At 42.0% G+C, this 144,179-nt stretch overlaps 3 protein-coding genes and 2 pseudogenes across 3 annotated transcripts; 2 read left to right on the top strand and 3 right to left on the bottom strand.

Moving 5' to 3' along the window:
* Positions 1 to 2,633: 2,633 nt before the first annotated feature.
* On the top strand, positions 2,634 to 6,951 carry LOC148342121 (uncharacterized). Its single transcript, XM_088280691.1, has 3 exons — positions 2,634 to 3,250; positions 4,078 to 5,713; positions 6,334 to 6,951. The coding sequence occupies exons 1-3, from the start codon at positions 3,131 to 3,133 to the stop codon at positions 6,525 to 6,527; spliced, it is 1,950 nt and encodes a 649-aa protein (XP_088136817.1). The 5' UTR covers positions 2,634 to 3,130; the 3' UTR covers positions 6,528 to 6,951.
* A 3,837-nt stretch (positions 6,952 to 10,788) lies between these two features.
* Positions 10,789 to 20,085, bottom strand: LOC148342120 (C-type mannose receptor 2-like). The gene is made up of 25 exons (XM_088288068.1): positions 19,936 to 20,085; positions 19,754 to 19,863; positions 19,521 to 19,648; positions 19,406 to 19,462; positions 19,172 to 19,327; positions 18,980 to 19,062; positions 18,214 to 18,243; positions 17,967 to 18,063; positions 16,694 to 16,816; positions 16,510 to 16,626; positions 16,410 to 16,442; positions 16,182 to 16,343; positions 15,931 to 16,074; positions 15,629 to 15,763; positions 15,361 to 15,564; positions 15,195 to 15,305; positions 13,020 to 13,077; positions 12,874 to 12,940; positions 12,681 to 12,814; positions 12,568 to 12,611; positions 12,313 to 12,486; positions 12,079 to 12,227; positions 11,662 to 11,988; positions 10,858 to 10,908; positions 10,789 to 10,800 (listed from the first exon to the last, which is right to left on the bottom strand). The coding sequence occupies exons 1-25, from the start codon at positions 20,083 to 20,085 to the stop codon at positions 10,789 to 10,791; spliced, it is 2,856 nt and encodes a 951-aa protein (XP_088144194.1).
* Positions 20,086 to 26,351: 6,266 nt separating this feature from the next.
* On the bottom strand, positions 26,352 to 26,938 carry LOC148342119 (C-type lectin domain family 3 member A-like; annotated as a pseudogene).
* Positions 26,939 to 30,668: 3,730 nt separating this feature from the next.
* Positions 30,669 to 31,255, bottom strand: LOC148342118 (C-type lectin domain family 3 member A-like; annotated as a pseudogene).
* Positions 31,256 to 59,541: 28,286 nt separating this feature from the next.
* On the top strand, positions 59,542 to 123,451 carry LOC148342117 (uncharacterized). The gene is made up of 8 exons (XM_088288067.1): positions 59,542 to 59,555; positions 59,859 to 59,989; positions 60,050 to 60,158; positions 92,147 to 92,892; positions 92,974 to 93,644; positions 121,485 to 121,567; positions 122,922 to 123,362; positions 123,412 to 123,451. The coding sequence occupies exons 1-8, from the start codon at positions 59,542 to 59,544 to the stop codon at positions 123,449 to 123,451; spliced, it is 2,235 nt and encodes a 744-aa protein (XP_088144193.1).
* The last annotated feature ends 20,728 nt before the right edge of the window (positions 123,452 to 144,179 follow it).

Genomic DNA, 144,179 nt, shown 5'->3' with positions numbered 1-144,179 from the left:
CTGTATCGGTCTGTCGTGGTGAAGAGGGAGCTGAGCCAAAAGGTGAAGCTCTCAATATACCGGTCGATCTACGTTCCTACCCTCACCTATGGTCACGAGCTGTGGGCCGCGACCGAAAGAACAAGATCTCGGATACAAGCGGCCGAAATGAGTTTCCTCCGCAGGGTGTCTGGGCTCTCCCTTAGAGATAGGGTGAGAAGCTCGGCCATCCGGGAGGGACTCAGTGTCGAGCCGCTGCTCCTCCACGTAGAGAGGAGCCAGATGAGGTGGCTCGGGCATCTGTTTAGGATGCCTCCTGGACGCCTCCCTGGTGAGGTGTTCCGGGCATGTTCCACCAGCAGGAGGCCCAGAGGACGACCCAGGACACGCTGGAGAGACTACGTCACCCGGCTGGCCTGGGAACGCCTGGGCATCCCTCCGGCAGAGCTGGAAGATGTGGCTGGGGAGCGGGAAGTCTGGGCTTCCCTGCTGAAGCTGCTGCCCCCGCGACCCGACCCCGGATAAGCGGCGAATAATGGATGGATGGATGGATGAAATTGCATGGATGTAAAAATAATGTGAAAGCAAATGCCTTATCAGAATCAGAAATCCCTTTGTCATTGTACTCAACTGTGCAACGAGATGAGAGAGCTCCCCTCTCCAGTGCAATACAACAATAATTCAGTTAAATATATAAATTAGATGAATAGGAGAATAAATAGTGCGATGGAAAGTAATACGAAATAGGATATATAAAAACACATCACGTCGCTAATCAATGGAATTGGATAAAATTAGTATGACAGATCAGTGTCAGATGACCCTGTCAAATGTTTCCTGCAAGTCCACCAGGTGTCAGTATTCAGCAACACAGTGTCAATACATTGTGTCACTGTGTCGAAACGATACAGGATGCCTCATCTACCCATCACTAGGAGCAAGGACAGGGACAAATGCTAGGGGGCGAGAGCGGTGGCGAGAGCGGTGGCGCAGACAAGCGCATGAACGAGATCAGAGAGCGGTCGTGACAGTCCGTAACGGAGCAATGCACCGCCAATGAGTTGTCGGAGTGAGGTGTTCAAATAGTCCAGTAATTAGGGGAGCAGATGGACATCAGGTGTGTGAGGGTAACGGGGAACAGGTGCGTGGCTGGTGGGGAACGAGTGCTGGAGGGAACGCCCCACTCAGCTGACTAAATAAACAGAATGAGCACATGGCAGGAAGGTGAAGAAAATAATAACAAAAACACTGACATGACCGACACGGGTTATGACAGCAGTATTTTCTATCATTGCAGCATTTTATTAATTTTCCCTCTGTACCATATACAGACATTCGGAGTGTTTCCTTACACTTGTAAATGTTGTGGGATGTAATTGTGTATATACACATGGGGATTTGTGTGTTTACGTATATACTGTGTATATTCGCATAGGTTTGCTTTTTCTGAATGTCTGCTGCTAATGTTATACATTAACGGCCACATTGCACCGCCGCCTCGGTGTGATCAATATGTTTGCTGCTGTCACACTGCAAATTTCCCCATTGTGTGACTATGAAAGGACATCTTTATCGTTATCTTTAAAAACCTTGTGTTGGTGCTTGCAAAATAATTTTCCATAAGATTAAGATTGAACAAAATGGTGAAACAAAAATTTAAAAAGTAAATTCTGTAACAATTAAACATTGAATACTAAATTATTCCTAAAACAGTTCAATGAATCTTGAAATTAATCGTGAATTATTGTAGTTTAATGAATACTAAAACAAATAATGAAATATAAAAGTACTTAAATAAATATCGAAATCATTTTCGAACACAATAACAGTTAAGTAATAAAAGAGTGACATATTTTAATTTAAAATTCGCAATCACATCACAACCTGGTGAAAAACCCTGTAAAAAGGCAAATATGTTGACATAAAGTATCACTTTATCATGTCAACTGTTAATAATAGGGAAATACATTTGGAATACTATCCAACCAACAACATGGTGTCAGATGTGAAAACAAAACCAGCAACAAAAGTAAAATTCAATACATCTCTCAAGTTCATATTTGGGAACTAAAATTGTTCGAATAATATTAAGAGGTTATTATACATTTGCCGTGACAAAGCTTTATTTTAATACGTAGTGCATATAACATGTTGCAATCTAGTGAAGTAGATTATGCTTGAGTGTTTGCAGTTTGAGTGGAAATGCAGGAGAAAAGCTGACGCAAGCAACATCGTGCTGAATCCTCATAAGAGATGTTTGCTGAAGTCTGCTGCTACTACGACGACACCTATGCTAAAAAAGAATGTCGAGAATAATAAAGAAATTCTTATGAAGTGGCTACAGAGAAATACGATAGGAACAATTATTAACAAATGTAATAAAGAGAAGTTGATATCACACGGCACAACATTAACTACACGGTATAGGTTTTGTTGCTAATTTTGGTTCACACATTAACTCACAACTCTGGGAACAGCCACCTGCACCCAGGTTAAGTCGACTCCAAATCAACATGAAAGAAGTGCGGACGTGAGCAGGATGAACAACAGCTGCGACCAGAATAAACATACCCTTGATCTGTTGTGTAAACCTGTATTGTGATATAACTCGTGATTTTCAATAAAAGGCCCAGGGAGGTGCAGTAAGCTTCAGAGATTCGACAGGATCACTGGGGTATCATCTCTCCTGGCTGCCAGACTCTTGCCACTTGGTGTCCGTGTCTATTTTGTCTCTGAATTTCCTACTTGTCATGGTAAGCGTCGCTTCACCACATTTGATGTGATTCTCCCGCGACATTTCAAAGTTCGGGCTGGATGGTGACTGGATCGAGCGGAGGGAACAGTGATGGCTGGAGAAAGACTGTGCACAGCAACTAATATTAAAACCCTCATTTTGAGGCCAGCCTCGCTAGAACATCCCGACGCTCGGCTCGATCACCATCCGACTGAACCAGAAGGGACAACACGGAACACCAGGGGTAAGATAAACTTTAAAAATAAATTATGTCTGATTGACGAACCTGACACTTATCTATTCATTTTGTCAGGGTGACATGACATTTTTGTAAACGTGCAGAATCATATTTTCAAAGTACAATACTGTAGTTTTACTTTGCATCTTGTCTCTTTAATTGCCTTGAGACGATGTGTAATGCAGCAGTCGTGCCATTTTACTCCTCTGTTTCAGAAGATGGACTCGAATTTTCTAAAATTTCTCCAAGACCAGCGAAAGTTAGATGATAAAGTCATTGCCACCTTTATCGAGGAGAAGGTATGTACAACAGGCAATAACATGTCATTTAACCAATGTGGGTGTTTAAGGAAAACTGCTTCGGGCATATTATATGTTGTGAGACATGGTTGATCATAAAAAGAAAATTGTAATGATTCAAATTTTTCTATTCTTAATATCAATCTCAATAATCAAGTTTAATCCACCCAAATGGATTTGCATTTCTTTGGGGCAGGTTGGAATTCTAGTAGAAGCATTTAAGTGTAAATGAAGTACACACACATTGACAAAAGTGTTGTCTGTTCATGGAAAGAGGGAAACGACATATATAACAATCATAATACATAAAAATAAAAAGGAAAAATCACCATTCATAATCGGACATTGATTTTCTTTATTGTGGTTCATTGGAATTGTTAAAAATTTTGAAACAGGCCTTGACAAAAATTATGGTACACATTTTGTTGCAGAACCTTTTGAGGAAATCACGACAATCAGATTATTTATGTAATGAAATTTCAATGAGATGTGTGCAGCTCTCATTTTGTCCCTGTCTCCATATGCAAACCACGCCAGTTGTTTTACGTTTGAAGGGTCCTGTCAAATATATATATATATATATATATACAGTTCGAAATGGAGTAGGAAGAAGTATAAACTGTGTTCCTACCCCTTTACACCATTTCTAATTCATATTTATGAATGATGTTTAGCGTAGTTAGTACACTATTGGAGGTTCAGCCAATCATTTTTCTACGTTGCTGTTCAAAATGCGTCTTACTTTCCATGTTTTAAAATGATTGCTGGTCATGTACTTTGTGTATTTTTAAAACTTGTTTCATTACCAATGTTCTATTTTTCCTCAGATTGATTGCTATGCTGTCAATGCGATGACAGACCAGCAGCTCACAGAATATGTTCCCAAAGCTGGAGACCGAATTGCAATACGCCAATACTGCAGAAGAGAAGTAGCTGCGCTTGAAGGAACCAACACAACAATATCCAAAGCAACTGAGTCTTTGATTTCAAAAATTCAACAAAGGCGGGGTTTTGACAATGGCCGCACAGATGAGCGGGTGAAAAAAATGTCTGGCAACACTAATGCTATGAAAGAACACCGCAACTACCAAATGGGCCTATTTGAAGAGACTCAGGACCGAATTGTGCAAGTTAGAGAGAGAAGAGGAGGAGGCACAAGACATTTAAAGGCCCTGAAGAATGCAACAATGTCAGAATTAATGGAAACAGGCAAAGCACTCTTTTTTCCAAATGGAAAATCAAAACTAGGGAGGGAAAGCGATTTTGAATTTCTAATACGGGACTTCACTGAAGAGATCATTTCACCACAAACAACATTAAATGAGCAGTATGAAAAGAGAAAGGTGAAAACATTACGGCTTTATTTGTCATGCAAAAGAGTTGGTGCTGATGCCCCTGCAAAAGTGCTTGATGAGCCACATGACACCGCTTCTGTGCATTTTACTGCATTGGAGGAAACAGCCAAGGTGCCTCCATTGGACAGTGAAATGGTGGGAGCAGTAGGTGGACTGTTAGAAAATGTTATTGCTGATGAAGAAATAGTCTTCAGACATTCATTTGCTGATTATGCCACTTATGATGTCGATGACACCCTCGACGACACCATCCCCATGGAGCTGTTGGTTGAAAATCCATCCCCAGGGCAAGAATCTCATCCACTTAAAGCAAGAAAACTTCAACTGCACAGGGGAAATGTTTTCCATGAATTAAATGCAGCCTTTCAAAACGGCACTGTAACTACTGATGAGCTGCTGGTGGAGATCGAGATGTTCCAACCCAATGGAGCAATGGAAAAGGGAGAAGATAATGGTGGTGTGTTACGTGATGCCTTAAGTGAATACTGGGAAACATTCTTCAGTAAATGCACTCATGGAAGCACAATGAAGATACCAATGACACGACACGACATGAAAGACGAATGGGTTAACATTGCCAAAGTTATGGTCCTTGGATACAACATTGTGCAATATTTTCCCATAGCATTAGCCAAGCCCTTTATTTTGTATTGTCTCGGCGTTGACCTGATGGAGAATGACCTGCTTTCGGCATTTTTAGACACAATTCCCTCTGAAGAAAAACAAGTGGCTGAACAAGCGATGATTGATTTTTTGTCTATCGCTGGATCTGAGGAGTGGATGGATTTCCTCGAAACTCACGAGGTTAAAGTTATTGTCAATAAGGGGAACGTGAAGAAGACTTTAATTGAGGTGGCACATAAGGAACTGGTTCAAGATCCCGCCTATATTGCTGAGTGCTGGTCCAGTATATTGAAGGAACTGAAATTACCACTGGGAGGCCTGGATGAAGTATATGGTAGCCTTACCCCAACACCAAGAAGAGTAATCGCCATGTTACAGCATGAGGGCCTCAACATGAGAGAAATGCAGAGTTTTGAATTTCTGAAAAAATTCATCAGGAGTTGCAACGAACGTCGGCTCAAGAAATTTCTTCGATTTTGTACTGGTAATCTTTCACATCTTTACGATTAATCCTATTTCTGTCATTTGTTTTCACTTGTCAAATTTGATATATATATATATATATGTATACATATGTATATATACATGTGTATATATATGGATATATATATGTATATGTGTGTGTGTGTATATATGCCAAAAGAAATGTGCCCTCAGCTGACTTTGAAACACGGGGGGCAAAATTTTTGATTTGTGGGCCACAATGGGTTCTCTTGACAGAGGGGCCGGACCAGCAACACTTGGATGGAGTGTTTTGGTAACCTCACTTTATCTGAGAAAGAAAATACATATCGTATATGGAGAAAATATATGCTCTAATTTTAAATGAAAATGAATGAAAACATTGCAACAAAATACCTGTCTTAGGGTGTGTCTCCTAGTGGGGACACTTATCAGAATTATGGGGAAAATAAAACATGAACAAGGTTTATTTATTTAATTTTTTCAACTTCGGCGGGCCTGATGTAAACGTTTAATAAATACACAGCTATTGAAGGCAATGATTAGAGAGCCTTCATTTGAGGGGACAGACACGAGCGTTCTAGCATAGAGTTGGTGGTGGTATGTGGTTCTAAACTAATATTTTATTTTTGTTTTCCAAAGGTGCAGATCTTTTAGTGGCTGAGAAGATCCATGTGCGATTCTTTGAGGCTGAGAACCTATTTACACGAAGACCAATGTCCCATACATGTGGCTGTGTTCTGGAGGTGGCCAACAACTATGGGTCGTACCCTGAGTTGTCTGAGGAATTTGAGAATGTACTTGATGCCAACATGTGGGTGATGGACATAATTTAGTGTCTGTTCTGCAAAATCTATTCCCATATACTCTTAGAGGGTTTGGCGGCTGTTTTGTCTGGAATTTGTTCATAATGGTATTTTATAATGTAGTTGCATGGTCTGATTCATGGGGGCCAGATTTACTGTTTTATGCCGGTATTTCATACTCTTGGACTGCAAGTCGAGTTGTTTATATTTACTGACTATTGAGTGAGTCATTGTTTGCATAGTTGATTCTTTGCAAAATTAGGAAGCAATTTTGTTGTGGTAAGACACAATTTTGTTGACTATGGTTGTTATGCAACAGCTTTAAGACGTGTGTTTTTTTTTTTTGGTTTTTATAAAATTGCTCCACTGCTTGTATTGCAAGCAGATAGTTGTGTCGCTGGGGTCGACTACGATGTCTTGTTTTACACAAATTTTATAAAAATTAAATGTGCAACTGCTCCTATCTGAATTTTTTTCTCAGTTAAGACAGTGACATTCACTCAGCTCTCAGACAGACTGTATGTAGGAGACATTATTTGCTGAATTGAGTACCCAAATCTCAAGTCTACAGTTATCAAGTTGTCACCTTGTTGCTGTCTGATTTGACAGTGTGCATTTGTGTGAATTTGACCACTTCGCTTCACATAAATAGTTTCCACAAATACATTTAAGGTTTGAATAGCAGTTTCAACTCAAGATACTTTGGCTACCTGAAAATGTAGAAGTCAATCAATTTTACTTTTAGAATTTATTTGAATCACACACATGTATTTTAGCGAGCTTGAATGTGGCTTTTTAAATACCAATCAAAGATCTTTACATGTTGGCTCAATGCATGTCAATATGCGGAGGAGTTTGCAGCAATTTATTTATTTTACAAAACCATAAATCAGCAACAGTTAATTTGGGTAGAACCATCAAGCAAATTACAAAATATATGTACAGTATATATCAAATGAATTTCAACAATTCTCTGTACATTTCCCATGTATGTACAAGAATGGGTGCACACACAGTCACAATAAGTGTACAAAAAAAAATTCTAAGTAAAATTACACATGTTGTAAAACACTTGATAAAATCCATAATGAGCAGAATGCTTCAAACTTAAAACAATTTGTCATTTAGTTATGGGAGGGCTCCATATAAACAGCAGTTGAGGTGTGGCGAGGGGGCACACACACCATTAGGGGGTAAGACAGGGCACATTGATTAATGGTGTGATACGTTATGGATTGTAAAAGGACTTTGAAGCCTTTTACACCTGGACTGCATCCATTAAAGACCTAAGAGTGTTATTAGCTCCTCTCTCAAGTTGACGTAGTTGTCCGTGGCGATATATCCATCCACTGGGACTTGGAGGTTCTTCTGTGACATTATGTGTGTACACAGAGTGAACACATCAGCATCACAAGCAACATCATTGCGGTGGATGCAGTCACCTTCACACCTCAAAAAATCCTCCTCAGTCACTTGGCACAAAAAGTCCTCTGTGCCATACAGCTCCGGGACCAAGAACATGACATCAGGCCGACCATGAGGGACACGCTCATTCTTGGATGGACGAATCAGATGGCTGTTCCACACCTCCTTGACTGCATCCAACTCATCCTGCAGGTGATACAAAAACAATTTACATAAATGTTTTAAGAAACATGTTAACTGGAAATATAAACTTTTTCGAAGACTAATCTCAGCTCATTGTGCAAACACAGATGCATTCACGTGGAAGTCACCAAAATATGAAAGTGGCATGGTGAAAGTGAAGGAAAATACTGGCATTAAGTAGTTCAAATATTATCTGATCATCCATCCATTCACTGAGGTCAAATTTATCTGTAGCGTACTTCTGTGTCTGTGTCTATATGGAGGTAGAATTAAAACAAAGTATGGTAACCATAACTGAAAAAATGCATGTTACAGTAAAGTTTGGTATGTTTGCAGTTACCACTGACCATTGGGTCCTCAACTTTTTACCAAGGTAGGCAAAACGAATGCACTGCAGTGTGAAAGCCAGGTGGACATAAATCATCTACAATGTCACGGAAAATGTCTGGATTTTTTTTTTTTTTTTTTTTTTGTAAGGTTCTGAAAACTTTAAAAGCAAAGTTGTATTCATGAGAAGAAAATATAAAAATGCATTTATAACTTGACCATGATATGGCAAAAATTATTCAATAAAGTGCTTGTGAAGTGTTACTACTTGCCTGTATTAAACCAAGAAAGCAAAATAACATGAGGTTCTTGTCCAAGAAGTCACCATCAAAATGTCCTTCATCTTTAAGTCTGTGGAAGAGGTCCAGCCAGAATTCCACACACTCTCGACGGAGAAGGCCCCACCAACTCTCTAATCTTTGATTTGATGTGCTTCTTCCAACAACAAAGCTTTTGCCACCAGCATGCACATCAGTGTGGGTCCGACGAAGTAATCGCTGCATATCACGGATGGAACTGTTTTCTGTCCCCATGTCTGTTCTCACGATGCGCGCACATCCACCTAATTCATTAATAGTTTCAAGAAAGTAGCCACTGATGACTTTTGGATTACTGCTTGTGTGGTAAGCATTCAGCCACAGAATTCGCCTTGAAAATCCATCGATGGCTCCATTGATGCAAATGCCAAATGGCTTTAATTTGTCGTATGAGTCGACATGCCATACAAAATTTGGACCCTTGGCAAAGTATGCTCGCCTGTGCAGTCTTCTTCTCCTTCTAAATGTCGTGCCCTCTGGGTCCATTGCGGAAAGGAGCAGCCGTACATCTTCCTTTCGTACATGCAGTCCTCTGTCTTTACATTTGGTGTACATCCACCGGTAGCCATGCAACGCTCCAGAGCCCTGTAGCTCCTCTCTGATGAATTCCACAACTGTCTCTGGGTGGTCATAATGGATTCGGCGGAACAATCCATGCTTCTTAAGAATTCGTTTGAGGGACCTCAAACTCAGAACAATCCTGTGTTTGGAGCCCAGCACACATAGTATGTGTTTGTAGCTCAGGCCCAAATGAAAATAGAGCTCTATGAGCTGAAGTTGGTCCATGATCTCACGCGTGCATTCTGTAGGTGGAGCAAAATAGAATTATGTTTTGATTTCTGATTACATCGTGGAATAGATAGAATATGTGATCAAATTATTAATTAAAATATTAATTACATTTAAATATGTTTACATACGTTAAAAACAATAGTTGTAATATCATATTAACATAAACCTCATGGCGTGGCAGCTATTAAAGCAATACTTTTAGCTAGGAAAAACACGGGAGAAAACGGCAGTAACCACAAACTATTATCATTACACAAAAATAACCGCAGAAAAGGTACTTACAGTGTTTGAAACCCCAAAGACGTAATTGTATCCTCTTGTAATGCGACCGAGTGAGTGTCTCCTTCTCCAGCGAGGACTGGATGATCGCTTGCGCCGGGCGATTGCTTAAAAACGCAGCGAATGTTCAAAACATGACGCACGAAAAATGAAAAGAAACGCGCTGGCTAATTGTAGCCGTTCGCTGCTAAAACTGCTATATGAACTAGGAACTAGAGCAATATTACCATCATATAATATGAGGGAACGAAAGTGAAAGTGAATCACACCATGCCGATTCGACAGAACACTACACTACACTCTAATACTATCAATAAAAAAACAAATTGAATTTACCTCGACGTGTATACGACGGACCGTGAGCTCATTTGCTGAATTGTGGGTACTGCTCTATCAAGCAACACCCACAAACGTTTGACGTCATGGCATGGGCGTGAACGCTAGCTCATTAGCTAAACTGTGGGTACAGATTAGCTAAACTGTGGGTACAGTTTAGTAAACTGTGGGTACAGTTTAGTAAACTGTGGGTACAGATTAGCAAAAAATATTTTTTTCTCATACTGTGGCACCAGAGGGGCTCCGTATTATATAATCAGACTTTAAATCGAAAATTATTCTGTAATACTGTATAACACAACTGTGGGGCTTATTTTAAGATCAATATGCTTTTCATCATCATCTCAATCCTTGCAAGGCACATGTAAAGGAAACATGAAAGGCATTGACGTGTATGTTTTAACTTTAAGGCATACTTTGAGCTGTCTGTGTGTAATTGGAAGGCAATGGGTTGAGCTGGCGCGTTGGCAGTATGTCGGCATCTCGTGTCCAATTCAAGATGTTCCTTCTAAGTCTGATTTTGCTGAATTTACTTACTAGGGCTTATCCCAATATATATCCTATCTTTTCTTGCTTTATTCATTTGTGCCATGCCCCCCAAGAAAAATAAATAAACATAATCAATGCTGATTTCACAGGATGCACTGAAGAAATAATCCAAAAATCAAATGACATGGGTCCGCACAATCCATCCAGCAGACACCGTTGATGACGGGCACGTAGAAAGCGCCGACCCAACGGCGGGTGACGAGCTGAACGAAAACAGGAAGCGCAGGTCAGCACAATGGCGGCTCGGAGAATGGACCTTTGCCAAAGCGGTCAGTGGGCGAGTGTGCTTACGTTTACTTTTCTCTGTCTAATTCCGCCAGCCTTTCAACTTTTCCTTCGACAATTTGAACATTTTCATCATCCGCATCTGCAAGAAAAACAAGGAAGGGCAATCACATTTTGCTCAGAAACTCCACTGAACTGAAACGCTATGGAATTTGTACAACTCTTGTTTTCCACCAGAACAGGAGGGTGGGTGTCAATCCCAGAGAGAATTGCCCCACTCCAAATTTTAGAAGAAAAACGAAAAACAAAATAAACAAATGCTGCAACATCACCATTCACCACAGGGTGGCAGACATGGCTGTCTTCTACTACAACAGTTTTGCACAAATTGAGTTCTTGTACTTAGTGTTGGTCTACTGTTGAGCGGTTTTCTGCTCGTTTTTATCCAAAAGAGCCCTTTGCACTGCAAAAATAAAAATCACAGATTGTGATGATTTTCTTGTTTGTTTCAAACCCTTTGCTGTTTTACACAGATTTTGTCCATAAGTAAGATGGCATTTTTCAAAAGCCTCTTCAAGTCAGACACGGATGAAAATGTGTGGCTCCTTCCAGCATTTATTTGTTGAGAAAGGAGGGAGGGATGATATATTTTCAAAGTTTTTTTGTTTTAATGGATACTGTCAGTGTGGAAAGGATAACAAAAAATGCTCAGACAAAAATTGGCTATTTACCCGCTTAGGTGGCCTGGCGGTCGGCCGCTTAGTTTTCTTCTGCTGCTTAATTGTCTCGGTGGTCGCCTGCTTAGTTGGCCTGCTGGTCGTCGGCCTGCTGGTCGTCGGCCTGGTGGTCGTCGGCCTGGTGGTCGTCGGCCTGGTGGTCGTTGGTGTGATGGTCGGGGGCTTAGTTGACATTGTGGTCACGCCCGACTGTGCGATGTCGCCAGCCGGACTAGCACGTCCCTCCACGGACTTGACTGAGGTAATTGCATGATGCGCTTTGGGCATCTTACACATGAAGCTGTTGAGTTGCGAGCAGATCATCATCTCCCATCTACCGGACTGGAAGTCAAATGCGAAAGATTTCAATGAATTGTGCAGTGTTGACAAAATCTCTCTGGAGAGTGCATGCTTCACTTCTTCCACACTCACCTGGTATAACGTCGCCACGCAAAACTTCTTGAACAGGTGGGTAGGTTGGTCTCTTGCCCATTTGGTGAAGGTCAACTTGCTGCGGTCCGACCACTCAAATTTGCCACGCTCTACCAGGTCGTTCAGTCCGATCCACATGTCGCTGGTGGCTGCAGAGGACGGATAGGAACAAGAGCTCTCTTTCGGTTCTCTCTAGTAGATGTGATGAGGACCGTTCAATGTTGAGATGCGCACTTAAGTTCATGACTTGTTCCAGCCACGCCTGCTCCACCTCTGAGAGGATGGACACGAGTTCGGCACTGTGACTCATGCAGGTGGTTTGAGCTTTGTACCACGTCCTTTTGTCTTCGAAACGTTTGTAGCAGACGTCTGCAAACTCCTCCCAGTCACGCCCCAAGCATCTCGGCTCTGCACATTGAGATCCCGTGTCGTGATTAGTTGATGTAGAAACCTACCAAAATACTTTCGATTCTTGACATTCCTACTCACCTCCACCCACAAAAGTGTAAGACAAAGACATTTTGCTGATATATCTGCAGAGAGAAAAGGGAGAATGAGCTGGGCCTCTTAATTGGACTTGCCAGTGAAATGTGACAGCGCACTGCATCGAGGTGATCCCGTTGCTGGTGGAGCCAACATAGACGTTCTGAGGCGGCGCCTTCAGCAAAGTCACATCTCCTCCAAGTTCGTTCAGAATGACGCCCGAGTGAATAGCGGCCGCGCAGATGTGTGAGTCCTGCACTCGCAGAAAGTCAGTGTCAAAGACGGGAACCTATCCGGCATACAATTGCCTACCTGATCGTAGACCGCAGTTCCATAGACACTGTGTTTGGATTCAGCGCAGCCTGGTGGGCAATGGACCCTGCAAAAGACACGGGTGTTATGAGGAGACGGCAGGAGGAGGCGTTAGCACAGGAAAGATCGCGTCAAGTCTGACTCACGTCATTGGACCGTCAGTGAAGCTGAGGCTGGCGGGTGTGCTAGCACAGGAGGGCACACCTGTCGGTGAAATCAGGGGTGTCAAACTCATTTGAGCTCCGGGGCCACAATCACCACAATTTGACAATCAACTTTTTCCCCGTATCTTTTTTTTTTTTCTTCCCCACGAGCGAGGAGAAGTTGCAGCGGCAGAACGACAGGCGGATCGGTACAGTATTTGCAGTGTTGAGGACTCTGGATCGGTCTGTTGTGGTGAGGAAGGAGCTGAGCTGAAAGGCCAAGCTCCCAGTATACCGATAGTTCCACGTTCCTACCCTCACCTACGGTCACAAGTGTGGCTGTGCATGAAGAAAAGGAAAAGGGTCCCAGCAATGTTCCCTTTTGTCTGAGCATTCAGACAAACTCCCTGAGCATCCCTTGGACCACACCGCACATCATATGACATGCACATGGCGGCCAAACCAGTACCACACCTGTTATATGATGTAGATGTGACAAAAACATTCAAACCGTCTACATATGAAAATAGGAACTAGAGATTTGTGATCAAATCTACGGAGGACTGAAAGTGCCAAAAACACCATGAAATGTTTTATTAAAATTGTCATTAATTGTTGTCATTAATGTTTCATTTATTAAACATGGAATTAAATAAATAAATGCACCATTAATTTATTAAATTACCAATGACTCGATGTAAAAAAAATCTACATAAGTATTATTTATGTATTTAAGTCACGTGTTGCAGATTTTCATAAATTTTATCTGAAAAAACTCACCCATCAAAGTTTGGTGGGCAGGTCCTAACACATGATTGGTTGGGCTGCTCTTCAAGTCAAGGCAAATCAATTCCAGAATAATGGATTGATGCCAACCAAGTGTCTTGTGAAAATACTCATACACTTGGTGACGCTATTCACGCCCACATTGGTTTGAATGCTCAGGCAAAACAACTAAATATAAGCCTCGATGGCTCAATAAAGGTAGCTCATGAAAGGCCTCCATCATCGTCATAGCTGCCATGTTTGCAACCACTCAAGGCCAAAGCAACGGCTTGGACAAGATTTGAGTTAGCCCCGCCCTCTAACTTTGATGGGTGAGTTTGACAAATAAAATTCATGAAACACTGCAACGCGGGTCCATAAAATAATTGAATACATAATTAATTAATTAATTAAATCCATATTTAAATACACACACACATATATATAGTATATTACATATAATCATTGCTAATTTAATTAATGACAAATGTATTTATTTATTTCCACATTTAATTAATAAATTAATTCATGACAGTTTTAATGAAATATTTCATGGTGTATTTGTTTAATTTTGGGACTTCAAGTCCTCCATAAAAATAAGCCTTAGTTAGAAAATAAAAAATAACACCCATCATTTTAAGCATAATTTATTCATTTATTTAGACTGAATAAAATCTGTTTCAATATGGTCCCACATTATCCACTCATAACTAAAATCAGGCCATCTAATAAAACATGAAACAATTCTAAGTCACCTGACCTCTGAAAAACGCAAAACTGCCTTATTTCAGAGGCTCGTCAACGACGCCCATATTTGGACTTTGTGAATAGAGCCGTCTGTGTGTTGTCTGCAACGGCACATCAGTGGTGAGCGTGAGTGTATGTGTGGGCTTCAAACTATCGTAGAACACAATACTGAGTGTGCGTCCTCAGTCGTGCTACTGAAATTCATAGGAAAGTGGGAATAGCGTGTTGTCCTGTATGTAGATTTTTTTAGATGTGGAAATGAAGGAATGCGTGTTAAAATATAACGCCATTTGCGCTGAGAGTGTGAGTGCCGTGCGCATTTGCTCACGTGCGCAGCGCAGAGGGAACATTGGTTCCCAGCACCGCAAACTCCTTTGAAGGGAAGCTGTTGACTGATATTGTGCAATACTCAGCCTCTGAAAAGGAGCCTCAGTATCAGGTGTCAAATCATGAGGACAAAGCAATTTCGGAATGTTGGGGAAGTGGTCGTCAGTGTGACATTTGGTGGACAAAATGAATAACAACAGTTACTTTGATTGAGACAACAAAGTGAACGTGTACTCTGTCCTCACAGGCCAGATTGCACCTCGGACTGTCACGCCTGGGTTAAATCAAGGCCTATGTTTAACAGTGTTTCTTCTCACAGCAGTGGCCCGTCTTGCTCACCGTCTAGCGGGCATCCTAAGACGTCAAAGCGAAGGCCGAAGTTCTCACGATCCTCCAGTGGCAGGATGCGGATGTGCCGAGCAGAAATGGGCGTGTCAAGCAGGTGAGTGACTCCAGTCTTCAACTAGAACCAAAACACCTCCATGTTTGCATTGAATGACAAGGCAAGGGTAGAGTCGGATTGGTTGGCTTGCTGCCCGCCCGCTCACCATCCCATCGGTGTGGTTAGTCCAGGTGGCCCCGTCAGGACTAAACTGCATCTGAAGTTTGCTGAACCACTCAGAGCGGTCATCGTACTTACACCCCTGGGTCACAATCCCTGTCACCATTCTCAATTGGCGGAGGTCCACTTGGATCCAGCTGTTGGTAGCTGAAGAGGAAAACATTTGATGGATCAGGACACCGAGCTGCGAACGTGTGAATTTTCTACGTACGCTTTGCTGACGGAATCCAGCAGTGCTGTCCATTCAGACGAGCTTTGTTGGCTTCAGAGTGCTTGAGAGAGGAGGAGGCTGAAAACGGCCCATCTGTAATTCTTCCAGTCATGATGACCAGACTGTCAAGACACACTGAAGAAATCCGAAAGCAGGTAGCTCAGTGCTCTTATTAGATGTCTGGCCACTCGCCCTTAGCGAGGGTCCTTGTGTCAGATCTGGATTTTGTTGAGACTCGTTCATTGCATTCTCTCCTGGGTATTTCTCCAAGACCACGTCAAGGAACTCGATGCAACTCTTACCTTTCTGTTTGCAGCTGTAGACGATGTGGTGGTATTTGGAGACGGCAGGGCAGGGGTCCGGCTTCAAGGGTCTGAGGGCGCAACTCTGACGGTTGTCACACACTTTCCTGAAGTGAGGGAGGACGTTTTCCATTATGCAACTCCCTGTAAGTAATCACACCCCGGTGGTTATGCCAAGTTCACGTTAAGTTTCCGGTGACCACTGCAACCCGTCTGGCCAATACGATCTGAAACATTTCATCAAACACAACCTGTGAAGGTTGATTCTTGCGTCTTTGCGTCTGATCCTGGCAGATGTGAACAGACGTCGCTACGCTTCCGTCCGTAGAAGGCTGACTGGATGTGGATGATGCTTTCAGCAGGACATTCAATTCTTTTCCACTCATCCTGGCAGAGAAGCTCCTCCACAAAGCCTGCAAGAGAATCATCTCGTCATTTTTGTCTATCCTTATTTCAAGCCACAATTCAAAGAGACTCACCATCATGAGGCAGCAACTGTTTTGACGTCCCTCCTGCAAGAGAAAACAAAGGTGGACGTCAACACGTGACGAGGATCAGTGGGGCATCATCACATCTTACCTTGTGCTTGTCTCTTGCAGATGTAGCCTTTGTTGTTCTCGCACTTGTCTGCTTTCCAGTAGCCGTTGCCAGTGAGTAAGGAAAGACAGGGTCCAGCAGAGTTGGCATCGGGGTAACCTAGAAGGAGACAACAGATCCTAAGCGTGCCTCTGGTTCTCCAAATGTAGGCAGTTTTGAGACCGACCTGCGAGCAAGTGGACGAAGCTGAACGAAGATCCGTCAGCCCACTTGCTGCCGTCTTCAGCGATGGAGCGATTGGCACCCAACCACACAGAAGTAACGCCGACCGACAGAGGCTTCAGGAGAGCTTTGGGTCAAAGAAAAACATGCGTCAAGAGTTGGAGCCATTTCAGAAGACTAATGGTCAGGGTTAGGGCGGCTCGGAATGACTGCTGCCAAGATGTTTTAGCATGTGAGGCACACACAACAGTGGAGCCACACAGAGTGAAAAATTGCACAGGACAGAAAGAATTTACTTCAATTGTTCTCTGGTTGTATCAAATATAATGAAGTCGTCATGAAAATAGAGTGAGTATCTTGCACGCTGTTCATATTGAATTCATTCTGAGAAATATAATACAATAATATAAAAAAGCCTTTTCCTGACATTTGTTGATGGAAAAAGCAACTAGACAACACATTCACTTACTGGTTGGGTCCTTGCTTTCCAAAGTAAAAGCAGAACCCGAAACATAAAAGGAACGGTATGCCCGGAGTTACGAGGTTAAGAGAAAGACCAGCGCTCGTCTTCTTAATTGCTACCATGGCAGCTTTCTGTTTGCAGGTATCGATAGAACTGGCAAATTGGGAGCGGCACACACCTCTTAGCGCCCTGTCTCAATTGGGAGTGCACATTCAAGTTGCCACATAGCCGGACATGAGTCCAATCGTAATCGACTCTGCTTTCTACACCAAATTAGGGGGATTTTTGCTTCTCTGGAGGCTAAGATGTAGAGAAAATTGACTGCAATTTTTGAATCAGCATGCCAATTTCAAGCTTTGATCAACATAAAAATCAAAACTTTTTTTTTTCAAATTGTACCCTAGTGTAATCAAGTAGTTGTCGATTATTTATCTAATTTATATATTTGTCTGTATCATTGTTGTATTGCACTGGAGAGGGGAGCCCTCTAATCTCGTTGCACACTTGAATACAATGACAATAAAGGGATTTCTAATTTCTAATCATTTCCTTTTCACACCTCCGACTTTTACTTGCATAAGCCCCAGCAGTGTGTGACGTGTGAATGCTTGCTTGTGCACAACCGCCACTCATGAATGAAAAGAAGACAGCAGGTGCGTTTGCCTTGGAGAGGAAAAAGAAACCGTGGAGCATAATAAACGAGAATTATGGGCTTGCAATAATTAACGACACGACCACTGTGCGAATGATGCAGAGAATCGTTCCGCAATTTCCAATGGGAATTGATTATTTCTGACGGAGACGGCCGTCTTACCGAGTAAGAAGCGCTGCTCGTGCAAGTCGGTGATGCTGAGCAGGTTCCCTCCAAGGCGTTGGCAGTCGTCTTGGGCCTGCATCCAGGTCTTGGTGGGCTTGCGGTTGATCAGTTAGCAGATGTCATCGGAGGGGCCGTCCAGCCACAAGCCGCATTTCTCAGTCCAGCCTGCAAGCGAGACGGCGCTTGAGATAAAGTAGTACGTACGACAGGTGACCACATGTTGACCGCAGGATGCGACGCCTACCTGGCAGAGGCTGAGGTCCTTGGCGCTTGGCTGCAGGGATGCGAGAGGGAACAAATATGAGAGAGCGCATGACAAGAAGACGTGCAAAGTGACACTCTGAACTTTTGGACCTTTTTGGCAGAAGAATGGCTCCGTGGAAGTGCAGGAGCCGCCATAGAAATGTCCAGAAGATGAAAGTAGCGCACAGTCTCCGGAAGGATTGCGTGGGTCCCATGAGAGGTAGTTCTGTGGACAACATTGGGGACGTCACGTGACTTTAGTGTGTTGCACGCCATTGTGTCAGCTTCCCACTGCATTTCCTCCAGAAGCACTCAAATGATTCTGGCGTCAGGCGGAATGCTCGCACTTCCAAAATGATTTTTCAGGAAGCCCCCAACACAGCCATTGATCAACCATGAGCATTGCATCATCGTCACAGACAGTGAGGCATTTTCAACACTGAAATGGTCAATTAATTGTCAAGGTACTTATTTGTGACAAAATGTGAAATGACTCCAATTGTTACTCATGAGGTGTTGAACCAACGCGAGCGTCAGTCGCTTACTTGCTTTGCCGTCAACAATGTAGGGAAACGATTTCCTCAAATCTCATCAAGTTTGATTTTGTTTCCTGTATAAATGTCATTATCCCAGTAAATATCTTCAGTGGAGGTCCTTTTATTCTGGTAAGAAACAATGTTGTGCTAAAATGATGCTTTTGTTCTCGGTTTGAACTTTTCCAGCTTTGCGAAATGACTTGTTGACACTGCCGTAAACGTTTCGCTTACTGCAGTGGTTTTGTCACTCCACTTGAACTCGTTGCCCGTCTTCTTGAATCCCACATGAGGCATCGATGTTGACTGCCTGTGATCTTGAGGAATGGACAACAAGAGCTTTAGTACAAGAGCCGCCAACCTTGTTGGATGTTGACAAGCACAGTGGTATGATTGCTGCCGTCTTCAGTTAGTCTTGGTGCTCACCAGCCAAGAATTTGCCCTCATGCCATGCGTGGACGCTGGCCAGGTGACCGTTCCGTGCGAGACAGAACTCCTCAGCCTCCTGCCAAGTTCTCTCTGTCTCCTCGTAACCATAGCAATACTCAGCATACAGGAAGTGTCCAGGGTCGCAGTGGGAAGCTGACGGCCCAAAGAAACATTTGTTAGGAAACCATGACGGACGCTGACAGTGGAACAAGAATTATTGCTGCAACTCACTCTCCATTGGTATGAAAACGTAACTGTCGCCTTTACACGGACGTCCATGCGGGCAGCCTGCAGGAACACGACGTGATTGCATTTATCTGCATTAAATGTCAACATGAATACGGACGTGCAGGCTTACCGCTCAGCGGCCGTTCGCACATGTACGCCAGAGAAGACGCGCACAGACCAGACCTCCACTTGCCAGGCTCTGTCCATCCCCCTTGGTTGACGTACGCGCAGGACTCGACGTTGGAGCTGTAGAAGTCATGAAGCGAGACAAACGAGGAATAATGGCCCTCATGTCTGATCAAACATCAGCAAAAGCTTTTTCCTCATCATGTGTGGGCTCTCAGCATTTACCTTTCGGGGTGATTTGTGGCCCACTCGTTGTATGTCGCCGTCACATGCGTGTCAGACCAAGTCCAGGCCTGGCTTCCAATTTTCAAGTGACACCAGACCTCGTCACATTCCTGCGGAAACCGATCTCGGTTGTCAATGGAGGACCGCTACAGAGTCACCGGCCACTTGTGCTTCGATCTCACCAGATTGGAGAGTCCCAGCCAGAAGCGGGTCTTCGCTCCCATTGCCCTCTTCACGAAGTCGTTCTCGTCCTTTGAAGTGATGGAGACCAGGTCGCCGCCCTCCACGATGCAGTCGTGACGGGCCCCCAGCCAACCGTTGGTGGTGGCCATCCTCTTGTAGCAGCTGGAGCCGTGCGCCAGCCAACCATAACCACATGGGTTGGCTGTGGACACATTCGGGGGATTAGTCTTGTCTGACAAATTCGAGCAGTTTGGTGGCGCACGTGCATGTTCTTGTGCTTCATGCAGTTCCACACGTGGTCATGAGGTAGCGCCATCGAGGCATCGCAGCAAGTCAGCCATTTTGTCTGGATGAAAGTAGCGGCTATTTTGAAGGCCACTTTGGCAATTTATGGGGTTCCTTCCAAGACTAAAATGTGTCCTCCACCTTTTGTCCCACCGCCATCAAACAAGCATCTCCCTCACTTGACTTCATTACGTTAGTCAGAAACATGACTGTTAATGCGGAGACAGCAAGGCGCTGCTTCCGGGCCACGAGGCCTGAAACCTCCTTCAGGCCCAACCTCAGCATCAAAGGCCTCCTCCATCCAGCTGTGAACAAATTCGCACATATGCTACATGTGCACTGTGTAGCCAAGGCAGATTGCACATGTGTGTTAGCATGCGCGTGTCATCGGAATGAGTTGCTGTGTTAGCCTAGCCACCCCACTGAAAGAAAATGCGACTCCGCCCCTGACAGTAACTCAACTAACCAATTATTTTGCGAGATATATTTAAGACATTTGAAAATGAAGATGGAAACAAAATGCAATTAGTCCAAATATGCTTTTTTGAGAGACGGAAAAAATTTGAGACTTAGTTTATGTGCCACCCTCAGTCATGTCATTTTTGTCTCGCCTCTTTTCAAGTCGCAATACAAGGAGACTTACCGTCAGGAGACAAAAGAAGTGCTTGCTTCTTTCCTGCAATTTGAAAACAAAGGAGGACGTCAACACGTGACGGGTATCAGTGGGGCATCATCACATCTTACCTTGTGCTCGTCTCTTGCAGATGTAGCCTTTGTTGTTCTCGCACTTGTCGGCTTCCCAGTAGCCGCTGCCAGTGAGTAAGGAAAGACAGGGTCCAGCAGAGTTGGCATCGGGGGAACCTGGAAGGAGACAACAGATCCTAAGCGCGCCTCCGGTTCTCCAAATGTAGCCAGTTTTGAAACCGACCTCCGTGAAAGTGGACAAAGCTGAACGAAGATCCGTCAGCCCACTTGCTGCCGTCTTCAGCGATGGCGCGATCGGCGCCCAACCACACAGAAGTACCGCCGACCGACAGAGGCTTTAGGAGAGCTTTGAGTCAAAGAAAAACATGCGTCAAGAGTTGAAGCCATTTCAGAAGTGTAATGGTCAGGGTTAGGGTGGCTCGGAACGACTGCTGCCAAAATGTTTTAGCATGTGAGGCACCCACAACAGGTCCGTTTGTGGAGCCACACAGAGTGAAAAATTGCACCGGACAACAGAAATAATTTCTTTTATTTGTTCTCAGGTTGTATCAAATATAACATGAATGAATATAAAAAATAGAGTGAATTTTATTTACTGTTTAGATTGAATTCATAATGAGAAATATAATACAGAAACATACAAAAGCCTTTTCCATTTTTTGATAGAAAAAGCAGCTAAACAACATATTCACTGACTGGTTGGGTCCTTGCTTTCCAAAGTAAAAGCATTAACCGTAAGAAAACTTGCAACGAATGGTATGTTTGTGGTTCCGAGGTTTCGAGAAAGGCCAGCACTAGACTTTGTAATTGCTTCCATGTCTGCTTTCTGTTTGCAGTTATTGACAGTTCTGGCCTTTTGGGAGCTGCACACACCTCTCACCGCACTGTCTCAATTGTGTGTGCACAAACAAGTTGCCACCAGGGCCGGCCCTGCCTATACGCCACTTACGCACCAAAGGGTCCCAATCTGGCAACCCACTGCCGACGCATCCGAGAACTAATGCGCACGCACAACGTGCGCTCCATTTATAGCAAACGCTCCATCTTAATTTGCAATGGTTGGTCCGCGGGGCAGCGTGCAATTGTGTATAAACAAGGGCATGAAGCAAAATCTCAAAAAGCCTGATCGGCTGTGGAAAATTGAAGGGAAAAAGGAAAATGTGAAACACAAACTATATTGAGGTAAGTGCATAGGATGTCGGGGCCTTGTATTTAAGTTGAGAATAGCAGACCGCGAATGCCCCCCACTATTCCTGCGTCATCATGCGACAGAACTTTTTTTTAACCGATATTTTAAAAGGAGAAAAAGCTTAAATTGTGTTTGTGCGCTGTGCCTATTCATTTTATTTTCAGGAACGTTAGAGTTGCAAGCAACGTTAGATCTCGCATTAGGCTTTTTTGGCCATGTTGGTGTAATTTACTTCTGTATTTATTGTTTAATTTAAAATTGGTCTGGCACCAATGGGATTGCAATATATATTTAATAATTTGGCGGCAGTAATAATAATAAATATAATAAGAATAATAATAATACAACTCTAATGACACATGGTACATTTGATCTTATTCCATGAAAAAAGAAAGAAAAAAATATGCATGTAATTAGAAACAGGTACTCATTATGGTACGGCAATACTAATTTGACTCGGATACTTTCGTTGGGCTCGTTTATCAAATAATTCATTCAACTCATTAATTCTCAGTCTTCTTGTCTGAGATTAGGTTAAAACTATTTTATTTTTGTATCACTATCAGGCTATTGCTTTGAAGTGTAAATTCAATGACTTGGGACCAAATTAAAACACATTAAGAGGCAGGAAAATGTCAATTTTTTTGTGGTGTAATCCTGCCTTGACTTGTACCGCAGTAGCTGATTATAAAGGAGCCAATGTTTTAGCGGTGCCGTTTTTGCAATGACAAAAAGTATAAATGAAGAGATTGCTGCTGTCACATTGACATGATAGGGCTATTGAGTCATCAATAGCGGAATGTTTGGTGCTGCTGATCAGTTAGAGGGCCCACATAGGAAACTTTGCTTAGGGCCCCCAGAAGACCTGGGCCGGTTGACACGTTGCCAGATATGAGTCGAATCGTAATTCTTACTACAGCAAATCAATGGAATTTTGCATCTCTGGTGACTGACTAAGCTGTGGAGAAAAAAACTTGTCGTCCTATTTCCAATCATTATGACAATTTCATCTTTCATCAGCATAATATTCAAATCCAACAGATTATTTTTTTCTAAATTGTTCCCTAGTGTAATCAAGTAGTTGTCGATTAATCGGTTTCTTTGGAGAAGAAAAAGAAGCCGTGTAGCATTATAAACAAGAAGAATGAATTTGCAATAATTACCGACACAACCACTATAAGTATTATAAAGAGAATTGTTGCGCAATCTTGATCATTTTTGATGGACGGCCATCTCTATGAAATAAGTTGTATCGGATGGGTTTGTATTGTATCTTACCATGTACGAAGCTCTGCTCATGTGAGTCGGTGATGCTGAGCAGGTTCCCTCCGAGGCGTTGGCAGTCGTCTTGGGCCTGCATCCAGGTCTTGGGCTTGCGGTTGATCAGGTAGCAGATGTCGTCGAAGGGGCCGTCCAGCCACAAGCCGCATTTGTCAGTCCAGCCTGCAAGCGAGACGGCGCTTGAGATCAAAGTAGTACGTGCGACAGGCGACATGTTGATCGCAGGATGCGACACCCACCTGGCAGAGGTTGAGGTCCTTGGCGCTTGGCTGCAGGGATGCGAAAGGGAACAAATATGAGAGAGCGCACGACAAGAAGACGTACAAAGTGACGCTCTGAACTTTTGGACCTTTTTGGCAGAAGAATGGCTCAGGGGAAGTGCAGGAGCCGCCATAGAAATGTCCAGAAGATGAAAGTAGCGCACAGTCTCCGGAAGGATTGCGTGGGTCCCATGAGAGGTAGTTCTGTGGACAACATTGGGGACGCCATTGGATCAGCTTCCCGCCGCATTTCCTTCATAAGCACTCAAATGATTCTGGCGTCAGGCGGAATGCTCGCACTTCCAAAATGATTTTTCAGGAAGCCCCGAACACAGCCATTGGTCAACCATGAATATTGCATCATCGTCACAGACAGTGAGGCATTTTCAACACAGAAATGGTCAATTAATTGTCAAGGTACTTATTTTTTGTGACAAAATGTGACGCAAGCGTCAGTTGATTACTTGTCTTGCCTCCAACATTTCAGTAAAATGATATCCTCAAATCTCATCAAGTTTCACTTTGTTTCCCGCAGTGGCGCGCCGTCAAGGCCTTCTCTGCTGGCCTTACATAATCAAGAAAAAATGATCAGAATCTGCACATTGATGTCATATAATAGCCAAGCGTTATAATTTTAGGTGAGAGTTTTTAATCCAGTCAGAATTCCGCTAGCTCGTGTTGCCAGGCATCGATTCTGTCCAAGTAAATGAGCTTTCATATTTGATAGACAGTTGCGATGGCCAATCAGATCACGAGTTGGTTACAATGAGCCTTCTCGCTGGTCTTACGCTGAAGGTGAGAAACGCGTTTTGTGATTGGATACTCACTATGCGTAATCAACACGCCTGGAAGTCGTAACAGGCGACCGTTCGAAAATGTAAAATATATTTTTTGCTTTTTTAAAACCACAATGACCGAAGGAAGGAAAAGTGTGGATTGAATTGCAGATACGCTTGTGAAGTGAAATATGGTTTATTAATGTTGTTTTACCACATAAATGCTGCATAATAACCATTTTATGCCTATATACACGCGTTAGTAGATGTCTGTGTTTATGTGTTATGAGAATTTGCACAGGCTGTGTCGATGTGTTGTGAGAATTTGCACAGGCTGCATCGATGTGTTATGAGAACGGGAATAATTGGAGAGAATTCGTACAGGGCCTAAGCACCAGGAATGTCTGACTCATGCGAAAAGGTACAGCCGATAACGAAAAGGGAGTGAGGATTGGCAAAGGCCAAAGTTGTGCGAAGGGCCATGCGAACCATCAAAGCGCACTCGAACGGGAGGGGATGGGGTGCGATATTGGCTATAAGAATGTGACGGAGGCAAAACGTAAGTAGAGTCGGCTGAGGGTTCTACGCGCGGACGCCCAGCATCGTATTTTTTGCTCGCATTACTGAGGACGCCGGGGCTCTCTGTCCTTCCAGCACACGGTAATGAGATTTATGTATTGCATGTAATCTATGAGCTGAGATACAATTGTTGCTTGCTTGCTTGTACACTTTATACTGTGGGTTAAATAAAATGTGCCGCTTGTTTAACGCAGTGAAGTGTTTGTTGTCCATGTAAGTCGCCCACGATCCGTGATCCTGAAGTTAATAATAAGTCATAGCAATTGATCATGAGTTGTGACTATTATATTATTTGATACTGTAATTGATTATAAGCAGTGTCTACTCAAGGGGTCACGCTTGTCTGATTGGATATAACAGACAACTTAACCCATTGTAGCCTGGCGATTGGGTATCAGTCTCGCTACTAGTCACTCTTATTGATGCTGTAATTGATCATGAGCAGTGTCAGAATTGTTTCAAAACAGCTTGTGAGGCCATTTTCAAGACGGACCTTTCAAGAGAAGCTATATTGTTCAACAGTCTCTTCGTACTGTGTAATTGCGTTTCTGTATATCACTTGTCCAACCGTGGTGTCATCAATGATGGTATTATGAGGGAGATTTATTCAAGTAGAACTTCACTGAAGGCCCGCGAGTGAAATTCTCGGCCCGCCACAGGTTTCGCGTATAAATGACATTATTCCAATAAATATCTTTCGAAGAGGTACTTTTTTATTTGTAAGAATTACTGTTATGCTAAAATGACACTTTGTTCCCGGTTTGAAATTTTACAGCTTTGCCAAACGACTTTTTCGAAATGCCATAAACCTTTCACTTACTGCACTGGTTTTGTCACTCCACTTGTAGACGTTGCCTGTCTTCTTGAATCCCACAAAAGGCATCGATGTTGATTGCCTGTGATCTTGAGGAAAGGACAACAAGGGCTTTAGTACAAGAGCCGCCAACCTTGCTGCTGGATGTCGAAAAGAACTGTGGGACGATTGCTGCCATCGTCAGTTCGTCTCACCAGTCAACCATCGACCGTCTTTTTGGGAGTGGACGCTGGCCAGGTGGCCTCCGTCAGCAACACAGAACTCCTCAGCTTCATGCCAAGTTCTCTCTGTCTCCTCGTAACCATAGCAATACTCGGCATACAGGAAGTGTCCAGGGTCGCAGTGGGAAGCTGACGGCCCAAAGAAACATTTGTTAGGAAACCATGACGGACGCTGACAGTGGAACAAGAATTATTGCTGCAACTCACTCTCCATTGGTATGAAAACGTAACTGTCGCCTTTACACGGACGTCCATGCGGGCAGCCTGCAGGAACACGACGTGATTGCATTTATCTGCATTAAATGTCAACATGAATACGGACGTGCAGGCTTACCGCTCAGCGGCCGTTCGCACATGTACGCCAGAGAAGACGCGCACAGGCCAGACCTCCACTTGCCAGGCTCTGTCCATCCCCCTTGGTTGACGTACGCGCAGGACTCAACGTTGGAGCTGTCGGGAGTAGTCATGAAGTGAGACAAATGAGGAATAATTGCCCTCATTTCTGATCAAACATCAGCAAAAGCTTTTTCCTCATCATGTGTGGGCTCGCATGCATTTACCTTTCGGGGTGATTTGTGGCCCACTCGTTGTATGTCGCCGTCACATGCGTGTCAGACCAAGTCCAGGCCTGGCTTCCAATTTTCAAGTGACACCAGACTTCGTCACATTCCTGCGGAAACCGATGTCGGTTGTCAATGGAGTACCGCTACAGAGTCACCGGCCGCTTGTGCTTCCATCTCACCAGATTGGAGAGTCCCAGCCAGAAGCGGGTCTTCGCTCCCATTGCCCTCTTCACGAAGTCGTCCTCGTCCTTTGAGGTGATGGAGACCAGGTCGCCGCCCTCCAGGATGCAGTCGTGACGGGCCCCCAGCCAACCGTTGGGGGCGGCCATCCTCTTGGAGCAGCTGGAGCCGTGCACCAGCCAACCATAACCACACGGGTTGGCTGTGGACACATTCGGGGGATTAGTCTTGTCTGACAAATTCGAGCAGTTTGGTGGCGCACTCGCATGTTCTTGCGCTTCATACAGTTCCACAAGTGGGCATTATGTGGCGCCATCGAGGCATCTCAGCAAGTAAGTTTTTTGTCAGGACGAAGGGAGCGGCTATTTTTAGGGCCACTTTGGCCATTCCAGGGGTTCCTTCCAAGACAAGAAGATGTGTCCTCCACATTTTGTCCCACCGCCATCAAACAGGAATCTCCCTCACTTGACTTCATTACGTTAGCCAGAAACATGACTGTCTTATTTTCATGTTTGGGGAAACAAGATAAAAACAGGAGCAATTCCACAAGGGAGAGTGCAGTCGCTTCAATTCCGAGCTGACCTGCCTGACTGACAATCTACACGAAGACGAAACACCTTGCGGGCCACGAGGCCTGAAACCTCCTTCAGGCCCAACCTCAGCATCAAAGGCCTCCTCCATCCAACGGTGAACAAATTCGCACATGTGCTACATGTGCACTGTGTAGCCAAGGCAGATTGCACATGTGTGGTAGCATGCGCGTGTCATCGGAATGAGTTGCTGTGTTAGCCTAGCCACCCCACTGAAAGAAAATGCGACTCCGCCCCTGACAGTAACTCAACTAACCAATTATTTTGCGAGATATATTTAAGAAATTTGAAAATGAAGATGGAAACAAAATGCAATTAGTCCAAATGTGCTTTTTTGAGAGACGGAAAAAATTTGAGACTTAGTTTATGTGCCACCCTCAGTCATGTCATTTTTGTCTCGCCTCTTTTCAAGTCGCAATACAAGGAGACTTACCGTCAGGAGACAAAAGAAGTGCTTGCTTCTTTCCTGCAATTTGAAAACAAAGGAGGACGTCAACACGTGACGGGTATCAGTGGGGCATCATCACATCTTACCTTGTGCTCGTCTCTTGCAGATGTAGCCTTTGTTGTTCTCGCACTTGTCGGCTTTCCAGTAGCCGCTGCCAGTGAGTAAGGAAAGACAGGGTCCAGCAGAGTTGGCATAGGGGGAACCTGGAAGGAGACGACAGATCCTAAGCGCGCCTCCGGTTCTCCAAATGTAGCCAGTTTTGAAACCGACCTACGTGAAAGTGGACGAAGCTGAACGAAGATCCGTCAGCCCACTTGCTGCCGTCTTCAGCGATGGAGCGATTGGCGCCCAACCACACAGAAGTACCGCTGACCGACAGAGGCTTGAATAGAGCTTTGGTCAAAGGAAAACATGCGTCAAGAGTTGGAGCCATTTCAGAAGTGTAATGGTCAGGGTTAGGGCAGGGTTGCCAAGATGTTTTAGCATGTGAGGCACACACAGCAGGTCCAGCTGTGGAGCCTCACGGAGTGAAAAATTGCACAGGACAATAGAAATAATTTTCTTGAATTGTTCTCTGGTTCTATCAAATATAATGAAGTCGTCATGAAAATAGAATGAGTATCTTGTGTGATGTTTATCTTGAAATCATACTGTGAAATTTGCTGCAATAATAACATAAAAAAGCCTTTTCCCGACATTTGTTGATGGAAAAAGCATTGAGACAACGCATTCACTTTCTGGTTGGGTCCTTGCTTTCCAAAGCAAAAGCATAACCCAAAACTTACAAGGAACGGATTACAAGTTGAAGAGAAAGGCTACTGGCCAATTGGGAGCTACACTCAACTCTCACCACACTGTCTTAATTGGGGGTGCACATATAAGTTGCCCCGTCGCCGGACATGAGTCCTCTCATAATTGGCTCTTTTTACTACAGCAAATTTGTGGAATTTTGCTTCTCTGGAGACTCAGCAGTGGAGAAAACAAACTTTGTCCTGAAAATAATTTTCCAATCACCATGTCAATTTCAGCTTTCATCATCATAAATATCTAATGCAACAGATTTTTTTCCTTTCCAAATTGTTCCCTAGTGTAATCCATTTGTTAAAAAAGAAATTAAAAAAATAAGAACAAAGTGGGTGCGTTTGCCTTGGAAGAAGCCCTGAAGCTTAATTAACAAAAAATTTAACTTGCAATAATTAACAACACGACCGCTGTTTGAATCATGCAGAAAATCTTTCCGCAATTTACGATGAATTGATCATTTTTGACGGAGATGACTATCTTGCCGTGTACGACGGTCTGCTCGTGTGAGTCGGTGATGCTGAGCAGGTTCCCTCCGAGGCGTTGGCAGTCGTCTTGGGCCTGCATCCAGGTCTTGGTGGACTTGTGGTTGATCAGGTAGCAGATGTCGTCGGAGGGGCTGTCCAGCCACAAGCCGCATTTATCAGTCCAGCCTGCAAGCGAGACGGCGCTTGAGATCAAAGTCACACGTGTGACAGGTGACCACATGTTGACCGCAGTGTGCGACGCCTACCTGGCAGAGGTTGAGGTTCTTGGTGCTTGGCTGCAGGGATGTGAGAGGGAACAAATATCAGAGCGCGCACGACAAGATTAAGTGTAAAGTGAGAACTCAGGACTTTTGGACCTTTTTGGCAGAGGGGACGATATTTCAAAGTGCAGCTTCTGGGATACATTGATTCCATGTATCCCAATATTGTACAATCTTCAGTTTTGCTCTCCACCCATTTGTGGTAGTCCTGCGGATGACATTGTGGACGTGAATGAAGCGTGTTTCAGTCGGTCTGGTCGGCTTCCCACGTTTACTTAACAAGCACTCAAATGATAAAGTCAATTTCCTGCCTTTTTTCACTCTTCTCGTTTGTCAGTTGTCAAAGAACAACATCGTACATAGCAAAATGGCAACTTTTAAAACAATGACCACTCTCCTGAATTTGGCACTTTATTCACGGAAGTTAGCAAATTCCCTCCTGAAGACATGAGACTTTTTTCCGACTATTTCACTTTTACTGCGGCTGGCAACCAGTTCAGGGTGTACCCCGCTCACTGCCTGAAGATAGCTGAGCTAGGCTCCAGCATCCCCCGCTACACTTGTGAGGAATAGTGGTACAGATAATGGATGGATGGATTTCACTTTTTTTCTATTGGACTGATTGTCTTAGTTTTTTTTAATATTCTTCATTTTTTCAAGAAAATTCTAAATTCTACCTTCAAATGGAGTATTTTCAAGTTGTCATGTATTTTCTTTTTCTGCTTATTCAACAACACTTTTCCAGCTCTTGCCAAATGACTTTTTCACACTGGCAAAAACCACTTACGAAAGGTGTTTTGTCACTCCACTCATAGTTGCGGTTCAGGTTGTTCTTCTTGAGGCCAATCCACAAATCCCAAGGCAAGCTGTGACCTTGAGGAAAGGACAACAAGAGCTTTCGGACAAGCGCAGCCAACCTTGTTGGATGTTGACAATCGTTAGTTTGTCTTGGTGCTCACCAAACAACCATTGGCCGTCTTTATAGGAGTGGATGCTGGCCAGGTGACCTCCTTGAGCCACACAGAACTCCTCAGCTTCCTGCCAAGTTCTCTCTGTCTCCTCGTAACCATAGCAATACTCGCCGTACAGCAAGTGGCCAGGGTCGCATTCGGAAGCTGAAGCCACAAAATAAACACTTATTAGGAAACCATGACGGACGGCGATGGTGGAACAAGAATTGTTGCTGCAACTCACTCTCCATTGGTCTGAAAATATAACCGTCGCCTTTACACGGCCGTCCGCGCGGGCAACCTGCAGGAAGACGACGTGATTGCATTATTCTCCTTTCAGCGTCAACATGACGACAGACGTGCAGGCTTACCGCTCAGCGGCCGTTCGAACATGTACGCCAGAGAAGACGCGCACAGGGCAGACCTCCACTTGCCAGGCTCTGGCCATCCCCCTTGGTTGACGTACGCGCAGGACTCAACGTTGGAGCTGTCGGGAGTAGTCATGAAGTGAGACAAATGAGGAATAATTGCCCTCATTTCTGATCAAACATCAGCAAAAGCTTTTTCCTCATCATGTGTGGGCTCGCATGCATTTACCTTTCGGGGTGATTTCGGCTCCAGTTTGTGTAGGTTGTTGCCACATTTGTATTGGACCACTTCCAGGCCTGGCTTCCATTTTTCAAGTGACACCAGACCTCGTCGCATTCCTGCAGAAACCCATGCCGGTTGTCACAGGAGTACCACTACAGAGTCACCAGCCGCTTGTGCTTCGATCTCACCATATTAGAGAGTCCCAACCAGAAGTGCTTCGTCGCGCCCATTGTCTTCTTCACGAAGTCGTTCTCGTCCTTTGAGGTGATGGAGACCAGGTCGCCGCCCTCCAGGATGCAGTCGTGACGGGCCCCCAGCCAACCGTTGGTGACAGCCATCTTCTTGTAACAGCTGGAGCCGTACAGCAGCCACCCATCACCACACGAGTTGGCTGAGGACACATTCGGGGGATTAGTCTCGTCTGACAGATTCCTGCAGCTTGGTGGCGCACTCGCATGTTCTTGCACTGTTGTCTTGTATAACAGATGCAGATGAAGCATTTCAGTTTGCCTTTGAACTCTTTACGCACATAATTTACACTCAGTGTCTAGCCAGTCCTTGGCTACATTCTACAACTTGCCTGGCCAACCCGCGACTCCTGAGCCTCATGGGGCTCTTTGGCTAGTTTCATGCGGCTCTTCAGGAGCTTTCACATGACATGCGTCAAAAATGCTTGGTACACGCTGCCTTTCATTCCCCCTTCAGCTAGATGACACGCTGAGGAGGTAAGCCTGTTCGAGTGACCTCCAACGCTCGACGAGAGAATCTCTGGCGCAACGTTTGTGTTGGAAACAATTTCCATTAAGTTGGCTCTCAAAATGGCATCGAAAAATGAAAATGCACAGTTAAACAAAAATACGAAGAAGAACACAGGATGTATTTGACAGAGTGGGAGAGTTAATATTTTTTTGTTCAACATAATGGCAACCCGGTGTAACAATCTAGACCCTCGCCAGCTGAACACATTTACAATCCTCAAGAAAACTTTGTTCCTTATCTTCAATTGTGACACTGGTGTGTCTAACAGGAAACATTGAATACTGGCAAAAGATAGGAAGGACCACCCACCACCTACATCCTGTGACACTCCGCAACTGCAAAAGAGCCTTTGTCCTTTGTTCAAGAAGAGAACAAACTCGAGCAGAACTTAAAAATCATCTTTATGCAATTTTGATAATCCCGCATATTATATATCGAAAAGGGGTTTCATGATGTGTTTAATGTCTGATCATGTTCTTCAATGTGCATTATCTGGATTCATTAATTGGGAGAAAAGGTATCGCTTTGATTTACAATGTGTCATTCTCTTCTGAATCCTTTGTGGTTGATTGATTGCTTATAATAACAATTTTAAACTTAACAGATGTTCAAAGTTTTAGTTTAAAATATATTACCAAAGATGTGGCCGTGATCAACTCTTTATTCCCTTTTAATTATTTCTGCAAAATACACCTGGGTAGGTGTGTCCATGAGGACAACTCCCTATCTCACATGAGTCGACAGGAGCGGCCTCACTCGAGCAACGCAGAGTATAAAGCTGAAGCTACTTCCCGTCACCCGCTCTCGCTTTTTGAGCTCTCTTTTTTGTGCACTCTCTTTTGGCCTCCTCTTTGTGGCCTCCTTTGTGCCACGTGGTCTCTGTTTCTCCCCTGACCACGTGCATGCACAGTCAGGGACCATTGTTCTGGCACATGCTGTTTTTCAACTATGAGCAGTGTTAAGTGCTCATGGGTCTCGGCACGGCGCAGTGGATGAAGAGACATCCACCGCTGCACCTAAAGACATGCTTACCGAGCCCAATGAAACCGTTGGCCACAGCGAGCGCTCAGAACGCTGTCTCGTGCTCCTCCGCAGGTGGGCCTGAGACGTCAAGCAGCTTAGTAAAACCTCGTAAAACTACATTGTGTAGTGTGTGTGTGTGTTTGCTTGAATAAAAGTTGGGAACATCTAAGATTATATCGCGTAATCAAATTCTCTAAATGTAGCAGCCTTACAACAAATGACTGATTTTCACAGGTTTTTCGTCTGTTTAAGCCTTTTAAAGAAAAAAAAAACAACGTGGTGCCCCTAGTGGTGACAAAGTGTACTGGAGTTAGTACAATTTAACCGCAGTTAATTAATCAAAATAAACCTTACGATGATCGCGACACCGGTCTGTCTTATATTGCACGCAGCATGAGTGCATTTCAAAGCTTCCTATCTTAAGCCTCACTTCAGCTCACTTCATCCAAACATCAAACAAAAATTTCCAGAAGGGACTGAACTTTGTAAGCACAAGTTGGTTGCTTTGAAAAGTCAGGCAGAAAAGCAGATGCAGTTTTTCAAAAAGTTTACGAAACACTCAGACTCTGAGTAACGCTTGGCTCATATCAACGGGCTTGGAACATCGCACGGGCTAAAAAAAACGTACAACGAAGTGGACTTCATTAAAAAATGCCTGATTGACGCCGTTGAAATATTGCCCCGTGAAGACGACAAACTAAAACGGAGTATCAGACATCCAACTGTTCCACCACAGTGTTGAACGCAGAATATCGGATATTAATACGGCCGTTGAATCACAGTTGCACTCTGACATTCAAGAATGTGAGTATTTTAGTGTGGCATGAGATGAGAGTTGTGACATACAAGACAGGCCTCAGTTGGCAATATTTGCACGTATGATCAAAGACGAACTCCTATACCCTTGGAATAGATGTGATAGAATCAATGATGGCAGCATTTGCAAAAGCAAAACGACCCATACCTGAACTAAATAGCCACGGATGAACGGGCTGGTGGGCCTGTGCAAAGTTAATCAAACATTTCCCGGCTTTTGGAATTTCCACTGCATCATCCACAAGGAGCAGCTCGTGTCTAAATCAGTGAATTTAGAAAACGTCACGCGGCCTGTGATGGAAATCGTCAACGCAATCACAGATAATACACACATGCGCTCAGCCACAGGCAATTCAGGAATCTCATCGCTGAGCTGGACCAAGGGCCTCTAGGTGCCCTGCAACTGTACTGCACGATGAGGTGGCTGCAAAAAGCAAGGTACTCTTCGCTTTTTTGAGCTTTTGGATGCAGTGAAATTGAAGGACAAGGACTATCCCGAGCTCTCGGACCTTGAGTGGATTAAGGATCTGGCATTTTGAGTCGACATGCTGTGTCACTTGGACAGACTGAACCTGACACTCAAGGGTAAGTTAAAAATGCTGCCTGACCTGGTGCAAAGTGTGTTTGCGTTTGTCAACAAACTAAAGCTTTTCAAGGCGCATATTCAAAAGGGGAATTTAATGCATTTTAATACTCTGCTCAAAGCCAGTGAGCAAGTCACCAGCGCCACTCTGAAAAAGCAAAGATAGGCTATTGATACGATTTTGTCCTTCCAGAGAGGCAGCCGAGCAAGGCTGGATTGGTGATGAACTGCTCTGATACAGCCATTTAGGTTAAAAAAAATAAGATTTTATTCTCGTCACATGCTTATGTCAAAAGAAGTCTCTCCAAAAAGTTGTGCGTGCGTGCGCTCCACATGCATGTCAGGCACCCCTCCAAAAGCCTCCTGAGGGAGACCAGGTTTAGCCCCCCCCATTCAGCTCCTCGGGGCCATATCGTCGAATTCAGGGCCCCCTATGAGTGCTTCCATACCCTGGGAAGCCTCGTTCCCCGTCAGTTTTCCCAACCCGCCATACACAATGTTGAGGCCTGTTGCCTCTCAAGAAAGTAGCTTGTAGTACTGTAGGGTTTTACACAAGGCTATTTAATCCTAAGAACAACAGTCCTGTCATGGTCATGAGAAGAGAATTATTACTGGGCATATGTTAGACCATATGGAAGTACACTACATAATAAATATTGATCATCGGTAGCGAGCTCCCACCATAGACTCAAACTATTTACTATTATAGCCCACATTACAAAGTTAAATATCTTCATTGCGAGTTAACGTTACCAGCTACAGTATGGGAGAAAATTTTGAATTTGCCTTTCAAAGTGTCAAAAATCATTATTAAATAAATTAAGTTAAAAAAATAAAAATAATGAGTTGCTCTACAACAGTGCTTCTCAAATAGCGGGGTGCGCCCCCTTGGGGGGCGCGGTGCGATGCTGAGGGGGGCGCGTGTTACCCTGGGAAACATGCTTTTTTTTCCGCCGTAGTACGGCTGAACGATGTGTATGGTTTTGGAACCGAAATTGCGATCTCGGACAACGCAAATTTGAGATCGTCAAAGCTGCGCTTTGTGCCCCTAGTTCACACAGTAGGTCTCGCAGTACTGATTTAAAAAAAAAAAAAAGAAGACAAACGTTGCCCTGTCGCTCATTGACCCAGAGGTAATTTCTTTCGCCGCTACTTGAATACTATCTTGCGCCGCAGCAGTATGAGCTTTATTTGTACTATATCTAAGTCCGTGCACAGCAGCAGCAACATGCTGCGCGATGACAAATCAACAACCCCCCGCTAACAAACTGCAGTCAGGTTAGCCACCGCTCGCAAGATCCAAGTCAAGCCAGCCGCCACTTAAGTATGCACGTCAGTGGTTTGGATTTAAAACAACGTTATTAAATTTCTCTGTTCTGTTCAGGGGGAATGCAAACTGACTCTGAATTGCAACAAGAAATGGTCTGAATTGAAATATCGAGAGAAAAAAATGTGAACTGTGCATCAATGGCTGACATTACAACTGATTTATAAAAAATCATTAAAAATTAAGTTTTTGTTATCCTGCAACCAGGCCAGTGCTGGGGCACACAGGCCACCCCAGGTATCCAACCAAAGTTCTTTCCTCAAAATTTGATGTGGAATTTCAAAATAAAACGCAGAGGAAATCTCAACTTTTGACCAATACAACTGAATTTGAAAAATCACAAATAATTCAGTTGTCGTGATCCCAAAATCTGATGTGGCATTTCAAAATAGAAGAAAAAAGAAATCTCAAAATTTGACAGTCACACCCGATTTTGAAAAATCATTAAAAATTAAGTTTTTGTATCATGTAACCAGACCAACGCTGCGGCACAGTAGGCCACCCCAGCTATCCAAACCAAAGTACTTTTATCAAAATCTGGTGTGGCATTTCAAAATAAAAGACAAAATAAATTTCAATGCTTGACCATTACACCCAAATTTGAAAAAATTAATAAAAGTTACGTTTTGTTTATCCCGCAACCAGACAAGCGCTGGCGCACACAAGACCACCCCAGGTGTCCAACCAAGGTACTTTCATCAAAATCTCATGTGGCATTTCAAAATAAAAGGCAGGAGAAATATCAAAATTTGACCTTTACACCCGATTTCAAAAATTCATGAAGAAATTAAGTCTTTGTTATCCCGCAACCAGACAAGCACTGGGGCACACTAAGCCACCTCAGGTATCCAACCAAGGTACTTTCATCAAAATCTGATGTGGCATTTCAAAATAAAAGGCCATAGAAATCTCAACTTTTGATCTATACAACCGATTACGAAAAATCATTAAAAATTAAGTTTTTGTTATCCCAAAACCAGACAAGGGCCGGGGAACACTTTACCACCCCAGGTATCCAACCAAGGTACTTTCATAAAAATCTGTTGCGGCATTTCAAAATAAAACACAGAAGAAATCTCAAAATTTGACCGTTACACACGATTTTGAAAAATCATAATATTAAGTTTTTGTTATCTTGCAACCAGACTACTGCTGATGCACACGAGGCCAACCATGGTATCCAACCAAAGTACTTTCATCAAAATTTTACCGTTACACCTGATTTCGAAAAATCATTAAAAATTAAGTTTCCATTTTTCAAATTCAATTGTGTTGGTCAAAAGTTGAGATTTCCTCTGCGTTTTATTTTAAAATTCTGCATCAGATTTTGATGAAAGTACTTTGGTTGGTACCTGGGGTGGCCTAGTGTGCCCCAGCACCGGTCTGGTTGCGGGATAACGAAAACTTAATTTTTAATGATTTTTTACAAATCAGTTGTAATGTCAGCCATTGGTGCACAGTTAACGTTGATTTCTCTTTCTATCTCAATTCATAACCTTTCTTATAGCAATTCTGAGTCAGTTTCCATTCCCCCTGGGTGAACAGAGAAGTTTAATAACATTATTTTAAATCCAAACCACTGACGTGCAGCCATGAGTTTCACAGCTTTTATTTTGAAGGTGGCCATCAGCAAGCGCTTTCGGCGCATTACCGGAATGCACCGTGAAGCACAGTATTAAAAATAACAGTGGCGGCTGGCTTGACTTTGTCTTTGCGAGTGGAGGCTGGCCTCACTGCAGTGCTAAACCTAGAAGCGTTGTAAACGAGTCGTCGAACGAGGCAGCGCTCACCGTGCTAATCGCTAAAATGAATTACACAGTAATAAGTGCTTCGATCGATGTACGCTCGACTTTTATCATTGGTCTGACTTGAAACGCGTTTGGGTGGAGAGCCAGCAGCTATTAACAGAAATGTTGTATTCCAACCATTACATATAGAAACATCATAAGACGACGGCTACGTTAGCAATTTAGCAGACGCTCTCAGGCAGGATGACGTCAAAGCGGATGACGTCATCACGACGAAGAGGTTCGACGTCAAACGTATTGGAACGTCTTTAAAAGACCATGTCAGAATTCCATTCAGTTCTCGACTTTTTTTTTTTTCTTATAGAAAACGGCTCTATTGGCCGTAACCGATCAAACAACTCGCACCCCTCTCTCTCTTTCACTCTGTCTCTCTGTTTCTCTCTCTCTCTCTCTCTCACACACTCTCACACTCTCACTCACACCTCCTGTCTAGTGAGTTGCGCGATGCATTCAAGAAATCGGACACAACACAACTCTGAGAAACACAAATGTCAACACGAGAACAGACAACCCAATTTGTTACAGTATCGTGAATATTTGTCATATCATCAATATTTGCACCACAAAGTACTGAGTTGAGAGATCCTCTCGATAATAGTTCTCACAATTATATTTCTGATCAATTTAGCTTTGCTCGGGGACATTTTTTGACATAATCTAACATCAATATGCAGTAAACATGTACATTCGTACAAAATGTAAAAAAAATTGGAGGTGGGGGGGCGCAAATTGTTTTCTTATTGGTAGAGGGGGCGTGAAGAAAAATAATTGGGAAGCACTGCTCTACAAAGACAGTGTTACTGGATATTACATTTTGGAAGTAACTTGGCCAACACTTGTAATGTCGTCCTCGGGCTATTCAACTCATAACACCACGCTTCATGCAGTTCAACAGGTGGGCACACGGTGGCGCCCACGAGGCATCGCAGCAAGTCTCGTGCCACTTTTTGGAATGTCAGAGGAGCGTCGAAAGTCCGCCACTGTAAGTGGTGCAATTGTGAGTTTCAAAATAAGAGCGACAAGCATCGGCGCTGTGTTCAGTGACTGACGTTTGAGTTGACTCAAACATTTAGATCAGGAACTTCAACTTTCGGTTCCAATTTGGTTAGCCATCCAACCTATGAAATTGGTTATGGAGAGTACACTTCACTCGCCCCACTGTTGGCTGTATTCATGTGCAGTGTGTAGTTGATATAGACCCAGAGAACAAGTATATTCATTTAAAAATTAATTGTAATTCATTTAATATGTTTTAATTCACATCATTGTCATTCATTGATTTTATTTAATGTAACGATGAACCCTTGACCCTAATTAGTGAAGAAGAAACTTCACACTTTGGACATTGTAGTTTGTTTTATCTGAGTATTTAGCTGCACTGGAGACGTGACCTTGGTTGTGACATTATTTTTGTTTCAATTCTGACTGATGAGGTGCTAAACAGTGTTGATGTTGTGGGTTCAAATTCATACCATGGCCTTTTTTTCTCTCCGCAAATTAACCAATATCTTGGTTAAAACGACCAATTTGTATCGGTTGGCCCTTTCACCAATAAAGATTGGTTGAAATCACAACCCTTCAACATTCTAGATTGGATGTTTTAACCATATCACAAATTATTGGTTAAATTTAACCAATCTGTTTATGGTGTACCTCAATAATATCACAGTTTGAAGTCAGTCGATTTTTTTTTATGGAAAAAAAAAGCAAAAACTTCATGTTGGTTTGAGTGCCCTTTGCACTGCAAAAAAACCCTCATGATATGTGGTTGCACATTCTTAAAACTGCTGCCCCCCCCCCCCAAAAAAAAAACACAACCTCGATCAAAAATATAAACTGACCCACTCTGACCCATCTTTCTTGAACAATCCAAAGTTGAGTCAAATTGACGCAAGCGGTCGGTGTCCGTGTCTCTTTTGGTCGTTGGTTATTCCATTTGAAAACAAATTTTAAAAATAGAAAAACGGCTGGTTACTTGATTTTCATTGTAATATCAAAACAGCAAAATTGAAATACAGCTTGATATTGTAGTTTGTTGTCGGGAACGAGTATGTAAAATTCTAAAAACAGTTTGATTTTCAATTTTTTATTCTAAAACAAAAAAACAACAAAGCACCATACATTTCTCCTACTGGCCTGGAGATGGAGACAGCGTAGCGTGTGGGTGGCGGGGGTCGACCAACGCCCGGCCAATCACATACATTTTGGTCACACATTCTCAACGACAAAAAGAAATAAACACATTCATTTTATAAATAAATAGATACATAAATGAATACTTTGTGTGTATCTAATATGTGTTTTAAATTGCAGTCCACATACCAGTGATGATTTATTTATTTATTTATCAGAAGGGCAACAACCATTTTCCCCAAGCATAATTAGCATTCGTGGGAAAAGGCTTGAGCATTCCAATGCATATCGCCACCTCCCGGTCAGTAGGAGAAATGTTGTCGTGACAACTTCGGGAAACCCAAAAGAAATATACAAACTGTATTTCTATGTTCTATTTTCGATTTAGAATTTTAAAAATGAAAATTAAACCGTTTTAGACATTTTCTTAAACATTTCCTTACTCGTTCCAGACAACAAGCTGGACTATGAAGCTGTATATCAATTGTGTCGATGTGAAAATGAAACTCAAATAATCATTTTTTTTTTTATTTGTTTTCAAACGTAATAACCAAGGACCAAAAGAGACACAGACCTTGTTGGTGGGTCTTTGTTATTATTTGTTTGTTTTTGTTACCCAACAGTTCAAAATGTGCCGTTGTCAAGGTTGCACGTCTTCTTGACGTTGGAGGGTCATTTCAAGTAGTGCCCACACGACGGCGCTACAAGACAACAAAGTCCGCACCAAACGCGGCCCGTCGCGCTCTTTCAACAAACACGGCAATATGGAATCGTGCGGATAACGAGTAACACAACGTTGACAAGTGTCAGTTAAGAAATCGGCCTCTCCTCTCTCTCCCCTTTCCTCCCACCTTCTGCTGTCCAGCCCCCCCCCCCCGTTGCCTTCACAGCCTCCCCAGAAAACAGGAAACGACAGAACCCGTGAATTACATACAAGGTCGCTACAATAAATGTATCAACAGTTGAAGAAACGGGAGCCGACTCGCGAGAGAAAACTGGAATGTTGATTGTGTTGTATTTCGATCACGGAAGACCCCCTCGTTCCCAATTAGTTCCGATTCTAAACATGTCAGCGGCTTTCTCGAACACAATGCCATTTATATACGCTGATGAAACGGCCGCAAATTGGATGACGCAGGGCGCAATTAATCAAAGCCTTTTTATTATTCGTTTACCATGGGAAAAATAAAGCAAGCAAGCCCTCAACTGATTGCAGGGAGATTTAAGGAAATGCAGCTTCTTGAGAACACAACACATTTAAGCGTCCACTCAACCAGACATGTAAAAGTGGATCGCGCAAAAAGTTCGGCGCAAGCGAGTGTGAAATGTGCTCACCTGCCGAAGTGCAGCAAAGGCTGAGGGTGACGAAGAACGCCCAGGGGAGCGACGTCCTCATGTTCAGCCGTCTCGCAATCTGTCGGGGAGATGGTCAGGCTCCAAGTGTTGACTTGCAAGTGAAACAGCTCCGAGTGCGAGTGGCCCCAAGCCACGCCCCCAAGCCACGCCCCCTCGCGCGTCCTGATTCTCACCGCAGCAGCAAGTCAACGTGAGGGCGACGTCACTCTAAAGGCCCAAGTCAAATCGAGCTCTTTTCTTGCATTCCATCCGGAGACATTTGGAACATGCTAATGTGTGGCAATTAATGTTTCCACTTCCCACACGGGCAGGTTCCGCGTCTCGTTTTTTCCCGCATGCTGATGACTGATTTCATGTTCCGACTTGAGGGCCGTTCAAGTCTTTTGGCTATTTTGGAACTGCTTTGCTCCACTTTGTTACATCGTGCTATGTGGTGACAAGAACACAATGTCTGAACAGGAACCAAGCGTTCCTCCCAACTATGCATGTGGAGGAGCACAGGCAGGAGAGTTTTTGAGAGACATCGTGAACATGAGCGCCGACAAAGACAAAGACTTGGACAAACTAATCGGAAAACACACACGCGCACGCACACGCGGACAAAGAAAAAAGTGTTTGTCTGTGAACACACAGTTGCCACAGAGGTTTTGCAAGGTCAGGGGTGATGTGTGCGTGCGCGCGCGCGCGTGTTCGAATTGGTTCGGGTGACTTCTAAATGGTCGTTGATCAAAAGAAAAAAGTCAATGTCAATATACACAAATACAAACAAAAAGCTCAACTATGGAAAACGTAGATTATATTAAAAACACAGCTATGAAGTAATTCAAAATAAAAAGAAATAATATCCAACATAACTTGAGAAATATTCCAAAAGAGCCCAATCTGGCCTAAAACAAAAAGAAATGTGTTCTTCTGCAAAAAGAAAACTGTAGTGTACACAATGGAATAAAACTGGAAAAATCACAAATAAAAACGAAATATATTGGTCACTTTAATAATAAGTCCCTACTCTGAGCGAATTAAATCCACAAACAATCGTAAAATGTCATCAAATGCATAAGAAGATGAACAATGTAGACAATATTAAAAGCCTTCAATTCTGTATTTTGGTTTCAATGAAGTAAAATCCATTCCACTTTTGGGGTCAGAAAAGTCCACACACTCGAGTCTTTTCATATGTAAATATTATTTATTTGCGTTGACAGAAAACACAATTTGTCAACATCTTTTCAGGGATCAAGTCTGAAACAAAAGCAAATGTCACTGTGGGCCAAAACGAGATGAGATAAATGCTGCCCCTTGCAGTATAGCAGATTAGTGCCAACATTGACGCTTATGCTTTTTTTCTTCTTCTTCTTACGGAAGCACTTTTGGGGCGGCGTTTCTGTTTTTTTGTTTGTTTCTTTTCTGTATGTCTCTCATCCATCATTGAGCAGCGAAGGATGCAGCTTGGGCCGTGAAGCACCAGGTTTAATTCCCCCGACAAATGCCCAGTGTGATCTACTGTTTTGGTTGTCAAGCGTCTCCCTCCAGCGCTGAGGCATGACCGCAACACCGTAAATTGACGTAACTGTCGCAAAGACGTACGTCACTCCCGTTCATTCACGGTGTCGTTCCAAAGTTCTATTCCCCCCTGCCAAAATCTGTATCACCTGTCGCGGGAGCGCGCACGCATTGACTGAAGGCGGCGCGATGTTACTACGTTTGTTTTCATTAAAAGGCACGAAGAATGTATGAGTTTGTGTTTTTGATTTGCTGTAATTTAAACTGGGGTTTGCATAAAAGTGGTAGTCTTCGTCGGTGTTGTTTTCAGCACACCATTCGCTACAATTTAACACGTAAAGTAAGCGTTTGACTGCGCCGAAATCGGGGGGAAATTACCTGCATTTGCATTAGTTAATCCAAAGGAATTTTGCAATCAATGAAGCGACCATAAGGGAATTTAAGTGATCAAAACACGATGGAAAGGGGAGAGGATGAGTGAAGTGGGCGATCGTGTTTCCAGCGAGATCAAATTAAGTGGCAAAATACAGATAGGTGGTATCCTGTTAGAGAACACGCAATTTTATTCCAATTGACTGATTTGTTTATATTTTTTATAACCACCGATAGCCGCGTCAAGAGTAGCAAAAGAATAAAAAAATAAATAAAGTCACTGGCGTTCTGCGTCGGACTCGAGGTGCATTCACTGACCACTTACGCAGTAGGAAAGTTAACAGGGGGGACTGATTCTGGCAGCACCTGCCACAATAAGTACCCCCTATTCCAATATGTCATTTTTGCGGGGAAGTTGACCATGACCCAGACCAGATTTGGGTAACAACATCAGTTCTTGTTAACGAATGCATGTGACAAATAGGAAATATTTTAATAATAATATCTCTTTGTTTACCAGATCCAGTGTGACAAGTGTGACAGGTGGTTCCACCACACGTGTATTGGGGCTTCTCCACCAGAGGGGACATTTTTTTGTGCGGCATGTACATGTTAATAAAAAACCAGCACCGTATATGCCCTTCCTTCATGTACTGAATACAACATTTAAGGGTTTTTTTTCCGTGTAAACCTGACAAATAATGTGATGATTACACCAAATGAAATTTACAATCACCCTCTAGATAATTTTACCAGGAGGGCAGTACATGATACATGAATCGCACAAAGATTAACAAGATTTATTCATAGGTTCCTCAAGTAAATATAATGAACCATGAAAAAATAAGACAACGTAAGTATGCATGTTCTCCCCATGACTGTGTGTGTTTCCTACTCGTTCTCCAGTTTCCTCCCTCATTCCAAAAAGATGCATAGTGGGTTGATTGGACACTCGAAATTGCCCCGAGGTATGAATGTGAGCGTGAATGGTTGTTCGCCTCTGTGTGCCCTGCGATTGGCTGGCAACCAGTTCAGGATGTCCCCCCCTGAAGTTCTTCAGTCCAAGTGTGTCCACACACTCAATTCGGTCCAGGTGACTGATATTAAGCCTACATGCAAAGAAAGTCAAAAAGCCACAAAGTAACCGACTGAGGATCAAACAATAAACAAACTTACACATAGAAATAGAATTCCAATTATAAAACAACTGACACAATTTATACTGAGGACAACATAAATATTACATAAGGACTGCACTATTACAGTATGTAAAGTTTTATGATACAGTATTATTACTTTGTGAAATTTATTTGTTATAGTATTAGCACTTAAATAAATATGTAAATGTGTGTTTGTGATTGTTTGCATATGCATTAATTTGATTACTGCATTTATCAAAGCAGGTGAGTAGAGGGGGGGTACTTATTGTGGCAGAGGCTGCCAGAATCAGTCCCCCCTGGTAACTATCCTACTGCCTAAGTGGTCAATGAATGCACCTCGAGTCCGACGCAGAACGCGAGTGACTTTATTTATTTTTGTATTCTTTTGCTACTCTTGACGCGGCTATCGATGGTTATAAAAAATAAACAAATCAGTCAATTGGAATACAATTACGCGTTCTCTAACAGGATTCCACCGATCTGTATTTTGCCACTTAATTTGATCTCGCTGGAAACACGATATAGCCCACTTCACTCATCCTCTCCCCTTTCCATCGTGTTTTGATCACTTAAATTCCCTTATGGTCGCTTCATTGATTGCAAAATTCCTTTGGATTAACTAATGCAAATGCAGGGAATTTCCCCCCGATTTCGGCGCAGTCAAACGCTTACTTTACGTGTTAAATTGTATCAAATGGTGTGCTGAAAACAACATCGACGAAGACTACCACTTTTATGGAAACCCTAGTTTAAATTACAGCAAATCAAACACACAAAATCATACATTCTTCGTGCCTTTCAATGAAAACAAACGTAGTAACATCGCGCCGTCTTCAGTCAATGCGTGCGCGCTCCCGCGACAGGGGATACAGATTTTGGCAGGGGGGAATAGAACTTTGGAACGACACCGGTATGACGCGTGAGTGCGCACGCGAGGGTGGGATGCTGACCAATTGTTGTCACGTGCGGACGTGCTACGTGCTGCGAAGTGTTTTAGCCCCTAATCATGCGTCCTAAGAAGGTCAGTGCAAGCAACAAAGCTGCTAGTAGCGAAAAAAGATAAACAGTGCGTACAACTATTGCATTTAATTCGGTGTTGGAACAAATCGCTTTTCAAACAGGATTCTGGAACGGATTATGGTCGAGAACCGAAGTTCCACTGTATTTGGCGTCTACAATGTAAATGTGATTTTCAATAAAATATGATGAAATTGAATTTTGCAAAGATCTTTTATTGACACTAAGCCAATGTGATCCATGCCAGAAGAACCATTGTGTCTGAGTGATGATGAGTTTTTTTGTGTGTTAACATCAAACATTATAAATGAAATTAATTGCCTTTGCCTAGAACAACATTTGTTAACGTTATGCTTTTCAGTTGTCTTTTTAATCGTAGTTAATGGAAAATGTGTGAGAAGAAACGGTGCTTATGAAATCGGTGCCTTCCACAATCATCAATAAAATCACTTGTTCCACTTGCTCAACTGGCCTTCATTACGCTGTGTGAAAAGGTGAAAAACAGATCTCGAAGTTGACCTGCGTGAAGTTGGCCCCCCATTTGTTGCAAAAATAGGTGGAAATAGTTTGTTTCGTTTGTGCTGCGTTTGTGCCCGTTTGTGCTGTTAAAATTTTCGTTTGTGCTGCTTCGGTTCGAAAGATATTACACTTTGTTTTATTTCGAGTGTGACGTCACCCAGCCCCCCATTTTCATCCGATTGACTTGGGAATGGTGCCATTCGTTTGTGCTACGTTTGTGCCCGTTTGTGCTGTTAAAATTTTCGTTTGTGCTGCTCCGGTTCGAAAGATATTACACGTTTTAATTTCGAGTGGTGAGGTCACCCAGCCCCCCATTTTCATCCGATTGACTTGGGAATGGTGCCGTTCGTTTGTGCTACGTTTGTGCCCGTTTGTGCTGTTAAAATTTTCGTTTGTGCTGCTTCCGTTCCAGAGATATTACACGTTTTAATTTCGAGTGGTGACGTCACCCAGCCCCCCATTTTCATCCGATTGACTTGGGAATGGTGCCGTTCGTTTGTGCTACGTTTGTGCCCGTTTGTGCTGTTAAAATTTTCGTTTGTGCTGCTTCCGTTCCAGAGATATTACACGTTTTAATTTCGAGTGGTGACGTCACCCAGCCCCCCATTTTCATCCGATTGACTTGGGAATGGTGCCGTTCGTTTGTGCTACGTTTGTGCCCGTTTGTGCTGTTAAAATTTTCGTTTGTGCTGCTCCGGTTCGAAAGATATTACACGTTTTAATTTCGAGTGGTGACGTCACCCAGCCCCCCATTTTCATCCGATTGACTTGGGAATGGTGCCGTTCGTTTGTGCTACGTTTGTGCCCGTTTGTGCTGTTAAAATTTTCGTTTGTGCTGCTCCGGTTCGAAAGATATTACACGTTTTAATTTCGAGTGGTGACGTCACCCAGCCCCCCATTTTCATCCGATTGACTTGGGAATGGTGCCATTCGTTTGTGCTACGTTTGTGCCCGTTTGTGCTGTTAAAATTTTCGTTTGTGCTGCTTCGGTTCGATAGATATTCTACGTTGTAATTCACGCGGTGACGTCACAAACACTAACGCTCCGGCGTCAGTCTAATTTGTTTTGGATGCTGTCGAACAAGGAGCTAGGTATCATGCTACTGCGTTCAGTTAATCACTTCAATCACTCGTATTTGTTATTAATGAACCGATGTTTTGTATGTTTCTGCGCATTTTACATTCTTCATGATTCTGGAAATCAACTGTTGCCGGAGGAACTTCAGGTAAACATGTTACACTCACTGTTGTAGCTTTTTTTGCTAGCATACAGTAATCTTAAAATCTTCCTGTTTTCACTGCTTTAAATTACTTTAAATTCGGTCTTATTTCTTTGAATATGTTGTTCTACTGCTCACTCATTTATTTCATCAGTAGTCATTAAAGCTATGTGATTGTTTCTTAAATTATAGCAGACGTGAGGCCGAAACATATCCATTGAACTATTTTGAAATAAAAACAACATAAACACACCCCTCGATGTAGCATTCCCTCTTTTGAGAACAACTGAATTAATGTAAAAACAGTACATGTGTAATTGATGAGAGCCTGCAGAGAAAGCTTGGGTTGAAACAATAGCTTTATGTGTAAAAAAAAAAAAACTGAAACCAAAAAAAACACCAAACTATTTACATTGCAACAATTAAGCAATCACTGCTTTGTGAAGAACAAAGCACGTGGGAAGATCTTTGTCTTTTCTGATGCTGCTTTCACTCTACTTTCCAGGTCATTGTGCATCTCCCAGGCAAAAGCAGCCATCCTGCAGTATGCCACATAATGTCCAAGAGAATCCTGGGTCAAACCTCTTTGAAATCCTATGACTGCTCTCAAAGTAAACGCTTTTTAAATGTAGATGGACACTGAAATGCATTTTGGATTGGTCGGAGGCAAGTCGAGTCAGGAAGGCTCAGTCCTTCAGCAGCAGTCTGAAGATGAGTCATGCCACAGGTCTGCAGGACTGCAATGTTGGTACTTTTATCCAAATGGGCCGGAAGTGGTGCCATTCTTTTGTGTTGTCAAAAGTTTCGTTTGTGCCGCTACGATTCGAGAGATATTACACTTTTTCATTTGTAACTGACGTCACGACCACTCGAGCTCCGGCGTCAGTCTTCATGCCATCGTTCGAACAAGGAGGGAGGTGTTGTGCTACCACGCTCAGTGAATCACACGAATTACTTGTTTTCTTATTAATTCCAGGTTATATGCTGTCTGGAGAAAGCACCCTCCAAACTGGAGACAACTAGGGCAGTTTGATGAATAAGAGCGGCCCATTTTCCTGCTGACAGGTGCAGAAGTCCAGTGAAAGTTACCAAAATGTGTCCTGATTGCCAACATGTTTTGCAACAAAATATAGTATAAAAATAAGGAAGGGCACCATCATCTTTGTCGACGCCTGTTTCATGAGTTGGTTTTCTTCTTTCTGTTGAACGACATACAATTAAAAAGCAAAGCCTGATTTTTTTTTTTTTAATTAAAATTACTTCGACAGACATGACCACGAGTGATGAGTCTATTGTAAGATGGGCTGAGGATAGTTAATCAGTTTGTGTATTTATAATCATGTTTTTATACACTCATTCATGTTTAAACACACACACATAGACACTTACTTGTTATTTTAGCACACACGCACACAGACACTGTATCCTGATGATGTGTATCGTTAAACTGACCTTTGCACTGTGAGTTGTGATTCTCTGCCTGCTAGAGTTACTGATGATTAATTAATCTCCTGTATTCTGGTGATTTAGTTTAGGCTAAACAGACCTTCATTGTATTCTAATTTCTTGTGATTCTTGAGTCAAACTAATAAAAGCCAAGCCGGTGAGAAGAGGAGTGAAAGGAGTTGCATGGAGCGGCTGCGAGTAGGCGAGCTGCTGCTCGCGGCCTCTCTGTCCCACTCTTTTCCCCCGCCGGCGGTGAAAATGAACAACGGTGTCTGGTTCCTCCTGGCCATTCAGCTAGCGTTTTATTTTGGCCGTTACATTTAGTAAATTATTTCAGTAAGCCCTCCCAAAATGTGCATTTAAACCTGACATTTATTTGGTGGAGGATGTGGGCAACCGCACTCGGACGGGCGTCGTCTCGGATCCTTGGACGCCATAGAATCTGACGTCAGCGCTTCAACATTGAGAAAGCGAGGCCTCCAAGTTCCTGCGACGGCGCACCGCCCGGATGCCGGTTGCCGATCGGACAAGGCTGACCCAGGAGCAACCAGGTATTGTTTTTCAAATTATTTTGTGCCACCATTTTAAAATTTAAAACAATAAGGAATTCGTAAGGGGTGATTTATGTGAGTAAGGAAGCGCGCGCCGGCCGTTTTACAGTAGTTCGGTCGAAAAGAAAAGAAACTGGATCGTGCTCGTCTAAGGAGTTATAGAAAAATAATTAGGCCATAACTCATCGCGCTGAAGGGAAGCTGGACTTCTCGGGAGGCTGGATCTCCCCTACGGAGGGCACGGTAGCATAAAACAACGTTCTGAGGTACGTCTAAACCACAATCGTGTTGTTTAGGGAGTTACTAAAAGAAGAAATTAGGTCGTAACTCGTTCAAACCGACATCACGGTAGCATCGATTAAAAGTTCCTCGTGTCGATAAATAGAGAAATTATCGACGACTTAGAGGTCTACTCACAATTTCACATTGAAATTTAGGGAATAATAAGGCATTATTTTCGGTGGTTTTTATTTGAATTTTTATTTTGGTAAGCAGACTGCTTGTTTGACTGAGACGTGTGTGCGTGAATTGTGGCACTGCGCAGCTGTGTGTGTGTGAGAACGAAAAGCGTGTGTGTGTGAGGTGAGTGAAAGTAACAAACGTCATACAATCAAAGATGGATCAAAAGGTAGAAAAAGAGTGGTAAGCAAAGTAGTGAGAAAAGAATTTGCAGAGAAAGAAAGTCAGACGTGGAATGATAAGTTTGCTTGTGAATGTTTGCGAAAAACTATGCAAAGTGAGTGAATGGTGTGATTGGGGATTAGAAATACCATTTGGTATTTTATCCCATGTAATACAGTAAGTGTTATAAACAGGAAATTTGAGTTGCTGCCCTACTGATGAGAAACCAGTTTTTAGAACACCCTAGGTGTTGACAAACTGGACCAAATTTTCTAAAATGGGGATACTAGGTAGTAAAATAAAACCCAGGAATATGCTGCAGTGTAAGAATTGGACGCATGTGAAAAAATAGGATCTTAATAAAATAAAATAAAAATTTGGGTTAAATGGAAAATTAAATACATTTTATATAAATTCGGAGGTTAGTTAAAAACTCATAAAAGTACAATACAGTACCGCCAAAATTACTAACCATAGACAAGACAAAGAATAACTCTAAAGAGATAGAGAAATTTGCGCATAAATAAATTTAGGAAATATTCAATTGAATAAATAGTGGATATGGGATCCATTGGCATAAATGAAAGGTCAATAGAGACATAGTAGTTCAATTGAAGGACTTATTATGGGCCATAGATAAAGATGGATTGTGTTGCTGTTATTACTGACATGTTATTGTTGTTTGTAGTTGTTCAGTGTTGAGAACTATGTGTGTCGTTTTGTGGGCCCGTGTATATGTCTGTGTGTCTGTCTGTGTGTCTAAATGTCAGGGAGAGTGATAAAAGTGGTTGGAATTGTGTTAGAAGGATTGATGAAGTAAAGATAAAATGGAATCAAGGATTAGTAACCAACAAAAGGCTACTTATGAGTGACGAGATCTGATTGAGAAAAATAATTCCCAAATTTACAAAAGAAATTAATAAAGAAGATGATTTGAGGAGATAAATTCATTTAAATTTGAAATTAAATAATTTATACAACGGGATAGGCTTAAAAGAAAGGAGAGAAATAGCCTGATGTGCGTTTTCTGAAAAATAAAGAAATTGAACCCAGATGTCTAGGATGGTTTAAAAAGATGAGTGAAGATAAGGAAGTTCATCAAAAAACAGGATCCTGATAAAATTCAGTATTTAGACAAATGGATAGCTGAGCATGGCTTTAATGGTCAGTTAAAAACATGAAAAATAGCCGCATTGCAGAAATCAATCATAGCAAAGACAAAGAAAGACCCCAAAAAGATGAAGACAAATGGCTTTGAGGAAACAGAATATTGGATGAGGGTAGCCTTAAAAAGAGAAGAGGGTGACAAGAAACAGAAAAGAAAGGATGAAAACAAAATAAGCAAGGGAAAGAAATGTGAAAAGTCAGATGGAGCAAATTAGGCTGAAATAGGAAGAGTAAAACAAGAGGAAGATGAGACATTTGGGCAATACAAAGTGAGAATGACAGCTGTGTTTCAAAACCACAGCGGGCTGCAGGAAGATGGTGATGTGGATGGGGCATTTGAACAGCAGTTGAAGAATGCTTTACATGCAGGATCAAGAGAGGAAATTCAGAAGTGGGTAAATAAACATTACATTTGCCTGCCAACAGGTACCCTGGAGGAGTATGTAAATCACGCCCTCCATGCTGAGAAGATAGAAAATAAAAAGAAACAGAGGTCTATAGACACTTTTTATCAAAATAAAGGTCAGAATGTCTTTTATCAAGGTGGAAGAGGCTGAGACAAGGACGCCTTCCCACCGGAGATGATATTTGTTACAATTGTGGCAGATCAGGACACTTTGCCAGAAACTGCCGTCAACCCCACAGGAAGACCACACTAAAAGAAGGCCAGATAGCAAGAAATTGCCTTGAGAAGAAGCAGCCTTCAGCATGACTAAGTTTTTAAATGAAGAGGTTTTCCTAAATTTACAAAAGATATTGGCTTTTGATTAAATGATTGAGCTGAAATAACCGTATTGGTAATGGGACACCAATTACCCTTTTTTATGTGACATTGGTGCAGATAGGATTGCTTATAATAAATCAATTCCAAATGATAGGGCAAGTGAGAAAGGGGCCATAGTCAGATTTGCAAGGGGAAAAATGCAATAGAGTAACAGAATTAGAACCTGTGTGGTTGAGGGACCCAGAAGGACACTGAGTTGGTTGCATGAATTGAAATTAGTTTTATTTTTACAGAATAATGAGAGCCCAAGTTGTGGGGATGTGATTAATTTACAGAAAAAGTTTAGTGATGAGACAATTTATACTTACATGATTCAATAGACAAGATATATCATTTTGATTATGGTTTTTACTTAATTGTATACTTGCGTCTCCTTCAGAAAGGGAGAAGTAGGTGTTATGAAATTTTAACAATTGGATGAAGCTTTTGAAAGTGAACATGAGGAATATTTGCAAAAACATAGGTGTTTCCTGATTTTTTAAATTTTGATCCGAGACATTGGTAGGTTTGAGTGGTTGTGGAAAAACTACAGTGAATTTGGAAATTAGGAGCAGACTGTGGAGAGGCTCCTGTGAGGAGGAGGAAGAGAGAGAGTTCAGTGAGTGAAGGAGGATAGAAATTAGATTTTGCTTTTTGGTGAATTGAAGAAATAAATATTTTAGATTTCATATTCCAGTTGATCATGTTTATATTAAAGTAGGCCAGAGATGCAATGAAATGCAGAAATATAAATGATACAGGAAAAATTTGGCAAGGGCTATAATTTTCATTAAAGCAGAGAAGAAATTATAAATTACAGATAACATTAATGTGTACTTGTCCACTTTAAGGTAGAATTGGTCAAAGTGAAATGAGTCAAGATTAGAGAAAAAAATAAAATAGAATTAACATGTTCATTTTGTGATAAGAAATTTGTGATTATGTGAAAAAGGAAAAAGAGAATTACAGGCTTTTCAAATAAAACAACCTAATTTAAATTGGCCAACTTGTAAAATGGAAAAGAAGATTCTAAATTATGCACAAAAAGCTTGAACGTGTTGAGCAGAAGGAAGAAAAAGAGAAAACATTTTAAAAAAAGAAGGAAGCAGAGAGTCTTGTGATAAACAATAACTTTTCAGGACGAAGAGAGAAGCAATAGAAGATCACATGGCGAAAGAAAAAAAACTAACATAAAAAGTGTGTGTAGAAGGACTTCTACATCAACATGCGTTTTGCTTATTAGGCCGTGATACACTGACAATTGGACTTTAATATCGGAATCAATAAGCAAGGACGAATTTAAACAAGAGTCAAAACTTTAAAAGGACGCATTGTCAGTGATAAGCGGGAAGAAAAATAGTAATAAAACTTTGCCAGACCACTTTTGTGTAAACACCTTCCTTGGCACTTTCATGACCTCCATTAAGTCCCTGACCTTTCATAGATAAAGTTGGAGCCCAAAGTCTCTCAGGGCTGTAATTTATGCGGCAGAGAAAGAGCCCAACAGGCTTAGGGTGAGTTTAAAACAACAGTATCATGGCCATAAAATGGGTTGTGTATGTTGGAACTTGTGGAGATACACTGCAAGATTGTATTTACAAAGCATCTTAATGCACTACCAAATTATTATTATAAGCCATTTGGGCAAACAGTGACTGCAAAAAATGGCCTCATGGACTTGTGTTGCTGCAGAAACACAGGAAAGTGAATCCATTTGCATATTAGTCACAATAATTTGGATTTCGTGGCAGAGAACCACTTAAGAGTGTGATCAAGAGCTTTCACTGCTGCTTTAAGGAATGAAAAAATGACATTCCATCACACGACATTCACATTGCACGGCGATTTAATTGTAACATTACATTAATAAGGTGCGATGCATTTAAGCCCAGCGTCATTCTTTTTCCACGCACCATTTAGAAGGCGCCACACGACTGTGGAGCCGTCCAAATTTTCACCAAACCCATGACTTGACTTTTTGACATATTTTCCTCCCGACTGGAGGAGTTAAGACGTGTAAAGACATGAAGACCAGGTGCACCTTCCAGACTGATAAGAAAGTGTCTGAGAACCAAGGTTATAGGAAGAAATCACGCTGACTTTTATGCGATGGGAGTATTAGTAGTGTGATACCAACAGATAACTTGTAAAAGAGAGAAATTGTTAGGATAAGCAGGAAGAGCGTAGGCGGTTGTGAGCTAATTAAAATTTGGAGTTTCCCATCTTGTATGAGCTGTATGGTTACAATGGGAACTCACAGTCAAGATAAAATGTTCTTGTGTTCTGTTGATTTTGGGCGAACGGGTGCTTTAAAAATCACAAAAGATAAAAGAAAGGTTGCGCATAAAGCACGTCTAAGTAAGTATTTGTAAATAAAAAAAAAATTCTCTGAACAGAAAATGACACGATTACGATTGAATAAAGGCTGGAGCCAAGCCATAACCTCAGAGTCAACATAGCACAAGAGGTTTAATGAAAGCACACACACACACACACACACACACACACCCACGCACCCCCCCACACACACAGTAAATCAACTTGACAAGTTGATCTCAGGCCAGGGAAAAAGGCATCACTAATTGAACATGCACATGTGAGAACAAAGGTGCAAACATTGCTGAGGACAGGATCAGCAAATTGGCAGATGGCAAATCCTGGCTGCCTAATTCATTGATTAGAGGAATAAGACGATTGACACACGAGCAGATAGTCGTGTGTCAACAGGGGGAAGTATGATATGAAATTGTTCCCACATATAGACTTTTCAACAAAAAACTTTTTTTTAGACAAAGTGTTAGTTGTTTGGGTTGCAATATTGTTTGGTTATAATTAATATGTTTTCAAAATGGATTAAGTTGTTTCCAACAACACATGCTGATGCTAAAAACGATTGGGAAAAGTGTTGTGTAATCAAATTATCCTGACATTTGGAATTTCAAGAAGTGATTTGAAGTGAAAATGATGCATTTTGTGAATGATGTTGTAACAAGTGGGACAGTTGTTAAAAAATGGACTCAAAGCGTCACTCTGCATACAGTCTGCAGGACTTGTGGAACGCACTAATTGAACTGTTATGGCCAGACTTATCAAGACAATGAAAAAAAAGAGACAATGGCCAGACTGTGTTTCAATCACAGCAATGAGGACAATGCCAGCCGAAGGAAGGACACTATCCCCTATAGACTCTCAGGTTCATCAGAACCACCAACAAAAAACATGTTTGACCGAAAAAGATCCAAAAGACGCCAATACTGGTCAAGTGTTGTTCTGATTTACAGAAATTATGTCCGTGTGGGAGACCAACTCTTCTTCAAGGTGTCGAAACGACTTCGTTGGGGGGAAGTGAATGCTGAGATGGCCCTCGCCAGATGATGGCGGTGACCCCGACGCAGCAAAGGTCGCGGGGCGTGGCAGCTGGATCCACCAGTTGCAGTACAAACTTCACCGGTTTCCAGCTAAAGGCCTAGCAACGCGAATCCCTCGAACAGGAGTCCACCTGAGTCACAATCTCGGACCACACGCACATCAGAACCACACCACCAGCCACAGATACGAATGTTGAAGCCTCAGAATAAAAAGATTAGATATGGTTTGGAAATTAATGACGTACATAAAGAAATTTTAGCCTTGATTGAAGAACATAATTGCATTTAAAGTTTTAAAAATGAAACAATTATTGATGTTATGACCACTATGAAGAATTTGAAAGACAATATATCGGGATAATTATGGTTTTCATTTTTGTTATGTGTAGACTGTTTTTGTTGCATTATTTTTATGACAAAAATGATGATTAATTGCATGTTTGTTGTCCAAAAGTAACATTACAATCTGATTGATGTTGAGTATGACAAACTCGAACTGGACAATGACGGACTCGAACTGGACACTGAAACGTAAAAAGAATATGGACTTGTCGCCCAAGCCCCACACGTGCATACACATACACCACACACGAAGATCCGGGAGGTAAAGACGGCTGTCTCCTCCTACAGCGAGGCAAGGGGCCTGCATCAAGTCACCCCAGGGACAAGCTCTGCGTGGAGACAGTTTTGTTATTTTTCACTAGGCACATTGAAATGTATTTTTATATGTTTTATTCCCTGATGGTCATCAAATGATGAAGATCTCGTTCCACGTCGGAAGAGAGGAGAGGAATTTTTGTCCCTACTGAGGGTTTTTCGCCTCTCCACGGATGACCACACTGTTGTATGATTTCATAATGATGATCTGTCCTAAAGCCGTAGGGACATGATTTTGAATTCACAACAGGGGGGAATGTTAGGATATGTCACCAATTTTGTGTATTCATAATCATGTTTCATACACTATTTGTATCACTAATAACTGTATACACACAGACACTCATTTAGCACACATGAGCACAGCTTGAACACACACACACACATTCGGTTTCAAGTTTCTGAATCTTCGAGCTGAAGTTTTAAACTGACTGTTGTGATTGGTTGTTTCCTGCCTGCCTGCTAGAATTCCAGAAGACAGCCCCCTCTTTGTCTCTTTATGTCCGGAGGAGAGTCAGAGGAGGGGGTCAGATGAAGGGAGTGTGAGGCCGAACAGGCCTGTTCGGCCTCCGGCTCTCTCTCTCTCACCAACTCGCAAATTGGAAAATAAAACTTTGCTTGATTGACTTTGGACATTCAGCCATCATTATTTAAATAATTCCCAGTGTAAAAAAGGCGTCAGGGCCGTTTTAAACCTGACAACAGGACAGATAATATCGAAAATGGCTAATGGCTCTCACAATTGCCAGCAGTTCCCTTCGTGTGACACAATTACGCCGTTCAGCCTTATTCAAGGTTTTGCTGAAGTATGCCACTACTCTCTCCCCGTCTGCCCCCACTTGACTAAAAACCGTCCCTATTCCGACATTGCTGGCATCAGTGTCCAGGACAAACGGCAGGTTGGCATCTGGGGGGACGAGAATGGGTGCCTCCGTCAGCACCTTCTTGAGAGAGCTGAAGGCCCGTCTGCACTCGGGAGTCCAGTCAAAATCAGTGTCCTTCCGCTGCAGGTGGAAAAGCGGTGCAGCTACACATGAGAAACCCCGCACAAATCGCCTGTAATAGGATGGCAGCTCAAGGAAGCTCTTCAGTTCACGTGGTTTGCTGGGAGTAGACCAGTCCCTCACGGCTCGTACTTTCTCCTCCAAAGTGCTAATGCCTTCCCCACCAACTTTGTGTCCCAGCAACTCAAGCTCTCTTCTCATGAAGCAGCACTTGTCAGTATGAAGCTTCCGACCCGCAGTGGAAATCCTTTGTAAGACCCGGCGCAGGGCCTCCAAGGCTGTATGGAAAGAGTTCCCATGGACCAGGATGTCAACCAAATAGACCAAACACTCCTGTCAGGGAATGCCAGCCAGAACCTTGTCCATAAGCCGCTCGAAGGTAGCTGGAGCATTACACAGGCCGAAACAGAGAACTCGAAACTGCCACAACCCCCTGCCAGTACAGAAAGCAGTCTTTGGCCTGGCTTCACGGCTGAGGGGCACCTGCCAATTTCCACTGCGCAGGTCTAATGAGGAGAACCAGGACGATCCAGACACCAGATCCAGATTCTCATCAATGCGGGGCAGTGGATAGGAGTCTTTCTTAGTCACGCTGTTTAAGGGTCGATAGTCCACACAGAACCTTTTCATCACTGTCTTTTTGTTTTTACCATGACAACCCCTGAGGTCCAAGGGCTGTCAGATGGCTCAATGATGCCAGCTTTTAGAATCTCATCAATTGCACTGTCCACTTCTGCCTGATGTGCAAGGGGAAGGCGGCGTGCATCCCCCGTGTCAATTTCGTGCTGCACCAAGTCTGTTCGGCCCACCTCCTCTTCTGTCAGCGCAAAAATGTCCTTAAAGTCCCACAACAGTTGCCACAGCTCCTCCTGTTGCTTGGGTTCTAAACCATCACCGTTGCGCTTCCACACTTCGCGCACTGCCGTCAATCTGTCCACTCCACCTGTCATGGACCACGGGGCCGGGGAAGAGGAATGCTCATCAATGTGGGCATCTGATGTGGGTGGAGAAGTCATAGGAGCCAGCGGTTCATGGGTGGGATCAGACTCCTGCTGTGCAATGGCTGCGCTCGACGTCGGGAGGAATGACTTTTCAGGCTGTGTAGGGCGCACCATTTCAACTGTGGGGCGTCTTGGAAAAGCCAACGTGTTCCTCCGCAGGTCAAGCACGCACTGGGCTGTTCGTAGAAAGTCCAGTCCTATGATGCACGGGTCGCGTACCGCGGCAACCCACACCCGAAAGTTCATGCATAGTCCCCCCACTTGGATCGCCACCACCCCCCTTCCAAGCATAGGGGTGAGCTCGCCAGTCACTGTCCGAAGCTTGACTGAGGTAGATTCCAATTGTGCCCCGGCTGGGAATACATCAGGCCTCAACAGTGTTGCAGTGGAGCCGGTGTCGACGAGGGCTACGCAAGGAGACCCCCCAAGCGAAATAGACATGACAGAAATCCCCCGCATGGGTCCAGCCAACCACCCTCACAGACTCTGCAGTATCATCTGCTTCTGGGGAAAATGGAGCCCCTCTCCCCCATCTATGTGGTTGGGTTCCGTCTCCAGGAAACAACGCGTGTTGGGACACAGGTGCAGGGGTCTGCGGCGTCCACTCTACACAGACCCCGGCCCGTTTCCCTGACCATCTGCCTTCTTGGGGCACCGCACGCTAATGTGCCCAGGCTGGCCACACACCCAACAAACTGGAGGGCCCCGTCGGGAACGAGCACCACTGCGTGGCAACTGCAGTGTGCTAGTGCGAATAAGCTCGATCAGCTCATCCACCCATGATGGTTGCTCTTGGATTTGGTTCACCGGGGTGGCAGAGTGCACAACATGGCCGTTAACATGGTCAATCCGTGTGGTGTCCCCTATGACCTCTCTCTCCACGGCCAGCTCCAGTGCCTCCTGAAGAGTACGGGAATGCGCCAATTGAGTCTGTATGCGCAGTTCTCTTGGGGTAATGGCCCGGATAAACTGGTCCCTGGCCAGCTTACTCTGCACATCAGTCGGCATATGGGCATATGCACGCCTTGACAGGGTTTTAATGTCATTCGCGAACACACGCAGTGGTTCACCAGCCTGTCTTTGCCTGTTAGAGAGCTCCGAGCGTAGAACATTAGGTTGACTGCATTGTCCAAAACGCCATCTTAGGGAACCAACAAAGCGCCATAGTCATCTCTTTCGGCTGGGCTGAGCAATAACAATCAGGACAAAGCTTCCTCCGGAAGACACATGGCCAGCTGCAGTGCTTTATCCTTCTCAGACCAGCCAGCAGCCCGTGCCAAAAGTTCAAATTGGGCATGGAAAGCCTCCCAGTTTGCCCTACCGGAGTATTTTGGAGTCTTGACAGGCTGATGACGACAATGGCGGTTGTCAACGTCATTCGCGCTTGCTCCTTCTCCAGCGTTCAATGAGCCAAAACCAGCATCGGAGGCCAGCTTCCTTGCAGTCCGCCTCAGGTGGTTAACATGCTCCGAAACACTTTCGGGGTTCATATCACGGCCACATGTGCCATCGTAAGAATTGTCCACCACCTCCTCCTTGTTTCGCGGGGGGCCACCGTAACTTTCTTTACTCGTTGCCATACTGTCGTTATCACTTCTGACACCAGTGTAACGTTGTATAATAAATCATGCCGATTTGTCCATCAGCGATCACTTTTATTATTAAGCCAGAAACGGCTGCTGTTGGCCGCAACCACGCCGATCAGAAAACTAAAAAAACAACGACAACAACATAACGTTCACTCCTGTCGCTTCCCCGCTGCATTCACAGCCTCCCCAGAAAAGAGGAAGACACAGAACCCTTGAACTATTTACAAAGTGGCTACAATATCAAAAAGTGCAAAAGAACAGAACAAAGAACAAAATACGACTTGACAAAACTAAGCTTGACTACAAGACAGGTCAGAAAACAGGGACGAGAACGTCGGAGAGCGACAACGACAAGCGACAAGCGACCAACAAGAAATGAAAGCAACCAGGGAACTAAATACAAACAAAGTGTAGCTGCCGTCAAAGGCCAATCTAATTTATTTCATTCCTTTATTTCATAGTTTAATGTGGTTCAAAAGTACCCTGAATGAAGACATTATTTTGTGTTTAAAATGTTAAGTAAGGTATAATTGTCAGGTGTTTTGGTTTAAAATCGTAGTAAAGGGGGCAACTTGTTTTTTCTTCCACATGTATAAACTGTTGTTTCGGGACATGGGCATAGATGCACACAATGGCCAGAAGAGGCAATGTACCCTGAAGAGAAGGCAAGACGACAAGTCACGTTTGTGTGAAGATTTGTAAACCTTTATTCCTTTTGAGTGAATGTGGCCAATGAGGTGAATATTTACTTTAAGTTTCTTTATTGTTTTGTGAGCCATCCTTATTTGTGTGCTCTATCCGTTTATATCCAGGGGTGCGCATAACTGGTACGCAGGTACGCATGCGCAACAGAAATCAGGGATGCGGAACGTCAAGTGCGTCACGACGCGCCTTTGCGTACCTGTACACACTGCCATCAATCCACTATTTCATCAGAAGCACAACGAACGAGGTGAAAAATGCCCAAAAAAACCAACAGACTTGAAGCAACTTTTTGGGTGTTTCACCACCAAAAAAGAAACAGCCAAGCGAGCCTGAGCCGAACTAGAGAGCATTTTCAAAAAAGTGGCTCCAAGATGTGCCGTGGCTTGAAGCTAATGATGAGCGTACTGAAATGTGGTGCAAGATTTGCCGCTCACATCCACATATGGCTGATAAAAGAGGTGCGTTTTATAAAGGCTCAAAGACCTGGGTCTGCTTTTTGATGGATCGGAGGACATCACAAAAACTGAGCAGGAGATCGTTGACGTCGTGTCGGTGTCCAGTGACGGCGAACTTACCTCAGACTTCGTTGGACTAATTGAACTGGGTGCTGATCGAACCGCACAAGCCATAACTGACGGACTAGTGAGACTTTTCGTGGACGCAGGCTTGAATAACTGGGCCGCTAAACTGGTCGCTGTGTGCACGTTAACGTTGGAGCGTACAACGGCATTGTGCCAAAACTTAAGCAACTCGCTGCAGTTGGAGGCTCCCTGGTGCACATTTTGTGCACCGCAGACACTGGAGAACTGAGCCAAGTCAGGTGATCACGGTGTGCCTTACTGTGTCACATTTAAAGCTGTTGCAGTTTTATTTACAGAAAGGTGGTGCAAAAAACACTGAAACACTGAAGAAATTGTGCAAAGAAAATGGGATCTCTTTTGTGTAGTAAGTTTTATAACGTCAGGAGGACATCGAGGAAGAAAAAAAAAAGACGTGAGTACCCCACACTAGACTGGTTTTATCGCCATCTACTATTTAATAAACAACGACTTTTAACCTTTGTGGTATATTATTGTTGGAGATGTGCGGGTCTGGCCCAGCTTCCCTCCGGACAGGTCGACAAGCAAGGCTGGAGTGGTGATATAAAAAAACTTCTGAGACACTCCGGTGGTTGGAAAAAGATTGTATTGGTGTCAATTTGGCTGATGCCAGAAGTTCCCCCAAAAAAGGGTGTGTGTCCCCCCCCGCCCCCGCTCTCGAGCCTTCCCTTCTTATATGGAAAGCTAACAAAAGATATAAATATCCAGTTCTCCCCTGTTACATATGCATTCTCATCCTACTTGCCCTTACATGGCCATCCAAAACCCCCAAGACGAGAACAGATGTGGACTCCCCTTATGTTGCTCCTCGGCGCCATCTCGTCGAAACCGGGACCCATTCCTGTATATCCATCCCTTGATTTGTCGGGGACCCCTGTCGAAATCCCTGACCTGACATAATCTATGTTGAGGCCCACTGCATATTAGAATCTTAACTCATTGTAGTGGCGGCTCAACGCAAGATTATACATTCACCAGACCAACAGTTGCGCTATGTTAGAAGTAGAAATGAAGAATTATTCCCGTCCATAAATTACAACGTATGGAAATACAAACGTAAAATGTTGTTGGGTTTCTCACCTGTTTCACACTCTTCACTTTCCCAGCTTTCTTGTTTGTCACTTTTTCCTGTTTGCTTGTGTTTTGGGTTGCGATTTTTGATTGGCTCTCTTCATCACTGAGGTCAGCGTCGATCTGGAGGAACTCGTAATGTGTGCAAAAATATACTTTATTTCTAAAGCGCATTTCACGTAGATGGGTTTAAACTTGAATTGCTGTCTGTTTTGATTTTTCAGCGTCACCCGTTTACATTAAGTACACTAAAGTCCATCAAAGGCTATTAATTACATAAATCCTACAATAAAGCAGAACTTTAACTCTATTCATGAAAGTAAAGTTTAATTTAGGCTATTAAGTAACTCAGTGTTGGGCCTTCAAGGCCTTCTCTGTTGGCCGAACATAATCAATAAAAAAAAAAATGATCATAATCGTCGCATTGATGTCATATTATAGCTGAGCGTTGTATTTTTAGGTGAGAGTTTTGAATCCAATCGGAATTCCGCTCGCTCATCTTGCCGGGCAGGTTTCACAATAGCAGGAGCACGCATTATGCGTTCCGAGGCCTTAAGATGCAATTGTGCGAGCATCTCTTCTGTCAAAGTCAATGAGCTTTCATATTTGTTAGACGGTTGCGATAGCCAATCAGATCACGAGTTGGTTACAGTGAGCCTTCTCGCTGGCCTTATGCTGAGGGTGATGAACGCGTTTTGTGATTGGATACTCACTCGTGAGGGGGCGGCGCGATGCTGAATCAACACACCCAAAAGTCGTAATTGGCGACCGTTCGGAAATCTAAAATATATTCTTGCTTTTTTTGAACCACAATGGCCGAAGGAGGGAAAAGTGTGGATTTAATTGCAGATACACTTGCAAGGACATTTTCAAGTCGGACCTTTCAAGAGAAGCTATATCGTCCAACACTCACTCAGTGGTGCGTAAGTGTGTTTCTGGATATTATTTGTCCAGCCGTGGTGTCATAAATGATGGTATTTTGATGGGGATTTATTCAAGTAGGACAAAGTAGGACTTCACTGAAGGCACAGGTGTGAAATGCACTGAAGTAACTTAAAAAGTAAAAGTTAAAAAAATATGATTGCTTAAGAATGTGCAAGAAAGAAAAATGTTGACAAGTGTTGAACATATTTTCCAGGAGGTATTTATTTCTTTGTTGTTTATTCATTCAATTCTGGACTTATTTAAATATTTGAGTATTATTTTTCTTTCAATATGTAGTGTAATTTGTCTTTGAAGTGTGGGTCCTTGCTGCCTTCCGGAGAGGCAGCCGAGCAAGGCTGGATTGGTGATGAAAAATAACAAAAGAAAGAAGAAAGATTTTATTCTCGTCACATGCTGATGTCAAAAGAAGTCTCCCCAAAAACTTGAGCCCCCTCTCAGACATTCCCTTCTTCTACGGAATGCCCAAATAGGACATGAATATCTAATTTTCCCTTGTTGCATATGCAATTCCCATCCCGCTAGTCTTCGGGATTTCCCTCCAAAAGTCCCCCAGAGGGAGAGCAGATGCGTCTCCCCGTTGATACGACCAGTCTACTCGTGACCACCTTAAATTACTTCCATACCCTGGAGGGTCACTGACCTGGCGAGAGAATTGCCCCCACCATAAACAATGCTCAGGCCTATTTTCTCTCAGGGCAGTATCTGGTTACATCGGAACTTCAGAACCAAGACTGGTCACTTCTTTGAACTTCCCATATCTATAGTAGGCCATTTAAAAATACATGACTTTTTTTTTTTATTTATTTCAATGTATATTTAAGCTTGCTGATGTAATACTACAATATTTATTCAATTATTTTAATGTGGAATTATATCAATATTAATTTAAACCTTTTTATTTCACACTTGAATATTTCTTAACATATTTGTTCATTTGAATATGTATGCAATTTAAATCATTCCATCCATCCAGCCATTTTCTGCCGCTCATCCGGGGTCGGGTAATTGAATTAATTTAATACCTAAGTATTTTTTATATTTCAATATTTATTTCAAGATTAACTCTTCTCAATGTGTTCAATATTTATAAAATGTTTCTATATTTCTTATTAATTGCATTAAGTCTGTATGTCGTTGCTAATTTTACATTTCAATATTTCCCGATTTCATTATATAAGCAATCCAAAGTATAAAAAATATAATATAGCATGAAAAAAGTATTTTGTATATTTGACAAAATGATAGTTTTTCCGAAGTGAGATTCTGCTTAGCAACAAACCCCAAACACTTGATAGAGCTCAACCTAGAAAGTGTATTTGGCCAGTCAGAAATGTATTCAGAAAGTGAAATATTAAATGTATGTGAGGGGATATTTGAAGAGTTTGAGTTTTGTTCAATGGACCATACATATACGAGCCAGCCAAACACAGCGAGAAAACCAGCGCTGACTCCAGTCGCCATCAGGTTGCCAACTCCTGACATTCCAAAACCTTTGAGAGAAACTGAGACTATTCGCATTTCTCTTTCTGGTTCTTTTTTTAGTTCAACTTCGAGTTCAGTTTTTCAGCTTTTCACACAGTGTAATGAAGGCCAGTTGAGCAAGTGGAACAAGTGATTTTATTGATGATTGTGGAAGGCACCGATTTCATAAGCACAGTTTCTTCTCACACTTTTTCCATTAGGTATGATTAAAACGACAACTGAAAAGCATAATGTTAAAAAATGTTGTTCCAGGCAAAGGCAATTAATTTCATTTACATGGTTAATGTAAACACCAAAACAAATCATCATCACTCAGACACATTGCTTCTTCTGGCACAGATCACATTGGCTTAGTGTCAATAAAAGAGGTTTGCAAAATTCAATATATCATATTTTATTCAAAATTTACATCTTACCACAAAGAGTCAGTTCCTTCAGTTTTTTGTTTTATTTTTTTTAAGCTTCAAGGATCGCTGCTATTCTCACCAGCACAATTGTGTCTCTCAGCACCCGTTTTAGAAAAGAATTTTTTAGCACAAACGCTGCAACTGAATGGCTTTTCTCCACTGTGTGTTCTTGTGTGGTTTCGTAAATGCGACTTTTGAGAGAAACTCTTGGCACAAACTGAGCAGGAAAAGGGTTTTTCATCACTGTGTGTTCTTCTATGATTTGTTAAAGTTGATTTTTGAGTGAAACCTTTCCTACAAACTGAGCAGGAAAAAGGTTTTTCACCACTGTGTATTCTTCTATGTTTTATTAAAGGTGACTTTCCAGAGAAGCTTTTGCCACAAACCGAGCAGGAAAAAGGTTTTTCTCCACTGTGTGTTCTTGTGTGCGTTGTTAAATGTGACTTTTGAAAGAAACATTTGCCACAAACCGAGCAAGAAAAAGGTTTTTCACCACTGTGTGTTCTTGTGTGGCTTGTTAAACGAGACTTGTCAGAGAAACTCTTGCCACAAACTGAGCATGAAAAAGGTTTTTCTCCACTGTGCTTTCTTGTGTGCCTTTTTAAATGTGACTTTAAAGAGAAGCTTTTGCCACAAACCGAGCAGGAAAAAGGTTTTTCTCCACTGTGTGTTCTTGTGTGCGTTGTCAAATGTGACTTTTGAGAGAAACTTTTGCCACAAACCGAGCAAGAAAAAGGTTTTTCACCACTGTGTGTTCTTGTGTGGCTTGTTAAACTAGATTTGTCAGAGTAACTCTTGCCACAAACTGAGCATGAAAAAGGTTTTTTTCCACTGTGCTTTCTTGTGTGATATGTTAAACCTGCCTTTTGAGAGAAGCATTTTCCACAAACAGAGCAGGAAAAAGATTTTTCCCCACTGTGTGTTCTTGTGTGAATTATTAAATGAGACCTTCGAGAGAAACTCTTGCCACAAACTGAGCATGAAAAAGGTTTTTCTCCAGTGTGTAATCGTGTATGTTTTTTTAAATATGACTTGAAAGAAAAGCTTTTGCCACAAACTGAGCAAGAAAAAGGTTTTTCTCCACTGTGGGTTCTTGTGTGCCTTTCTAAATAAGACTTGAGAGAGAAGCTTTTGCCACAAACCGAGCAGGAAAATGGGTTTTCACCACTGTGTGTTTTTCTGTACCCTTTTAAAGACAGCTTTGAAGTGAATGAGTCAGTGTGACATGCCCTTTCACCTTTGGCTTGCCCATCATCATCATCATCATCATTAGCATCATCATCATTGTCATGAGCATCTGATGTGTCCTCATTATGTACTTGTGATGGCCCCCGGTGGTCTTCATCACCTTCTGTTGTCACGTGATGACTTGAGCTGCTGCTTGGAGGCTCCGCCCTTCTGTTGTCCTCACTCTGATCCTTGTTTTCATCGTCAGTCTTTATAGGGACAACGTTCACTGGTGACTTGTTGATCTCCTCCTCCTCCTCCTTTTTGATGTGAGTCCAGTCTGGCTCCTCTATCACAGAAAGGAGATCGTTTTCACTGACGTCTGCAGGACACAAAAAGACAAATTTGGTTTGGCCAAGTCAAACCTCAGGCGGCGACTTTGTCTTATTTTGTTTCTACCGTGCTACCTTGACTTGTGCCTGCCGAACATGAATCAATGCGTGCGACCCCGATTTGGACCGGACCATGAGGGCATTTCAGAAAATTACGTCCTACGATGTAAACCTCCCTTTAGCACAGATATGTCCAAAGTCCGGCCCGGGGGCCAAATGCGGCCCGGGGTCAAACTTCATCTGGCCCGCAGTCTCTGTAATAAAATTAATAAATTCTGGCCCGCACATATACAGTGCTTAGTTCGCTCTCTTCTTAATTGCTGTTCCTAATTTACCCACTCTGCGACATCACCCCGGGTGACCTTTACCCCCAATTTCTAAAATGGCGAAAATAAACAAAAAAAGGAAAGTTGACTGAGAGCAATATCAGTGCGCAAACAAAGTACGCATTAGATATGAAGTCTTTGGCTGAAGAGTTCACACGACGCTTTCGGGATTTTGCAGCTATTGAGAAGCATATCTCTCTTTTTTCATCACCTTTCTCCGTGGACACAGACAATGTTCCAACCCAGCTGGAGCTCATTGAGCTGCAGTGTGACGCAGAGAGCCGCAGTCGACACCGGCAACTTTCTCTCGACAACTTTTACCGACAGATGGATAAAGGCAGGTTTCGAGAGATTTGAGAGTTTGTTAGGAAAATGCTGAGCTTGTTTGGGTTGACGTATTTGTGTGAAAAGACATTCTCGGTTATGAACTTAAATCAGAGTCGCGTGAGGACACGGCTCACAGACTCTCACCTTGCGCATCAATACCACTGCCTTTGAGCCAGACCTGGCCTTTGTGCTGCAGTCCAGATCTCAGTATCACCCGTCACATTAATGCAGGCGAGTCATTTGTCATTTAAATAACTGACTTAATTTTGTTTTGTTCAGTCACAAATTTAGACAAGTTGTCGGTTTTCATTCCAGAATAAAATGTTCCTTCAACATTTATATTTGATGATATGTCATATATATCAAATTAGTCCTTGCACTTGTGGATAATCATTTCTGTAATTCAAAAATTCTGTGAACATTGAACTCCCGTGATGATATAATTCATGTTCAAATATTATTTGCACTCAAGACTATAATTACTTCTGTTAAAGAAAAAAAGTTAAGCAAATATTCAATTGCATGTGATGTTCATGTTTCAAATGAACCAAAATACATGTTTGATTGTTTAAATGAAAATAAAAAAGCAAATGTGAAACACAGAATCACTTGCTAAAATGTGTTTGAATATATTGTTCTTTATGTAGTTTCTGTCAGCCGGGGTCGGCCCTCCCATATTTTACAACATCAAATCCGGCCCCCTTTGCAAAAAGTTTGGACATCCCTGCTCTAAGGAGTGTGGTGACCAGTGAAGTCCCTCCCCTGACGCTATCTAGTAGACTATTGCCAAGACACCTGTGATTGGTTAAAGTCATTGTTATTGACAGTGACTCCTAATAGCTTCATGACATCTGTCATTAAAATGGGGTGATATCTCTGACAGCAATTCCTAATGGGATTGAGTCCTGGTGAGCTGACATCAGCTGAGATTGCGCGAATGAGCTAGCGCAAACCCAGCTGAGCTAGCGCGAATGAGCTAGCGCGAACGAGCTAGCGCCTTGTAATGCGGCGTTCGCCATCATGAGTGAACTAGCGAACAAGCTAGCGCCTTGTAATGCGGCGTGCCTAGTATATGCGTTAAAGACAGAAATAGCACCCTCAACTGGTGTTGTGCCCTTTGAGGCAGCGCGTCGTATGGCCGTAAAAATACGGTACTTGTTTTGTGTCACATTTACACGGCCTTCCGAGTGGCTGAAGACCATGCCAAGGAAATGTTTTAACCTGCCTAGGTCCTTCATTTTAAACTTGGTGGATCGCATGCTCTTCACTTCCTCGAAGCCACTTTTGTGTTATTGGCGGCAATGATGAGGTCATCAGCCCAGATAACAATTATCACTTTCCCTTTTACTTTAGACTCTTTCGTGTATACACAGTGGTCTGCTGGGTTCTGGATAAATTTGTTCCCGATTAGGTATTTGTGAAGTAATAAATTCCAATTACGTCCAAATTGTTTTCGGCCGTAAATGGACTTCTCCAGCTCATTCACTAGCCCATCTCTTCCTTTCTCATAACCCTCAAGTTGTTCCATGTATATTTCTCTATCAATGGGTGCGTGCAAATAAGCTGTTTTTACGTCAGCCTTTTGCATCGCCACCCGTACACGAGTCAGATTTGCTGTCGGTGAGAATGTTTCACCATAGTCTATTCCTGCTCTCTAGCTATAGCCTTTCGCTACAAACCTGGCCTTGTACATCTCACGTCCATCACTGCCTTCCTTGATTGAATAGACACACTTCCCTTCCACTGTCTCTCTGCCATCTGGCAATTTAGTCAAAGTGAAAGTGTGGATGTCCTCTAAGGACTTCATCTCTTCGTCCATTGATTTCTTTCATTTTTTTGACTCAGTTGATGTTCAGGTCTCTTTAAAGTTTAGGGGAATATTGCACATTACTCTGTTGCGGTGGTCTATGCTAACAAGTGTACTGTCATCCTCCTCACTGCTGTCTTGAGTATAATCTTTTAGATAACCCGGTGGTCTTCGTTCTTGGGTAGGATATCTCCCACTGCCTGGGACCTGTGGTGTCCCTTTAGGGTGCTTGTCATCATCATCTTTTGGTTGTTTTGAACCACCAGTTTGTATGTCTGTGCTCGCACTAGGTTGTGGGGTGTCTTTGACTTCACAACTCACTCTAGGTTGCAGGTTTAACTCATAAGTCAGCGTTTCATTTTCACATGTTGTCTTGGTGACAAACTTTACCAGTCTGTGGGAACACCTTTCCCTCACTGGATAATAAACTAGAAAGGCTGGACTGCCTTTGTCATGCCCTACAAAGTGTCCTTTTTCGCACTTAAAGTCAAGTTTAATCCTGTCTTGTTGATAGGCATCGCATATTGACCCGAACTTGTGCATCCTTGATAAATGACACATTTTTCCTGTCAGTGGTGCCTGTATGCTTATTAAAACACAGATTTCTTATATATGCCGCCTCCTGAACAGCATTGTGCCACAGGCTCTTTGGTAAGTTGCAGTCAATAAGCTTACACCTGGCCATATCAAAAAGAGTCGGCCATTCCCTCTCAGCTACCCCATTCTGGTGTGGGGAATAAGGACAGGAGGTTTCATGTCTCATATTGTTCTTTCGTAGCAGTGTCTTAAAGTCTCTGTTTGTGAACTCGGTTCCATTGTCTGACCGTATGTATTTCGCAGTGCCATATGGTGCTACATCAGATAAGAACTTCTTGGTAGCTTGAAGAGCATCACCATCATCCTTGCTTTCAAAAAATAAACAAACACCGCACCTGTATACACATCTGTAAAAGATTGCACATACTTAAAACCATCAATGGATTTGTTGCTAATCGGACCAGCTAAATCTGTGTTCACCAGTTTTAGCAATGTCTTTACCTTGTCAGTTGGATTTCGGTTTCTCGTTTGGGTGAACTTCCCTTTTATGCATACATCACACACACAAGGGATTTCTAATTCTAATTCTTTATCAAGCTTGTGTTTCGCACCACTAATGTGCATGCCAACTGTTACATTTTGCAATTTCAATATATCCTCATAGTTGCAGTGCCCCATTATCTCGTGCCATGTCTGAATATCATGGCTGACTTTACACACACCATTTTTATCACACTCTGTTTTCAAGTAGTACATTCTTTTATACACATAATAAATAACAAATGTTGGACCATCAGGCGCCGTAAGAACGTCTTCGCCTTCCTTGAAGAACACTTTGGCACTCTTAGCTGTAGCTCGCTTCACGGAAAACAGTTCTTGAGGCAAGGATGGGATGTAGAGGGCGTTCTTGAACGTAACTTTACACCGACGCCCCTTACTGTCTATTAGACATACCTGTGCGTTTCCCTTGCCTTGTGCCAGCCCAAAAACACATTTCCCATCTGCGAGCCCCATGCTGTGTTTCTCCGGCCTGAAATTGCTCACAAAGTTCTTAAACCATCTTTTGTCATTCATAAAGTGGGACGATGCACCTGTGTCCACAGTCAGTACCTTTTGTTGCATCTGCTGTGCTGTCCAGCTGGTATTCTCAGTCTCCGTCTTGAAGGAGTAATCCTCACCTCCGGTTGCTCTCCTGGCGTCATCATGTTGCATTTCATGGCTGCCACCGCCGTCATCATCTCCGCCTTTTTGGACGCGTGCGTACCGGGCGCTCTGTCCGCGCTTCTTCTGGCATGCTTTGTCCGTGTGTCCTGTGTGTTAACAGAAACTACACCAAATAGTCTTTGAGCAGTCATCTTTACGGTGACCCTTTTCGCCGCATCACCAACACGCCAGCTCCGTCGGCGGTCTGCTTTTCTTCTTTTGCGCCGCCCGTGCTTTCATCACTGTCCCTCCGGCCTCCTCGGCGAGTGATCCTGTGTCTTCCGCTGCCTCGAAGTTCCATAATTTGGCCTTGAACTCCCCCAGCGAAACGTCCATTGAGTCGTGCGTCACCATTAACGTGAAAGGCTTATATTTTTCCCGTAGCCCTCTCATAATCATTGCCATCATCAACTCTTCGCTCGCCATATAATATAATGATATTCTGTTCAGCTCTGATGACTTATTCAGTCACGGTCTCTGTGTCCGCTTTCTTCAGCGCCGTCATCAATGTATAGGGAGACAATGCGGGGCCTACCTTTGCCGATATAGTGTTCTCGCAACACTCTGAGACTTTCCCGGCCCTTGTCTTTTGTGTCTCTGAATATGAGTTGTTTGCGCCATTTCCCAAATGTTTATATTTTTATGGATAATGATTGCAAATATTTGTTTTTTGCCATTTATATGTTTGTGAGAAGAAATTATACATTTCTTTGTCTTTTGTAATTATTTTGATTTGTGGAGTGAAATGTGTCAACGTTAGAGGGCGCAATTCTTTATTTACTGTAATGCACGAAGAAGAAAGTGTTTTTTGGTTGAAGAAGAAATAAAGATGATGGCGAAGGAGCAACACGGTCTTTTTGCCGTGCTTCGACCATCAGTGTTTGTTCACGCGTAAAAAGTTGTTTTTATTCGCCACCAAACGAAGAGGTTGAACAACGAAAATAAGAAGAAACTAATTGAATCTAAAATAACCTCTACACATAGCATTTCCATGAGCTGCCCTCACATTCACAGCACTTCATGGACAAATACGACGAAGCACATTCTCCACATTGGCTGTAGAGATGCAAACATACCAAATTGGGCACTGGAGGTGTCACACAGACGCTATAAAAAGAAACATATTCCGAAAGACAGAACAATTGGAGATCGGAGCTCATGCACATACACATACACACACACAGACATATACATACACCTGCACATACACGCGCACACACCGACAAGATTACAAAAGAATGCCAGCGGAGAGAGAGACGGAGGGACTGCCCGCTGGAGAAGGCCAGCCTTGGCGTGCCAGTCTTGGGGACCAGACGGGAATCAACTTATCCAGACGATGACTAACCTGGGGAGGACCTTCCCTTGGACGTGGACCTCTGCCGTGGGAGGGAGCAAGGCCGACCGATTCAACCTACATTATACTTGACATAAAAAAACTCCTATGAAAACTGAAGCTGGGCTGAAAGATGGCCCGCATTTTTCGACTGTGCTTGCCCGAGTGCAGTTTCTCGTGAGATTAAGAAAAAGACGCCCAGATATCTGTCTTTGTACTATTTCCTGAACTCCAGAAATTGAAGAAACTAAATATCAGAACTCTAATCAGTTGTTGAGTCTTTTTTTTTACCCTTTTCTTCTTGAGCACAAAAAAACGAACACGCATTGGCGTAAGTTTGACTTTTAAAGGTTGATTTACTAAATACTTCTCATTTCCACGGTGACCCAACTCCAACAATAACATGACAAATATTTGTCATCTCATCAATATTTGCACAACAGAGTACTGAGTTTCGAGATCCTCACTATAATAGTTCTCAAAATTATATTTCTTAGCAATTTAGGTTAGTTAAGGGATATTTTATTGACAATCTTACATCAATATACAAAGACAGAAAAAAAATGGTGGTGAAGGGCGCGAATCTTTCTCTTCTTGGTAGGGGCGGGCGTGAAATAATTGAGAAGCACTGCGAGTATATGCAGACATTATATTCATACAATTTTCAGCCCGAGTGAACCACAGGATTGTTGCAAGTTCGGGAGGAGAAACGTAAACGTCCCACTGCTGGAGCAGCAGAGGCTTCTCAGAGCATAGCCGGAAGTGACGTAGAGGCCAACGCGCCATCATGGTGGTATGCAGTAATTTTGTTGAAAAAAAATGATCAACCGAATTAAAATATTATATATAATATATATTGAAATAGAACAGCCAGGTGTAAAAACATACACAGAGGCAAAGAAATATATTTGAAAAATACGTGTTTAAAGCATGACGTCATCAGGAAGCGCGTATCTTCGACCTCGACCACATCCACCGACCCGTCCACACCGGAACAAAAACACCCGCCGCTAAATTCTTCTGATTTAGTGTGGAACTGACTGTAATTTTTTTACAGGATGTCCAGTTCTACTCTAAAGGACTTCGACATAATTCATTAAGTCTTTGTGTCCCGATAACCTCATCTTCGCGCGTTGATGCTTTTCGGTGCAGTTAGCTTAGCTTGTTAGCTTAGCTTGTAAGCTAGCTAGCCGCTAACGAAAAGATGCACACGAGTTTTCGCCAAGCAGAGATCAAGTGCGGATTTTTTGGAATCATCATTTGAAAATGTGTGAAAGTACGACACCCAAGTACAAAGAGGAACTTTGTGGAATAAAAGAAGAGAACGAGCAACATCTTCAACTGCTGGACGAAGTTTGCAACCAGCCTCGTGTTGTGCTACACAAAGCAGGTTTGTACACGTCTTACTCTCATTTACTTTGTAAAGAACGACTTTCTATCGTTAAAAATATACATAACAACATTAAGTTTTTGGGGGAAATGCGTTCAAAGTTATTGCCGTTATATTTTTAAATATTGCCTTTTAATTGTTGGTTTGCTGAACATATGTTTATGACAAATGAAATCAGTCCAGAAAATAAATGCCAAAGAATAACCAATAGTGGGGGGTCAATTCCGTGTTTTTCCCAGTATAAAATTTGAACTGATAATTTAACATTTTACATTTTCTGGTTTTTATATTTTGTTCAAGCAATTCCTTACGGAAGGAATTCTAAAAATGTGCACACTGCCGCGAAAACCTCAATGGCGGTTGATAAATTTTAGTGGATAAAACACAAAATATTAAGTTTTTTAAAAAAAATCAAGTACGTATTGGTCTTATTTATTTATTTATTAACTTTGTACTGGCTTCGTCGGGTAAGAGTCAATGAACCTCCGGTGGCTCTGCACTGTTTTGTGCATATGTGCGTAGTTTCACCCCATCCAATCATTTAAAATACATTGAATGCATCCATCCAGGGTTGCACGGATCTCATCAGTGAACAAGCGCATGCTGCAAGGAATGCATCTGCATCTTTGGCTTGCTATGGGCTTAAAAATGGAGAACGTCAAAACCCCCTTTTCTACCAACAAGTCCAGGAACATTTAGTTCCTGGTAATTTATCCAAATGACAATGATGATGTATCAGTGGGAGGTCTTGTGTTACTTTGTTACTCATTACTGACACCCTATGGCAGTTAAGCATCATTGCAGTTCCAAAATAATTTAGTGAACTCTTAAAATATTATGGTGTATCTTAGTCTAATTTGAATATGTATTGGATAACTTTAATATAAACAGTCATTCAAATATGTCAACATGAAAGTCAGAGTGAAAGTGTTGTTGCTTAATGCTTATGTGAAGGGATTTTGTCTCTTCAAACATAATTTTGTTTTAAATTTGATTTAGAAACAGAAATTTTATTTAAAAAAAGGAAAAAGGGGAATGTCGGAATGTACTAGCAGGATAAATGTCATTTTGGGTAAAAAAAAAAAAAAAACAAACGTAAAAAATGCAATAAATAGCCACTCTGATTCCAGGGCCCCTTTAATTCTTTTACGGATCCAGATTATAATGGAAGCAAAAAGTACCCACGATGAAACTATCTCTAAATGCAAAATGAAATACTTGTAAACATATTTCACTTGAAGGATTCCTATTTTATCGATGACATTATGTTGCGATGGCCCCCAGTGGTCTGCATCAATATGTTAAGGTCCCACAACAGGTGTTCCATCAGACGCCCACAATAGCCTGTGTGTGCTAACTTCAGCTCGCTTCCAGAAACGTCTGTGACTATGTCCGGAATGAAATCGGGCATCAGCCGCAGCGTGCTTCCTTTCTAAATGCTCGTTTATCACTGTTGTGCTGCGATAGGGAGGTTTACATCGTAGGACGTAATTTTGTGAAATGCCCCCATGGGCCGGTCCAAGTTCGGGTCGCACGCATTGCTCCGTGTGCGGCAGGCACAAGTCAAGGTAGCACAGTAGAAACAATATAAGACAAAGTCACCGCATGAGCTTTGACTTGACCAAACCAAATGTGTGTTTGTCTTTTTGTGTCCGACAGACGTCAGTGAATACGATCTCTGTTCTGTGAAAGAGGAGCCAGACTTGACTCACATCAAAAAGGAGGAGGAGGAGGAGAAGATCAACAAGTCACCAGTGAACGGTGTCCCAATCAAGACTGAAGATGAAAACAAGGATGAGAGTGAGGACAACAGAGGGGCGGAGCCTCCAAGCAGCATCTCAAGTAGTCACGTGACAACAGAAGGTGATGAAGACCAATGGGGACCATCACAAGTACATAATGAGGACACATTATCAGATGCTCATCACGATGATGATACTTACGATGATGATGAAAAAGATGATGATGATGATGGGCAAGCCAAAGGTGAAAGGGCATGTCACACAGACTCATTAACTTCAAAGTTGTCTTTAAAAGGGCACACAGAAACACACACTGGAGAAAAACCCTTTTCCTGCTCAGTTTGTGGCAAGAGTTTCTCTCAAAAGTCGCATTTAACAAACCACACAAGAACACACAGTGGAGAAAAACTTTTTTCTTACTCAGTTTGCAGTAAATGCTTCTCTCCAAAGTCTTTAGTAAGGCACACAAGAACACACACTGGAGAAAAACCTTTTTCCTGCTCAGTTTGTGGCAAAAGCTTCTCTCAAAAGGCACAATTAACAAGGCACACAAGAACACACACTGGAGAAAAACCTTTTTCCTGCTCAGTTTGTGGCAAGAGTTTCTCTCATAAGATAAGTTTAACAAAACACACAACAACACACAGTGGTGAAAAACCTTTTTCCTGCTCAGTTTGTGGAAAATGCTTCTCAAGAAAGACATATTTAACAGAACACACAAGAACACACAGTGGTGAAAAACCTTTTTGTCAAGGGAGAATCACCCCTATGTGGGGGAGCGACTCACGCCTCGGCAAGTAGGAATTCAGACACGGACAGCAGACTACAAGTTTCCGGCCGGGAGAGATGAAACCCCAGTGAACAGGTCTGATCTCTGAACCTCCAGTTCTCTCCAAGCCTTTTATTGAATATCATAAGTCACGTCGACATGTGCCGACACATTTCAATCAATACAGAAATCAATACAAGTACATACGACCGATTCAAAGGTACCTAAATTGTCAAGGGCATGTTTACTTCGGTCCAGCTGGTGTTTACTTGGTCCATGTCCGCCTCCCCTCGTGTGTATTCAGGAGTGGAGTTTGTTCGGTTGCCCTGACCTAAGTGGTCGTCCTAACCTAAGTGCGGTGGTGTGATGGTTAGTTCCTAGATTTTAGTTAATAAATGAACTAGAGTTAGTAACAATATCATGAAACTTTATGTGTTATGTATTTATGTGTTATGTATTTAAACTGTGCATAACATTGGACTGTATGTAAAATCAAACTGTTGTGTGATATTAGACTGTGTGTGATATTATTTTATTACATTCGATAACATGATTGCTCCTATAATGTTCTTCACACTTTTTCCTGCTCAGTTTGTGGCCAAAGCTTCCTGTATAAGTCAACTTTAACAAGACACACAAGAACACACAGTGGTGAAAAACCTTTTTCCTGCTCAGTTTGTGGAAAGAGTTTCTCTCAAAAGCAAGATTTAACTAAACATAGAAGAATACACAGTGGAGAAAAACCCTTTTCCTGCTCCGTTTGTGGCAGAAGCTTCTATGATAAGTCAACTTTAACAAAACATAGAAAAACACACAGTGGTGAAAAACCTTTTTCCTGCTCAGTTTGTGGCAAAAGCTTCTCTCAAAAGGCACAATTAACAAGGCACACAAGAACACACACTGGAGAAAAACCTTTTTCCTGCTCAGTTTGTGGCAAGAGTTTCTCTCATAAGATAAGTTTAACAAAACACACAACAACACACAGTGGTGAAAAACCTTTTTCCTGCTCAGTTTGTGGCAAGAGTTTCTCTCAAAAGCAAGATTTAACTAAACATAGAAGAATACACAGTGGAGAAAAACCCTTTTCCTGCTCAGTTTGTGGCAAAAGCTTCTCTGTAAAGTCAAATTTAGGAATGCACACAAGAACGCACAGTGGAGACAAGCCATTCAGTTGCAGCGTTTGTGCTAAAAAATTCTCCACTAAACGGAGTGCTAAGAGACACGATTGTGCTGGTGAGAATAGCAGCGATCCTTGAAGCTTAAAAAAAGAAAACAAAAAACTGAAGGAACTGACTCTTTGTGGTAAGATGTAAATGTGATTTTGAATGAAATATGATAAATTTAGTTTTGCATAGCCCTTTTATTGACACTAAGCCAATGTGATCATTGCCAGAAGAACCATTGTGTTTGAGTGATGATTTTTTTTTGTGTGTGTTTACTTCAAACATGTAAATAAAATTAATTGCCTTTGCCTGGAATAACATTTGTTAACGTTATGCTTTTCAGTTGTCTTTTTAATCGTACTTAATGGAAAAGGTGTGAGAAGAAACTGCTTATGAAATCGGTAACTTCCACAGTCATCAATAAAATCACTTGTTCCACTTGCTCAACTGGCCTTCATTACGCAGTGTGAAAAGGTGAAAAACTAAACTAGAAGTTGAACTATAAAAAGAACCAGAAAGAGAAACGCAAATCGGCTCAGTTTCTCTCAAAGGTTTTGGTATGTCAGGAGTTGGCAACATGATGGCGACTGGAGTCAGCGCTGGTTTTCTCGCTGTGTTTGGCTGGGTCGTATAGGTATGGTCCATTGAACAAAACTCAAAGTCTTCAAATATCCCCTCACATACATTTAATATTTCACTTTCTGAATAAAAGAGATAGAAAATAGGCCTGAGCATTGTTTATGGTGGTGGCAATTCTCTCGCCAGGTCAGTGACCTTCCAGGGTATGAGAGTAATTTAAGGTGGTCACTAGTAGACTGGTCGTATCAACGGGGAGACGCATCTGCTCTCCCTCTGGGGGACTTTTGGAGGGAAATCCCAAAGACTAGCGTGATGGGAATGCATATGCGTCACGTCAAGTCAATTTTATTTGTATAGCCCTTAATCAGAGACAGTCTCAAAGGGCTTTACATAACCACAATCGACATCCACTGATATTAACCCCCAGGAGGGCAAGGAAAAACTCCAAAAACCTCAGTAGGGGAAAAGTGAGAAACCTTAAGAAGGGACCACAGATGGGGGAATCCCCCTTCCAGGCTGCAATGGATGCCAACTGGGCAACATTTGACACATAAAATGATGCTATACAATGTTAGATGAAATAATCTGAGAGTCAATCAAAAGAAGAGCTGCAGGAAGATGACTTCAGTGGAGTGCGTCCTCATCCAGGGCCGTAATCTCCATGGCAGCATATCCGAGGATGAGCCTTCGATCTTGTACCGGTCAGTTGGTGTAAATTCAGAACAGCCACTTCCAAGTGAATCACCATCACCTAATTCCCAAGCCCGGGAATTGGGAACAGAAAAAAAAACAAAGAACAGAAGCAGTAAACAGGCCAACAAGTAGTTCAACGAAGTTCTAAAATATAAGGAAATCAGAAGAGGCGCTGCATGAAGACGACTTCGGCAGAGCAGGTCCCTCCCCGGTTGGTCAGTGCCGTAATCTTCAAAGCATGTCCCCATCACCTAATTCCCAAGCAGGGGAAGAGGGGGCAGAAAAGAGAAGAAGCGGCAGTAAACAGGCCAACAGATATTTCAGCTAAATGCACAAGAGTATAAATGCGTCTTTAATAGTGTTTTGAACATTTCTACTGAAGTGGCACCTCTAATATCTGAGGGAAGTGCATTCCAAAGAATTGTTGCCCGAATAGAGAACGCTCTAGAACCTGCGGACTTCTTTTTGGCTCGGAGGATCACGAAAAGACAAGCATTTTGTGAGCGAAGGTTTCGGGACGGAACATATGGTACCACGAGGTCAACGAGATAGGAAGGTGCTAAGCCGTGCAATATTTTAAAAGTAAGTAGCAGAACTTTAAAATCACATCTCAAGTGGACCGGAAGCCAATGCAAATTGGCTAATATCGGGGTAATATGATCAAACTTTCTCGTCTTAGTTAAGAGTCTAGCTGCTGCATTTTGAACTAACTGCAGACTTTTAATACTCGACATGGGGAGACCCGAGAGCAAAGCGTTACAATAGTCGAGGCGAGACGTAACAAACGCATGGATTAAGATTTCTGCATCACAAGTTGATAGAATTGGGCGAATTTTAGCAATGTTACGCAGATGAAAAAACGCAGTTCGAGTTATATTTTTTATGTGCATTTGAAACGACATAGTTGCGTCAAATATAACGCCGAGATTTTTTGTTGAATCCTTTTGGGCAATATTATATTTATCGATACTCAGAGTGGTGTCTTTGAAAAAGTACAGATGACGCGCTGGTCCAATGATGAGCATCTCGGTTTTATCTGAGTTAAGACGCAAAAAATTGAAAGACATCCATTGTTTAATTTCGGCAAGACATTCCTCTAATTTATCACAATCACGTGGATTCGTTATATCCAACGGCATGGATAATTGCGTATCATCAGCATAACAATGAAAACTAATGTTATATTTCCGTATAATATCACCAAGCGGTAGCATGTAGATGCTAAACAATAGAGGTCCAAGTACCGATCCCTGCGGAACTCCACATGTGATCTTACAAAGATCCGAAGTCGTATTGCCATGAATTACACGGTGCGTCCTCTCCGACAGATACGAATTAAACCAAGAAAGCGCTGAACCTGAAATGCCAACACACGTTTCAAGGCGTTTTAATAATATGTTATGATTAACGGTATCAAAAGCGGCACTAAGATCGAGTAAGAGTAATTTTGATGAGGTGTCGGCGTCCATAGCTATGAGAAGATCATTAGTAACTTTAGCAAGGGCCGTCTCAGTAGAGTGGTCGGCTCTAAAACCCGATTGGAAAGGTTCAAATTGATTATTAGCAGTCATATATTCATTAAGTTGTTGCGCTACGACCTTTTCAAGAATTTTTGCAATAAACGGAAGATTTGAAACCGGCCTATAGTTGTTGAGACTCTCTGGGTCAAGGTTTGGTTGCTTGTAAAGAACAACTTTCTATTGTTAACTATATGCATCAACACATCCATTTGTTAGAGGAAAATGCGTTCAAGGTTTTTGCCTTTTTTTTATTTAGCTTTTATTAACATCAAAACAGCATACACACAAACCAATCAAACATATTTTTTGCAAGTATAAAAATCCAACTAAGGGTCAAGATGAAAAATATAAATAAATAAATATTATGCTACATTACCGCTAAACCAAAAATATTTGAACAACCCCTGTCAAGTACAGAAATGCTACCCGGTAGGAGACAACGTTGGCATAATGTAAAGGAAATTTCCCCAGATTTTTCCAAAGATTGTGGGCTTCCTCCGAACTCCAAACAAAATATTTTCTGCCGTACAATAAGAAGAAAGTTCATTCAACCTGTGACTCTGTGATGGTGACTTCTCACACTTCCAATTGACGAGTACTATTTTTTTCCCAGCAGTGCTGGCTAACAAATTATATTTGTGACAATCCACATGAATCATATCAACATCTCCTAAAAACCAGATCCTAGGATCATAAGGTATGTCAGAACAAATGAACCTTCACACAGTGAACACAAAAAAAACACCGTTCTCAAATACAAACATTCCTAAAGCATATGTAAAAAAATAAAATAAAATCACCCTTATGCAGCTTTGTCCATTTTTATGTATTTAAATGCTCGATTATCACTGCCGTGCTGCTATGAAAGGGAGGTTTAATTTGGTGAAATTCCCCCCTACCCCATGGACCGGTCCAAATCCGGGTGGCACGCATTGCTCTATGTGAGGCAGGCACAAGTCAAGGTAGCAGTGTAGAAACAATTAAGTCACCGCCTGAGGTTTGACTTGACCAAACCAAATGTGTGTTTTGTCTTTTTGTGTCCTACTATCCTACTATCTCTGTTCTGTGAAAGAGGAGCCAGACTTGACTCACATAAAAAAGGAGGAGGAGGAGATCAACAAGTCACCACTGAATTGTGTCCCTATAAAGACTGAAGATGAAAACAAGGGTGAGAGTGAGGACAACAAAGGGGCGGAGCCTCCAAGCAGCAGCTGAAGTTATCACAGGGTGATGAAGACCACTGGGGGTCATCACAAGCACATAATGAGGTCACATCATCACGTTCTCCTGACGATGAGCGCGAGCGCGACCGCTTCCGCCTTCCCCGCTTCCTGCAAATCTTGAATGAGGGTTACAATGAAGATATCTATAGACGCAATGCGAAGTATTTCAGCCAGACCTTCGTCCTCCACGATGCTTACACGCAGTGGCCACCGACTTCGCGATGGCTTTGGTGAGTCTCAATTTAGTTGATCCATCCATCGGTTTCAGTTGCAAATTATCCATGGATGCCTGGGTTTGACAAGGGGCTGGAGAATTGGCATCAGCGGTGTACTTGACAATCAAATGGTATTTTAAACTGGACGTGCTGCGATAGGAGTTCAGTTCACGATGGCAATACACACAAATGACTTTGCTCTTATCAATGACACCATGAGGTAAGTTAAAAAAAAAATTGCCGTTCAGAATTGAATTTGCGTCATTTTTACCAATCGCCATGATGCTTTTAGTTCTATAAACCGGCGAAAAATCCCCACAGCAAGCCCATGCAGGCGTGTCCTAAATTTCGCATGCTTGATGTTTTTTTTCCGGTCTCGCAAGCGTCAGTGCTACGTCATAGGACTACTTTGTTTATTAGGCCAAGATGAGTCGTAATCGCTCGTTAAAAATATTGACGCCGTTAAAGAGGGGTGTTGGATTAAACACGTTTTTCTGACACCACTTGTATATATATATATATATATATATATATATATATATATATATCCATCCATCTTCTGAACCGCTTCTCCTCACTAGGGTCGCGGGGGTGGGGGTGGTGGGGGTAGTGCTGGAGCCTTTCCCAGCTATCTTCGGGCAGTAGGCGGGGACACCCTGAACTGGTTGCCAGCCAATTGCAGGGCACACAGAGACGAACAACCATCCGCGCTCACACTCATACCTAGGGGCAATTTAGAGTGTTCAATCGGCATGCCATGCATGTTTTTCGAATGTGGGAGGAAACCGGAGTACCCGGAGGAAACCCACGCAGGCACGGGGAGGACATGCAAACTCCACACAAGATGGCCGGAGCTGATCGGGTTCGATCCCGGCTCCGGCCATCTTGTGTGGAGTTTGCATGTCCTCCCCGTGTCTGCTAACTGAGTGATAGTCAGCTCTGAGCCTAAAATGTTGATACCATTTAGTTCGTTATATTTGATATGATCCGCCAAAAGATGAGATAAAAAAGGGTTTTTCGGTGGCCCTCGCGCCTTCTGATGATGTCACGCTTTCATCACGTATTTCTGAAATATATTTCTTCGTCCCCCAAAAATTATATATATATATACATATATATATATAAATATATATATATAGAATCATAAAACACTGCACGTGATGGTAAACTGTCCATTGTGCCGATAGATGGTATTCGCATGAGGTTAGGCTTGCTGTTGAGAGTGGCATGGGGCTTGTGTCTCATGGTTGGGATGGGAGAGATGTCAATTTGGGACACATCGTCAGTAGTGTTCCATCAAATCACTGGGTGTTTCGGCCTTTATCACTAGACACCCTCATCGATGGTGGCCAGCGGCGGGTTGATCACGCCCGCGCTTGTGTCCCATGCCCAATCAACTGTGGTGGATGGTTCTGCCCTGGGTACTCAAGTGGGATGACGGAGATTAGTGGTGGGATGGGGAGGGGATGCGGGGGTCATTTTGCTGATCTATGAGCCCAATTGGGGTCCTTCCTCTTCATCCAGATCCACTGGCTGCTTCTTTCAGCCGCTTTAGAGAGCGATCTGACTGTGTGCCGCAGAGCCTGTCCATGGATGCCCAGGTCTTTCAGCAGCTTGATGGTTGATGAGGCCACAAACCCTCTGCATCCAACTTCGACGGGATAGACCTTGGCTTTCCACCCTCGTTGTTGTGCGTCCGCCGCCAGTTCAGTGTAGCGCAACTTCTTACGCTCATAGGCCTCTTCAACTGCATTTTCCCACGGGACTGTCAGCTCTGCAATGTAGACAGCCTTCAGTGAAGGGGACCACAGCACTAAGTCTGGCCTTAGGGTGGTGGCTGCAATCTCTGCTGGGAAGATTAGTTGCTGACCTATGTCGACCAGCATCTTCCAATCCCGGGCCTTTGGTTAGCTGACCAACTTCTGTCTTGAGAAAAGGATGGTGGGGCTTTTTCTGTCCCTCTCTGACCAATTTTGGTGCTGTAATGGTAGGGGTGGCTCTTAAGGGCAAGGAGTTGATGGTAATTCTCTTGCTTTCAAGCACTGCTGCCAAGCTCTTGAGAACCTGGTTGTGCCTCCAGGTATAGCGGCCTTGTGTGAGGCTGGTCTTACAACCAGTCAGGATGTGTTTGAGAGTTGCTGGTGTTGGGCAGAGGGCACAGGTTGGATCTTCGCCATACCACTGGTGGAGGTTTTTTGGGGATGGGAGCACGTCATTGGTAGCTCTGATGATGAAGCTGATGTTGCTAGCTTCCATCTCCCAGAGATCCCTCCAGCCAAGCTTTCTTTTCTCCAGGCCTTCCCACCTCATCCACTGTCCCTGCTTGGCAAGCGAGACAGCCTTTGCAGACCTTTCAGCCTCTTCCTGGCGGCGCACCTCCTCCACGACCATTTTTCTTCTCTCTGCGGTTGAGGCCTTACACCAAGTTGGTTTGCTTGCTGTAAGGCCAAAGCCTTATTAATATTAATATTAAGATTGAACAAAATAGTGACACAAATATTGAAAAAGTAACTACAGTAACGAGTAAACATTGAATACTAAATTATTACTAAAACAGTTCAATGAATCTTGAAATAAATAATGAATCACCGTAGTTTAATGAATACTGAAACGAATAATGAAATATTTAAGTTAGTTAAGTTATAAACACTGAAACCATTTTTTAAGACTCTTACATTTAGAGAATAAAACAGTGATGTATTTTAATTTAAAATTCGCAACCACGTCGCTGGCGAAAAACCCTGTAAAAAGGCAAATATGTTGACATAAAGTTTCACTTTATCATGTCAACTGTTAATAATAGAGAAATACATTTGGAATACTGTCCAACCAACAACATGGTGTCAGATGTGAAAACAAAACCAGCAACAAAAGTAAAATTCAATACATCTGTCAAGTTCATATTTGGGAACTAAAATGTTTGGTCATGTGCATCTTAGGTTTTTCTCTATGTTTAAAAGAAGATAAGGATGATTTGCATCGCAAATGGCGACATCTGTCGGTGAGTTGGTGACAGTGCTCCACACAGCCAGCAGCCAATCATATCACAGCGTGGTGTGTCCTGTTCTTCCGCTTTCGTGACGAACAGGAAATCCTTTCAGTGGGACGATGCCATCTTCTTTCATCTGGTCGAACAAAGAGAAGCACACGAGTTATCGCCAAGCAAAGACCAAGTGCGGATTTGTTGAGATTGGCGTTTGAAAATGTGTGCTAGAATGACACCCAAGTACAAAGAGGAACTTTGTGGAATAAAAGAAGAGAACGACCAACATCTTCAACTGCTGGGCGAAGTTTGCAACCAGCCTCGTGTTGTGCCACACAAAGCAGGTTTGTACACGTTTTACTCTCATTTGCTTTGTATAGAACGACTTTCTATCGTTAGAAATATTCATCACAACATTAAGTTGTTTGGGGAAATGCGTTCAAGGTTATTGCCGTTTTATTTTTAATTCTTGCCTTTTACTTGCCGGTTTGCTGAACATTTGTTTATGCCAAATGAAATCAGTGCAGAAATTAAATGCCAAAGAATAACCAACAGAGGAAGCTAAACTCCGTGTTTTTTTCTCAGTTTAAAATTTGAACTGATTATTTAACATTTTACATATTCCGGTTTTTAAATGGTGTGAAAGAAATTAAGTTTGTCATGTCATCATGTTTCAAAACTATGCTGACAGATGTAGTGTATTTTTATATCCACTGTTGGAGTTGAGCCACCGAGAAAATGAGAAACATTTCGTAAATGAATCTTAAAAGCCAAACTTACTCCAATGCGTGTTCGTTTTTTGTACTCAAGAAGAAAAGGGCCAAATAAAGACTCAACAACAGCTGATTAGGGTTGCGATATTTTAGTTTCTTCGATTTCTGGAGTTCAGGAAATAGTACAAATACAGATATCTGGGCGGCTTTTTCTTAATCTGACGAGAAACTATAATCAGACGAGCACAATCGAAAAATGGCGCGCTGATCTCAGCCCAGCCTCACATTTTATAGGAGGTTTTCTTTGTCAAGGGTCATGTAGGTTGAATCGGTCGTCCTTGCTCCTTCCCCCGGCCCGTCCACGTTCCAGGTCCAAGGCTGACCTTCTCAGGCAGGCGGCAGTCCCTGCGTCTCTCCGTCTCTCCTTCCCCTGTAATCTCGTCAGTGTACAGATTGTGTGGTGTATGTTTTCACAGATCAAATTATGTATTTTTGGTGTTCTTGATCGCGTCCCTGTGTCGTCCTCCCCTGCCCAACTTGATATGTTTGTATCTTCTATGGCCTATGTGGAGAATGTGTTTAGTCGTATTTGTCCATGAAGTGCTATCTGGTTTGTCATCAGTTTAACCTGAGCAGACTGAATCTGTTCTGAATGAGAGTGTGGGTCATGAAAATACTGTGTGCAAATTTGAGGTCTTAAATTTAAACTAAGTCATAGAAATTTAGCATATGAATGCATCAGTAAACACCATGACTACAATCCCAGTCAATCTTATCGATGCACTGCACTTCTACATTCATTTGATAAATGCTTTTTGTTTAATCAATGTTGAACGTATTCAGTAAATATGAACCTGCTAAATTAAATAATTGACCTTCTGTCCCGTAAGTGTTTAAAATAATGCCAGCAATCGTAATACAAACCTTCAATATTCATGTCCGGTGTGGCCATTCCCTATAAGAAGGGAAGGCCGGAGAGAGGGGACACCTTTCCCTTTTTTCTTTTTGGGGAGACTTCTTTTGACATCAGCATGTGACGAGAATAAAATCTCTTTCTAACCAAAATGGCTGTGTCAGAGAATTTTTTTCCATCACCAATTCTGCCATGCTCGGCGACCTGTCCGGAGGGAAGCTGAGCCAGACCCACACATCAACCACACAGGTTAATAGAAGGTCACAAAAACATGGACCTCTTAAACAGGAAAACGTGAGTTCAGTGGTAACAGAGTTGTGTCTATGCTGGCAGTTTAGCAGGAAGCCACAAAAACAGATGCACGTCTTGAACCGTGTTTGACAGGAAACCGTTTCGCAGATGTGTGACCCAAACATGTCTTGTAAGCTGAAACCGTTCGAACAACAGGAAGAGTGAGGACGGGTGGTATAAAGTCAGAGTGTTCATGTTTTTCCATTATTTATGAGTTGACATATACAAATTGCTATGCTGTGCTTCAATAAAACGCCGCACAGGAGCGGGAAAGCTTTTCTCTTTGGCAGACTGCTCCTCGCAAGTGACAAAGACAATCTTGGTTGGGTGATTCATTTGTGCAGACTTGTCTCGTTTTTGACAAAAACTTCTTTGACAAATCTTGTTCAAGCAATTCCTTCTGGAATGATTCAACCTGACTCTAAAACCGCACTGCGGCAAAAACATCAATGGCGGTTGATCAATTTTAGTGGATAAAACACAAAGGATTATCAAGTACGTATTGGTCTTATTTATGAACTTTGTACTGGCTTGGTCGGGTGTAAGTGAAGTTTTGTGCACATGTGCATAGTTTCACCTCATCCAAACATTTAAAATACATTGGATGCATCCATCCAGGGTTGCACGGATCTCATCGGTGAACAAGCGCATGCTGCAAGGAATGCATCTGCATCTTTGGCTTACTATGGGCTTAAAAAGGGAGAACGTCACAACCCCCTTCTCTACCAACAAGCCCAGGAACATTAGTTCTATCTCTAAATACAAAAAAAAAATACTTGTAAACATATTTCACTTGAAGGATTCCTATTCTATCAATGACATTATGTTGCGATGGCCCCCAGTGGCCCCCATTAATATGTGAGGGTCCCACAACAAGTGTTCCATCAGACGCACACAATAGCCTGTGTGTGCTAACTTCAGCTCGCTTCCAGAAACGTCTGTGACCATGTCAGGAATGAAATCGGGCCTCAGCCGCAACGTGCTTCCTTTTTAAATGCTCGTTTATCACTGTTGTGCTGCTAGAAAATGGAGGTTAACATCGTAGGACGTAATTTTGTAAAATGCCCCCATGGTCCGGTCCAAATCGGGGTCGCACGCATTCCTCCGTGTGCGGCAGGCACAAGTCAAGGTAGCACTGAAAGTCGCCGCCTGAGGTTTGACTTGACCAAACCAAATGTGTGTTTGTCTTTTTGTGTCCTGCAGACGTCAATGAAAACGATCTCCGTTCTGTGAAAGAGGAGCCAGACTTGACTCACATCAAAAAGGAGGAGGAGGAGATCAACAAGTCACCAGTTAACTTTCTCCCTAACAAGAGAGAAGATGAAAACAAGGGTGAGAGTGAGGACAACAGAGGGGCGGAGCCTCCAAGCAGCAGCTCAAGTCATCACGTGACAACAGAAGGTGATGAAGACCACCGGGGGCCATCGGAAGCACATAATGAGGACACATTATCACGCTCTCCTGATGATGATTATGATGACAATGATGGGCAAGCCAAAGAGGAAAGGGCATGTCACACTGACTCATTAACTTCAAAGTTGTCTTTAAAACCGCACACAAGAACACACAGTGGAGAAAAAACATTTTCTTGCTCGGTTTGTGGCAAGCGTTTTTCTCGAAAATCACATTTAACAAGTCATGCAAGAACACACAGTGGAGAAAAGCCTTTTTCCTGCTCAATTTGTGGAAAATGCTTCTCTCAAAAGGCAGGTTTAACAGAACACACAGTGGTGAAAAACCTTTTTCCTGCTCAGTTTGTGGCAAGAGTTTCTCTCAAAAGTCAAATTTAACAAAACACAGAAGAACACACGCTGGAGAAAAACCCTTTTCCTGCTCAGTTTGTGGAAGATACTTCTCAACAAAGTCACATTTACAAATCCACACAAGAACACATAGTGGTGAAAAATATTTTTCCTGCTCAGTTTGTGGCAAGAGTTTCTCTCAAAGGTCTCATTTAATAATTCACACAAGAACACACAGTGGTGAAAAACCTTTTTCCTGCTTAGTTTGTGGAAAGAGTTTCTATCATAACTCCCAATTACAACACCACACAAGAACACACAGTGGAGAAAAGCCATTCAGTTGCAGCGTTTGCGCTAAAAAATTCTCCACTAAACAGCATGCGGAGAGTCACAATTGTGCTGGTGAGAATAGCAGCGATCCTTGAAGCTTTAAAGATAGACTACAAAAAAACTGAAGAAACTGACTCTTTGTGGTAAGATGTAAATGTGATTTTGAATAAAATATGATATATTGAATTTTGCAAAGCTTTTTTATTGACATTTAGCCAATGTGTTCCGTGCCAGAAGAAGCAATGTGTCTGAGTGATGATGAGTTTTTTTGTGTGTTTACATCAAACATGTAAATAAAAATAATTGCCTTTGCCAGGAATAACATTTGTTAATATTATGCTTTTCAGTTGTCTTTTTAATCGTACTTAATGGAACAGGCGTCAGAAGAAACTGTGCTTATGAAATCGGTGTGTTCCACAATCATCAATAAAATCACTTGTTCCACTTGCTCAACTGGCCTTCATTACGCTGTGAAAAGGTGAAAAACTGAACTAGAATTTGAACTCGAAAAAGAACAAGAAAGAGCAACGCAAGCAGTCTCAGTTTCTCTCAAAGGTTTTGGAATGTCAGGAGTTGGAAACTTGATGGCGACTGGAGTCAGCGTTTATTTGTCACCACGGAGGAGATTATCCGCATCACGCAGTTTGTTGCTGCTGCTGTCTGAATTGGAAAAGTGAATTACCATAGTTTCATGAATAATGAAATATTTAAGTAATTAAATAAACACTGAGATAAATAACACTCTAACATTTAAATAATAAAATAGTGAAAAATTTCAATTTAAAATCCACAACCATTCACAGAGTTAATTAAATTAAAAATAAATATAGAATTATTAACTAAAAATTGGACAGATTAAAGGCTCCAAATTTTGAAAGATAAAAAAATAATCAAATTTTAATTATTAATTCAAAAAATAAATAAAATAATTCCACACATATTTAAATGAACAAATATGAAGACAAATATTCAAGATTGAAATCAAAAGTATTTAAAAATATTAAATATATCATTGCAATATTTTTATCATTGCAGTATTTCCAATCATTCAGTAGTTTTTATCATTACAGTGTTTTCCCCCTCTGTATAATGGACAGGCATTAGGAGTGTTTCCTTACACTTCTATACGTTTATACTGTGTATATTTGCATGCGTTTTATGAATGTCTGCTGCTAATGTAATACATTAATGGCTACATTACACCGCCGACTCTGTGTGATCTATATCTTTGCTGCTGTAACACCTCAAATTTCCCCATTGTGCGACTAATAAAGGACATCTTTATCTTTAAATATATAAATATATAAAAACATTTGGATACATATTGCAGTAATACATAAGCAAGCTTAAATAATTACATGAAAATCGAATTAAATACTGAAAGAGGTAAAATAAACTGTGAAAGAAAAAATACTTAAATATTGAAGTGAGTATACAATTAAATGAATAAACAACAAACAAAAACCTCATCGAAAATATAATTTATCAACATTTGTCAAACCACAACGTGAAATTTTGATCTGAAAGATTTCTTTCTTGCATATTCTTAAAGAATCTTCATTATTTTTTTTCTTTTACTTTTTTAGTTACTTAACAACTCAATCCATGTGAAATATCCCCTTGGGAGAAAGAAAACATCACATGCAAAAAATAAAGAGCAACCTATTGTTTTTTCGGACAATCAAGGCACTGTCGAAAAAGCCTATAAAAAGGCAAAGGTGCAAACTTGACATAAAGTATCACTTTATCACGTCAGCTGTTAATAATGGGAAAATAGATTTGGGATAGTCACTGATGGTGTAGTGGTACAGTCGCCTGATTTGTGTGCGGGCAGCATGGGTTCGGTTCTCACTCAGTGACAGTGTCTATGTCTGCCTTGTTCCTGGCTGGCGACCAGTTCAGGGAGTTGTGCGCCTTTCGCCCATAGACACCTGGGATAGGTTCCTGTGATCCTTTACAGCAGGGATGGGAAAACATTTTGATTGGCGGGCCACAATGGGTTCTAAAAATTTGACAGACGGGCCGGACCAGGAGCAGATGGATAAAGTGTTTTGGTACCCTCACCTCATCTGAGAAAAAAAAATACATTTAATTTTAAATGAAAGTGAAAAAAAAGCATTATAACAATATATATGTCTTTGAAAAAACACAGTATTTTGAAAATAAAACATGAACAAGGTTTATTCATTTAATTTTTTTTCAAGTTCAGCGAGCCTGATCAAAACGCCGCATGTGGCCCCCGGGCCGTAGTTTGCCCACGCCTGCGGTACAGGATAATCTGTGTGAAATACTGTCCAACCGACAACATGGTGGCAGATGTTTTAACAAAATCGGCAATAAAAGTTAAGTTGAAGACGTTTGTCAAGTTCATATTTCGGAACTGTCAGAGAAGTTTCTAAACAGGACCCTTCGGACTTTCCCGAACACGAAACCCTGGATGTCCAGCCAGGTTCGATCACTCCTCACGGCCCGTGACACTGCCTTCAGGTCAGGTGACAGAGACATGTACAGTGTGGCCTGTGCTGACCTGAAAAAAGGCATTAAGCGAGCCAAAACAGACTACAAGGGAGGCTGGAGTCCCACCTTGCCAGCAACAGACCACAGGAGGTGTGGCAGGGTCTACGGAGCATCACCAACTGCCGAGCCAGTAGCATAACGTCTGTAGACCTGAGTACGTTGCTGGCGGAGGAGCTATACCCCTTCTTTGCTCGCTTTGACTCACTCCAACCGTCACACTCCCGCACTCCATGCCTCAACTCCCCCTCACTCACCATAGAGGAACACGATGTGAGGCGTGCACTCCTGGCTATTAACCCCAGGAAAGCTACTGGACCCGACGGAATACCAGGCAAATTCCTCAGAGCATGTGCCCGCCAACTATCACATGTTTTTTGCAGGATCTTCAACCGCTCCCTGGCTCATGCAGTCATCCCCTCCTGCTTGAAAACTTCCACCATTATTCCTGGCCCCAAAAAGTCACCCACAATCCACCAGAATGACGACCGCCCTGTTGCTCTCACGCCAGTCGTCATGAAGTGCTTCGAGAGGCTGGTTCTCCAGCACATCAGGGACTGCCTTCCTCCCACTCTGGACCCCTACCAGTTTGCATACCGGGCTAACAGATCCACTGAGGACGCCATCGACACTGCTCTGCATGTGTGCTGGGCCACCTGGAACAACAGCAGAGCTATGCCAGGATGCTCTTTGTGGACTACAGCTCGACATTCAACAGGATAATACCAGACATCCTCATCTCCAAACTGGACATTCTCGGTCTCCCTGCCCTCACACGCATCTGGATTAAGGACTTTCTGACCAACAGACCCCAGATTGTGTTACTCGGCCCCTACATGTCCTCCACCCGAACGCTGAGCACCGGTTCCCCTCAAGGATGCGTGCTGAGTCCTCTCCTATACGCCCTCTACACCTACGACTGCAGCCCGGCCCACGGCAACAACACCATCGTCAAATTTGCCGACGACATGACAGTGGTCGGTCTGATCTCGAAAGGTGACGAGGCAGGAGGGAGGAGGTCCAGAGACTAACGGCTTGGTGTGAGGACAACAGACTGCAACTTAACATTTCAAAAACAAAGGAGATCGTCATCGACTTTAGGAGGAATAAGACTGTGCCACACGTCCTCTACATCAGAGGCGAATGTGTGGAGAGGGTCCACACGTTCAAGTTCCTGGGAGTACAGAGCTCCGATGACCTCTCCTGGAAACACAACACCACAGCAGTGGTAAAGAAGGTCCACCAGCGTCTGCACTTCCTGAGGGTCCTCAGGAAATTCAACCTGGACAAGAAGCTGTTGCTGACCTTCGACCACTTGTCCATCGAAAGCCTGCTGACCTACTGTGTCTCCACCTGGTACAGCAGCTGCACTGAGGCGGACAGAGTGAGGCTCCACAGGACAGTCAAAACAGCGCAAAGGATTATTGGCTGCCTTCTCCCCTCGCTGTCGGACATCTACACCGCCCGGTGCCTCAGAAGGGCTCTCAACATCGTCAAAGACAATACCCACCCAAACTCACACCTGTTCGACCTGATGCCCTCTGGCAGGCGCTACAGATGCATCAAATCGAGGACCAATAGACTGAGAAACAGTTACTTTCAGACAGCCATCTCTATTCTGAACTCTCACACGCACACACGAGACCACCCTTACCTTGCAGAACAGCATCGTGATGTGTTTTTTTATATACCCTATTCAGTATTATTTTCCATTGCACTCTCTTATTTATCCAATTTATATATTTGTCTGTATTATTGTTGTATTGCACTGGAGAGGGGAGCTCTCTAATCTCGTTGCACACTTGAGTACAATGACAATAAAGGGATTTCTAATTCTAATTCTAAATAGGGGTCGCACGCATTGCTCCGTATGCGGCAGGCACAAGTCAAGGTAGCACGGTAGAAACAATATAAGACAAAGTCGCCGCCTGACCTTTGACTTGACCAAACCAAATTTGTCTTTTTGTGTCCTGCAGACGTCAGACAAAATGATCTCCGTTCTGTGAAAGAGGAGCCAGATTTGACTCACATCAAAAAGGAGGAGGAGGAGGCGGAGATCAACAAGTCACCAGTGAACGTTGTCCCTATAAAGACTGAAGATGAAAACAAGGATGAGAGTGAGGACAACAGAGGGGCGGAGCCTACAAGCAGCAGCTCAAGTCATCACGTGTCAACAGAAGATGATGAAGACCACTGGGGACCATCACAAGCACATAATGAGGACACATTATCACACGCTCATGATGATGATGATGATGATGATGGGCAAGCCAACGGTGAAAGGGCATGTCACACTGACTCATTCACTTCAAAGCTGTCTTTAAAAGGGCACAGAAAAACACACAGTGGTGAAAAACCTTTTTCCTGCTTGGTTTGTGGCAAAAGCTTCTCTCGAAAGTCTCATTTAGTAAGGCACACAGGAACCCACAGTGGAGAAAAACATTTTTCCTGCTCAGTTTGCGGAAAAGGTTTCTCTCAAAATTCAGGTTTAACATGCCACAAAAGAATACACAGTGGAGAAAAACCTTTTTCCTGCTCAGTTTGTGGCAAGAGTTTCTCTCAAAATTCAGGTTTAACATACCACAAAAGAATACACAGTGGAGAAAAACCTTTTTCCTGCTCCGTTTGTGGCAAGAGTTTCTCTCAAAATTCAGGTTTAACATACCACAAAAGTATACACACTGGAGAAAAACCTTTTTCCTGCTCAGTTTGTGGCAAGAGTTTCTTTCAAAATTCAGGTTTAACATACCACACAAGAATGCACAGTGGAGAAAAACCTTTTTCCTGCTCAGTTTGTGGCAAGAGTTTCTCTCAAAGGTCTCATTTAATAATTCACACAAGAACACACAGTGGTGAAAGATCTTTTTCTTGCTCAGTTTGTGGAAAATGCTTCGCTCGTAAGGAAAATTTAACAAGCCACACAAGAACACACACTGGAGAAAAACAATGTTCCTGCTTGGTTTGTGGTAAAAGCTTTTCTCAAAAATCAAATTTAACAAGTCACACAAGAAAGCACAGTGGTGAAAAACCTTTTTCCTGTTCAGTTTGTGGCAAAAGCTTCTCTCAAAAGTTTGTTTTAACAATCCACACAAGAACGCACAATGGAGAAAAACCTTTTTCCTGCTCAGTTTGTGGCAAGAGTTTCTCTCAAAAGTTTCAATTAAAAATCCACACAAGAAGACACAGTGTTGAAAAATCTTTTTCCTGCTCAGTTTGTGGAAAATGCTTCTCTCAAAATTCAAGTTTAACAAGTCTCACAAGAACACACACTGGAGAAAAACCTTTTTCATGCTCAGTTTGTGGAAAAAGCTTTAATGTAAAGTCATTTTTAACAAATCACACAAGAACACACACTGGAGAAAAACCTTTTTCATGCTCAGTTTGTGGAAAAAGCTTCTCTCAAAAGACACATTTAACAAGCCACGCAAGAACACACAGTGGAGAAAAACCTTTTTCCTGCTCAGTTTGTGGCAAGAGTTTCTCTCGAAGGTCTCATTTAATAATTCACTCAAGAACACACACTGGAGAAAACCATTTTTCTTGCTCAGTTTGTGGCAAAAGCTTTTCTTTTAAGTGGAATTTAAAAACACATACTCGATTACACACTGGAGAAAACCCTTTTTCATGCTCAGTTTGTGGAAAATGCTTCTCTCGAAAGGCAAGTTTAACAGAACACACAAGAAATCACAGTGGAGAACACCCTTTTTCCTGCTCAGTTTGTGGCAAGAGTTGCTCTCGAAAGTCTGATTTAATAAATCACACAAGATCACACACTGGAGAAAAACCATTTTCCTGTTTGGTTTGTGGTAAAAGCTTTTCTCTAAAATCATATTTAACAAGTCACACAAGAACACACAGTGGTGAAAAACCTTTTTCCTGCTCAGTTTGTGGGAAATGCTTCTCTGAAGAGTCACATTTACGATACCACACAAGAACGCACAGTGGAGACAAGCCATTCAGTTGCAGCGTTTGTGCTAAAAAATTCTTTTCTAAAACGGGTGCTGAGAGACACAATTGTGCTGGCGAGAATTGCAGCAATCCTTGGAGCTTAAAAAATGGACAAAAAAAAAACTGAAGGAACTGACTCTTTGTGGTAAGATGTGAATGTGATTTTCAATAAAATATGATAAAATTGAATTTTGCAAAGATCTTTTATTGACACAAAGCCAATGTGATAGGTGCCAGAAGGACCATTGTGTCTGAGTGAGGATGAGTTTTTTTGTGTGTTCACATCAAACATTATAAATAAAATTAATTGCCTTTGCCTAGAACAACATTTGTTAACGTTATGCTTTTCAGTTGTCTTTTTAATCGTACTTAATGGAAAAGGTGTGAGAAGAAGCGGTGCTTATGAAATCGGTGCCTTCCACAATTATCAATAAAATCACTTGTTCCACTTGCTCAACTGGCCTTCATTACGCTGTGTGAAAAGGTGAAAAACTGAACAAGAAGTTGAACGATAAAAAAAACCAGACCGAGAAACGCAAATCGTCTCAGTTTCTCTCAAAGGTTTTGGAATGTCAGGAGTTGGCAACTTGATGGCGACTGGAGTCAGCGCTGGTTTTCTCGCTGTGTTAGGCTGGCTCGTATATGTATGGTCCATTGAACAAAATTCAAACCCTTCAAATATCCCCTCACATACATTTAATATTTCGCTTTCTAAATAAATTTCTGACTAGCTAAAACCACTTTCTAGGTTGAGCTCTATCAAGCGTTTGGGGTCTGTTGCTAAGCAGAATCTCACTTTGGAAAAACTCATTTTGTCAAATCTACCAAATATTTTTTTTCATGCTATATTATATTTGTATACATTGGATTAGTTATATAATGAAATAGGGAAATATTAAAATTGGAAACCACATACAGACTTAATTCAATTAATAACAAATATAGAAACATTTTAGAAATATTGAACTCATTGAGAAGAGTCCTGATCTTGAAATAAATTTTGAATTGTAAAAAATACTAAAAAAATTAATTCAATAACCCGACCCTGGATGAGCGGCAGAAAATGGCTGGATGGATGGAATAATTTAAATTGCATCCAAATTCAAATGAACAAATATGTTAAGAAATATTCAAGTGTGAAATAAAAAGGTTTAAATTGTTGATAATTTTACATAATAAAATAATTTAATAAATATTGTATTATTATAGAAGCAATCTTAAATATGAATTGAAATAAATGAAAAAAAAAAGTCGTGTATTTTTAAATGGCCTAATTTAGATATGGGAAGTAATTCTCTTTATGAAACTATGAAGGGACTGAAGCTCACAGGAGTGACCAGTCTTGGTTCTGAAGTTCCGATGTAACCAGATACTGCCCTGAGAGAAAATAGGCCTGAGCATTGTTTATGGTGGGGGCAATTCTCTCGCCAGGTCAGTGACCTTCCAGGGTATGAGAGTAATTTAAGGTGGTCACGAGTAGACTGGTCGTATCAACGGGGAGACGCACCTGCTCTCCCTCTGGGGGACTTTTGGAGGGAAATCCCAAAGACGAGCGGGATGGGAATGCATATGCAACAAGGGAAAATTAGATATTCATGTCCTATTTGGGCCTTCCCTATAAGAAGGGAATGTCTGAGAGGGGTCTCGCACGTGTGCGGAGCGCACACACGCACACGATTTTGGGGAGACTTCTTTTGACATCAGCATGTGACGAGAATAAAATCTTTCTTCTTTCTTTTGTTCGTTTCCATCACCAATCCAGCCTTGCTCGGCTGCCTCTCCGGAAGGCAGCAAGGACCCACACTTCAAAGACAAAATATACTACATATTGAAAGAAAAACAATACTCAAATATAGAAATAAGTCCAGAATATAATGAATAAACAACAAAGAAATAAATACCTCCTGGAAAATATAATAATTTTCAACATTTGTCAAAGCACAACATTTCGATCAGATTGAGTTCTTTCTTGCACATTCTTAAACAATCGTAATTTTTTTACTGTTAATTTTTAAGTTACTTCAGTGCATTTCACACCTGAACCTTCCTACTTCGTCCTACTTGAATAAATCCCCATTAAAATACCATCATTTATGACACCACGGCTGGACAAATAATAATATAATCTCACGAGAAAACTGCACTCGGGCGAGCACAGTCGAAAAATGCGCCCCATCTTTCAGCCCAGCTTCAGTTTTTATAGGAGTTTTTTTTATGTCAAAGGTAATGTAGGTTGAATCCGTCGTCCTCGCTCCCTCCCACGGCACGGGTCCACGTCCAAGGGATGGTCCTCCCCAGGTTAGTCATCGTCTGGATAAGTTGATTCCCGTCAGGTCTCCAAGACTGGCACGCCAAGGCTGGCCTTCTCCGGCGGGCATTTGCGTGGCCCGGCGGCTCCACTCCGGGAAGAGGCCACGAGCGGGACGCGCTCCCGACTGCCTCAGCTGCGCGTCATTAAGACGCTAATGACTCTCTATTTAAGCAGCCGACACGGACATACCCGCGTCGGATTATTATCCTGCGTTGCTCATGCTCTTGCTCCTGTTCATAGATTGATTGTCTCGTGATTGGATCTCGTTCTGTTGTTCGCGTATTTGTGTTTTGTTTCCTCTCAGCTATTTACGGCTCGCTTTAAGTTCTCGTTCTAATTGGATTTGTCTTCACCCTTTCGTGGTAAGCATTGTGTTTTCGGTTCCTTGCGTTGCAAGCGTTTTCTGTTCCCTCGTTATTTGTTTCCTGGAGTGACTCGGTCACCCAGCGTTTTTCGTTTCGCCTTCCCGGCGGTTGTAACCCTAGGACCCTTGCGGTCCCAAATTCATAGATTCTAACCCAAAGCGATTATTGTGTGTTGCTTGACGGCTTTCAATAAACACCCTGTCAACTCTACCTCCTGTGTCTGCGCTTAAGGGTCCGCTCTCCACCGCTTTCCAGCCGAGGGCCTTGACAGTAATCTTGTCGGTGTGCATGTGTGCCTGTGTATGAGCATGTGCTCTGATCTCCAATTGTTCTGTCTTTCGGAATGTGTTTTTTGCGATAGCGTCTGTGTGAGTCCTCCAGTGCCCAATTTGGTATGTTTGCATCTCTACAGCCAATGTGGAGAATGTGCTTCGTCGTCTTTGTCTATGAAGTGCTGTGAATGTGAATGCAAGTCATGGAAATGCTATGTGTGCAAATTTGTTCTCACTACCCAAAATTTCAATAAAGTTCACACATTTAAACTAAGTACTATAAATTTAGCATATGAGAAAAATATAATAAATCAGAAAACATCAGGACTACAATCCCAGTTATTATTCTTGTGACCAGTGCTTCTAGTTCCATTTGATAAATGCTTTTTGTTTCATCAATGTTTAACATATTCCGTAAATATGAACCTGCTAACTTTAATTATTGACCTTCTGTCCTGTATAAGTGTTTAAAATAATGCCAGCAATCATAATACAATCCTTCAATTACCATTGCAGTCGTCTTATCTTTGCAGTATTTTTATTAATTTCCTTTACCATGGACAGACATTCGGAGTGTTTCCTTACGCTTGTATATGTTGTGGGATGTAAGTGTGTATATATACATGGGGATTGTGTATTTACGTATATACAGTGTATATTTGCATGTTTTTTATGAATGTCTGCTGCTAATGTTATACATTAACGGCGACATTACGCCGCCGCCTCTGTGTGATCTATTTCTTTGCTGCTGTAACACCTCAAATTTCCCCATTGTGGGACTAATAAAGGACATCTTTATCTTTATCTTTAAAAACCTTGTGTTGGTGCTTGCTAATAATTTTCCAAGAGATTAAGATTGGACAAAATGATGAAACAAAAATTTAAAAAGGAAATTCTGTAACGATTAAACATTGAATACTAAATGAATCCTAAAGCAGTTCAATGAATCTTGAAATTAATAGTGAATTATTGTAGTTTAATGAATACTGAAACGAATAATGAAATATTAAAGTACTTAAATAAATACCGAAATTATTTTCTAACACAATAACAGTTAAGTAATAAAAGAGTGACATATTTTAATTTAAAATTTACAACCACATCGCAACTTGTCGAAAAAGCCTGGAAAAAGGCAAAGGTGCAAATATGTTGACATAAAGTATCACTTTATCATGTCAACTGTTAATAATAGGGAAATACATTTGGAATACTATCCAACCAACAACATGGTGTCAGATGTGAAAACAAAACCAGCAACAAAAGTAAAATTCAATACATCTCTCAAGTTCATATTTGGGAACTAAAATGTTTGTTCTCGTGCATACGGTTCAAATCTTACGTTTTTCCAATGTTTAGAAGATAACAATGATTTGCATCGCAAATGGCGACATCTGTCGGTGAGTTGGTGACAGTGCGCCACACAGCCAGCAGCCAATCATATCACAGCGGGGTGTGTCCTGTTCTTCCGCTTTCGTGTCGAACAGGAAATCCTTTCTGTGCGACTTTGAAAAACGACCATACTATGGGCTGATATTTGTGCCACTAGAAACTGAATATTTGAATTGAAGACTGGATATTTGAACTGAAGACTGGATATTTGAATTAAAAACTGAATTTTTGAATTATTAATTATTCAAATATCGACTCTTCAATTCAAATATCCAGTCTTCAATTCAAATATCCAGTCTTCAATTCAAATATTCAGTTTCTAGTGGCACAAATATCAGCCCATATGGACGGGCCTTCGGAAGCTGCGCGCTTGCTAATGACGTCATGCTAAAGCACGTATTTTTCAAATGTTTCTTTGCCTCTGCGTTTGTTTTTACACCTGGCTGTTCGATTTTAATATATATTTTATAGAATATTTTTATTCGGTTGATAAAAAATTAACAAAATAACTAAATTAACGCCATAGTTGCGCGTCGCGTCAGCTCTTACGTCACTTCCGCCTATGCCCCGAGAAGCCGTTTACGTTTCTCCTCCCGAACTTGCAACAATGCTGTGGTTCACTCGGGCTGTAAGATTGTATGAATATAATGTCTGCATATACTAGTAGTGCTTCTCAATTATATCACGCCCGCCCCTACCAAGAAGAAAAAGATTCGCGCCCCCCCTGTGATGAGTGCCTTACGGCAAGGAGGAGGTGGACCCAAAAGGCGAGGAGGCAGGAGGTGGATAGGGTTAAGGGAATTTATTGACAGGGTCACACAAGGACAAACACGTGGCAGGGTGCCAAAATAACAAAAGGGCAAACCAAACGAGACTAAACTGGAACGAGGACAAGGAACAAACACGAGACGGGAACGAACAAGGCGGACAGGGAACGATGACAAAGCATTAACGGGAACAGGGCGTGGTCGTGACAGTCCAAGGTCGCGAGACCCACGGGAAATGCGGCAAGGAGGAACAATGACCCGACACTGCGTTGTCGGTCTGGAGGGTTTAAATAGTCCAAGTCATTAGGGGAGCAGATGGGAAGCAGGTGCGTGGCTGGTGATGACGAGTGCTGAGGGGAAACGCTAACACAGCTGACCAAACAATAACAGAAGCACATGGCAGGAAGAAGGTGACAAAAACAATAACAAAACCCGCATGCACAGGTAAACACTGACAAAAACTCCTGTCATGCCCGACGCGGAACATGACACCCCCACCACCAATTGTTTTTCTGTCTTTGTAGATTGAGATTAGATTTTGTCAATAAAATATCCCTTAACTAAGCTAAATGGATAAGAAATATAATTTTGAGAACTATTATAGTGAGGATCTCGAAACTCAGTACTCTGTTGTGCAAATATTGATGAGATGACAAATATTTATCACATCATGTCATTATCCACACCGCTTATCCTGAACAGGGTCGCGGGACGGTGCTGGGGCCGATTCCAGCTGACTACGGGCGAAAGGCGCACTACACCCTGAACTGGTCGCCAGCCAGTCACAGGGCAGACATAGACACCGTCACTGAGTGGGAACTGCCTGCACACAACTCAGGCGAGTGTACCACTACACCATCAGTGACATGATAAATATTTACTAATACATTTTTTGCCAAAAACTTTATTAACATTAACAAAAACAGTTATTAATACGTACATAATATAGAAAAGACAAAAAGAAGAGCCAGGGGGATTTTAAACAAAAATTCTATAGGGATAACATAAAGCAACAGCTTTAGTATTGTTGGAGTTGAGTCACCGTGGAAATGAGAAGTATTTAGTAAATCAACTTTTAAAAGCCAAACTTACGCCAATGCGTGTTCGGTTTTTGTACTCAAGAAGAAAAGGGTCAAATAAAGACTCAACAACTGATGAGAGTTCCGATATTTAGTTTCTTCCATTTCTGGAGTTCAGGAAATAGTACAAAGACAGATATCTGGGCGGCTTTTTCTTAATCTCACGAGAAACTCCACTCGGGCGAGCACAGTCAAAAAATGCGCACCATCTTTCAGCCCAGCTTCAGTTTTAATAGGAGTTTTTTATGTCAAGTGTTATCCGTTCCTGCTCGGTTTCCTCCTGACCGTGGTCGGGGGGGGGGACGCAGGGGAGATTAGTCTCCAAGGCCGGATTTGCCCGGGGATCGTGATCGGCGCACGTCGTCGAAAAGCGGAGTCCTCCCAATCAATAATAACACGCCAGCAGGGAGACAGTGGTGTACCTGTAGCCTCGCTTTATTGTTTTCATGCTCTTCCCTCTTCCATTTTTCACTTCCTCCTTTTCATTCATTCAACACTCCAACAACATCCGCCCCCTCCCTCCTCCACGCATGCGCACCCCACACGTCACGCAAGCTCGTCACCATACTTGCAACACAAGGGTAATGTAGGTTGAATCGGTCGTCCTCGCTCCCTCCCACGGCACGGGTCCACGTCCAAGGGAAGGTCCTCCCCAGGTTAGTCATCGTCTGGATAAGTTGATTCCCGTCTTGTCCCCAAGACTGGCACGCCAAGGCTGGCCTTCTCCGGCGGGCAGTCTCTCCAGCTGCCATTGCTCTGGAATCTTGTCGGTGTGCATGTGTATGTGCACGTGTATATGCAGGTATACGTGTATGTACATGTGTATGTGCGAGTCTATGTGTATGAGCTTGTGTACGTGCGTGTGTATGTGCAAGTGTATGTAAGTGTTTGTGTGTGTGCATGCGTATGTGCATGTGCTCCGATCTCCAATTGTTCTGTCTTTCGGAATGTGTTTTTTTTATAGCGTCTGTGTGAGTCCTCCAGTGCCCAATTTGGTATGTTTGCATCTCTACAGCCAATGTGGAGAATGTGCTTCGTCATATTTGTCCATGAAGTGCTGTGAATGCAAGTCATGGAAATGCTATGTGTGCAAATTTGTTCTCACGACTGAGAATTTCAATAAAGTTCACACATTTAAACTAAGTACTATAAATTTAGCATATGAGAAAAATATAATAAATCAGAAAACATCAGGACTACAATCCCAGTTATTCTTGTGAGCCGTGCTTCTACTTTCATCTGATAAATGCTTTTTGTTTCATCAATGTTTAACATATTCCGTAAATATGAACCTGCTAAATTAAATAATTGACCTTCTGTCCTGTAAGTGTTTAAAATAATGCCAGCAATCATAATACAATCCTTCTGTAAAATATTTGCTTGTAGGACAGATTTTCAGGAGTTGATTAGAACACAATATTGTCCAGGTGAGGAATAATCAAACCAGTTTAGTCCATGTAATCTTTAATTTGGTTAGACATGGATGTGTGTGTATACTGGCCTCACAGAACCTTTCTGCTAACCAGTTAGTTAAACACCTCCACACAATCAGTCACTGACGCCAGGATGGGTTTAGACCTTCTCTTTATATGGCAGGTGTGAAACGGTAACAAATACATCACAACAATAAACAAAATGGCGGCACAGTCGGCAATGCAAATAGTTCACATCCTAATTTGCGATTTACAAACTCTACTAATTAGCATCAATCAATGGTTAAATATTTTAAAAACACTTACAGGGAATGCCGTTTTATGGACTTAAGCATCAGACACAACCTAACGGCTACTTGGCTACGTGTATAACAGACTTTGTGTGAGCAGGAAGCGCTTGTTCTCGCGCTGACTTTTGACACTCTCTTAAAGGGGCAGTGCACCACCAAACTGGGACTTAAAGGGGAATGGCATGCAACAGTCTCTTAACTATAAACAATTGAAAAGATAATAACGGCCAAAACAGATGGTGTAGTGGTACACTCGCCTGAGTTGTGTGCAGGCAGTTCCCACTCAGTGACGGTGTCTATGTCTGCCCTGTGACTGGCTGGCGACCAGTTCAGGGTGTAGTGCGCCTTTCGCCCGTAGTCAGCTGGAATCGGCCCCAGCACCGTCCCGCGACCCTGTTCAGGATAAGCGGTGTGGATAATGACATGATGTGATAAATATTTGTCATCTCATCAATATTTGCACAACAGAGTACTGAGTTTCGAGATCCTCACTATAATAGTTCTCAAAATTATATTTCTTATCCATTTAGCTTAGTTAAGGGATATTTTATTGACAAAATCTAATCTCAATCTACAAAAACAGAAAAAAAATGGTGGTGGGGGGGCGCGAATCTTTTTCCTCTTGGTAGGGGCGGGCGTGAAATAATTGAGAAGCACTGCGAGTATACGCAGACATTATATTCATACAATCTTGCTGCCCGATTGAACCACAGCATTGTTGCAAATTCGGTCGGAGAAACGTAAGCGTCCCACTGCTGGAGCAGCAGCGGCTTCTCCGGGCATAGGGGGGAAGTGACGTCGGAGCTGACTGTGGCGTTATTTTAATTATTTTGTTACATTTTTTTAATCAACCGAATTAAAATATTACATAGAATATATATTAAAAGAGAACATCCAGGTGTAAAAACAAACACGGAGGCAAAGAAATATATTTGAAAAATACGTGCTTAAAGCATGACGTCATTAGCAAGCGCGCAGCTTCCGAAGGACCTCGACCACATCCATCGACCCGTCCACACCGGAACAAAAACACCCACCGCTAAATTCTTCTGATTTAGTGTGCAACTGACTGCAATTTTTCTCAAAGGATGTCCAGTGCTACTCTAAAGGACTACGACATAATTCATTAAGTCTTTGTGTCCCGATAACCTCATCTTCGCGCGTTGATGCTTTTCGGCGTAGTTAGCTTAGCTTGTTAGCTAGCTAGCCGCTAGCGAAAAGATGCACATGACTCAAAGCCAAGCAGAGATCAAGTGCGGATTTTTTGGAATTATCATTTGAAAATGTGTGAAAGAACGACACCCAAGTACAAAGAGGAACTTTGTGGAATAAAAGAAGAGAACGAGCAAAATCTTCAACTGCTGGGCGAAGTTTGCAACCAGCCTCGTGTTTTGCCACTCAAAGCAGGTTTGTATACGTTTTACTCTCATTTGCTTTGTAAACAACGACTTTCTATCGTTAAAAATATGCATCACAACATTAAGTTGTTTGGGGGAAATGCGTTCAAGGTTATTGCCGTTTTATTTTTAAATATTGCCTTTTACTTGCAGGTCTGCTGAGCAATTGTTTATGTCAAATGAAATCAGTGCAGAAAATATATGCCAAAGAATAACCAATAGTGGGGGGTGAACTCCATGTTTTTCCCAGGATAAAATTTACATTTAAAATAACAAAATAACATTTTCTGTTTTTTATATTTTGTTCAAGCAATTCATTTCGGAAGGAATTTCGCCTGACTCTAAAAATGTGCACACTGCGAAAACGTCAATGGCGGTTGATAAATTTTAGTGAATAAAACACAAAATATTAAGTTGTTTTTTTTTGATAAAGTCAAGTACGTATCGGTCTTTTTCATTTTTGAACTTTGTACTGGCTTGGTCGTGTGAGAGTCAATGAACCTCGGGTGGTCCTGCACAGTTTTGTGTACATGTGCGTAATTTCACCTCATCCAAACATTTAAAATACATTGAATGCATCCATCCAGGGTTGCACGGATCTCGATCAGTGAACAAGCGCATGCTGCAAGGAATGCATCTGCATCTTTGTCTTACTATGGTCTCAAAAAGGCTGAAAGTCACAACCCCCTTTTCTACCTACAAGTCCAGGAACATTTAGTTCCTGGTAATAAAGTTCCTGTGGCCCAGGTGGTTTGGATCTCCCCCACAACTCATAGTTCCTGGTAATTTATCCAAATGACAATGATGACGGAACAATGGGAGGTGTTGTGTTACTTTGTTACTCATTACTGACACCCTATGGCTGTTAAGCATCATTGCAGTTAAAAAATAATTCAGTGAACTCTAAAAGAAATATGATGGTGTATCTTAGTTGAATTTGAATTCATATTCCAGAAACGTCTGTGACTATGTCAGGAATGAAATCGGGCATCAGCCGCAAGGTGCTTCCTTTTTAAATACTCGTTTATCACAGTTGTGCTGCGAAAGGGAGGTTTACATCGTAGGACGTAATTCTGTGAAATGCCCCTATGGTCCAGTCCAAGTTGGGGTCCACACATTGCTCCGTATGCGGCAGGCACAAGTCAAGGTAGCACGGTAGAAAATAAGACAAAGTCGTTGCCTGAGCTTTGATATGACCAAACCAAATTTGTCTTTTTGTGTCCTGCAGACGTCAGTGAAAACGATCTCCGTTCTGTGAAAGAGGAGCCAGACTTGACTCACATCAAAAAGGAGAAGGAGGAGGAGGAGATCAACAAGTCACCAGTGAACGTTCTTCCTATAAAGACTGAAGATGAAAACAAGGATGAGAGTGAGGACAACAGATGGGCGGAGCCTACAAGCAGCAGCTCAAGTCATCATGTGACAACAGACGGTGATGAAGACCACTGGGGGCCATCACAAGCACATCATGAGGACACATTATCAGACGCTCATGACAATGATGATGATACTAATGATGATGATGGGCAAGCCAAAGGTGAAAGGGCATGTCACACTGACTCATTAACTCCAAAGCTGTCTTTAAAAGGGCACACAAGAACGCACAGTGGAGAAAAACCTTTTTGCTGCTCAGTTTGTGGCAAAGAATTCTCTCAAAAGGTACATTTAACAAGTCACACAAGAACATACAGTGGTGACAAACCCTTTTCCTGCTCAGTTTGCGGCAGAGGCTTCTCTCAAAACGCAACGTTAACAAAACACACAAGAACGCACACTGGAGAAAAACCTTTTTCTTGCTCAGTTTGTGGCAAAAGCTTTTCTTTTAAGCCAGATTTAAAAACACATACACGATTACACACTGGAGAAAAACCTTTTTCATGCTCAGTTTGTGGCAAGAGTTTCTTTCGAAGGTCTCATTTAATAATTCACGCAAGAACACACAGTGGTGAAAAATCTTTTTCTTGCTCAGTTTGTGGAAAATGCTTCTCTCATAAGGCAAATTTAACAAGCCACACAAGAACACACACTGGAGAAAAACCATTTTCCTGCTTGGTTTGTGGTAAAAGCTTTTCTCGAAAATCAAATTTAACAAGTCACACAAGAAAGCACAGTGGTGAAAAACCTTTTTCCTGCTCAGTTTGTGGCAAAAGCTTCTCTCAAATGTTTGATTTACCAATCCACACAAGAACGCACAGTGGAGAAAACCCTTTTTCTTGCTCGGTTTGTGGCATAAGCTTCTCTCGAAAGTTTTATTTAACGATCCACACAAGAACGCACAATGGAGAAAAACCTTTTTCATGCTCAGTTTGTGGAAAATGCTTCTCTCTAAAGGCAAATTTAACAAAACATACAAGAACACACAGTGGAGAAGAGCCATTCAGTTGCAGCGTTTGTGCTAAAAAATTCTCCACTAAACAGCATGCTGTGAGACACAATTGTGCTGGTGAGAAAAGCAGCGATCCTTGAAGCTTAAAAAAAAGAAAACAAAAAACTGAAGGAACTGACTCTTTGTGGTAAGATGTAAATTTTGATTTAGAATAAAATATGATATATTGAATTTTGCAAAGCTTTTTTATTGACATTAAGCCAATGTGATCTGTGCCAGAAGAAGCAATGTGTCTGAGTGATGATTTGTTTTGGTGTTTACATCAAACATGTAAATAAAATTAATTGCCTTTGCTTGGAACAACATTTTTTAACATTATGCTTTTCAGTTGTCTTTTTAATCGTATTTAATGGAAAAGGTGTGAGAAGAAACTGTGCTTATGAAATCGGTGCCTTCCGCAATCATCAATAAAATCACTTGTTCCACTTGCTCAACTGGCCTTCATTACACTGTGTGAAAAGGTGAAAAATAGAACAAGAAGTTGAACAATAAAAAGAACCAGAAAGAGAAACGCAAATAGTCTCAGTTTCTCTCAAAGGTTTTGGTATGTCAGGAGTTGGCAACTTGATAGCGACTGGAGTCAGCGCTGGTTTTCTCGCTGTGTTTGGCTGGCTCGTATATGTATGGTCCATTGAACAAAACTCAAACTCATCAAATATCCCCTCACATACATTTAATATTTCGCTTTCTGAATAAATTTCTGACTGGCTAAATACACTTTCTAGGTTGAGCTCCATCAAGCGTTTGGCGTTTGTTGCTAAGCAGAATCTCACTTCGGAAAAATATACCAAATATTTTTTTTCATGCTTTATTATATTTTTTATAGATTGGATTATTTATATAGTGAAATAGGAAAATATTAAAATGTAAAATTGGAAATCACATACAGACTTAATTCAATTAATAACAAATATAGAAACATTTTATAAATATTGAACTCATTGAGAAGAGTCCTGATCTTGAAATAAATATTGAATTATAAAAAATACTTAAAAATTAATTCAATAACCCGACCCTGGATGAGTGGCAGAAAATGGCTGAATGGATGGAATAATTTAAATTGCACACATATTCAAAAGAACAAATATGTTAAGAAATTTTCAAGTGTGAAATAAAAAGGTTTAAATTGTTGAGAATTTTACATATTAAAATAATTGAATAAATATTGTATTATTACATAAGCAAACTTAAATATATATTAAAAAGTAGTGTATTTTTAAATGGCCTAATATAGATATGGGAAGTAATTCTCTTTATGAAACTATGACGGGACTGGAGCTCACAGAAGTGACCAGTCTTGGTTCTGAAGTTCCGATGTAACCAGATACTGCCCTGAGAGAAAATAGGCCTGAGCATTGTTTATGGTGGGGGCAATTCTCTCGCCAGGTCAGTGACCTTCCAGAGTATGAGAGTAATTTAAGGTGGTCACGAGTAGACTGGTCGTATCAAAGGGGAGACGCATCTGCTCTCCCTCTGGGGGACTTTTGGAGGGAAATCCCAAAGATTAGCGGGATGGGAATGCATATGCAACAAGGGAAAATTAGATATTCATGTCCTATTTGGGCATTCCCTGTAAGAAGGGAATGTCTGAGAGGGGGCTCGCACGCGTGCGGAGCGCACACACGCACACGTTTTTGGGGAGACTTCTTTTGACATCAGCATGTGACGAGAATAAAATCTTTCTTCTTTCTTTCGTTCTTTTCCATCACCAATCCAGCCTTGCTCGGCTGCCTCTCCGGAAGGCAGCAAGGACCCACACTTCAAAGACAAAATATACGACATATTGAAAGAAAAATAATACTCAAATATTGAAATAAGTATAGAATTGAATGAATAAACAACAAAGAAATAAATACCTCCTGGAAAATATCATTATTTGCAACATTTGTCAACATTTTTCTTTCTTGCACATTATTAAACAGTCGTAATTTTTTTTTTTTTTTACTTTTACTTTTTAAGTTACTTCAGTGCATTTCACACCTGTGCCTTCAGTGAAGTCCTACTTTGTCCTACTTGAGTAAATCCCCATCAAAATATCATCATTTATGACACCACGGCTGGACAAATAATATACAGAAACACACTTATGCACCACTGAGTGAGTGTTGGACGATATAGCTTCTCTTGAAAGGTCCGACTTGAAAATGTCCTTGCAAGTGTATCTGCAATAAAAAATCACACTTTTCCCTCCTTCGGCCATTGTGGTTTAAAAAAAGAAAGAATATATTTCTGATTTTTGAACGGTCGCCAGTTACGACTTTTTGGTGTGTTGGTTCGGCATAGCGCCGCACTGCCCCGCAGTATTGGAACTCACTGGAGTTGCATCTTCATTTGAAGTTTGAAAAACACAACAAAAACCTACGATATTTCGTCCGAAAATTGACAGCCGGAAGTTTTCTTACCTTCTGCGCATGTTTACAAGTGGCGACGAGTTCGTTCAAATCCGAACATTTCGGATTCTGACATGACTAAAGTAGCTCGCATATTTTTAAGTAGACAATTCAGTTGCGAGTAAGGAAGGGAGTAATATTTGATTATTGGCTGTTAATTCATTAGCTCCATGATGTGACCTGACATAGTGTCAGTGACTGTGTTCTGTTTATGCTATGAAAACAAGACTATGTAATTGTAATTCTGTTGTAATTCTTTCGAGGCACTGTCCGACAAAAAAAATTCATGCAATTTGTAATTAGACACTTTGTCATCCAAAAAGTCACTCAGGCCAAGGTAATTTAATCTTTGGGCAAGAGAAAAAAAATTGTCACTTGCCCAAGTTGGGCAAGTAATTTGGCCACTCGGGCAACGCAAATTTTAGTGGCACTTGCCCTATGGGCTAGCAGTTTTTAAAGTTAACTTCGAAGCCTACGAGTGAACCACAGCATTGTTGCAAGTTCGGTCGGAGAAACGTAAACTCCCACTGCAGTTGCAGCAGCGGATTCTCCGGGCAAAGGCGGAAGTGACGTAAGAGCTGACTCCCCAATGTGGCGTTAATTTATTTTTTTTATCAACCGAATTCAAATATTATATAAAATATATATTAAAATAGAACAGCAAGGTGTAAAAACAGACACAGAGGCAAAGAAATATATTTGAAAAATACGTGTCTGAAGCATGACGTCATTAGCAAGCGCGCAGCTTCCGAAGGACCTCGACCACATCCACCGACCCGTCCACACCGGAACAAAAACACCCACCGCTAAATTCTTCTGATTTAGTGTAGAACTGACTGTAATTTTTTTACAGGATGTCCAGTGCTCATCTAAAGGACGTCGACATAATTCATTAAGTCTTTGTGTCCCGATAACCTCATCTTCGCGCGTTGATGCTTTTTGGCGTAGTTAGCTTGGCTTGTTAGCTTGCTAGCCGCTAACGAAAAGAGGCACATGACTCATCGCCAAGCAGAGATCAAGTGTGGATTTTTTGGAATTATCATTTGAAAATGTGTGCAAGAACGACACCCAAGTACAAAGAGGAACTTTGTGGAATAAAAGAAGAGAACGACCAACATCTTCAACTGCTGGGAGAAGTTTGCAACCAGCCTCGTGTTGTGCCACACAAAGCAGGTTTGTACACGTTTTACTCTCATTTGATTTGTAAAGAACGACTTTCTATCGTTCGAAATATGCATCACAACATTAAGTTATTTGGGGAAATGCGTTCAAGGTTATTGCCGTTTTATTTTTATTTTTTGCTTTTAACTTGCCGGTCTGCTGAACATTTGTTGATGCCAAATTAAATCAGTGCAGGAAATAAATGCCAAAGAAAAACCATTAGTGGGGGTAAACTCCATGTTTTTTTCCAGTATAAAATGTTAACTGATTATTTAACATTTGACATATGACAATGTCAAAGTGTTCATGTTTTTCCATTCTTTATGAGTTTGCATTTACAATTTGCTTTGCTGTGCTTCAATAAAACGCCGCACAGGAGCGGGAAAGCTTTTCTCTTTGGCGGACTGCTCCTCGCAAGTGACAAAGACAATCTTGGCTGGGTGATTCATTTATCAAGGCTTGTCTCGTTTTTGACAAAAACTCTGACATATCTTGTTCAAGCAATTCCTTATGGAATGATTGAACCTGACTCTAAAAACTGTGCACACTGTGGCAAAAAGATCAATGGCGTTGATGAATTTTAGTGGCTATAACACAATGGATTAAGTTTTTGAAAAAATCAAGTATGTATTGGTCTTATTTATTTATGAAATTTTTACTGGCTCGGCCAATGAACCTCGGGTGGTCCTGCACAGTTTTGTGCACGTGTGCGTAGTTTCACCCCATCCAAACATTTAAAATACATTTAATGCATCCATCCAGGGTTGCAAGGTTCTCATCGGTGAAAAAGCGCATGCTGCAAGGAATGCATCTGCATCTTTGGCTTACTATGGGCTTAAAAAGGCTGAAACTCACAACCCCCTTTTCCACCAACAAGTCCAGGAACATTTAGTTCCTGGTCATAAAGTTCCTGTGGCCCAGGTGGTTTGCATCTCCCCCGCAACTCAAAGTTCTTGATAATTTATGCAAATGGCAATTATGATGTATCAGAGGGAGGTCTTGTGTTACTTTGTTACTCATTACTGACACCCTATGGCTGTTAAGCATCATTGCAGTTACAAAATAATTCAGTGAACTCTAATAATATTATGGTGTATCTTAGTCTAATTTTAATACATATTGGATAACTTTAAAATACACCTTATTCATATATGTCAGAGTGAAAGTGTTGTTGCTTAATTTATTCGTAGGGATTTTGATTCTTCACACGTAATTTTGTTTTCAAATTTATTTAGAAACAGAAATTTTATAAAAAAAATTAAAAAGGGGAATGTTGGAATGTACTAGAAACAATATAAGACAAAGTCGCCGCATGAGGTTTGACTTGACCAAACCAAATTTGTCTTTTTGTGTCCTCCAGACGTCAGTGCAAACGATCTCCGTTCTGTGAAAGAGGAGCCAGACTTGACTCACATCAAAAAGGAGGAAGAGGAGGAGGAGATCAACAAGTCACCAGTGAATGTTGTCCCTACAAAGAGTGAAGATGAAAACAAGGATGAGAGTGAGGACAAGAGAGGGGCGGAGCCTCCAAGTAGCAGTTCAAGTCATTACGTGACAACAGAAGGTGATGAAGACCACTGGGGGCCATCACAAGCACATAATGAGGACACATTATCAGATGCTCATGACGATGATGATGATACTAATGATGATGATAATGGGCAAGCTAAAGGTGAAAGGGCACGTCACACTGACTCATTAACTTTGTGTTTAAAAGGGCACAAAAAACACACAGTGGTGAAAACCCTTTTTCTTGCTCAGTTTGTGGCAGAAGCTTCTTTGATAAATCAACTTTAACAAACCATAGAAGAACACACAGTGGTGAAAAACCTTTTTCCTGCTCAGTTTGTGGAAAAGGTTTCTCTCAAAAGTCTCATTTGGTAAGGCACATGAGAACACACAGTGGTGAAAAATCTTTTTCATGCTTAGTTTGTGGAAAATGTTTCTCTCAAAAGGCGAATTTAACAAGCCACACAAGAACACACAGTGGAGACAAGCCATTCAGTTGCAGCGGTTGTGCTAAAACATTCGCCACTAAACAGCAAGCTGAGAGACACAATTGTGCTGGTGACAATAGCAGCGATCCTTGAAGCTTAAAAAAAGACAAAAAAACTGAAGGAACTGACTCTTTGTGGAAAGATGATGTTGGAGTTCAGTCACCATGGAAATGAGAAGTAGTTTCGTAAATCCACCTTTAAAAGCCAAACTTACGCCAATGCGTGTTCGTTTTTTTGTGCTCAAGAAGAAAAGGGTCAAATAAAGACTCAACAACAACTGATTAGAGTTCCGATATTTAGTTTCTTCAATTTCTGGAGTTCAGGAAATAGTACAAAGACAGATATCTGGGCGGCTTTTTCTGAATCTCACGAGAAACTGCACTCGGGCGAGCACAGTCGAAAAATGCGCGCCATCTTTCATCCCAGCTTCAGTTTTTATAGGAGTTTTTTATGTCAAGGGTAATGTAGGTTGAATCGGTCGTCCTCGCTCCCTCCCACGGCACGGGTCCACGTCCAAGGGAAGGTCCTCCCCAGGTTAGTCATCGTCTGGATAAGTTGATTCCCGTCTGGTTCCTAAGACTGGCACGCGAAGGCAGGACTTCTCCGGCGGGCAGTCCCCCCGTCTCTCTCTCCGCTGGCATTCTTTTGTAATCTTGTCGGTGTGTGCGCGTGTATGTGCAGGTGTATGTATTTGTCTGTGTGTGTGTATGCGTATGTGCATGTGCTCCGATCTCCAATTGTTCTGTCTTTCGGAATGTGTTTTTTGCGATAGCGTCTGTGTGAGTCCTCCAGTGCCCAATTTGGTCTGTTTGCATCTTCTACAGCCAATGTGGAGAATGTGCTTCATCGTATTTGTCCATGAAGTGCTGTGAATGCAGCTCATGGAAATGCTATGTGCGCAAATCTATTCTCACTACTGAGAATTTCAATAAAGTTCACACATTTCAACTAAGTACTATAAAGAGAATAATATAATAAATCAGTAAACATCAGGACTACAATCCCAGTCATTCTTGTGACCCATGCTTCGAGTTTCATTTGATAAATGCTTCTTGTTTCATCAATGTTTAACATATTCCGTAAATATGAACCTGCTAACTTTAATTATCGACATACTGTCCCGTATGTGTTTAAAATAATGCCAGTAATCGTAATACAATCCTTCAATGAAAATGTGATTTTGAAGAAAATATGAGAAATTGAATTTTTCAAAGCTTTTTTATTGACATTAAGACAATGTGATCAGTGCCAGAAGAAGCAATGTGTCTGAGTGATGATTTGTTTTGGTGTTTACATCAAACATGTAAATAAAATGTATTGCCTTTGCCTGGAATAACATTTTTTAACGTTATGCTTTTCAGTTGTCGTTTTAATCATACTCAACTGGCCTTCATTGCGCTGTGAAAGGTGACAAACTGAACTAGAAGTTGAACTAGAAAAAGAACCAGAAAGAGAAACACAAATCGTCTCGGTTTCTCTCAAAGGTTTTGGAATGTCAGGAGTTGGCAATCTGATGGCGACTGGAGTCAACGTTTATTTGTCACCACGGAGATGATCCCCATCACGCAGTTCGTTGCTGCGGCTGTCTGAATTGGAAAGGTGAATTACCGTAGTTTAATGAATACTGAAAGCAAGAATGAAATATTTAAGTAATTAAATAAACACTGAAATAATTTTTAACACTCTAACATTTCAATAAAATAGTGAAAAATTTAAAATTCGCAACCATATACAGACCGACTGGTTAGCACGATGGCCTCACAGTGAGAGACATCATCGGGCGCGGGTTCGATCCCGGCCCCGGCCATCCTGTGTGGAGTTTGCATGTCCTCCCCGTGCTTGCGTGGGTTTCCTCCGGGTACTCCGGTTTCCTCCCACATTCCAAAAAGATGCATGGTAGGCCGATTGAACACTCTAAATTGCTCCTATGAGTGTGAGCGCGGATGGTTGTTCGTGTCTGTGTGCCCTGCAATTGGCTGGCAACCAGTTCAGGGTGTCCCCTGCCTACTGCCCGAAGATAGCTGGGAAAGGCTCCAGCACCCCCCGCGACCCGAGTGAGGAGAAGCGGTATAGATAATGGATGGATGGATACAGAGTTAATTAAATTCATAATAAAAATAGAATTATTTACTAAATATTGGACAAATTGAAGGGTCCAAATTTTGAAAGATAAAAAATAATAAATGAATTTTTAAGTATGAATTAATTCAATAAATAATTAAAATAATTCCACACATATTTAAATTGACAAATATTCAAGATTGAAATAAAAAGTATTTAAAAATATTAATAGAATTTTTACATTTTGAAATGTTTTAATACATATTGGAGTAATACATAAGCAAGCTAAAATAATTACATGAAAATCGATTTAAATACTGAAAGAGGTAAAAAAACGTGAAAGAAAAAAAAACTTAAATATTGAAGTGAGTATACAATTAAATGAATAAACAACAAACACCTCATGGAAAATATAATGTATCAACATTTGTCAAACCACAATGTGAAATTTTGATCTGAAAGATTTCTTTCTTGCATATTCTTAAAGAATCTTCATTATTGTTTTTCTTTTACTTTTTTAGTGACTTAACAGCTCAATCCATGTGAAATGTCCCCTTGTGTGAAAGAAAACATCACATCCAAAAAATAAAGAGCAACCTATTGTTTTTTCGGACAATCAAGGCACCATAGCACTGTCGAAAAAGCCTGTAAAAAGGCAAAGGTGCAAACTTGACAAAGTATCACTTTATCACATCAACTGTTAATAATGGGAAAATAGATTTGGGATTGTCACTGATGGTGTAGTGGTACATTCGCCTGATTTGTGTGCGGGTATCGTGGGTTCGGTTCTCACTCAGTGACAGTGTCTATGTCTGCCTTGTTCCTGGCTGGCGACCAGTTCAGGGAGTTGTGCACCCTTCGCCCATAGACAGCTGGGATAGGCTCCTGTGATCCTTTACAGCAGGGATGGGAAAACATTTTGATTGGCGGGCCACAATGGGTTCTAAAATTTGACAGACGGGCCGGACCAGGAGCAGATGGATAAAGTGTTTTGGTACCCTCACGTCATCTGAGAAAAAAAATACATTTAATTTTAAATGAAAGTGGAAAAAAAGCATTAAAACAGTATATGTCTTTGAACAACCACAGTATTTAGAAAATAAAACATGAACAAGGTTTATTCATTTAATTTTTTTAAAGTTCGGCAGGCCGGATTAAAACATTTAACAGGCCGCATGTGGCCCCCGGACCGTGGTTTGCCCACCACTGCTTTCCAGGATAATCGGTAAGAAATACTGTCCAACCAACAACATGGTGGCAGATGTGTTAACAAAATCAGAAATGTTTGTTAATGTTAATAAAGTTTTTTTTTTAAACGTATTCGTAAATATGTATCATGTCACTGATGCTGTAGTGGTACACTCGCCTGAGTTGTGTGCAGGCAGCGTGGGTTCAGTTCCCACTCAGTGACGGTGTCTAAGTCTGCCCTGAGACTGGCTGGCGACCAGTTCAGGGTTTGGTGCGCCTTTCGCCCGAAGTCAGCTGGGAAAGGCCCCAGCACCCTCCCGCGACCCTGTTCAGGATAAGCGGTGTGGATCATGACATGACATGACAAATATTTGTCCTCTCATCAATATTTGCACAACAGAGTACTGAGTTTCTAGATCATCACTATAATAGTTCTCAAAATTATATTTGTTATCAATTTAGGTTAGTTCAGAGATATTTTATTGACAACTTAACATCAATATACAAAGACAGAAAAAAATGGTGGTGGGGGGCGCGAATCTTTTTCTTCTTGGGAGGGGCGGGCGTGAAATAATTGAGAGCAACTGCGAGTATATGCAGACATTATATCCATACAATCTTGAAGCCCGATTGAACCACAGCATTGTTGCAAGTTCGGTCGGAGAAACGTAAACGTCCCACTGCTGGAGCAGCGGCGGCTTCTCGGGACAAAGGCGGAAGTGACGTAGGAGCTGACTCGCCAATGTGGCGTTAATTTAGTTATTTTGTAAGATTTTTTTATCAACCGAATCAAAATATTATATAAAATATATATTAAAATAGAACAGCCATGGGTAAAAACAAACACAGAGGCAAAGAAATATATTTGAAAAATACGTGCTTAAAGCATGACGTCATTAGCAAGCGCGCAGCTTCCGAAGGACCTCGACCACATCCACCGACCCGTCCACACCGAAATAAAAACAGCCACCGCTAAATTCTTCTGATTTAGCGTGGAACTGACTGTAATTTTCTCAAAGGATGTCCAGTGCTACTCTAAAGGACTACGACATATTTCATTAAGTCTTTGTGTCCCGATAACCTCATCTTCGCGCGTTGATGCTTTTCGGCGTAGTTAGCTTAGTTTGTTAGCTAGCTAGCCGCTAACGAAAAGAGGCACATGACTCATCGCCAAGCAGAGATCAAGTGTGGATTTTTTGGAATTATCATTTGAAAATGTGTGAAAGAACGACACCCAAGTACAAAGAGGAACTTTGTGGAATAAAAGAAGAGAACGAGCAACTTTTTCAACTGCTGGACGAAGTTTGCAACCAGCCTCGTGTTGTGCTACACAAAGCAGGTTTGTACACGTTTTACTCTCATTTGCTTTGTAAAGAACGACTTTCTATCGTTAAAAATATGCATCACAACATTGAGTTGTTTGGGGAAATCGTTCAAGGTTATTGCCGTTTGCCTTTTACTTGCCGATTTGCTGAACATTTGTTGATGCCAAATTGCAGAAAATAAATGCCAAAGAATAACCAGTAGTGGGGGGTGAACTCCATGTTTTTCCCAGTATAAAATTTGAACTGATTATTTCACATTTTACATTTTCTGGTTTTTATATCTTGTTCAAGCGATTCCTTACGGAAATAATTCTGCTTGAATCTAAAATATATGCACACTGCGGCGAAAACATTAATGGCGGTTGATCAATTTTAGTGGATAAAACACAAAATATTATGTTTTTTTTTTAAAAAATCAAGTACGTATTGGTCTTATTTATTTATTTATTTATTAACTTTGTGCTGGCTTCGTCGGGTGTAAGTCAAGTTTTGTGCATGTGCGCATAGATTCACCCCATCCAAACATTTAAAATACATTGAATGCATCCATCCAAGGTTGCACGGATCTCATCAGTGAACAAGCGCATGCTGCAAGGAATGCATCTGCATCTTTGGCTTACTATGGGCTTAAAAAGGGAGAACGTCACAACCCCCTTTTCTGCCAACAAGGCCAGGAACATTTACGCGCTGCCTCTAAGGGCGCAACACCTGTTGAGGGTGCTATTTCTGTCTTTGAAGCACGTACTGGGCCCACCGCCTTACAAGGCGCTAGCTAGGCTGCTGTTAGCACAGCAGTAACTCAGCTGCTCACGCTGACTCAGCCGATGGCAACTCACTTTGCCTCAATACCATCAGCAATTGCCCCATTTCAATGACCGATGCCATGAAACCATTGGGAATCAAGGTCATTAACATTGACTCTAACCAATAATAGGTGTCTTGGCAATAGCCTACAAGACAACGACAGGGGAGGGACTTCACTGGTCACCAGACTCCTTAGAGTCACGGTTTCAAATCCCCCCAAAAAACCTCAACATACAAGCAAACAATGAAACAAAGAAATAAGATTAACACAAAACATGTATCTCTCATGCCATCTATATACCCAAAAGAAATAAAAATAACACAAAAAGATTATAGCAATGGCTTCTTGGGAGGCACTCAGCCTTAGCTAATTACAGCAATGGCTTCTGGGAGCCACTCAGACTCAGCCATATCACATGGCTGTTTAGAGAGATGTGCTGTTGTGATTTGGGCTTTTTGTTTGTTGTCTAAACCTGGGACGTTTCTTGCTTGCAATAACATAAATGATTAGACAGACTACAACATTGTGGACAGCTGCCCTTTTGTCCAGCTTTCTCCTACACCATCACCCAAACAACATAGTCACATAATGTATAAGTCACGGTCAATTAGAAGCATGGATGACTCAGACTTTGTCCAGCAGGGTGTGCTAACATGCACTCCGAACAGCCCAATGAGTAAAAGGGTTGATGGTCGTGAGTGATATTTTGTCCATATAATGGGCGCAGTCGCCTTACAAGGCGCTTTGTTTGTTTAGGGTAAGATGTGGGACTTTAAAGTGCGCCTTATGGCTGCGAAAATACGGTAGTTCCTGGTAATAAAGTTCCTGTGGCCCAGGTGGTTTGCATCTACCCCACAACTCATAGTTCCTGGTAATTTATCCAAATAACAATGATGATGTATCAGTGGGAGGTGTTGTGTTCCTTTGTTACTCATTACTGACACCCTATGGCTGTTATACATCATTGTGGTTACAAAATAATTCAGTGAACTCTTAAAATATTTTGGTGTATCTTAGTCGAATTTGAATACATATTGGATAACTTTAATATATACAGTCATTATTCAAATATGTCAACACGAAAGTCAGAGTGAAAGTGTTTTTGCTTAATGCTAATGTGTAAGAACTTTTACTCTTCAAACGTAATTTTGTTTTAAAATTTATTTCAAAACAGAAATTTTATAAAAATAAAAAGGGTAATGCCGGAACTTACTCGCAGGATAAATGTCATTTTGGGTAAAAAAAAAACCCAAACGTAAATCATACAATAAATAGCGACTCTGATGCCAGGGCTCCTTGAATTCTTTTAGGTATCCAGATTATCATGAAAGCAAAAAGTACCCACGATGAAACTATCCATAAATGCAAAATGAAATACTTGTAAACATATTTCGCTTGAAGGATTACTATTTTATCAATGACATTATGTTGCGATGGCCCCCATCAATAAGTTAGGGTCCCACAACAGGTGTTCCATCAGACGCACACGATAGCCTGTGTGTGCTAACTTCAGCTAGCTTCCAGAAACGTCTGTGACGATGTCAGGAATGAAATCGGGCATCAAAAGGGGGTTTACATCGTAGGACGTAATTTTGTGAAATGCCCCCATGGTCCGGTCCAAATCGGGGTCGCACGCATTGTTCCGTATGCGGCAGGCACAAGTCAAGGTAGCACGATAGAAAATAAGACAAAGTCGCCGCCTGAGGTTTGACTTGACCAAACCAAATTTGTCTTTCTGTGTCCTACAGACGTCAGTGAAAACGATGTCCTTTATGTGAAAGTGGAGCCAGACTTGACTCACATCAAAAAGGAGGAGGAGGAGGAGGAGGAGATCAACAAGTCACCAGTGAACGTTGTCCATATAAAGACTGAAGTTGAAAACAAGGATGAGAATGAGGACAACAGAGGGGCGGAGCCTCCAAGCAGCAGCTCAAGTCATCACGTGACAACAGAAGGTGACGAAGACCACTGGGGGCCATCTCAAGCACAAAATGAGGACACATTATCAGGCGCTCGTGACTATGAGGATGATGATAATGAGCAAACTAAAGGTGAAAGGGCATGTCACACTGACTCATTAACTTCAAAGCTGTCTTTAAAACTGCACACAAGAACACACACTGGAGAAAACCTTTTTTCTTGCTCAGTTTGTGGTAAAAGCTTCTCTCAAAAATCAAGTTTAACACTCCACACAAGAACGCACAGTGGAGAAAAACCTTTTTCCTGCTCAGTTTGTGGTAGACGCTTCTCTGTAAAGTCAAATTTAACTTGTCACACAAGAACACACAGTGGAGAAAAACCTTTTTCCTGCTCAGTTTGTGGTAAAAGCTTCTCTCGAAAATCAAGTTTAACACTCCACACAAGAACACACAGTGGTAAAAAACCCTTTTCATGCTCAGTTTGTGGCAAATGCTTCTCTCGAAAGTCTCATTTAGTAAGACACACAAGAAATCACAGTGGAGAAAAACCTTTTTCTTGCTCAGTTTGTGGCAAAAGCTTCTCTCGAAAGTTTTATTTAAAAATCCACACAAGAACGCACAGTGGAGAAAAACCTTTTTCTTGCTCAGTTTGTGGAAAATGCTTCTCTCAAAAGGGAAATTTAACAGAACACGCAAGAAAACACACTGGAGAACCTCTTTCTTGCTCAGTTTGTGGTAAAAGCTTCTATGGAAAGTCTAATTTAATAAAACACACAACAACACATAGTGGAGAAAAACCTTTTTCCTGCTCAGTTTGTGCCAAGAGTTTCTCTCGAAAGTCACATTTACGAAGCCACACAAGAACGCACAGTGGAGACAAGCCATTCAGTTGCAGCGTTTGTGCTAAAAAATTCGCCACTAAACGTAGTGCTGAGAGACACGATTGTGCTGGTGAGAATTGCAGCAATCCTTGAAGCTTAAAAAAAGACAAAAAAAATGAAGGAACTGACTCTTTCTGGTAAGATGTAAATGTGATTTTGAATAAAATATGAAATATTGAATTCTGCAAAGCTTTTTTGTTGACATTAAGCCAATGTGATCCGTGCCAGAAGAACCAACGTGTCTGGGTAATGATTTTTTTGTTTCCATCAAACATGTAAATACAATTCATTGCCTTTGCCTGGAACAACATTTGTTAACTTTATTCTTTTCAGTTGTGTTTTTGATCGTACCTAATGGAAAAGGTGTGAGAAGAAACTGTGCTTATGAAATCGCTGCCTTCCACAATCATCAATAAAATCACTTGCTCAACTGGCCTTTTTTCCTGAGCCTTTGTGTTAGTAGAGTCATTTAAAAGTCTAATATAGAAAACAGTGTCAGTGTGAAAAGATCGGTTTCTGATTGCCAAACTTACATTTATGAATAAAAAAAATATTATTAGCAAATAAATTATGAAAAAAACATCTGCCAGCATCACACTTCTGAAAGAAACAGAAAACATTTTCCCACTTTAAAGAAAAGTATTTAAAAAGAAATAAACTGACACATTTATTGAAGTCCTTCCAAAATGTCCTTGAGTATGAGCCGATCCAAGACGGGTGTTGAACTGTCTCTGCGTGGGTTCCACAAAAAGAGCAACTCTTCCGGCTTCTCGCTCCTCTTCGGTACAAAACAGTTTTAAGCTTACAATGCAAACTGTTCCACAATTATTAACCAATCAGGAGTCGGACACTAGGGCTGATTCTGATTGGCTGTTTACCGTCCAATCGCATTTTATAACAGTATGACATCCGGGAAGACTCAAGTCTGTGACGTACTGACTGCTGCTGTGAGTAGACTACAAACAAAGCACCCAAATACCCTGCTCCTTATCTCTGGTGACTTCAATCATGCTTCTCCTTCCTCCTCTCTGCCTTCATTCACACAATATGTAACCTGTCACACCAGAGACAATAAAATCTTGGACCTTTTCTATGCCAACACCAAGGAGGTGTACACATCACTATCCCTCCCCCCAGCTGGGCAAAGCTGATCACAACTCGGTGGTTCTCCTTTCCTGTGTACAAACCTCTGGTCTGCAGGCCGCCAGCTGTGACAGGCACAGTTCAGAGATGGTCTTTAGAAGCAGAGGAGGCCCTAAAGGACTGTTTCAACACAACTGTGTGGGAGGTATTCAGCGAAGCTCACGGTGAGGACATTAATGGTCTAACAAACACAATTACAGACTATAATAATTTCTGCATGGAGAACACCATTCCCACCAGGACAGTAAGATGTTTCTCCAACAACACACCATGGATCACAGCAGACATTAAAGCTCTCCTGAAGGAGAAAAAGAGGGCTTTTGTGTCAGGCGACAAGGAAGAGCTGAAGAGAAACGTCAGCTGAGAAGGAGGATCAAAGAGAGGAAAAAGTCCTCCAGGATGTGGATGGAGGAAAAGCTGCAGAGTAATAATGCCAAGGATGTCTGGAGGAGCCTGAAGACCATTTCAGGCTATGGACAACCAAAGCCCCAGAAGAGGGGGACCTTAATAGGGCAAATGAGTTAAACCTATTTTTCAATATGTTTGATCAGATGCATGCCTGTAAGATGGGCTGAGGATAGTTAATCAGTTTGTGTATTTATAATCATGTTTTTATACACTCATTCATGTTTAAACACACACACATAGACACTTACTTGTTATTTTAGCACACACGCACACAGACACTGTATCCTGATGATGTGTATAGTTAAACTGACCTTTACACTGTGAGTTGTGATTCTCTGCCTGCTAGAGTTACTGATGATTAGTTATTGATGTTTTTCTGTCTTCTGCTGATTAGTTTAGTCTAATACAGACCACCATTGTTAAGTAATCTCCTGTCTTCTGGTGATTTAGTTTAGGCTAAACAGACCTCCATTGTCAGTTAATCTTCTGTCTGCTGAGGGATGAGTTTTCTTCTTCTAATAAAAAAGCCAGAGCAGGGTGTGAGTGTCAGAGGTTGCAAAGGCTTGAACAGAGCAAGACGTTCGTTCCAGCCTGACCCCTCTCCCCTTCGCGAACGGTCAAAAAACAAAACTTTATCTGGTGTTTCTCTGGGTCTCTGCAAAGTTAATTCAGTCTATAAAAGGCGTCAGGGCATTTTAAACCTGACATTTATTTGGTGCCGAAACCCGGGAGCCACACCTGGACGGACGCTCGTTGCTGGATATTTTAGACGTCACCGAATCTGACGTCAGCGCTTTCCCATTGAAAGAAAGCGGGCCTCCGAGTTCCGGCTACGGCCGTCTGCCCGGATGTCGGTTCCCTAGCGGACAAGGCTGATACAGAGGAGACCAGGTATTGTTTTTCAAATTATTTTGTACCACCATTTTAAAATTTTAAAATATTAAAACAATTGGAAGGGGGTGATTGAGGTGAGTGAGACAAGCACGCGCAGAGGCCGGGCCTTGACCGTTTAGTCAGTACGGTAATAAAACTGCATGGTGCTAGTCCAAGGAGTTATACAAAAATAATTGGTAGCGAATTAGGCCATAACTCATTGATAGCAAATTGACCATAACTCGTTGAAACTGAGCAAATTTTAGAGATACGGGTAGCACGGTGAACAAATTGAGTTGTGTTTCCCTGGTGTTGAAGGTGGCGAATTGGGCCATAACTCGGTGAGAAATTGAGCAGATTTTAGAGAAAAGACGACAGCCTAAGAGAAGGGAAACAAGGTTTCCGCGAAAATTAGAGGTTCCCTCCGGTGTCGACAATGGAAATGATCGACAATCTGTGGAGAAGGTCTACTCACAATTTCACATTAAAATTTAGGGAATAATAAGGCATTATTTTTGGTGGTTTTTATTTAGATTTTCTTTGATAAGCAGACTGCTTGTTTGATTGAGAGGTGTGTGCGTGAATTTGGTGCTGTACAGCTGTGTGTGTGTGTGGTGAATGAGACTGAGTGAAGAGGAAGGGAGGGGGGTGATTGAGTGCGTGTGCGAGTGTGTGTGAGTGGAGACGGCGGACTTCGGACAACAATGGAAAATGGGTCAAAATGTGGCAAAAGAGTTGAAAGCAAACCCTGATGTGAAGTTTATGAACGGGTATGACCCGGATTGTTGCCAATTTCTGGAGAAATGGGTGAGGAAATATGACTTTAAGCCACGTCTGAAAGATCCGGCAAATTTCGAAGCAGTGAAAAGTGCGTTAATGGAAAAAGAAAGAGGAAGATAAGAAAGGGGGAAAACACTAAATCAGTGGACAGGCAACTGAGGGCTAACATAAAGTTGGTAGAACAGAGTAAGAAGAGAGTGGAAGATATCAGAACAAAAGAGGAGAAAAAAGTTTATCAGATGAAGAAAAGGAAAGATGACGAGACCGGAGTCAGAGGCAAGAGAGGAAGTGCACTGTTCAATGAGCGAACCCGCACTGCCGCGCAAGCAGGAAGACAGGTGGCCACAACCCCAGAGACGGAGCTAAGTGACGTTGAGATGCCGCCCCTGGAGAGCGAGGAGAAAAATGGCACTCCCCGCTCCTCACACACGGCCCCTCCTGCCTCATTCGATTCCACACAGCGACCCCCCGCGGCTGGAACAAGGGAACAAATGAAAAAGAGAGCTCAAGCACAGCCGATGGAAAAATCACTCAATTACCCTGAAAGAGCACAAGTCTTTCAAGCCACGAACCTCTACCCACCGCTACCCAGTGTAGAGACCTACCCGATGGTGGCCGTTGCCAACCCAGCTTTTGGGACTGATGATGCAAATGGCCACCCACATGAACCTACCATCATGGTCTACAGGCCCTGGACCCAAGATGAATGGAAGGCGGCCTGTCAATCAATTCCTCCAATCGAAGCGGATGTGGAGAAATGGATTGAGAGTATGCACGACCTGATGAATAGCTACCACCTGAATGGAAAAGAATTTGAAACATGCATGAGAATGATCCTAGGATATAGATATGGCAGAATCAGAGGTGCCTTCAACCCTTACGATGCCATAGGCCAGCCCCTCCAGCCTGGAGCTCCCGAGCTCGCAAACGCAATCCGCGCCATGTTTGATGAAGCAAGAAAAATCTTCAAGAAGCAACCAGATAACACAAAGATCAGACAATGCCGCCAAGAAGACATGGAATCTGCCCGCCGGTATTTGGAAAGGTTATCTGGAGTTTACAGGCTCTATTGCGGCCTACAGGAAGACAATGCAGACAACAGCCCATACCAAATCCTCTTGAAGTCGGCCTTCCTAGATGGTATCCACGAATCCACCAGAGACTTCATCTGCAAACACCACGTTGGGTGGCGAACTGCAAACCTTGACACGCTCATCGAATATGCCTCCCATGCCGAGGAAATCCAGAAGAAAAAGGAGGAGCGAAACACATCAACCACTTTGGCTGCCGTGATGGAAGGCCTTTCCACAGCGGCCTCCGCCCCCATCTACTATTAAGGTCAAGGGGACAGAGGACGAGGACGAAAGCGCGGCAGATATTCTGGCGCCAGGGGACAAGGTCGAGGACGGTTTTCTAATAGAGATGACAGCTGCTACAAATGTGGCAAATTAGGACACTTTGCCAGAGATTGCCGTCAAACATTCAGGAAGACCACACCAGAGGAAGACTATACCGGTAACATGTGACTAGTAAGTTACCAGCCACAGGGCGAAGAACAACCTGAGCAGAGGCCGCTCAGCAATAGCGAAGATGAAGAAGAAGTAACATTAGAATCGCCACTGGTCGTTCTAGATTTATCTGTTTTGTTTGGAATGGCCTCTACAGTGGACCCACCAATGAGAACACTACAATTAGGCCCAAAGAAAACAACAAAACAATTTATAGTTGACTCTGGAGCAGAAAGTTCAGTAATCAAGGCCCTACCTGCAGGGACCAAACTGTCAAATAAAGCTGTCATGGTGATAGGAGTAGGAGGAAAGGCAGCGCAACGGTTTTATACCAAACCCCTCACAATAGAAGATGAAGATGGAAGTTTATATCGAGGCAAGAGGTTAGTCGTAGTTCCAGAATGTCCATCCAACCTTTTGGGAAGAGACTTAATCAAAACCCTCCAGCTCGTTCTCACTGTAGAAGGAGAAAAAATTACAGTGATGAAACGAGGACAGGAAGTCAAACAAATGATGATCTTGGAAGGAAAAGGAGGCCCTTTCACCTTCTACAGCTTGGACCTAATAACCACAGGACCACAATCGAGTACTGAAGACCTCCAAGAAATGCCCAATAAACTACTCCAAGGGAAAGACAAATAAACAGGAATGAGAACAAAATACAGGCTTTTCAAATAAAACAACCTAATTTAAATTGGCCAACTTGTAAAATGGAAAAGAAAATCCTTAATTATGCACAAAAAGCATGAACGTGTTGAGCAAAAGGAAGAAAAAAGGAGAAAGCAGAAAGTCCTGTTTTAAACATTACTTTTTCAGGACGAGTTGTGGTAGCAATGGAGGATCACGTGACATAAAAAAACAAACATAAAAAGTGTGTGTAGAAGAAGTTCTACATCAACGTGCATTTTACTTATTAGGCCGTGATGCACTGACACAATTGGACCTTAATATCAGAGTCAATATGCAGGGGCGGATTCAAACAGACGTCAAAACTTTAAAAGGGCGCATTATCGGTGATAAGCAAAAAGGAAAAACATTGCCAGAGCATTAAAACCAATAACAGAGAAGTTAATGATGTTTTTAAAGGTGTTTAATTCATGATTTGCAAATTACTCAGAAATCACACGACCATTGCTGGACATCATTTATGATAAGCCAATGATATTTGCAAGAAGAGAATAATTGTTTGAACATTTGAGGCTGACAAAGCTTTTGAACTTGTCAAGCATGAACTCATTGATTACGATGTGTTAGCACTACCAACTTGATATTTAACTGCTAAATTGAGTCATGGAAATTCCCATGTCTCAACAGGGGGGATTGATATCCATAGTACAGCTAGGACAACAAACCTTTTTAAAAAAATTTTGTAGGTCATGTCTAGTGTGTAGTAAACATAATGTTCAAGTGAATATGAGACCAAAAAGGAGATTCTATCGACAAAGCATCTTAACGCACTACCAAATTACTATGAGCATTGAGCAAACAGTGACTGCAAAAATGGCTTCATGGACTTGTGTTGCTGCAGAAACACAGGAAAGTGAATCCATTTGCATATTAGTCACAATAATTTGATCCCGTGGTAAGAGCCACGTCAGAGTGTGTTCAAGCAGTCTTGACTGCTGCTTAAGGAATTAAAAAATTACATTCTTGTCCACCACATTCACATTGCACGGCGACCTCATTGTCACAGGGACACATTACACTGATAAGGTGCGGTGCGTTTCAGCCCAGCGTCACTTTTTCCCGCACTAGTAAAAGGCGCCACACGACTGTGGAAGCCGCTCCAAATTATCACCAAACCGCGACTTGACCTTATGGACATTTTTCTCCCGACTGGAGGAACATTTTTTGTTTTGGGGATTGCAAATGGAAATTTTGTTTCAAGGGATACTAAATTCTGTATGTTCAAGACAAGCAGCATGATGTTTTGCACTGATTCAGGCGTGTAAGACACAAAAACCAGGTGCACATTCCAGACTGTTAAGAAAGAAATGAGGTGCACATTCCGGACTGGTGAGGAATAGAAGCGTTTGAGAACTAAGGTCACAAAACAGTTCATTTGTAAGAGAGAAATTGTTAGGATAAGCAGGAAGAGCGTAGCTGGTGTGAGCTAATTAAAATTTAGGGTTTCCCATCTTGTATGGGTTGTATGGTTACAATGTGAACTGACAGTCAAGATAAATGTTCATGTGTTCTGTCGACATTGGGCAGACAAGGGCTTTTAAAACCACAACAGGAAACGAAATGTTGTGCATAAAACATGCCTAAATGGTTATTTGAAAAGCAAAACTTACTTAATAAAATGACCCAATTACAATTGGAAACTGCCTCGCTGACAATGCAGCGAAGGCTGCAGCCCAAAGCATGACCTCAAAGTCGGCACTGCATTACTATAAAGGAAAATGAACACACACACACACACACACTCACAGCAAGTCAACTTGACAATTTGATATCACGCCAGGAAAAATACACCACTAATTGAATGCACACATTGGGGGAACAAAGGTGCAAACATTGCTGAGGACAGGATCAGCAAATTGGCAGATGGCAAATCCTGGGTGCCTAATTCATTGATTAGAGGAATAAGATGATTGACACACGAGCAGATAGTCGTGTGTCAACAGAGGGGAAGTATGATATGAAATTGTTCCCACATGCAGACTTTTCAACAAAAAAACTTTTTTTAGACAATGTGTTATTTGTTTGAGATGCAATGTTGTTTGGTTGTAATTAATGTTATCAAAATGGGTTAAGTTGTTTCCAACAAGATATGATGATGCTAAAACAGTTGGAAAAAGTATTGTGTAATCAAATTATCCTGACATTTGGAATTGCAAGAGTGATTTAAAGTGAAAATTATGCATTTTGTGAATGATGTTGTAACGAAATGGGACACTAATGGAACTAATGGAACTATTAAGGCCAGACTTATCAAGAAGAAAAAAAAAGACAATGGTCAGACTATTTTTCAATCACAGCAATGAGGATAGTGCCAGCCGAAGGAAGGACACTATCCCCTTTTGAAATCCTATATGGCTTCACACATGGACTCTCAGGTTCATCAGAACCACCAGCGACTGGCACATCGGTCTCAGTCCACATGAAAGACATGTTTGACTGACAAAGATGCAAAGACACAATTACTGGTCAGTGTGTTCTGATCCACAGAGAAATCACGTCCGTGTGGGAGACCAAATCTTCTTCAAGGTGTTGAAACGACTTCGTTGGGACAAGTGAATGCTGAGATGGCCCTCGCCAGATGATGGCAGTGACCCCGGCGGCAGCAAAGGTCGCGAGGCGTGGCGACTGGATCCACCAGTCGCAGTGCAAGCTGAAAGGCCTAGCGACGCGAATCCCTCGAAAAGGAGCCCACCTGAGTCACAATCTCGGACCACACGCACATCAGAACCACACAACCAGCCACAGATACGAATGTTGGAGCCACAGAACAAAAAGATTAGATATTGTTTGGACATTAATGACGTACATAACAAAGAAATTTCAGCCTTGATTGGAGAACATTACTGCATTTAAAATTTTAGTAAAATGAAACAATTATTGATGTTATGACCACTATGAAAAATTTGAAGGACACAATTTATCGGGATAATCATAGTTTTCATTTTGTTATGTGTTGTTTGTTCATGTTGCATTGTTCCTATGACAAAGACTATGGTTAATCATATGTTTGTTGCCCAAACGTACCATTCCAATCAAATTGATGTTGAGAATGATGAACTCGAACTGGACACTGAAACCTAAAAAACACATGGACCCTTTTTGCCCCTGACCCAACAAGTGCACACATACACCACACACGAAGATCCGGGAAGCTAGGACGGCTGTCCCATCCTACCACGAGGCAAGGGCCTCCACCAAGTCACCTCAGGGACAAGCTCTGCGTGGAGACAGTTTTTTTTTTTTTTCACTAGGCATATTGAAATGTTTTTTTAATATATATATATATATATATATATATATATGTTTTATTCCCTGATGGTCATCAAATTATGAGGATCTCGTTCCACGCCGGAAGGGAGGAGGGGAATTTTGTCCCTACTGAGGGTTTTCACCCCTCCACTGATAATCACACTGTTGTATGATTTCATTATGATGATCTGTCTTAAAGCCGTAAGGCCATGATTTAAACCCACAAACGGGGGGAAATGTAAGATGCGCTGAGGATAGGTAATCAGTTTGAGTATTCTTATCATGTTTTTATACACTCATTAATGTTTAATACACACACATAGACACTTACTTGTTATTTTAACACACACACACACACACACACACACTGTATCCTGAAGATGTGTTTAGTTAAAGTAACCTTTACACCGTGAGTTGTGATTTCCTGCCTGTTGGAGTCTTCTGGTGATTAGTTTAGTCTAAACAGACTTTCTTTGTATTTTAATTTCTTGTCTCCTGGTGATTCTTGAGTCAAGCTAATAAAATCAGAGCAGAGCAGGGAGGAAGAGAGAGGAAGGAGTCACGCGGAGCTGCCTGCTCGCTTCTGCTTTGTCCCACTCTTTCCCCCACCGGCCGGTGAAAATGAACGCCATTGTCTGGTTCCTCCTGGCCTCTCAGCCATCTTTTTATTTCGGCCGTTACCTTTAGTAAGTTATTTCAGTAAGCTCTCCCAAAAGGCGTCAGGGCATTTAAACATGACAAAAAGACAACTGAAATGTTTGATGTAAACACAAAAAACTCATCATCACTCAGACACAATGGTTCTTCTGGCACTGATCACATTGGCTTAGTGTCAATAAAAGAGCTTTGCAAAATTCAATTGATCATATTTTATTCAAAATCACATTTACATCTTACCACAAACAGTCAGTTCCTTGAGTTTTTTTTCGTCTTTTTTTTAAGCTTCAACGATCGCTGCTATTCTCGCCATCACAATCGTGTCTCTCAGCACCGTTTTTAGAAAAGAATTCTTTAGCGCAAACGCTGCAACTGAATGGCTTTTCTCCACTGTGTGTTCTTGTGTGGCTTCGTAAATGCGACTTTTGAGAGAAACTCTTGGCACAAACTGAGCAGGAAAAAGGTTTTTCTACAGCGTGCTTTCTTGTGTGGCTTGTTAATGTTGACTTTACAGAGAAGCATTTTCCACAAACTGAGCAGGAAAAAGGTTTTTCACCAGTGTGTGCTCTTGAGTGCGCTGTTAATTGTGACTTTCGAGAGAAACTTTTTCCGCAAATCGAGCAGGAAAAGGTTTTTCACCACTATGTGTTATTGTGTGGCTTGTTAAATTTGCCTTTAGAGAGAAACTCTTGCCACAAACTGAGCAGGAAAAAGGCTGCTCTCGACTGTGCGTTCTTGTGTGATATGTTAAAGTTGACTTTACAGTAAAGCTTTTGCCACAAACCGAGCAAGCAAAAGGTTTTTCACCACTGTGTGTTCTGGAGTGCTTTACTAAAGTAGACTTTCGAGAGAAACTTTTTCCGCAAACTGAGCAGGAAAAGGGTTTTTCTCCAGTGTGTGTTCTGTTAAACGCGCCTTATGAGAGAGACTCTTGCCACAAACTGAGCAGGAAAAAGGCTTTTCTCCACTGTGTGTTCTTGTGTGTTGTGTTAAACTTGACTTTTGAGTGAAACACTTGCCACAAAATGAGCAAGAAAAAGGTTTTTCTCCAGTGTGTGTTCTTATGTGGCTTGTTAAATGCGACTTTTGAGAGCAACTCTTGCCACAAACTGAGCAGGAAAAAGGGGTTTCTCCACTCTGTGTTCTTGTGTGGCTTCGTAAATTTGACTTTTGAGAGAAACTCTTGGCACAAACTGAGCAGGAAAAAGGTTTTTCTCCAGTGTGTGTTCTTGTGTGTTCTGTTAAACTCGTCTTTTGAGAGAAGCATTTTCCACAAACTGAGCAGGAAAAATGTTTTTCTCCACTATGTGTTCTTATGTGCCGTTTTAAAGAGAATTTTGAAGTTAATGATTTCCCACAGTGAGAACATACCCAACTGTCAGTGTGACATGCCCTTTCACGTTTGGCTTGCCCATCATCATTATCATCAGGAGAGCGTGATAATGTGTCCTCATTATGTACTTGTGATGGCCCCCCGTGGTCTTCGTCACCTTCTGTTGTCACGTGATGACTTGAGCTGCTGCTTGGAGGCTCCGCCCCTCTTTTGTCCTCACTCTCATCCTTGTTTGCATCTTCAGTCTTTATAGGGAGAACGTTCACTGGTGACTTGTTGATCTCCTCCTCCTCCTCCTCCTTTTTGATGTGAGTCAATTCTGGCTCATCTTTCACAGAACGGACATCATATTCACAGACGTCTGTAGGTCACAAAAAGACAAACACACATTTGGTTTGGTCAAGTCAAAGCTCATGCGGCGACTTTGTCCTATTTTCTACAGTGCTACCTTGACTTGAGCCTGCTGCACACGGAGCAACGCGTGCGACCCCGAATTGGACCGGACCATGAGGGCATTTCACAAAATTACATCCTACAATGTAAACCTCCCTTTTGATCCCCAATTTCATTTCTGACATCGTCACAGACGTTTCTAGAAGCGAGCTGAAGTTAGTACACACAGGCTATTGTGTGCGTCTGATGGAACACCTGTTGTGGGACCCTAACATATTGATGCAGACCACTGGGGGCCATCGCAACATAATGACATTGATAGAAAATAAATCCTTCAAGTGAAATATGTTTACAAGTATTTCTTATTGCATTTAGAGATAGAACTAAATGTTCCTGGGCTTGTTGGTAGAAAAGGGGGTTGTGACGTTCTCCCTTTTTAAGCCTATAGTAAGCCAAAGATGCAGACACATTCCTTAGAGCATGTGCTTGTTCACTGATGAGAACCGTGCAACCTTGGATGGATGCATTCAATGTATTTTAAATGTTTGGATGAGGTGAAACTACGCACGTGCACAAAACTGTGCAGGGCCACTCGAGGTTCATTGACTCTCACCCGACCAAGCCAGTACAAAGTTCATAAATAAAAAAGACCAATACGTACTTGATTTTTTAAAAGAACTTAATATTTTGTGTTGTATCCACTAAAATTGATCAACTGCCATTGATGTTTTCGCCGCAGTGTGCACATTATGTAGAGTTAGGCTGAATTCCTTCCGTAAGGAATTGCTAGAACAAGATATAAAAACCAGAAAATTGAAAATGTAAAATAATCAGTTCAAATTTTATACTGGGAAAACATGGAGTTCACCCCCCAATATTGGTTATTCTTTGGCATATATTTTCTGCACTGATTACATTTGACATAAACAAATGTTTGGCAAACCGACAAGCAATATTTAAAAATAAAACGGCAATAACCTTGAACGCATTTCCCCAAACAACTTAATGTTGTGATGCATGCAATGTCGTTCTTTACAAAGCAAATGAGAGTAAGACGTGTACAAACCTGCTTTGAGTGGCACAACACGAGGCTTGTTGCAAACTTCGCCCAGCAGTTGATGATGTTGCTCGTTCTCTTCTTTTATTCCACAAAGTTCCTCTTTGTACTTGGGTGTCGTTCTTTCACACATTTTCAAACGCCAATCCCAAAAAATCCGCCCTTGATCTCTGCTCGGCGATGAGTCATGTGCCTCTTTTCGTTAGCGGCTAGCTAGCTAACAAGCTAAGCTAACTACGCCAAAAAGCATCAACGCGTGAAGATGAGGTTATCGGGACACAAAGACTTAATGAATTATGTCGTAGTCTTTTAGAGTAGCACTGGAAATCCTGCGAGAAAATTACAGTCAGTTCCACACTAAATCAGAAAAATTTAGCGGTGGGTGTTTTTATTTCGGTGTGGATGTGGTCGAGGTCCTTCGGAAGCTGCGCGCTTGCTTATGACGTCATGCTTTAAGCACGTATTTTTCAAATATATTTATTTGCCTCTGTGTTTGTTTTTACCCCTGGCTGTTCTATTTTAATATATTATTTATTTAATATTTTAATTCGGTTGATGAAAAAATGTAACAAAATAATTAAATTGACGCCACATTGGCGAATCAGGTCCGACGTCATTCCGCCTTTGGCCCGAGAAGCCGCCGCTGCTCCAGCAGTGGAACGTTTACGTTTCTCCTACCGAACTTGCAACAATGCTGTGGTTCACTCGGGCTGCATGAATATAATGTCTGCATATACTCGCAGTGGTTCTCAATTATTTCACGTCCGCCCCTACCACGAAGAAAAAGATTCGCGCCCCCCCCCACCACCATTTTTTTTTTGTCTTTGTATATTGAGATTTGATTGTCAATAAAATATCCCTTAACTAAGCTAATTTGATAAGAAATATAATTTTGAGAACTATTATAGTGATGATCTCGAAACTCAGTACTCTGTTGTGCAAATATTGATGAGAGGACAAATATTTGTCATGTTATTGTTGGAGTTGGGTCACCGTGGAAATGAGAAGTAGTTAGTAAATCAACCTTTAAAAGCCAAACTTCCTCCAATGCGTGTTCGTTTTTTGTGCTCAAGAAGAAAAGGGTCAAATAAAGACTCAACAACTGATTAGAGTTCCGATATTTAGTTTCTTCAATTTCTGGAGTTCAGGAAATAGTACAAAGACAGATATCTGGGCGGCTTTTTCTTAATCTCACGAGAAATTGCACTCGGGCGAGCACAGTCGAAAAATGCGCACCATCTTTCAGCCCAGCTTCAGTTTTTATAGGAGTTTTTTATGTCAAGGGTAATGTAGGTTGAATCGGTTGAATCAGTCGTCCTCGCTCCCTCCCACGGCACGGCTCCACGTCCAAGGGAAGGTCCTCCCCAGGTTAGTCATCGTCTGGATAAGTTGATGATGGTCGATTCCCGTCTGGTCCCCAAGACTGGCGCGCCAAGGCTGGCCTTCTCCGGCGGGCAGTCCCTCCGTCTCTCTCTCCGCTGGCATTCTTCTGTAATCTTGTCGGTGTGTGCGCGTGTATGTGCAAGTGTATGTGCGTGTATGTGCAGGTGTATGTATATGTCTCTGTGTGTGTATGCGTATGTGCATGTGCTCCGATCTCCAATTGTTATGTCTTTCGGAATGTGTTTTTCTTTTGATAGCGTCTGTGTGAGTCCTCCAGTGCCCAATTTGGTCTGTTTGCATCTTCTACAGCCAATGTGGAGAATGTGCTTCATCGTATTTGTCCATGAAGTGCTGTGAATGTGAGGACAGCTCATGGAAATGCTATGTGTGCAAATCTATTCTCACTACTGAGAATTTCACTCAAGTTCACACATTTAAACTAAGTACTATAAATTTAGCATATGAGAATAATATAATTAATCAGTAAACATCAGGACTACAATCCCAGTTATTCTTGTGACCCGTGCTTCTAGTTCCATTTGATTAATGCTTTTTGTTTCAGCAATGTTTAACATATTCCCTAAATATGAACCTGCTAATTTAAATAATTGACCTTCTGTCCTGTAAGTGTTTAAAATAATGCCAGCAATCATAATACAATCCTTCATTTATCATTGCAGTATTTTCTATCATTGCAGTATTTTTTTATCATTGCAGCATTTTTATTAATTTCCCCTCTGTACCATAGACAGACATTCGGAGTGTTTCCTTACACTTGTAAATGTTGTGGAATGTAAGTGTGTATATACACATGGGGATTTGTGTATTTACGTATATACTGTGTATATTTGCATAGGTTTGCTTTTTTCTGAATGTCTGCTGCTAATGTTATACATAAACTGCTACATGACGCCGCCGCCTCTGTGTGATCTATTTCTTTGCTGCTGTAACACTGCAAATTTCCCCATTGTGGGACTATTGAAGGACATCTTTATCTTTATCTTTAAAAACATTGTGTTGGTGCTTCTTAAATAATTTTCCATAAGATTAAGATTGAACAAAATGGTGAAACAAAAATTTAAAAAGTAAATTTTGTAACAATTAAACATTGAATACTAAATTATTCCTAAAACAGTTCAATAACTCTTGTAATTAATAGTGAATTATTGTAGTTTAATGAATACTAAAACGAATAATGAAATATTAAAGTACTTAAATACCGAAATCATTTTCGAACACAATAACAGTTAAGTAATAAAATATATTATATATATACATATTTTAATTTAAAATTCGCAACCACATCGCAACCTGTTGAAAAACCCTGTAAAAAGGCAAAGGTGCAAATATGTTGACATAAAGTATCACTTTATCATGTCAACTGTTAATAATAGGGAAATGCATTTGGAATACTATCAAACCAACAACATGGTGTCAGATGTGAAAACAAAACCAGCAACAAAAGTAAAATTCAATACATCTCTCAAGTTCATATTTGGGAACTAAAATGTTTGTTCATTTTCATACGATTTAAATCGTACGTTTTTCCAATGTTTAGAAGAAGATAATGATTTGCATCGCAAATGGCGACATCTGTCGGTGAGTTGGTGACAGTGCGCCACTCAGCCAGCAGCCAATCATATCACAGCGGGGTGTGTCCTGTTCTTCCGCTTTCGTGACGAACAGGAAGTCCTTTCAGTGCGACTTTGAAGAACGTCGCTCTTTCATTCGTCTGGTCGAACAAAGAGAAGCACACGAGTTATCGCCAAGCAAAGACCAAGTGCGGACTTTTTGGAATTATCATTTGAAAATGTGTGAAAGAACGACACCCAAGTACAAAGAGGAACTTTGTGGAATAAAAGAAGAGAACGAACAACATCTTCAACTGCTGGACGAAGTTAGCAACCAGCCTCGTGTTGTGCCACTCAAAGCAGGTTTGTACACGAGTGGGTTGATCTGAATCAGAATGACTTGACCAAACCAAATGTGTGTTCGTCTTTTTGTGTCCTGCAGACGTCAGTGAAAATGATCTCTGTTCTGTGAAAGAGGAGCCAGACTGGACTCACATCAAAACGGAGGAGGAGGAGGAGGAGATCAACAAGTCACCAGTGAACGTTGTCCCTATAAAGACTGAAGATGAAAACAAGGATGAGAGTGAGGACAACAGAGGGGCAGAGCCTACAAGCAGCAGTTCAAGTCATCACGTGACAACAGAAGGTGATGAAGACCACTGGGGGCCATCACAAGCACAAAATGAGGACACATTATCAGGTGCTCGTGACGATGATGATGATAATGAGCAAACTAAACGTGAAAGGGCATGTCACACTAACTCATTAACTTCAAAGCTGTCTTTAAAACCGCACACAAGAACACACAGTGGAGATAAACCTTTTTCATGCTCAGTTTGTGGAAAATGCTTCTCTCAAAAGGGAAATTTAACAGAACACACAAGAACACACACTGGAGAAAAACCTTTTTCCTGCTCAGTTTGTGGCAAACGCTTCTCTGGAAAGTCCAATTTAAGAAAACATACAGCAACACATAGTGGAGAAAAACCTTTTTCTTGCTCAGTTTGTGGTAAAAGCTTTTCTCTAAGGTCCCGATTAACAGAACATACAAGAACACACACTGCAGAACCTCCTTCTTGCTTAGTTTGTGGTAAAAGCTTCTCCCAAAAGGCTCATTTAACAAGCCACACAAGAACACACAGTGGGGAAAAATCTTTTTCCTGCTCAGTTTGTGGCAGAAGCTTCTCTCATAAGTCAACTTTAACAAGGCACACAAGAACTCACAGTGGAGAAAAACCTTTTTCCTGCTCATTTTGTGGAAAATGCTTCTCTCAAAAGTCTTATTTAAGAAATCACACAAGAACACACAGTGGAGAAAACCCTTTTTCCTGCTCAGTTTGTGGAAAATGCTTCTCTGAAAAGTCACATTTACAAAGCCACACAAGAACACACAATGGAGACAAGCCATTCAGTTGCAGCGTTTGTGCTAAAAAATTCGCCACTAAACAGCATGCTGCGAGACACGATTGTGATGGTGAGAATATAGGGCTGGGCGATATGACCTAAAATCAATATTGCGATAAATTGAGCAATTTCACCTTGGTAATGATCGATGCACGATAAATTCCCCCCAAAATCAAAATAAATGCAGGAAATGCATATTAACTGTTTTTTTTTTTTAACCAACTGGTACACATTACTTTCAATGAAAAATAATAGTACAAAAACCATTTGTATAAACATTCCAAATATCTTGCTTTGCATGATTTGAACAATGTCACAAAGAACAGGAGAAAAAGGGTACCTCTCACAAAATCTTTTTCTGCAAATCGATTGTGCCGAGATGCTGTCATGCCATTTGCAAAGGCCTAGATTTATGTAAAGGTATGTTGAAAACAATATAAATAATGCCATGTGCAAAGGAGCTAGTCGCCCGTAAACAAAATGCTCATTAGAATGGAAAAAAATGTCAATGCAATGCCAGTGCCAAATAAACAAGTGTGCTTCATTAGGAAAATGCCGTCTCGAGTACTCCGGTGCGCAGTCGTCACTTGTCATCTATGTAATGCACATTCAGGCTCAAACAGGGATCCATGTTGTGACCCGACCATAAGTCGGATGTGGATGCAAAATGCTTGACATGTGTCCGCACCCGTCCCGATGTTGTCCATATCGGGAAGTACGGTTTGCAACAAATATTTTCGTACCTCTCGTCGGCTACTTTCATGAGGCGTTTAAATCCTGTGCGCTCCACTGTAACTAGAGGAGCTCTATCTTTCGCTATGTGCTCGGCTATCGCGTCCACCTCTGAGACGTTCTCTCGTATGGTGTCGCCTCCGTAATGGGCTGTTGTCACTGGTCCAACCTTGCTTCTCACTTTGAACTTTTAGCACAAGCTCCAAGTCAACAGCATGGTTGTGTTGTGGGTGGTGAAAAAGAAAAGGTTGGACGCGCTGTTTCAGGTGCTTACGACGCACTTTGTAGTTCATGTTCTTTTGCTCAAACATCGTCTTTTTGGAACCCAAAACATTTCTTAACGACAGATGTCGGAATTTCTTTTCGGGACAAGCGAGTCAGGAACAATTTCAACGAACATTACGTCGTCTTCAGCCGTGTCAGCTGCTTCTAGATTTGAATCGACAGCTACGACCGCGTCGTCAGTTTTCTTTCTTGTTCAGCTGGGTGGAGTCACGTGACTACAGCCGCTCAAGCCGTCTTACAGGGGCATGAACATAGCTGCAGACAGAAAGGACTTCTTTTTTTTTTTAAAACACTGAATTAACCGACATGGGCAAAATGATTTTATTAAATTTCGATCACGGTAAATTTTCGGTTTATTGCCCAGCCCTACGAGAATAGCAGCGATCCTTGAAGCTTAAAAAAAGACACAAAAAAAAACCTGAAGGAACCGACTCTTTGTGGTAAGATGTAAATGTGATTTAGAAAATATGATATATTGAATTTTCAAAGCTCTTTTATTGACACAAGGCCAATGTGATCAGTGCATTGTATCTGAGTGATGATGATTTTTTTTGTGTTTACATCAAACATTTAAATGAAATTAATTGCCTTTGCCTGGAAAAACATTTGTTAACGTTAGTGATGGGTAGATGAGGCATCCTGTATCGTTTCGACACAGTGACACAATGTATTGACACTGTGTTGACACTGTGTTGCTGAATACTGACACCTGGTGGACTTGCAGGAAACATTTGACAGGGTCATCTGACACTGATCTGTCAAACTAATTTTATCCAATTCCATTGATTAGCGACGTGATGTGTTTTTATATATCCTATTTCGTATTACTTTCCATCGCACTAATTATTCTCTTATTGATCCCATTTATATATTTAACTGAATTATTGTTGTATTGCACTGGAGGGGGGAGCTCTCTAATCTCGTTGCACACTTGAGTACAATGACAAAGCGATTTCTGATTCTGATTAGGCATTTGCTTTCACATTATTTTTACATACACGCAATTTCATAAAAAAAATCTTTGATATTCGAGACGCAGTTGATAAATTAAGAGAACATCTGTCTGAATGCCCAAGTAAAAGTGTTGTGAATTACAATGGACTCATTGTAATTCAATATTTTTATTCAAAAGAAATTAGTTTCTCCTGCGTTTTGTTATTCAGTCTATTTCTTTTTTTGAGGCAATTTCTCCCGCCTTTGAGAAAATCCTCTCACAAGGCACTGAAGAGGCCGGTGTGCACAACGCCTGTGTGGCTAATATAAATAGGTGAGGGAACGTTGCCTCCATGGACTTCCAGTATAAGAGCGGGTCTTCCGTACGTGCAACGTGTCCTGCGGACGTATAGCGCTGCACCTCTGAGTGCGCATCAACAGTGACGTCTTCCATCTTGCGGATCTTTAACGCAACGTAACGCGCCAATAACTCGATGCTTGTTTTGAGCGTCCACCCTGTTGACAGATGCGCTTCCTTATGAACACAGTTTGGCGCGCGACCGCTGTGTCGACACGATTCTGGTAGTGGTCACGTGACTTTCTCAAAGCAGTACGCGCACCGACACGGGGTTTGCCCTGGAAGCTCGGCGCGCGCATCGACGCCTCGATGTCGTTGGACCCATCACTAATTTACAGCTAAGGCGCCCAACGAGAGGTATATGTAGCGCTACACTGTCGATGGCCAATTGTGTGCACACTTAAAAAAAATTAAAAAATCCAATGCATTGGTAACGCTGCGTGCGTTAAAATTACTTCGAACGTCGCGGTTCTACAAATTGCGCTGGATCACGTGACTCACTGACCAACCTTCGCGTCATCACCTGAGCTGAACTTTGCGTTGCGTTTACTGCCAGCACGTACAATGGAAGCCTGTGCAGCGGACATGGACACAAATAATGAAAATGAAGTACTTAATGATTCGGGAACTCAAAAACGTATTGTTAAATTAACAGAAAAGGGTTTGGTTGATAAACTTGAAAGGTTACAAAACAATAGGAAATGTAAACTTAACAATGCGAGTAAAGTTAGAAGCGAATTGAATGCATTCATGTCTTGTGGTGATAAAACCAAGGTGATAAATGGTCTTGATGAGTTGAAAGGGTTGTGTGTTGATGCTAAAAATGTACATGATTCAATGATGGGTTTGTTGTCTGTTGAAGAGGGTGAAAAGCACAAAATATGGTTTCAAGTCAAAATGATCCCAAACAATGAGTGTTTTTCAAGGGTCAATCTATGGCTTTCTCAAGGTTCAACACAAATAAAAGAAACCGATAAAGGTTATGCTAATGATGAAATCTCTCCTGAAGATAGTGTGTCAAACGTGAGCAGCAGGGTTAGCAAAAAAAGTACCAAGTCCTCTGCTTCATCTGCTAAACTAAAGGCAGCAGCGGAAAGAGCTGCAGTGCTGGCTCGTGTGAAAATATTGGAACAACGACATGCTATTGAAGAAGAAGAAGCAAAACTAAGGAGAAGAATGGAGATGCTTGATTTGGAGGCGGAACTGGTGGCATTTGAAGCGCGGATGGACATTTATAATGCCATTGAAGAGGGCCAGTCTCAAGCGCAGTCAACTGTAAAGAAAAATGGAGCAATGAATGGACAAGGTTTAAACCCCACAGTCCAAGAGTTTAAACCTCATCATGATGATATAAAAACAGCACAACAAAAGGAGAGATTCAGGATGCCACAAATGGAAAACAAAACAACGGATGTGAGGCCAAAGAAATTGATTGCATCAAATATAAAGCAACAGCATAACCTCCTGGAACAAAGGAAATGGAACACAAATCAGGAGCACCCTTTGGTGGAGCAAAATGGAAAAGCAATGGAAGTAAAGGTACGGTCAACACAAAATGATGTGCAAGCTCATTCATCAACCACTTCACAGGTTCCTGCAGACCTTTTGACCATTATGAGCAGACAAACTGAGATTACAGCAGCTTTAATGAACCAACAGCGTTCAATGACACTTCCACCAAGAGACATTCCAATATTTGATGGTGATCCATTGCACTACAGAACTTTCATTAAAGCATTTGAGCAAGGAGTGGAAAGTAAAGCAGCCGCAGCAGACAGTTTGTATTATTTGGAGCAATACACCCGAGGGCAACCTCAGGAACTTGTGCAAAGTTGTCAACACATGGCTTCAGATCGTGGTTATGCCGTGGCCAAGGCTTTGCTCCAGGATCATTTTGGAAATCCTTACAAAACGGCCACTGCATACATTAGTCAGGCTCTGTCATGGCAAACAATAAAAACAGATGACACAAAGGCACTGCACAGGTACTCCTTTTTTCTACGCGGCTGCTGTAACATCATGGAGGAGCTGGAGTATGTGCAGGAACTGGACATGCCTGCGAACTTGAGGGCAATCTTGGCCAAGTTGCCCTATAAATTACGAGAACATTGGCGTGGCAAGGCCTATGACATCATGGAATCAACAGGATACAGAGCTGGATTTGCTGACTTGGTACAGTTCATAGAGCGGCACGTAAGAATTCTTTCGGACCCCTTCTTTGGAGATCTGCATGATTACAGCCCTAACTCAACATCAATAAGTCAAGGCAGGTCATATGCGGGCAGTAGAGTGAAGGGGAACGTGGTGGCCAGTACCGTGACTGAGACAGATCCTCCCAAGGTTAAGCAGCCACACTCCTTCGAAGACTATGAAAATGGCCGTTGTGTTTTTTGCTCACTGGAACATTTGCTGGAAAATTGTAAGCAGTTTGGAAGAAAGAAACACACTGACAAGCTGTTTATTTTGAAGAAAAGAGGTTTATGTTTTGGCTGCCTTCGTCATGGACATGTTAGCCGTGACTGTGATATGAGATTGAAATGCAACATTTGCAAGCAAAATCATCCAACAGTGTTGCACATAAATAGACTGGCAACTGCTCCTCAACAAGAGTTGGAAACACCAGAGCTTATTCCCATTTCTCACACAACTTGTGGACATACAGGGGCCGGCAATTGTCGCACCATGTTGTCAGTGCTGCCTGTTAAAGTAAAAGCTGCCAAAGGTGACTGTGTGATCTTAACATATGCATTCTTGGATCCAGGCAGCACCGGAACATTTTGTTCTGAACAACTGATGAATCGCTTGAACCTCTCTGGAAAGAGAACCCAAGTCCTGATACGAACAATGGGTCAAACAAAGATGAGTCATGCCTTTTCACTTTTTAATCTCGAGGTGGCCGGCCTGGAAAGCTCTCAGTTCCATCCACTGCCGGAAGTGCTTACACAGGCGCAAATGCCAGTCACTACAGACGATATGGTAACATCTCAAGACCTCCTTAAATGGCCGTATTTGTCAGGTATACAGGTACCGTCCATTCAAGCCAAGGTTGACCTGTTGATCGGGATCAATGCACCCAAGCTATTGGAGCCATGGGAAGTTATTAATAGTCAAGGTAATGGTCCGTATGCTGTCAAAACTGCGCTCGGCTGGGTGGTTAATGGCCCACTGGATGGGAATAGTAGGATGGAAGCTTCTGTCGTATCTGTGAATAGAATTGGTGTCAGCAGGCTGGAGGAGCTGCTAATGAACCAGTATAATCATGATTTCTGCGAGAAGCACATGGAAAGCCAGGAAATGTCAAGAGAAGACCAGCAGTCTCTCAATATAATGGAAACATCTGCCAAGTTACAGGATGGAAAGTATACTATAAACTTACCTTTCAAGAAGAAAGATGTCTTCTTGCCAAACAATTTTGCTGTGGCCCAACAACGGTTACAAGAACAAGTACCTGATGATCAAAGAGACCTTGATTCAGGAAGAGTTTGGTATATTCCCCATCATGGTGTCCATCATCCCAGAAAGGGAACACTGCGTGTCGTGTCTGACTGCGGTGCCACGTTTAAAGGCTTGTCCCTGAATACGGAGCTGCTGCAAGGGTCCCTTCTCAGAAGCACATTGATGGGCGTCCTCATGAGGTTTAGACAACATCCAACAGCCTTCATGGGAGACATTCAAGCTATGTTCCATCAAGTCTGTGTGCCAGAGGAGGATCGGGACTTTCTACGTTTTTTGTGGTGGCCTAATGGAGACACAACACAACAACCAGTGCCTTACAGAATGATGGTGCATTTATTTGGAGCCATCTCATCACCAAGTTGCGCAGCTTATGCTCTGAGAAGAATGGCTCAAGACAATCAGTCTAAGTGCCTACCGGTTGTTATAGAAGCTGTTCAACAGAACTTTTATGTTGATGATTGTCTGAAGAGCACAGCCACTGTCACCGAAGCTATCCAGCTGATACAGGGCCTCATTGCTGTCTGTCAACAAGGAGGCTTTGCTTTGAAAAAGTGGATTAGCAACAGTCGTGTTGTTTTACAAGCCATCTCTGAAGGGTGGAGAGCCAAAGAGCTGAAGATGTTGGATTTGGACAATGACAAGCTTCCAGTAGAAAGAGCGCTTGGTCTTCAGTGGTGTGTGGAGACGGAGGCTTTCGTCTTTGGATCGGAAATAAAGCATCGGGCTCTGACCAGACGTGGGATGCTATCAGTCAACAGTTCTGTTTACGACCCATTGGGTTTCCTGGCGCCAGTGGCCCTTCAGGCCAAAATAATGCAACAGGAGCTGTGTAGAAGGGGCTGCAGTTGGGATGATCCTTTGCCACAAGACATTTTAAAGCGATGGAGAAGGTGGTTGGAGGACTTGGGCCAGCTAGCTACATTTAAAGTTGACCGGTGTATTAGACCAGCTGGGTTTGGAGCTGTAAAGCAGGCACAATTACATCATTTTTCTGACGCCAGCGAAGGAGGCTATGGAACTGTCACAGATGTGCATTTAGTGAGCGACGAAAACCAAGTTCACGTATCCTTTCTCCTTGGCAAGGGTAGAATAACACCCTTAAAGGTTGTGACTATTCCCCAACTTGAACTGTCTGCAGCTGTTCTCGTTGTGAAGATGGATGCTATGATCAAGGCTGAGCTTGGAATGCACCTTAATAGGTCTGTGTTTTGGACCGATAGCACATCCGTGCTGAAGTATGTTTGCAATGAAGATCTGCGATTTTATACATTTGTTGCAAATCGAGTTGCCGTAATACGAGACTTGTCTGAGCCTGCACAATGGAGACATGTTGGTACAAGGGAGAATCCAGCTGATTATGTGTCGCGAGGTCTGAGTGTTTCTGACTTTTTGAAAAGCAGAAGATGGCTGGAAGGACCAGAATACCTGTGGAGGGAAGAGGATCAGTAGCCACAGACACTGCTGGATGTCTCTTTGGACGTGGAAGATAAAGAAGTCAGGAAGGAGGCAGCAGCTCATGCTGTCAGTGTGTGCACTCCTGTACCAACAGATCAGCTGATCCTATTCTTCTCAGATTGGAGAAGGCTAAAAAGAGCAGCGTCTGGGTATTCAAAGTTGAAATCATGGTTGAAGGAAAAGTGCAAGGGGAACAAGCAGCTGCTTCCCTCAAGAAATGTCACCGTGTTATGTAATAAGCCCATCAGAAAGCCACAAAGACACATTTTAGCATTAAAAGATTTACAAGATGCTGACATTTCCATCATCCGTTACTGTCAGCATCAGAGGTTTAAGTTGGAAATAGAAGCTCTTGCAAAGGGTTCGAGTGTGAGCCGCCATAGCCCTATCTGTAAATTGGACCCTACCTTAGATGATGGGCTGCTAAGAGTTGGAGGTAGGCTAGGCAAAGGTGCAATGCCAGAGGAGGCCAAGCATCCAGTCATCCTTGGTAAAGGTCTGCATATTTCTAGCCAATTTGGATCAGGCAGCGATAACAGGACATCTTGCGCAAGTTGGAGTTAATTGGACTTTTAACCCACCTCCGTGCTCCCACTTTGGCGGCGTTTGAGAGAGGATGATTTGTTCAGTGAGAAGGGTCCTAAACTCTGTTTTACGTCAACAAACCTTGGATGATGATGGACTGGCAACAGTGTTATGTGAGGCAGAAGCTATCTTGAATGATAGACCAATCACCAAGCTGTCAGATGACCCCAATGACTTGGAACCACTCACGCCCAATCATATTCTCCTGTTACGAGGGAAGCCGTCAATTTCGCCTGGTGTCTTTTCGGCTGAGGACCAGTATGGGAAAAGGAGGTGGAAGCAAATCCAATTCCTTGCTGATTTATTTTGGAAGAGATGGGTTCGTGAGTACTTGCCATTGCTTCAACAAAGACAGAAATGGAATGACAAGAAAAGGAACCTGGCTGTCGGAGACATTGTGACCATTATGGATCCATCTGCTCCACGGGGATCCTGGCTTCTAGGGAGAGTCTTGGAAGTTTATGCAGATGCACTTGGGTTAGTGAGATCCGTAACATTGAGAACAAAATCCAATATAGTTGAAAGACCAATTTCCAAATTATGCTTAGTCTGTGAGACCTAATTTATTTAAAATGTTCGGGGGGGGGGATATATTTTAGGAATTGCCATGTTTGTGAACCATGTCAATTAGGGGCCGGTGTGTAGACGCCAAATAGGGGTCAAATGTGTGTGTGTATTACTTTTGTTGAGCAATGTGTGGCGCTCTGACTGATTATATAAAAGGGAAGAGGAAGAAGGTATGCCCAGGTACGGACTTAAAGGGCATACAGGTTTTTGACCGCTTGGGCGGAGCGTGTGCAACTT

This window comes from Idiotropiscis lumnitzeri, chromosome 2 (genome assembly GCF_059441095.1).
Source record: "Idiotropiscis lumnitzeri isolate Australia: NSW breed Sydney's pygmy pipehorse chromosome 2, RoL_Ilum_1.0, whole genome shotgun sequence".
Classification (NCBI taxonomy): Eukaryota; Metazoa; Chordata; class Actinopteri; order Syngnathiformes; family Syngnathidae; genus Idiotropiscis; species Idiotropiscis lumnitzeri.
This window is presented reverse-complemented; position numbering and strand designations above follow the sequence as displayed.

Coding starts and splice junctions, on each gene's coding strand:
- LOC148342117 (XM_088288067.1), top strand. Junction 59,990..60,049: donor CGTTGGACTAATTGAACTGG/GTGCTGATCGAA, acceptor TCGTGGACGCAG/GCTTGAATAACTGGGCCGCT. Junction 121,568..122,921: donor GCTGATACAGAGGAGACCAG/GTATTGTTTTTC, acceptor ACCGCTACCCAG/TGTAGAGACCTACCCGATGG.
- LOC148342121 (XM_088280691.1), top strand. CDS start 3,131: ATGCAGCAGTCGTGCCATTTTACTCCTCTGTTTCAGAAGATGGACTCG. Junction 3,251..4,077: donor CCACCTTTATCGAGGAGAAG/GTATGTACAACA, acceptor ATTTTTCCTCAG/ATTGATTGCTATGCTGTCAA. Junction 5,714..6,333: donor ATTTCTTCGATTTTGTACTG/GTAATCTTTCAC, acceptor TGTTTTCCAAAG/GTGCAGATCTTTTAGTGGCT.
- LOC148342120 (XM_088288068.1), bottom strand. CDS start 20,085: ATGGCCACCACCAACGGTTGGCTGGGGGCCCGTCACGACTGCATCGTG. Junction 16,075..16,181: donor GCAAGAATCAACCTTCACAG/GTTGTGTTTGAT, acceptor GATTACTTACAG/GGAGTTGCATAATGGAAAAC. Junction 12,815..12,873: donor GAACTGCGGTCTACGATCAG/GTAGGCAATTGT, acceptor CTGCGAGTGCAG/GACTCACACATCTGCGCGGC.